Source organism: Rhinatrema bivittatum, unplaced genomic scaffold (genome assembly GCF_901001135.1).
Source record: "Rhinatrema bivittatum unplaced genomic scaffold, aRhiBiv1.1, whole genome shotgun sequence".
NCBI lineage: Eukaryota > Metazoa > Chordata > Amphibia > Gymnophiona > Rhinatrematidae > Rhinatrema > Rhinatrema bivittatum.
In genome coordinates, this window is record NW_021821044.1 from 1 (window position 1) to 115,231 (window position 115,231).

The window sequence follows — 115,231 nt, forward strand, 5'->3', positions numbered from 1 at the left end:
TCCTCTGTTCACTCCACAGAGGATTTCCTCTGTCACGATTCCTTCCAGGAGACCCAATGCTTGGAAATCCTGCTCCCCAAATAACTCTCCCACCAAGCTCCTCTCCTGTGCACCTCATTGCGGTGGATGGGTCCTCTGAAAGTAAGGCTCAGGCCAGCCATACTCTTTCTCCTCTTCCAGTGGTGAGCACTTTCCCCAAACCTGAGAGGGTTTCTTCTTTCGTTTCTCCTGGGGAAACAAAGACTTCTCCACCTTAGGGAAGAGAGCTTCTGCTCTCACATGCTCCCTCCTCCGGCTAACTTCCCTTTGAGTGTTTTTTTTTCCCTTTAAGACCGTTCCATTAAAGGCTCACCTAAGCGGGGCGGCTTCAGAAGCTGGAATGTCCCAAGTGCCTGTCTCTGAAGTAGCGACAGTAACTCTGGCTTTGCCTACGTTTAGTCTTACTTTCCTTACATAAATCCTAACTCTTGAATCCTGCACAGAAGAGAAGGAAAACCAGGACGAGTTTGGTGTCATGGACGTGAGCCCTTGGGCTGAGGCACGGTTGACACAACCCAGCAGGAGCACCTACTAGGCCCACGCCGATTGGATTGGAGGATTGGAGGCAAGAGCTTCATGTGCCAGCAATGTTCCCCGCAAGTTGGGCCCTTGCACTCCAGGGGCCAGCAGGTCTTAAGTGAAAGTCCCGTAAGGAGCGATCTGGCGAAGTCGAGTCTCGGGCAGTAGTCAGGGCCGGCAGCAAGCGACGGGCGTCCAGGCCCGGGTCAAGGTCGGGGCAGGCAGCAGGAAACTAGCTCGAGGTTCCAAGCTAAGGGGGGGCAGGTGGTAGTATCCAAAGCTGGGCTCAGAACCAGAAATCGAGCAGAGGACTGCAAACAAGACCAGGCAGGAACCCCAAGGAAAGGCAGGACAAGGCACACAAAGCAAGGCAGGGCAGAAAGAAGCAGGCCAAAGGCCAACAGGAATGAGAGAGAAACACGCACTTCACAGCAGGAAGGAGGACCTGTTGCCGAGGTGAAGCACTGGAGCGCGACCAAGGTTTAAACAGCTGGACCGCTGCTGTTGTCATGGAGCGCCAGCTGCAGTGTTTCCTGCCCACGCACCTAGGAGGCCCCGGGGAGCTGGGCGGACAGTGTCTCTGCCTCGGTGGCGTGGAGGACTGGAGGTGAGGGCGGCCGGTCGTGGGCTATCCCGCAGCCGGCCAAAACATTACATTCATTTTGTGCCTGAGGCCTGCTCTCCCCCTCTTCTGTCCCACACCCTGACTCTGGAAACCACAGCAAGGAGCAGGGGACAGATGGACTTACTGAACATGATCTCCAGCCGAATCAGGCATTTGACAAAGTTATCAAAATCCACATTGAGATCTTCATCAGCAAACCGGGCGACAATCAGCTGGAACAAGTTAGAGGTCAACTTGAAGCCTACGAAGATAAAAATAAAACGCACCATTACATTTTAGATAGTGTCCTTCCATCAACTGCTTCTGTAACAAGAGTAGGAAGGGTCCTGCAAGGTCAGTGCACAGAATTCACCCAGTTAACAGCTAAACATTTTGATTTAGCGCACTCACGGAGAGACCACTGAGCCTAAAAGAATTCTACATATTTGCATTTTAATAAGCTCTCATTTTCAGGATAACCATATTTTGAAAATGAATCTGTTGCAAATGAGTGTATTCATTGGGATATCCTGAAAACACAACCTGTTTTTGGGGGTCTCTAGAATGAGATTTTGGAACTTCTTATAGAATGGAAGGGCTGCCGGATTTTCCGCAGATCTGAGGTTGCCTGGAAGGTTTTAAGACCATCTCTGCAGGTGTCACTCCAACTTGGATAATATGCACGGCTTAAAAGACTCCATGCAAGTAAATGCCTAACATTAGAACAAATTATTTTGGAGGGATGCATGTTTTTTTTACACGTGTGTGTGCATACTCCAATGATGTGTCCTTTGGGCTGGGTGCATGTGTAAGGGGTCTCCTCTGCCCTGCCGTGCTGCCGAGCTATGGTGTCTCTCTGCACAGGGAGATCTTTAGGCCCTTGCTGGTCTTCTCTTCTGTGTAGCTTGGACGAGTTGTTCGGTCGCTGGAATCCTTGGTGTGTGCTGAATGTTATGGGGCTGTGAACCTGCCGGTAACCTGATAAAAGTGCGAGGTGTTTTGCCTTGTGGATGTCTGGATGATTTCTGCAGATCCCCCTCTGACTGTGCAGGGCAGGAGACCAATTTTCCCCTCTCACTCGGTGCTTGCCCAACGCAAGTGTCCCTAGATCGCATCAAGTAACTCCACAAGTAAAGCACATCTCATTCTAGTTTTATCTGTAAGAAATGTATTTGTCAGGAGATTAAAAGCTCAGGCCATTAAGAGGGGGTAGCTCGTTTTTTTAAATATGATAACTGGAAAAGTCAGCTTAAGACAAGCACCTTGCTTTTATGAGAAATCTCTGAAGCTCAGTGGAATAAAATGACTTGCTCAAGGTCACACAGTGACTGAGGCACAGAGGGGGACAAAATAACGTGATCAGGATCCCTCAGAGAGACAGTGGTATTAGTGAGCTTTGAACTTGTGTCCCGAATCACAAGCCAGGGCTGTGAACATTAGCTCCCTCCTCTCCCGCACGAAGGTTTTTGGCCTCTGGCACAGAAAGAGAAATATGGCAGCAGAAGAATAAGTCCATATGGCCCATCCAGTCTGCCCATCCGCCCAACTCATTTGGCTTTGCAATTCCCATCACTCCCTCGGAGAGCCCCTGTAATTATCCCCTGCTTTCTTGAATTCAGATACTGGTTTTGTCTTCCCCCATCTCCACTGGGAGGCTGTTGCATGTATCCCCCACCCTCCCTTTAAAGAAATATTTCCAAAGATTACTCCTGAGTCTACCCCCTTTCACCCTCATCCCATGACCTCTCATTCTAGAGCCTCCTCTCTTTTGAAACCTTGGAGGCATTTAAATGTTTCTATCATATCGCCCCATCACAACTTTCCTCCTAGGTTATACATGTTTAGGTCTTCAAGTCTGCCCCCATATGCTTTAGAACGAAGACCGGTAATCATTTTAGTCGCCTCCCTCTGGACCGACTCCAAGCGATTTATATCCTTCAGAAGGTGCGGCCTCCAGAATCGTGCACAGTAATCCAAGTGAGGTTTCACCAGGGATTATACAGGGGTGATATCACCTCCCTTTTTCTGCTGACCATTCTTGTCGCTATGCAGCCAAGCATCTTCCTGGCTTTTTCTGTCACTTTACCTATCTGTTTGGCCACCTTAAGCTCATCAGAGAGGATGACATCCAGATCCCACTCTTCTTTTGAGCTTAGAAGAATCTCTCCTCCAATACTGTACCTCCCCCTTGCGTTTTTGCAGCCTGAATGCATAACTCTGCATTTTTTTTTTTGCATTAAATCTTTTAGCTGCCAGACCCTAGACATTCCTTGAGGTTTGCTAGGTCTTTCCTCATGGTTTCCACACCATCCAGGCTGTCTACCCTGTTGCAGATTTTTGTTTCGTCTGCAAAAAAGACAAACCTTTCCCCACAATCCTTCCGTTATGTCACTCATGAAAATGCTGAAAACAACCGATCCAAGGACCGATCCCTGAGGCAAACTTCTAGTAACACCGCCCTCCTCAGAGAAAACTCCATTTACCACCACCTTATGTCACCTCCCACTCAGTCAGTTTCTAACCGACACAGTCACTCTAGGTCCCATACCAAGGGCCCTCAATTTATTTATAAGTTGCCCATGCGGAACCATGTCAAAGGCCTTAGTGAAATCCAAGTATATTACATCTAGCGTTCTCCTTTGATCCAACTCTATGGTCACCTATTCAAAGAAATTGAGCAGATTTGTCTGATGAGATCGCTCTCTGGTAAAACCACGCTGCCTTGGTTTTTGCAAATCACTGGATTCCAGAAATTGCACTATCCTCTGTTTTAGCAGTGATCCCATTAATCTGCTCACCAGAGAGGTCAGACTAACCAGCCTGATGTTCCCAGCCTCCCCCTTACTTCCACTTTTATGAATAGGAACCATATCCTCTCTTTTCCAGTCCTCCAGAACTATTCCTGACTCTAGAGAAGTATTGATAAGGTCAATCATTGAAACTGTCAGGACTTTAAGTTCTCTTAAATACCCTTGGATGTATCCCATCTGGTCTCATCACCTTAGCTACTTTGAGCAATTTAATTCAAATCAGGAAAGCGGACTATAAATTTTAAAAAAAAAAGTTTAAAAAAAAATGTAATCAGCACTTCATGAACACACCTTTCTAATAACAGATTGTGGTTCACCTCACTTCCAGTCTTATTTGTGTTTGTTTTATGTGGTCCTGCTCCTGGTCCTGTCACCGTGAACACCGAACAGAAATATTTGTTAAGCAATTTGGCTTTCTCCTCACCAGCCTCTACACATTCCTCCCCTTCACCTCTGTCTTACAAATGCAACTTTTGCACTTCCTTCTATCACTAACATATCTAAAAAAAAAAAAAAAAAAAAAATCTTGTCCCCCTCACCATTTTATTCTATTTTCTATTGTTTTAAATTTTGCATTCCTATTTTCCCAGCTTCTCTTAGCTTTTCCAGATATTGCCACCTGTCTTCCTTTTTCTGCAATTTCTTAGAATTTATAAGCACTAACCTTTTCTCCCTTACCTTTTCAGCTTCATTAGAAAACCATAGCAGTCTCTATTTCTTCTTTCCTATATTTACTCTCCTAACAAAAAGGTTACTTCCCCTTGTAATATTTCCTTTTAGTTTTGCCCGCTGCTATTTTCTATTCCCTGCTTTTTCCCACCCACCTTGAGGTACGCCTTCATTTTAACAAAGTTAGTTTCCTTGAAGTCTAGGACCCTTGCCTTCATCTCCTGCTCTCTGATACTGAACCACACCCTCCGGTGATCACTGGATCCCAGATCAGCGTCCACTGTATCAGAGAATGTCCTCGTTGGTAAGTACCAGGTCCGGTATCACCCCCCTGCCGTGTGGGTTCCATTACCAATTTACAGAACAATTTTACTTGTAGTGCTTGGTTCTGATGCAGCTCCTGCTTCCTTCACCTGCTTCATCCATACCTTTTTTCATGTAAACAACCAAGGAACAGATATAAATGGGAAAAGAATAAAACCTGTCACAAGCCTTAGCGTTTAGGCCCTACAGAAGGTTTTCCCTAAAGGTCGGCTTACAGAGAGAGGCCGACTGTGCCTCCAGGGTGTACATATTTAGATCCTTCAGCCTCTCCTCACTGGAAGGCCTACGAGGAGAGGCTGAAGAATCCACAGTAAATGTGCTATACTGTGGAGGAGAGGAGGTGCAGGGGAGATATGATACTTTCAGAGACCGGACAGCTTTAATCATGCACGGCCATCAAATCTTTTCCCTCAGAAAGAAAACTGCAGAACTAGGGGTCACAGTATGAAACTCCAAGGGGGTCGACTAGAAACCAACCATCAGAAAATATTTATTCATGCTGAGGTAGATTTTAAAAACATACGCGGCGCGTTTTGTTCGCGCACCAGGCGCGAACAAAAGCCCCGGGACTTATGCGCGTCCCAGGGCTTGCGCGCGCCGCTGAGCCTATGCAAAATAGGCTCAGTGCGTGCAGGGGGGGGGGTTGGGGTAGGTTTTCGGGGGGTACGCGCGTATCCCTTTGAAAATCTACCCCAGAGTGTGGTAGATGCCTGGAATGCCCTCCCAGAAGAGGTGGTGAAGATGAGAACGATAATGGAATTCAAAAGGACACGGGATAAGCCCTGTGGATCCCTCCAGCACAGAGGATGGAAATGATAAAACGAGGTAACCTATATTAACTTTAGGAGTAACACTTCTGCAAGGGGACAACTTACCCAGAGCACCAGTTACTAACCGTAACAGTAGGCACGGGGTAACCTGCACGGAGCGGCAGTTACCAAGAAAAGCAACTTGCTGGGCAGACTGGATGGACCTTTTGGTCTTTATCCGCTGTCATTTACTATGTTACTGCGCTATTAACAGGCAAATCAAGGAATCAATTGGCTAATTGGTCTGAAAAGGTCTCCTCTTGGGCAATATATGCCAACTGAAATTTAGTTTCTTAGTATCCTTTAGTCAAGAAGAAGCTGGAGAAGTTTAAAATAAGATGTACAATAGACAAAAAGAAAGAGAAGGGAATTGAGTCTGTGTCTTATTCACCTGCTTCTTCCAAGGCTTTCCGCATCTCGTAGGAGTTCATGAGACCAGAGTGATCCACATCGATGCACTTGTAAATTTTCTGTAAGACACGAATATGACTTTTCAGGATGCAGTGAGAAAGACTCGCATTCTGGGGAGGGGAGGGAGGAGATGGCCCAGACCGGATAGAAGATGCTAAAGGGTAACCTGGAGGTAAGACAGTAACATCGAAAGCAATTTTCAAAGACAATGTAAAGTGCATAAATAGCCTTTTACAGAACTGCCCACCTGACATGCAACTAAACTTACTCATTTACGTCCTGTAGCCTTATCCCAGGCATTTTTTTTTCAATTCTGCAGCACCAAGGGAAGTTGTAGAAGCTAAGGGTCATGATGTGAAGTTCGGAGGGGGGGAAGGCTTTGGAAACAATGTCAGGAAATATTTTTTTTCACAGAAAGGGTGGAGGACACCTGGAATGTCCTTCTGGAAGAGGTGATGGAGACAAAAAAGGTAGCAGAATTAAAAAAAAAAAAAAAGGTGTGGGATAAGCACAGAGGAACCACAGTGGAAAGAGGATGGGAATGAAGTCAATCACAATCCCACGAGGGCTAAAAAAAAGCACGGGACTCAAAGAAAACGGAGGGAGGTCCATATTCAGTCGCTGTCCGGAGAGCAAGGTTAGCCGGATAAACTTATCTGGCTACCTTTGGAGGTAGATTCAGTAGGGCAGCCACGCTGGGAAGCAATGCATGGACATTGCCATTCCACTGCTACCAATGCTGCTTCTGGGCAGGGCCCAGCCCCTGGTCTCCAGGAGCAATCTGGCCAGGTCAGGCCAATTCCACAGCAAGGGCTGAATTTTGTAGCCTTTACCGCAGTCATGAAATCGCAGGAGACCGGAGGGCGCCCTGGTTCCATTAATTCTGCTGGTAAGCTATTCCAGTTCACCACCTCTCCTATTAAGGAAGAATTTCCTCAGGGCCTCTCTCCAGCTTCCTATGAATGTTTCTATCATATTCTCTTCCCCTCCCGTCTTCCCGTCAGGTAAGGAGGAAGACAGCATAGATCAGGGGAAGCCAACTCCGGGCCTGGCGTGCCACAAGCAGGCCAGGTTTTCAGGATATCCTCAGTGAATATGCATGAGAGAGATTTGCATGCAACAGGGGCAGTGCATGCAAAATCTATCTCATGCATATTCATTGAGGATATCCTGAAAAAAAAATAGGCCCGCTTGTGGCTCTCGAGGAGTGGAGTTGGCCACTTTTTTGTATAGATGAATCCCCTAAAGGCAGGATGTACTTTTCATGCTCCTGGTTGCAAGGATGTGTTATGGTAGACTCTGGGGACACAAATCTTGCGTTTAGTCATAACCAAGCTCTGCTTTCGGGGGGGTTTGCAGCACAGAGGACATACGCATCATCTCACCTGGTATTTCAGAATCTTCGTCCAGAGAATATTGAATTCCTTCAGCCCCAGTTTGCCTGTTCCATCCGACTGGAGGGCAATGCAAGTTAAGGAAAAACGACAGCAGAAAACCACAGTTTTTCCATCAAGTTTAAGAATAACGGCAAATGGGCATGGGCCCTACGACCCCTGGCGCTAAACTAACGAGGCTGGGCCTTATCACAGAAATAGCGCACCCTGGTGCCAGCACTGCAGCTTAATACAGCAGCACCAAGTGCAAGATTTCTGAAAATGCACCACTTAGTCTGATTGTTATTACCACTACTGCCATAGTGCAATAAAAAACGTGAACAGCAACATTTTTAAATGATCTGTGATGAAAATAGGGGAAAGAACTTGTTTTGAGTTATACGTTGTCGATTAATTAATGCATATTAAAAATGAAAAAAAACCCCCAGAGCTCATTTTCACTCTGAAGAGAGAAGAGGTTCCCCAGCATAAACTTTTGGGGTTTTTTAATGTATTTTTTTTTTCACTTTTACTTCTTCCTTTTCTCACAACGCAATAGGAATCAGCACAGGGATCCTGGCACCATGGGCCTTCAATGTCAGCTCACTGCCGCTATTCCTAGCAGCCTCGGCCCCCAAGCTCGGATTTAGGAAAGGCAATTCCTAAGACGCCCACAAATATCCAGGCCAAAGAGGAGTGCAACTGAGCCAAGGAGGAGCCTGCTCCAGCTCTCTGGGACAGGGGTAGCACCTCTCCCCCACCCTCTCTGATCTTCCCTCCCTCCCCTCGCCTCTGAGTGCAAAAATCCTAAATCCGGCCCTGAATGGGCCTAAGGCATCAGGGCTGCCTTCATGGCCCTGAATCTGGGCCACATCCAGAACGTTCTTCTTTATACCTTTGGCTACCTGCCCTTTCATAGTTCCTTTTCTTAACTTTATCCCCACTCCCAGTCGCTCCAGGCCCAACTGGAAACTTTCCGCATGGCAGTGCACTGGGCTGACCCCTCTTATTTTATTTAAACAAAAGTAATAAATCAAAGTGTGACTGAATTTTAGGACTCCCCCCCCTCATCAGTTAGCTAGTGAAGATCGCATTTTGTTCTCATCTCCTACCGTGTGTCTGTCACACGTCAGCAGGCCAAACTCTACTCTCTCTCTCGTTCACTTTAAGGGCCCGCCCGCTGTATTAACAGGCGCCGGATTTAAGGTAATCCACATCAGTGTGTGCTCGAGTCAAAAATAGCCTCCACGTGTTTAGGAACCAACCAACTCATGTTTGTTCTAGCTTCTGTGCAACCCGCTTTCTTGTCCTCTTCTTGCCCCCAGCATGGTTCATAATTAGTAATGCTCCGATTATTACCGAGGATGGGGGATGGGCTTGGAGCGTGTGCCAGCAAACCTACGACTATTATCTCAATTTCACCGGCCTCCCAATGGGACACTCCGACTATCCACGGCACTGCCACGGGCTGTCCAAGAGCCGGTCAGCCACTTTCAGCTCCAGCACCGTATGTGGCTTCCTCCGCCTGAGGCAGCAGGTCAAACAGCAGCCACTGGCTCGAGACTTTTGGATGCTATCACAAACACTAGGGGGGCACATTTAAAACTAATCGGAGAAAGTTCTTTTTACTCAACGCACAATTAAACTCTGGAATTTGTTGCCAGAGGATGTGGTTAGTGCAGTTAGTATAGCTGTGTTTAAAAAAGGATTGGATAAGTTATTGGAGGAGAAGTCCATTACCTGCTATTAAGTTCACTTAGAGAATAGCCACTGCCATTAGCAATGGTTACATGGAATAGACTTAGTTTTTGGGTACTTGCCAGGTTCTTTTGGCCTGGATTGGCCTCTGTTGGAAACAGGATGCTGGGCTTGATGGACCCTTGGTCTGACCCAGCATGGCATGTTCTTATGTAATAGCATCACTTTTTGTGTCTAACATTGACAAGCATTAGCCGTGCCATCTGCAGCTCCCTCCCGGTGGCAGTTAAGTTGCACCGACGTGGACGCACTCTTTGACTGGCAGATCCTTTCCACGTGGAGCGCTGCGGCCTCACGTGGGCGAGGCAGCCTGTTCGGCGATTATCTCAGCGTGCCAGGAAAGGACAGGGCCGCGCGTGCAATGGACCTCCCGCGTGCGCAGAAAGCCTGAGGGAAATCAGTTCTATCACAGAGGCCAAGGAGGGACGTGGCCTGGAGATCCCTGCCCTCGGCCAGGACGCTGTGTGTCCATCGTGCAGAAGCTTCACTACTGGCAAGATGAACGCACGGGATAAACCCAATCGACTGAAAGCCTCTTTCACGCAACAAATTTCACAGGAGAGAGGATAAATATTTAACCTTAAGCGGAGGAAATAGATTCATTTTAAAGGATTTCTGGACGCTCTGTGTGGTCATGCTGTTCCTGCGGGTGACTCTCAAAGCCGTTTCGCTGGGTGAAGGCAAACATGCTGGGCTTTGTCTGCACGGCCGTTTCTCCACAGTGAGTGGAAGTCTTCCTGGGAGCGAGATTGGGACATTCCCTAAATTATCAGGGCTAACTCAGCCCCCTCCCTCCCACAGACCAAACTGCAACTAAACTGGCCATTTTGTTTGTTACCGTTTGCATACATCACGTGCTGGCCACTCCTTCTGACGCCTAGCGAGGGGCGGAGGCACAATGTTACACCTTCAAAAACGAAGGTCCATTTACGTGGGTAAAAAAATAAGGGCGAACCTGCCTAAATTAGCCTTATCCTGGGTAAGTGATGTTTTGGCCTCCAGAAAGGTCCGTGTGCATTTTCATAATATGTGGGCTTTTGGCCACACAGAAACAAGGCATTCTGGGCCAGCCCAGTGGCTTGGTGATTGCATGGCCGCCTTGCAGAGGATGTGCCTCAGGTCCTTCCACTTCCTGGGACGGCTGGGGAAGCTGCAGACACAGGGTTTCTGAATGCTGATTTTAGCCTTTTTTTTTTTTTTTTTTTAAGGATTATTGCACTTTGGGGGAAAGGAGTGCCACAAACTGAAGTATCGTGTTATGTGCAAAATCACAGGTTATAAAAATATAATTGCGCAGCATAAAGATACATCCAGCAGCTCCACTATGATTCTGCAAGTATTCATGCTGAAGCCATCGGATTTAATGTCTGGGCCTGAAATACACAAAAGACAGTTTGTCACGTGAGTGGAGAGCTCCGCTGCTGTCAGATTTTATTGCAGCATGCACGGAGATTCACAATGAAGACACGGTGGCTTCTTTCCAAACAGGACCTGCGGCGAGCACAAGATGATGGTGGAAGCCCAGTGAGGGGAATCAGAGACCCAATGCCACCTGCAGTGTGCTGGGCTGCCAGGCCAGACAGTCAGTCCCGCGGTCCAGGGCTCACTCTGATTTCCCAGCTCCTCTAAAGCCTTCCCTCTGCTTGGTTGCTGAGTCCTAAGACCTGCACTGGGGCTGGAGTTTACCCGACCAACACAAGGACCAGCCCGAGATGTTGTAGTCCACAGGCTTCTGGAACACAGGGGTCCATCCGTTCTTTAGATGTTAAAGCTGTATCTCAACACTTTACCCACAGACCTTAAACTGATGATAGTTCTGAGTAGGTCCAATGGTAACTATTACCTATAGTCACAAAGAATACCAAAAGTGTCCAAATTAATATTTCCTTCACCAAGCACCTTTAAAGTGAATATGCATACTGGGCTTCATTGACCTTCATCGTAGGCTTCATCGTATAGCATAGTTTCACTTTCACACTCCACCTTATATTTAATCATTGGTCAATACTGATGTATAATTTTTGTTATATTTTAAACTTGCAAATCCTCTCATGTGAACGCCACCTGTAATGTGGTCTTATAAATCGTGATACCGAATCTTATCAGTCATGTTACTTAGCTTTGTACATGGAAGCCGCTTTGTTCACATAGCCCGGTAAAATCTGTACAGAGCTATGCTATGTACAGATATGTACATGAAGGTCGATGAAGCCCAGTATGCATATTCACTTAAAGGTGCTTGGTGAAGGAAATATTAATTTGGACACTTTTGGTATTCTTTGCGACTAAAGCTGTATCTCAGCCAGAGGTGGCCTAGTGGTTAGAGCAGTGGGCTATGAACTATGGAAACCAGGGTTCAAATTCCATTCCTGCTCCCTGTAACCTTGGGCAAGTCACTTTACTCTCCATTACCCCAGAGCCCCCTGGAACATGTAAATACCTGCAGTACCTGTGTGTGTGTGTGTGTGTGAAATCTGCTTTGAAGTTTAAAAAGGTGGAATACAAATTAAATAAATCACAACTGATTTACTTGTCTTAAGATGGAAGAGCTCATTCCTTTTGTCTGTGACCCCCAAATCAGTCCAGCTATGCATTTGGAAGTGATATGCTAACAGTTTTGGACAGAGCATGGACAGTATCCTGAAGCATAGGATGAATGGTTTCCAGTGCAATTAAGCTGTGTAAGAAACTTCTCTTTGTAGCTACTACAGTATCTGCGCTTTCTTCTGCATAGAGAGGGCCAAGGTTTATCCTAAGTGGATGTTTTCTTTGGTGCTGGATTCAGATGTTAGAATGGAGCAGCTCATACAGGTGGCATCTGGGTAGTCACATTCCGTTCAGAAATGATACGAAGGGTAGTCAAACATGGCTTGGCCCTTCCCTGGCTTTTCTACCTCCTCTCCACCCAGTGCACAGACACATAAGATCATGAATATTCATTTATGCATATATTGAGCCCCAATGTACTTAGGAAAAAGGGCACTTTACAGCCCACAGCACATAATTATTACCCATTTGCAAAAAATATTACACTAAGCAAGGATTCAATGTGCACTCATTCGTGAGGAAAGCTGCATCCTTTCAGTATCAGGGACTCCAGAAGCAGGGAGAGCACTTACATTTGGACATCACTTTTTCTAGAATGGTGCAGAGTTCAAAGGCCGAAATTTCAGCATCCTGTAGAGAGACATGGTGCAAAGAGAGAGAGCTGTAAATAATAAGAGAGTGTTCCTAACAAATTAAAAAAAAAGCTTAGCACACAAGAGAGGGGTTAAAAGTCTGCCTCTCCTCTCCAAGAAGAAATGCTTGCAACTGTCTTGGATTTTCTGCCCATTGTTAATTATTCAACCAATTTTGCTGGCTAATCATGAATAGCGGATTGGAAAACTGCATTTAAACATCTTCCAGTTTCTCACACACACACACACGTTTCAGAGGGATCCTGGCAGCCAGAACTGGCTGCCGGGTCCCAGCACGAACACATGCATAGGAACCCATTAACACATGCCAGGTTATGCAAACTGTCAAAATGCACATCCGGGTGACTGAGCAGGACACTGCTTCACCTGCCCCATTCATCTGATCCACTCTGGGCTGCTTGCAGGTAGCGGAATATAAAAACATATCAAGGAATAATATCTCTTTATCTATAAACCATCTCCCCGACCTCGAAATTATTCCAACGAGGTTTAGAATTAAAACAGTAAAATAAACCTGGGCGCAACTAAAGAAAAACCTGCCCCACTGAGAAGCCCTGAGGTAGATTCATCTTTTTGGAAGATCAATGTGGAAAAATGTTCGTTCTTGGTGGCCAGTTAAAGGGGGGAGGTTAGGTTTCACTCCCAGTGCAGGTGGATGCAGCAGCACTCACAGTCCCTGGAGCAAGGGAGAACCAAGCAGTTGCTTTTTAGTGTCATTATGTGCGTTTTGAACACTTTTGGGAGGGGGACACATGCACACACACGGAGTTTTATAAATAAATAAAATAACCATCGCCATCTAGTGGCTGGTTGAGGAGCAGCGCTGGGAGACCCTCTTAAAGCTGAACGCTCACGCCATCCCATCAGGACCCCCGCTGGGGCGCAAAGGGTGATATCACCATTTTGCTTTCTGCATTACATTTCCTGCATTCAAAAACAAACAATAACATCCCTCATGGGGGACAGGGATTTGTTTTTCCCCTTTGAGAGACTGGTACATATGGGGGCAATGCTACTCTTTTCTTTTGAAATTATACTAGGATTGTAAAACTGCCCGAGAGCGGGCGCAAGGTATTTATTTATTGTCCAAAGTTGATTACTCACCTTTACACTTCACAGAACAGGGGGGAGGAGGGCACAATAAAAACACAGTAAGATGCAATATGCAAATAACTGGAAACAACCTTAGGAAATGGTGTGAGCGTCCTTCTTATAGGGATGCAGCCGGCCACTCTCTCCCCCTCAGGAGCTTGCCACGGGAATTGGCCGCCAGAGGAGGGAATATGGGAGCGAGGCAGGATCACGAGGGCTGAATCTTCCTTACGAGGGCCGAATTGGAAAGGAGCAGAGAGAGCGGCTTTGTAAGCGAGAGTAAAAAAAAAAAAAGGTTGGGAGGTAAACGCTGTAGAGGAAAGAATATTTTAGGGGCTGCAGGGAAGTGGGAGAGTTACATTTGAAAACAAGCCAAAGAGAAAAAAACGGGAAGGAGGAAGGGATAAGAGAGTGGCAGATAATGAGGAATCAGCACTGTACCTGCCCATCGGTCTAAGTGTGCATAGATTTAAAAAAAAAAAAAAAGTGGAATGCAGTTAGTTAGTGATCCTGGTGTCACCCGAGCACCCGCAGCCGCCAGGGACCTTCAAGCTCCTGAATATTTCAGAGCTCTGCCCGGCTCCAGCCTAGACTTTACTCACCTCTCCCGCCAGCTGCGCAAACAGCTTTTTGAAGTTAGGATCGATTTCATCTTCACTCAAGTCATGCTGGCAAAAAAAAAAAAAAAGACAGGAAGAAAACACATCATGTAACCGAAGTCAAGAGAGGAAACATGAGGCAGGCGGCGGCATTCAGGCGACCGCTTCCACGCAACGCATCCGGGTACCGAATCCATCCTGCTGGCTGTGCCCGGGAAAGGATCCGGAGGTGGCAGGGAGCAGGCAGTGAATCTGTGAATCGGGAGAGCCAAGCTGCTCTTCCCACTGAGCCTCTATGTGACCTCTCCCCTTATTTACCAATCACAATGTTGTTTCCTTCTGCTATCACGTCTGACAGCTCCCCTACAGATGAAAAAAAAATCAAATTCCCTCCCCCGGAGATGGCTGCACGCATGGCACTGACTATTAAATTACAAAGTGCACTGGTAGCCGGTTGGGATGACAGGCACTCTACCAGTAGTGAGAGGCTCTCTGCAGGATGTGATGCCCTGGTCTGCTCCCACTGATGGTAATTTGAGATTAGTGCGTAGTGGGTGGGTGCCTCGGAGCTGTGATCGCTCAGGTCTCCCACATCCCCCAGGACAGCCAGGAACTCTATGTCCGGCTCATCCACTTTGCTTCCTCCCCCACCTCCCAAAGCCCCCTTTGGTACCAGCAGTTTCTTCCTGATCCTTTGGGCTTTCAGAACCAGCTTTCTACTGGGCTCCAGTGCCACGAGCCTACATTCACCACCGGCTGGGATTCCCCTCTCCCTTCTTTTTGTAGCCCCGACCCAGCCCGGCCGCAAACGTGACAGTCGTGGGCCAGGGGACCAAAAAATACATCCAACTAACATGGGACCCTAAGTCTGGCCACCGGGTGTTAACTAATGAGTGATGACCGAGCCTCCCTCTCCCCAAGTGCTGCTAGTGCTACCTCCGCAGCCTCCCCACCCTGACGCCCCCCCCCCCTCCGCTGCACCCTCCCCCGCCGGCCCTGGAAGTGGAAGACCTGAGCAAGCTGCAGAGCCAGGTCCTCTTCATGGCCGTGCACAGTGCAGCCCCTGAGTCACAGGACTGGCCCAGCCCTGGTTTTTTTTTTTTATCTCTGAGGTGCTCAGCTGATAGGAGGACTATTTTGGAGCTTGCTGGAAGATGTCCATCGCTCATTACTGGAGTCAGAGAGAGAGAGGGTAGAGGGAAAGGCGTGGGGGAGAAACGCTGCAGCAGTGTCAGGGAAGACAGAGACAGGACATCGGCAAGAATGAGGCAGGACATGAGTCAAATGAACGAGGGGGGAAAACGGGGACACGGAAGGAGCAGCCCCGGGGCAGGGAGGGGGTGGAGAGGCTCTGCGGAGTGTGTGCAAGAGAGGTTATGCCAGGTGCCCGAGAGAGGAAAGGGGGTGGTATTAGAGAGAAAGAGAGAGAGAGAAAGAGAGCTGCTCATTTACAAAGCAGACAAAAATGTTACCTCTTCAATGTTAGCCTCAATCTCGTGATCTATGACTCTGCAAATGGAAAGGAAATTTTGCCCGTTAGTGTCCAGCCAAAAAAAATAAAAATCATTTCCAAAAGATATTATTCAAGCAAAACCTTCAACTACAGTTCCAGACAAACTGAGGAGCACGCGGACAGCTTCTGACGTTCACGGCGTCTTGCAAGGTCTGGAAACCCACCAGGTAGCCAGGGCTGACAGATTACTAATCTCACGCCAGGCTTCGGCTGACCACACCGGACAATAAAAAAAACCCAAAGTGCTGCCAGCTGAGCCCCCTCCGCTCCACGTGAACATTGGAAAATTCATTCTAAAGCAGCAGGGCTACTTAAAAACAAATGTCTGGCCAATTCCGTCAGCAATGAGAACAAAATAGTGGCCCAGTGGCTTAATAGCAGAGCTGCGTGCTGCCGTGCAGAGGACCTGGGTTCAGCCCCTACCCCCTCCTCAGACTGGGCTGGGTCTGGGGCTGCCAGTGAGGCAGCATTCACCGAGCGGGAGGGGAGGGTCACCCCAGCCATCACTCATTGGTGACAGCTACTGGTCCTGCCCGAGGACCCATCGGAGGCCAGCACCAACTGAGCTGAAAGTCCAAAGGAGCAGGAGTTAAAACAAACAAACAAACAAAAGGTCTACCCAAATTAAGCTCCCCCATTTCATTCCTGGGGCAATACTAGTCTTTAAAGGTTTTGAAAGCTCCTCCTACTTATCCACCCCCAGCACTGTTCATCCGAGTAAACTAGGGGGGGGCGCTGCTGTGCTGCTCCTCATCAGAAGCCATGCAAACGTCACCCTGACGCACAAAGCCAAAAGTGACTTTTGGCAGCTGCAAATGGACTCAGGGAAGGCAAAGGCGCACACCTCCCATTTTAATTTTTAAAAAGCGTGAAATTATAGAAGACAAATTACACCCCAGGCAAACGAAAAGAAAGGATACCCAGGGGACCGTGAGCTAAAGTGGAAGCAACACAGCAAAGGAGAAGTGCGACGAGCGCCAGGCGGCGCCAGGCACCTTATCTCAGCGACTGAAAAACGGGGCAATTAAAAATATATATATAAAGAGGTGGAAGTGAGTCACCGGGCAGTAATGGCTGCAAATGTCTGGAGGCAACAGAATTCAATGGGTGTGCCCCCCCCCCCCCCCCACACACACCCCCCCCCCTTCCCTGGACGACCCAAACCAGCCACCCAGGACTACGTACTGCGCTTCTGTGTTTTTCTCCGAGAAGACTCGCAGGCAGAAGTCCCCGACTTTGTTGGGCTCGAAGGTGGACGGCACGATGGCGTATTCCCCCGGCGGGAGGTGGAATCGGTTCATGACCTCACGGAGGTTGATGAAGGTGTCCGACTTCTCCTTCGCTTTGGTCGACAGGAAGAACTGTTTGCTCAGGTGGACGTTCGGCTGACTGGAGCACTTATTAAAAAATAGATAAAATTCCACTTATTTCCTTGCAGGAAGGAGGAGGGACAGATTTGGGGGGTGTCTCGGCCTATTCTCTGGTTGCATCCGCACGGCAATGGTGCGAGATACCCAAGCCCGGGTCTTTTATCCGAAGGGACTGTTGGGGTCCAAGTTACGATCTCTGGCCCTGGGGCGGAGCTAGTGGAAGAAGCACAAACCGGATGCCTCAACTGAGCTAGAAGGGGCGACAGAGGGCTTTGGACATGGAGACGGGTTCTCATCCAGCCCTCAGCTGGAAAAGTAGCTTGAGGCCACCGAGAGGTGGTGACGGCTGCGAAGGGAGAAGGACAGGAATCCAAAGTGCAAAGGTGAGGAAGAACGGTGTACAATAACGGGGAATCAAACCCCTATAACAACATAGTAAGAAGCGTAGTGTAGTAACAGGAACTGAAGTAACAAATCTATTTCTTGGTTTTTTTTTTCCAACTCCTCATTACCTCCAGTTATCATGTACAGATCCCAGTCTTGCCCCGTTATGTCTCCCACACCTCATGCCAACGCAAAGCCACTCAGGCTACTTGCAGTGTTGTTTCTGGGGCTGAGAGAGCTCCTTCTGCAGCAGTCAAGTTCTGGCCGTACCCTACTCTCCAGAAATCCCCCCATCATGTATGAAGCCGCAGTACTGAGCCGCGAGAGTCCTCCCAACGTTCTACCAGCTAGTGCTGGGAGATGGTGAAATTACTGAGAGTTCGCCTACCCAAGTCAAATCAAATATTTTAATTTCTGATCTCAATTCAAGTACATATAACATGCCCATTTATCCCAAAAAGGAAAAGAAAATATTTAGGACCTCAGAAAACCTTCAGGGCCAGTGTGTCTCCTCCACTGGAGAAATTATCTACCTGATAATTTTGTTTCCCTGGTGTAGACCAGTGGTTCCCAACCCTGACCTGGGGACCCCCAGCCAGTCTGATTTTCAGGATATCCACAATTAATATGTATGAGAAAATTTGTGGATATCCTGAAAACCCGACTGGCTGGGGGGTCCCCAAGACAGGGTTGGGAACTACTGGTGTAGACGGATAGGCTCAGGACCAATGGGTTATACTCCCCTGCCAGCAGATGGAGACAGAGTGAGGTTGCAAAGCTGACATCACCGTACATATATCCCTGCAGTGACTTTAGCTCTCCAGTGTTCTCTTCAAAAGCCACTGTGGACATACTAGTTAAAGGACTTAATTGAAAATATGACTAAAAATATAATTAAAAATATGATTTAAAAACAGATAACCGATACTGTACTCAACCAACCATAAACACTGAACTCCAGTAAGAATATAGGTACCTTAATCTAGGGACTGGATGAACACTTATCCATGCTCCCTTGGATTCGAGTCCCATTTCATGGGAGGACCCATGGTACAGATCTTGAGCAGCCGAGGGCGGGATGCTGAGTCCATCTGTCTACACTAAAGAAAACGAAATTATCAGGTAAGTAATTTCTCCATTTTCTAGCATATAGCCTGATGGACTCAGGACCAAAGGGATGTAACAAAAGCTACTCCTGATTGGGGTGGGAAGCTACCCAGGGCCCAGTCAACACCACATGTGCAAAGGCAGCATCCTCTCGGGCCTGTACATCCTGGCGATAAAACTTGCAGAAGGTGTGCAAGGAGGACCACATCGCCGCCCAGCAGATATCGACGGGAGACAGCAGCCTGACCTCCACCCATGAGACCACTTGAGCCCTAGTGGAATGAGCTCTAATCTGAGAAGGTAATGGCTTTCCAGCCTCCACATAGGCTCCCGTGATCACCTCCTTAATCCAGCTAGCTATGGTAGCCTACGAAGCTGGTTCGCCCTGCTTCCTTCCACTGTAAAGGACAAACAGGCGGTCCATTTATTGGACCGGTTCTGAGACTTCCAGATACCACACTAGAAGTCTCTTGACATCCAAATGATGGAGGAGCTGATATTCCTCCATGTCCTTGAGTTTATCTAAGGATGGTAACAAAATGGACTGGTTCAAATGAAACTCCAATACTAGCCTGGGCAAGAAGGATGAAACAGTACATAGCTGTAACACCCCTGGAGTCATCCGGAGGAACAGTTCCCGGCAGGAAAATGCCTACAATTCAGAGATGCAACATGCCAAGCATATAGCCACCAGGAACACCGTTTTCAAAGTAAATAAATGCAAGGAAAGACTGCGCAGTGGTTGAAAGGATGGACCTTCCAAAAATCCAGTACTAAATTAAGATTCCATAAGGGAACCAGCAATGGTAAGGGAGGTCAAAGGTGCTTCACTCCCTTAAGGAAACGGGTCACATCAGGATGAGCCGACAGGGAGGCCCTATTCACCTCACCCCTGAAACAGGAAAGAGCTGCTACCTGTACCTTCAAGAAGTTAAGGTCCAAATCTTTATTCAAGCCGTCCAGCAAAAATTCCAAAATAAGTGGGATTTTGACCGTCCGAGGTAGGATCCCGCATTCTTCGCACCAGGCTTCAAATACTCTCCCGCACATACGCTAGGCATGTAGAGAACTTCCGAGCACAGAGTAAGGTGACAGTTACTGCCGTAGAATATCCCCACTTCAATAGGTGAGCCCTCTCAAGGGCCAAACCGTAAGACAGAATTGAGTCTGATCTTCGTGAAGGACCTGTCCCTGCTGTAACAGGTCCCTATGCGGTGGGAGGCTCAGAGGTTTCTCCACCCAGAGCCTCTGCTTGTACACATACCATGGACGCCTGGGCCAATCCAGAGCTACTAGTAGGATTAGTCCCCTATGGTGTTCAATTCTGCAAATGACCCTTCCCAGCACGGGCCATGGAGGGAACGCATATAGCAACTCGTCTTCCGGCCAGATCTGGACAAGAGCATCGATTCCCAGGGATCTGGATCTCTTCTGTGACTGAAGAATCGAGGAACCTTCGTATTGTGAGATGCGGCCAGCAGATCGACTGATGGAAGGCCCCAGCGATCTACTATCAGTTGAGATGCTTTGGTCGACAACCCCTACTCTCCTGGATCCAGACTCTCCCTACTTAGAAAGTCTGCTCTGACATCTTTTCCTGTGATGTGGGAGGCTGAGATCATCTGTAGATGTACTTCCGCACACTCCATAAGGAGGTCTATCTCCTGTGACACCTGCTGACTCTTGGTTCCTCCCTGGCGGTTGATGTAGACTACCTTTGTTGCGTTGAGTGACATCATGCGGACCAGGTCCAGGATGGGGCGAAAAAACACTTCCTATTTGGGTACGACAAAATAGATGGAATAATGTCCCGTATAATCCTGGGGGTTAGGTACTGGGATCACAGCCCTCAACCTGAGGAGTCTTAGAAGTGTAATCTTCACTGCCTGCTTCTTGTGCTGGGAGTGGCAAGGAGTCCTGAGGAGTGCTGTAGAATTCCAGTGCATATCCTTCTTGGATGACTTCCAGTACTCATTTGTCCAACGTGATCTCAAAGAGAGACAGACGACCCCCTATCTCCTCGTCCCGAAGGTGGGTTGATAAAATTTAATTGGGGGTTTGGGATGAGCCTGAACCCAAACCTGCCCCCCTCTTGGGCTGCCGAGTACAAAAGAGCTGGGACCTCCCAAGGGGTCAAGACCTCTGAAATGTCGAATTTCTGTAGTGGAGAAAATGCTGGGAATCTCTGGAGTGACCCCTGATGGGTGAGGGGCATTGTAGTTGCTTCCTCTTATCTTCTGGTAACCGGGAAACTGGAGATTCACCCATTTACTGGCCAGCTTTTTCAACTTGCTCCCGAATAGGAATGATCCTTTAAAAGGCATCTTTTAAAGATTAGCTTTGGAGGGTGCATCAGCTGATCAGTTCTGCAGTCAGAACTGTTGTTTGGCTGCCACCTCTGAGGCCACTCCTCTGGCCGAAGTACAGACTAAATCAGAGCCTGCGTCTGCTACAAAGGCGGCTTCAGGTTCTATAATCGCTTTGGAATTCACTCCCAAGTCATCAATCTCCTGAGAGAGAAGCAGACTCGAAGAAGCCATCAGAGGGCAACAAGAAGTGGTCTGTAAGGTCATTGCTACAGCATCAAAGGCTTGTTTAAGGATAGACTCGATCCATCTATCATGTGCATCTTAAGGCCACTCCTCCCTCCACTGGGATAGTTGTTCACTTAGAAATGGCAAAGACCAGTGTGTCCACCTTAGGGAAATGCAAACGTTCTCTTACCACTGGATCCAGAGGGTATAGAGCAGGGATGGGGAACTCCAGTCCTTGAGGGCCACAAACAGGCCAGGTTTTCAGGATATCCACAATCAGCACGCATGAGAAAGATTTGCATCCAATGGAGAAGTGCATGCAGATCTTTCTCATGCATATTCATTGTGGATATCCTGAAAACCTGGCCTGTTTGCGGCCCTCGAGGACTGGAGTTCGCCATCCCTGGTATAGAGCTTCCAATGCCCTGTCCCCTTTAAAATTTGCTTCTGGGGCATTCCATTCCAGATCAATCAACTCCTGGATGGCATCCATCACTGGAAAGTAGCAGAAGGCTTTCCGCAGGGAAATCAGAATGGGATTCTTTTTTGGTTCTGTCATAGAATCTGCCCCAGGGACTCCCAACATCTTCAGGGTCTGGGAAAGCAGGGCTGGCAATTTGTCTCTATGAAAGAACCATAACATGGTCTGATACAGTTCCAACCCAGGGGGGATTTCCCCATCTTCCAAGGAATCTGGATCTTCCTAGTCCATGCCATCCGGTTCCCTGCCAGGGATATCCATAGTAAGGTGAGGCAAACCGCAGGATCTGCCGTAGGAATGAGAGAGGGAGGGTCACTGGCTGAGGTTCCATCTGGACAGGGGCAACTGAGGCAGTAGACTGTGCCTGTATGAAGGCTTGTAGCCCCTGAAAAAACTCCACCCAGGAAAAGACAGCCGGGTACATATTTAAACCAGGAGGCACTGGGGTGGGACCAGTTGAATTTCCTCTCCTATGGATGACCCAGTTAAGGGGATACTAAGGCCCAGCATACTGAGGGGGGATATGATAGAGGTGTTTAAAATCATGAGAGTGTAGAACGGTAGATGTGAATCGGTTATTTACTCTTTGGATAGTAGAAAGACTAGGGGGCACTCCATGAAGTTAGCATGGGGCATTTAAAACTAATCTGAGAAAGTTCTTTTTCACTCAACGCACAATTAAACTCTGGAATTTGTTGCCAGAGGATGTGGTTAGTGCAGTTAGTGTAGCTGTGTTTAAAAAAGGATTGGATAAGTTCTTGGAGGAGAAGTCCATTACCTGATATTAATTAAGCTGACTTAGAAAATAGCCTGCTATTACTACAACAGTAACATGGAATAGACTTAGTTTTTGGGTACTTGCCAGGTTCTTATGGCCTGGATTGGCCACTGTTGGAAACAGGATGCTGGGCTTGATGGACCCTTGGTCTGACCCAGCATGGCATGTTCTTATGTTCTTATGATCCAGTTAAGGTAGTGACTAACCCCTCATCTGAATGGGAGGAGCCTGGCTTACCAAAATCCAAGGAGGCCAATTCAACTTGGGCTTCCTTACAGTGCCAACATAAGTTGGAGTCCAGGTCAGACTGTGAGGCTCTAATATGGCTGGCATTGCAGAGAGCAAGGTGCTTAGTTGGTTGGCGGCGCCATTGGCAGTGGTAGTTATGTGCTCTCTCTCTTGGCTCGAGCATACAATTTTATGCTTACAAGTGTTTGGCAAGGCACTGTGAGGCGCACACACAGTCTGTATGCACAGCCGATGCACTGCACATGCTGACATCCTATGGAGGGCAATATGGCGCGCATGCAACACACGTAAGATGGCGCCACCATGGCCTACCATGAGGTATGCGATCAAGTCTACAGCAGGGCCAACCCACCGGGACTGCTCAACTTGCTCGGAAGCCCAATTCCCCTTACCTCCAAAGGAAGCGGGAACAATGTCTATACGACACACCAGATCTCTGAATCGGGTCCTCTTTATTTATTTATTTTTACTTAACTGGGCTCAGCGTTTACCAGCTGAGTAGAGAGGCGGTCTCCGGTTGCAAGGGGAGAGGGCTTCGACCGTCACTGCCACACTCAGTTTTCTGCACCCGCTGCCTTTCAGCTACCTCAGCAGCAAAGTCTACACTAGAAACCAGCTACCGGACCAAGACACACCTCTGCAGGATCTCGGAAATCACCTCAGGAATTCTCAACTGGGGGAGGGACCTTTAGGTATCACTGCAGGAGAGCGAGACTCAATTTCCTTCAAGTTAGAATGTAGAATTTCTTCTTCCAAAAAGTACAGCAATCCCCATTGGGAAAGGTACTTCCACCATCTGCTAGAGAGGAGAATACTGGAGAGCTGAGCTCACTGCAGGAGTATATGTAGGGTGACGTCAGCTTTGCAACCTGACTCTGTCTCCATCTGCTGGCAGGGGAGAGTCCATCTGGCTACGCGCTAGGAAAATGGAGATTTACATGCTGTGGAAAGCAGACTCCAGCAATTCAGTGCTTGGAATTTGGTTCCCAATAGAAAAGAAATAATAATTTAATTTTACTGGAAAAGAAAAGAAGCTCTCTGTGAGGCCGATATTCAAAGCGCATATCTAGATAAGTAGCGATATTCAGCCTCAGACAGATAACTTTTCTTGGGTATGTTAAAGCTGCTCAATAGCAGGTCTAAGTGAAACGGAATAAAACATATCCGATACTAAGCAGCGCTTTATCTGGGGATATTCAGCAGCATAGACATGTTGCTGAATATCCCGACTAAGGTAACCGGATATGTCTATCTGGCTAACTTAGATAAACAGCTAACTTTTGAATATCTATCCCTCTAAGTCTTGCAAACTGTCTTCCTTGCTTTTTATCGTGTTTTATGCATATTAAGAAAAAAAAAACCATACGCACCTCTGGAGGAACCTGTGAGAAAAAAAGGAAAAAATAAATGCAAAAGCTGTTTTAACTGAATTTCTAAATCAAATTCTACATAGTAACATGTATTGAGAATGTAAATCACAGCATGGTTACTCATTACCAGCCAAGCTAAGGGGCCCAGACTGAAAATATGAGATCTGGGGGGGGGCCTTAGGCCAACATGGACTTCCACACCATATCTGCCCAGCTTTGAGGGATTAAATCTCACTGTGCTTCACACAATTACTAAACATGTTTCTGGCATCAAGATTTCGGCTCCTGAAAGGACCTTTACCTGTTCCTCACTCCGTTACATTCCTCATCCCCGAAGCCTGTGGCCCCTGGGCAGGCCTGGTTTCCAGGCAACCAAAATAACGAAATTAATCTGGATCTTACATCTAAGTGCGTAAACATGAAACGTGGGGGCAAACTTTGAAACACCCTCCCAACCGGGCAGCCTGCCGAGCCACAGGTACTTTGTACATTCTGCCAGTGGAGCTGCAAGCTAACGTTCAGAGGAAAAGCCTCTTTACCCCAGAAGGCTCCTTAATGGCGGGGTGACTATCAGGGCCGCACTTAATCCTGGTGGTGCCCTTTGTGGGTGGGAAGAATGGAGCTCTGTGTGGCCGTAGGGGGAGGAGTGTAAATGGCCCCTCTCACTACCACCACCACCCTGGAGATCGGAAAAATATGGGGGAGGAGCACAGTTCTACAGCCCTATTATATTTATTAAAAAATATTTCTATGCCGCTACTCGAGCAATCATAGCGGTCTACAAAAAACACCATACATATTACAAATTGTAGAACAAGTAAAACAAACTACAAAAACATATCTTAAATAGCGCAGAAGAAAAAACATCTGCTACAGAATAATTCAATATGTTGTTCTCTACAGGGCAGCACTTTCAACTGCAAACTCTTCTCTGAATAGCCAGGTCTTCAGTCCCTTTTTTTAAAAAATCTTTCAGCCACTCTATGTCCTGAGACGTTCTGGTGAGCTATTCCAAAGGGCTGGACCAGCGGTTGAAAAAGCTCTTTCACCCTGCAATTCTAACAGGCCATTAGTCTGAGACCTCAGTGATCTGGATGGAGCGTAAATATGGAGTCTAGAACCTACCCTGGATAATTTGTAGTGTTTATCAAGTTTATGAATGAATATAAGGATTTTATATTTAATTCTAGCCCTAACCGTGAGCCAGCGTAGATCAGCAAGTACCAGAGCGATATGGTCATATCTTTTTGTGCCCGAGAGCAATCTGGCCGCAGAATTCTGTGGCAGTTGGTTGGAGAGAGCGTAAGGTTGAGGAGGGAAGGCCTAACAGTAATGAATTGCAGTTCTGACCTCGAGAAAATTAAAGATTGTAAAACTGTTCTGAAACCTCCATGTAACGGAAGTTTTAACATGCGAAGTTTCATATATCCAGTACGTATTATGCTTTTAATATGGGTTTTCATGGAAAGATCGGCCCTGGTGACCTTGTCTGGGGGACAAGTTCAGCCAGTCCAGGTTTTACCCTACTGCATGCATGGAAATGTAATTCTGATTTCCCCATCCAATTATGTAAGAGAAGTAAATCTCCATGACTGTTACTGGAATAAGCCCATGGCTGGCTCAGTTTGGCCTACTGGGCATGGAACTCTATGGTCACCCTAGTCAATGGTAATACAAGGATACAAAATCCTTAGTATATGATATGACCCCCCTTATAGTCTGATACTCTGGCACTGATGAATTCCCTCTTGTGGCTGGAAAACTGAGCAGGATCCTGAGCTCGGGGTGCCTGAGCTCCTGTCCTGGGAACTGGAGGCTCTTGTATCATCCCCGAGAAGTAGCAGCACCATGCCTACAGCAGACTCTTCAAGTGCGAGCTTTAAGCATGAGACTCATGTGCTCTGGATCTTTTGTCATACTCAAATGCATGCTTATAAATTGCCACTGGGACGGTCCCTTAACAGGCTGCTGTTATCCTAAAGGAATGAAGAAACGGTGAGGAGGAAAAGACAATTTAAGAAAAAAAACAAGCCTTTGTTACAGTCTACTCATGATGACCCTCTTTGAGCAGCTGAGAGACTGCACTAGGGCAACATAACTGCTATTACTACAGTCCTCCTTCAGCCCCTCGTGTTACAGTTACTAGTTTCATAACTGGAAGCTCCAGCACCAGTACTGGCAGCAAAAATTCCTTACAGTGGCACCCAATGTGGGGCCATGTGCACCATGAATTTGAATACTCTCTGATGGAATTATTATGTTTGGCATAGACTGGAAAGAGTTCACAAAGCCTAAACGCATTAAGATGCTAGGTCAGTATAACGACGAAGCTAAGTGCCTTGTGTTCACGGTGTCAAGCAGTCATGCTGAGGGACAGACAGAAGGGTGTTTGAGGAACCACGTCCAGTGATTAGAAGCTTAGAAGTAAATATCATCGCTACTACTGACAGCAGCTAATCAAGATTTTCCATTGGTGGGACTTTGGGAACCAGATGTAGGAGCTGAATCCCCCTATAGACAGCTTCTTTCTAGCGGGTGACAGACCTGTCTCATAGCCCATGTGCCTTCTCCCCACCCTGCAAGGAAGCTTTGGGGGGGGGGGGGTACTTACCTCGTAGATGGCAAAGCCAATGGTGTGCATGTCCTCCCCCATCTTCCTCTGCTTCCGACGGTTCTTCTGAATTAGGCCCACAAGGAAGGTGCAGCCCTCCTCGTTGTTGGTGGGATCATCATCGGCTTCATCTAGCTTGATCATGAACTGGGGGTTCATCCAGAACGTGTCTGAGGAAAGAAAGCTCATTGCACCCTAAAGTGTCTCAGGCCTCACATCACACAGCTGGCCGCATTCATTGCAACCCCATTTTTTAAAACCAAAAAAAGGCGGGGGGTGGGGGGAATAAAAATATCTTAAAAAATGAAGGCTAATTTATCAATGAAAAATAATTCAATAATGTTTTGTTTTTATTTTTTTTTTTATTTTGTGTTTGGTTTTTTTTTTAGGTGTCAGCAAGCCAGTTGGCGTGTTCAACTAACTTTGAACCGCCAGGTCTTTTCAATCATCCACCTTATTTTTCTTTAGTGTAACGTGCCAAAATGTGTCTAGTTCAAAAATCACATTTTTTTAAATAAAGCCGAAAAAGACCAATTTCCGATCCTGATGGTAACAAAGCCGACACGGCCGATGTTTCGCTTAAAAAGCTTCATCAGGGGTCTTATTAAGGAGAGATGGTTTCATGCATAAGTCGGACCAAACTGGCCTCGTTTATACTGCAAAACAAATGTCACAACAGCGATACCTTCAGTCGAACCTCAAGGGTCTCGGCATTTTAAGAAAAGAACTTTACTTTAATTAGTCAATTGTGACATTTGTTTTGCATATAAACGAGGCCAGTTTGGTCCAACTTTTGCATGAAACCATCTCTGGCTTGCTGACACCTAACAAAAAACAAACACAAAAATAAAAAAACAAAAAAACATTATTGAACTATTTTCATTGATAAATTAGCCTTCATTTTTTAAGATATTTTGGTTCTCCCCCCCTTTTTTGGTTTTGTTCATGTTTATATGGGTGACTTTGTTGGCTCCATTACATTGTAACCCCATTTTTTAGCCACAATACAAAAATAGCTTTAGTTTTAATATCTATAGCAATACAGATATATTTTTTTGTTTCTCCTTTGTCACCCCGAGCATCCCCTGCCACCTCACCCCAGACAGCATGCCCAAGTAGCTGCTGGCCTCCAGGGCTGGAGAGATGCCTACTTCGAGGCTTACAGTCAGCAGCATTGGTTGACCAGCAAGTGACCATCACATTTGTGGGCAGCCGCCTTCTCTCTCTCTCTCCCCAGGCTGAGCATACCACTGCAATGGCGCTTCCAGGTCTGAACGGCGCAGACAGACAGGGGGATCCAAACCTGGATTCACTACACTGCAACTAAGATACAGAGGGGGGAAAGTTTTGTTATGGTTTGATTATTTTCATTTTGGGATTTTTTTTTAATTCAGGTTTCGGTTCCTTTGCTATTTATTTTGGTTCGGTTCATTTACCAAACTGAAATAAATATAAAAAAAATGAAACGAAATGAAGTCTCCCCAGACGTCCCCAGGCCTCTCCATCCCACTGCCCCATGTAGGTGAGTCACAGTCAGGGCCTCCCTTCTGTGGGGTCTCCAACGTAAAAAGGGGCAGGAGTGATCCTCAGTTGCTCCTGCCCTGCCGGCCCCTGATGCAACAAAGGCACCAGAGCCAGTGTTTTACAGCTGTGAAGCAAAATGGTGCCGGTCTCAGGGCCAGCTGGCGCCACCGTGCATCAGGAGCCAGCGGCGCAGGAGCAACCGAGAATCACTCCTACCCCTTTCTACACCGAACATCCTGCAGAAGAGGCAGCTGGAGACCAGGGAGGCCCTGTTTCAGCTCTGGGGATGGGGGGTATGGCAAGGAGGTTTAGGGAGGCTCCTGTCATTTTATTTTTTTAAACAAATTGAAAATATCCCAAAATTTTCAGGTAAGTCGATTTTCGGTTCATTCCGTTTGTAACAAACCAAAAATCTACTTTTTGTTACAAAATGTGCATTCGTTTTAAACAAATACACATCTTTCCTCTTCAGTTCACTCAGCCCCCACCCCCGAGCCACAGAGAGTTCTAAACATATTTTAAAGTATCCTGTCCTCCTGCCGCAGGGGGAAGGGGACGTCCTCAACTTTCTCTCAAAAGAAAAGCAAACTCAAAGAATGCTTAAAAGCTTTACTTTTTTATGTTTCACTTTTACTCTTAGTCCCTTCTGATTTGGTCTGTGGCAGGAACTTTCACCAAGGGTGTTACTGCTTTTTGGAAACAGTCAAAAAGTAGAAGGAATTCATATAAGGGGAGCTAATAATAAAATACTGGTTGGAGCGATAATGACTGTACACGGACTGCAGCTCCTGATATTAACCACTGGAGGGCAGTGTTGTACTGCTAGGTATTTCACTCTGCTGTGGGCTTACAAGTAGAATGTCAGGTGGTGGCCATATCTGGTCCACTTGACTGCATGGAAATAAAGCCATTTAGACGGAAATGCAATAGTTATCCTGGCTATATTCAGCCTTTATCCAGCTAAATTCTAGCCGGCTAATAAGTTAGGGGGCTAGAATTTATCCTAAGTTAGGGACAGTTCAAGGGTGTAACTGGCAGGAGTTGAGTTAGCTGGCTAAGTTAACTTGCTAATTCCGATATTCAGTGTTAGTTGGGTGAGTTAGCCGGCTAATGGGCCGATACAGTAAAAATCGCGGGAGAGCGTCCCTAGCACCTCTTTTTTTTTGATAGGAGCGGTGGCTGTCAGCAAGTTTGACAGCCGACGCTCAATTTTTCCGGCATCGGTTCTCAAACCCGCTAACAGCCACGGGTTCGGAAACCGGACGCCAGCAAAATTGAGTCGGTTTTCAACCCTCAAGCAGCAGGCCCATTTTAAATTTTTTAAAAATTATTTTTAACTTTTTTTTAACTTTTGGGACCTCCGACTTAATATCGCCATGATATTAAGTCGGAGGGTGCACAGAAAAGCAGTTTTTACTGTTTTTCTGTGCATGTCCCTGGCGCGGGCAGAAATTATCGCCTACCTTTGGGTAGGCGATAATTTCTTAAAGTAAAATGTCAGCTTGGTTGCACATTTTACTTTCTGTATCGCGTGGGAATGACTAATAGGGCCATCAAAACATTTGCATGTTGCGGGTGCTAGTAGTCTCGGGGTGGGGGGGGGGGGGGGTTTGGACACGCATTTTCACGCACTATTACCCCTTACTGAATAAGGGGTAAAGCTAGCGCGTCAAAAACGCGCGTCCAAATGCCGGTGAGTCTGGTTGAGTCAGAGGTGTCCTACAGTTAGCTGGCTAATCAACAGGCCGATTCAGTAAGGGGTAATAGCGTCGAAAATGCGCGTCCAACCTCCCCAAACCTAATAGCGCCCGCAACATGCAAATGCATGTTGATGGTCCTATTAGGTATTCCTGCGCGATTCAGAAAGTAAAATGTGCAGCCAAGCTGCACATTTACTTTAAGAAATTAACGCCTACCCAAAGGTAGGCGTTAATTTCTGCCGGCACCGGGGAAGTGCACAGAAAAGCAGTAAAAACTGCTTTTCTGTGCACTCTCTGACTTAATATCATGGCGATATTAAGTCAGAGGTCCCGAAAGTTAAAAAAAAGTTAAAAAAAAAAAATTGAAATCGGCTCGCGGCTTGAAAACCGGACGCTCAATTTTGCCGGCGTCCGGTTTCCGAACCCATGGCTGTCAGCGGGTTTCAGAATCGCCGCCGGCAAAATTGAGCGTCGGCTGTCAAACCCGCTGACAGCCGCCGCTCCTGTCCAAAAAGAGGCGCTAAGGACGCGCTAGTGTCCCTAGCGCCTCTTTTTGCTGCGGGCTCTCATTTGAATATAGAATCGCGCGCACAGGAGAGTGGCCTGTGCGCGTGCTGGGACTTTTACTGTATCGGCCCGTAAGATAGCTGATTATATTCAATAGTGTGACTGCACTGTTCAATATGCCTCCAAAGTTAGCCAGATAAGTCGGACTGTGTCTGAATATATGTGAGACAGTGTGTTTTTTTCTTTGTACTTATTATAATGAATTATCTTTTTCCTTTGTGATTTTTGTATTTGTTTATCTCAATTTACTATATGTATCAGTTGGTTTGTTGCTTGTATGTTCTTTTGTAAAAATGTTAAATAGAAGGAAATATGCAGTTCTCTGTTAAACTATTTTTTTCAAATTATGCCAATAAAATAGTTCAATCAAACCATTTTAATGAAGTTAAGAAAAAAACTTTCTTCCTTTAAGCAGGAGGTTTAATTCTCCTGCTTTGGGAATGAATTGTACTGTGATCCCATCCTCCCACGGGATCGGGTGTCAGGGCGTTATCCCTCCCAGAGTGTGTACCGGGTTCTCATTCTCAACCACAGCGCCAAGCAAGGCCCCTCCCTGTTCAGCGCAAGGCTCAGACCCTGTGCTTGGTGTTGGTGTGAAAGAGAGAGAGAGGCTGCCTACGTCTAAGCTGATTTACAGCCCGTTGTCCCCACCGTTCTGCAGCACCATCGCATTTTGCCTCCTCTCCTGCAAATGTGTCCCAGACGGCGGGAAATAATCACAAAGCAGCAGGAGTGCCCGGCCTGGACTTCCACCTCAGCAGCAGCAGCGGCAGAACCATCCCCACTGCGGGCCGCAGGGGTCAGAACGCTCCCCGGGGCGAGTTTTCACATTAACACCAGCCCCTCTATTAACACGTGAGGCACGGCCTGCCTCCTCGCATCGGGGAACGGAAACGGCTTTCTACAGGACTCCTACTCCACCAAAGTGCATCGGTTAAGGCCATGCACGGTGCTGATTGCACCGCAGAAGTCATCAGGGTTTGCGATGAGACCCAGTGAGGGGCGGGTTAAAGGCATTGGGGGGAAGTGTGTGTGTGTGTGTGTGTGAGAATGAGTGTGTGTGTGTGAGTGTGTGTGAGTGTGTGTGTGTGTGTGAGAGATGTGTGTGAGAATAGTGTGTGTGTGTGTGAGAGTGTGTGTGTGAGAATAAGTGTGTGTGTGTGTGTGAGTGTGTGTGAGTGTGTGTGGTGGGGGACCATTCTCGAGCCCAGATTTTGCTTCTTATGCTGGCCGGGCGGAGGAGGCCGCAAAGTCCTTCACCCCCCCCCCCCCCCCCCATGGGAAGGGAGGTTAATCCCATCCTGGTCATCATATTACAGTGACACCTACTGGTCAAACTCGGGGTGGGGGGGGTGTGCGTCCCCCGGATCCGGGGGTGGCTGCCAATCTGGACTATCTCTGGGATGGATTGGGCTATGTGGAAGGAGGTTTTTCCCCCCATTTTTAGCTCCCGCTCTCCTTCCACGTAGGTGTGAGTTAAGGCTCACCAAAACCGGTAACCCAAAAGCCAGGAGAGCCTAATTAAAATAAAAAGGATCGCGATGTGAAGAAGCACAAGCTGTGTCTTACTGGGGTAATTTCTACAGCCGCCGGCAGTGGAGCCGCGCCGCCAGGTCCCATCAAACTTGCTCAAGCTCCACTTCATGTACTTGTCGCTCGCCAGGGTGTCTGGGGTGAGGTTGCAGATCTCCAGCCGGGAGTAATTTCGCAGAAAATCACTGAACGACATCCTGGGGGAGGGCAAAGGAGTTAACAGAATTGACTTGTCGCCGACCTCGCGCTGCAGCCTGGTACGCGCCCAGGCAGAGGCAGCGCGCTTTTATGACGGATGCATGCAGCGCACAGCCCCCCAGGAGCCGTCCTGGTCCTGCTGGGGACCCGGGTGCCGTTATTGGACCCAGACAAGGAATCTCCAGAGACACTCTGCGTAGGTTTTGGAGACCGCGTAGGAGGTCCCTGCTGAAGCTCAGCAGCAGCACCGCCTCTAGATAATCCTTCTGGTAGGGCCAATGAGGGCTACGAGACAACCTGCAAAGAGTCCAGGAAGGCACAGGAACAGGGTAAAGGCTCAGTGCAAGGCTCGGTGGATTCGCACGCTGGGAACACAAGGCTCTGCCATTTTCGCGGTGCCAGCTGCAGCCAACAGGAGCTAACGTCACTTCTGTCTGGTCTCACTGCTGTTGTTTTCCGATGCTATGCACACACCTAAGTACTTCTTGGCACTGGTGCCAAGGCGGCCACATTGCTGACTCTGATCTCTTCCTGTGCCCCCTCACTCCCTAAGGGTTCCAGTCCCGTCCCTGCCTCCGATCCCTTATCTCCCCTCAAGACCTCCTCCTGGGTATTCCCCCTCCCATGGGAATGGCTGTGGCTCCCACGTGGAAGCCTGGAAAAAAAAAAAAACGGAGCCACTGTGGTGCCTGTGAGCAGGAGCTGATACCGCTGCAAGAGAGGAGGTAGACGGAGGTGGCGAGAGATACGGGACTGGAGGTCCTTGGAGGTAGGGGGAAAGGGAGGGATGAAACTGGAAGTCTGGGAGCAGGAAGAGAAATATTGCTGCTTTCAGGATTTTGCCGTCCTAGACGTGAGCCAAGCAGGTCCGCATGCAAATCCAGGCCTGGCTGCCCCCACTCCACCGTAAGCCCAGATGAAGGAAATGATAAGCTGACTGCGCAGTATGTTCAGGAGGGCAGAGAATAATAAGAAGACCGTGGCCCCCAGAGCAGGACAGAAGATACTGAAAACCAAGCAAAGTACAAGAGCCATTCTGAAGCACCCGACCGTCGTCCGTGCTTTCAACCCGCACGCACTGGAGAAGCAGCTAATCTTACCAGAATTCTCCATCATCACATCTACTAATCAGCCGATCTCTCACGTCAGGGTCGACGCAGTTCCATTCCGCTGAGCTGCAAAGCAAAACGATACAATGTCCCCGGTTATGCCTGGGCGAATGGAGGGTGTCACACAACCGAGCTTTGCGGCGCAGAGCGGGGCAGCAGAATGATTAACTGGGGGAGGTGGGGGTCACGGCACTGCTCCGGGCATCAGGAGAGCTGCCAGGGGACTGCCTGTGCGACGCTGTCTCCCCTGCCTCGGGGCTCTATTGAGCAGAGCTCCGGGACGATGCACGGGAAAGCAAGCATACGTTTGCTTCTCTGATCCTTTTGAGCGGCTCCTCTACCATTTTCCCTGTCCTCCTGGGACCACGTCGGCGAGAATCAGCAGCAGTCCCCAGCGGGGCCCTCGTTGGAGCCCATCGCTGCAGTGACTGGGCTAAATGAGTTGGGAGCAAAATATCCCTGGGGCGCGGCGGATGAAGGCTTGTGGCGCTGATCCCAGCTCTGGTTCCAACAGAGGGGAAAGTACAAAGGAGCAGGAGGAAACTGCCAGGTCATTAAAAAAAAAAAAAAAAATCTTTAAAACGTCACTCAGTCCGAATGGTCCAAATTGCTGTGATGTCACGCATTGCTGTGATGTCACACCTTGCTATGATGTCAGACACAGAACATGACGGCAGATAAAGGTCACATGCAGCCCATCCGCATCTCTAGCTCGGCTTTATAGTCCCGTCCTCTCCCTCACGGAACCTTCTGGGCTATATCCCAGGCTTTTCTGAATTCAGAAACTGTCCCTTGTCTCCACCAGCTCCAAGGAGAGGCTGTTAACGCATGCACCACCCTCTCTGTAAAGAAATATTTCCTAAGATTACTCCTGAGTCTTTCACCCCTTTCACCCTCATCCCATTACCCCTCGCTCTACAGCCTCCTTTCCATAGCATGGAAACCTTGGAGATATTTAAATGTCTATCACATCTCCCCTCTCTTGCCTTTCCTTTAGGATATGCAAGCTTAGATCTAAGTCTGAATCCATATCCTATAAAATAAAGACCACTGACCATTTAGTAGCCACCCTCTGCTTATATCCTTCTGAAGGTGCGGTGACCAGTACTGTCCACAGTATTGTAAGTGAGGTCTCAACAGGGACCTGTACACGGGACATATCACCTCCCTTTGTCTGCGGACCATTCCTCTCCCTGTGCGGCCAAGCATCTTCCTGGCTTTTGCCACCTTGCGATCATCAGATACCATCACCCCCAGACCCTGCTCTTGTGCATTTTTAGCCTTAAATCTTAGCTGCTAGCCTCAGACTTCACTACTACTCCTGTGTCTAACTCTGCTGAAGATTTTGGCATCATCCGCAAATGGGCAAACCCCTTCCCGACGGCCCTTCCAGGAGAGCACCAACGAGAATGCACTCCGAGTCTCTTGCTGACATGGATGACCCCAGGAGCTTACGGAAAGTGTAAGGGAGCCACTTAAAGGATTTCAGAAACAACAGTAACATCTTTAGCCTAACATTTCCTTACTGAACCAGCAGCAGACATTACAAATTGCATTTCCTTTACATTTTGCATTTCAACTTCTTAATTTTTAGCCCACCCCTCCCCCACCCAGAGCTAAGCAACCACCCCCCCCCCCCCCCCAGCCAGAGTAAAGAAGAACAGAGCCAAGGTAAACCAGAAACCCTCTCGTGTAATCACGTTCAACCTCAGTTCACTTCCCTGGCAGGGACACCAGGCCTCCATCTCTCACATTTTAAAGCGAGATCTAAGAATCACTGCTCGCCCTCTGCACGGAGCGCGCGGCCTTCTTTTAACGTTGGCTCACCTGTCGCTCCACGCTCCAGTCCACTCCACCTCCCCCCAGGGATTTGCGGATCCGGATCAGCCGTTCCTGCAGGCCCCTGTAGTCCACCTGGTGTGAGGCAAGAGGGTGAAAAGGGTCAGCGGTCAAGTGCGGCTCAGCACCCCGTTAAGAGAGAAGACATGGGGGGGGGTGACAGCCTGGGGGTGCAGCCAACGCCCGGCGGCAGCGCTCCTGTGTGCTGCCCTGCGGAGGGACCTGGGGGGCTTCAGATCCGGGGTGCGGGTCTTCCACTCCCTGGGTCAGCTGGGGCTGGGGATAGTGGGGGGGGGGGGGGGGGCGGTCCTTACAACATGGCGACCTCTAACTCCAGGATCGTTGCCTCGGTTGACTGGGTTGGGGGAAGCCGCTCTCTTTTCCCCGTCTTAACCCTTCCCCACTTTACTCACTCCTATCCTCTTCCCTTTGCCTTCCATCCCCTCTCATCTTCCCTATCCTCCCCTCTCACTTCATCCACAACCCCTTCCCTCTCCCTCAGCCCTCCTCCCTCGCCCTCTTTTTCTCTTTTCGCCGGTTAGTTTAAATGGGCGAGATTTAGCTCTGCTCCGGCCGTCCCTGCTCCCTCCCCCTTCCCGGCGGCAGAGGGGACGGGCTCAGGCTGTTTCTCGGCGCAGCGGCTTCGTCCGCCCTTTCCTCCTCCCCTCTGTGAACACCCTGGACCGATCTCTCTTCCATGCACGTAAGTCAGCTCAGAGCTGCTCTCTACTGAGCATTTGCGGGTCGTCGGTCAGAGCCCATTTATATTGTTGATATTATATATATATATATAAATATAGGCATACACATTACACCAGACTATTTTTACACAAGCCCTGTGAGGAAAGTTAGAGCCCTAATGTGTCCCTCTGGGGGGCGCTGTACCTCCTCGGCTGCCGTGACGGAGTAGGCGTTGCCCTTTCACCAGCTTCTGGAAGGTGACAGCCTCTGTGTCAGCTGCACTGGTGATCTGTCATCATACACAGACAAAAACACATTCAGTCACTTTACAAATCTTCCAGATCCTCTGCTTTGTACTTACAAGCTTGTGCAAAGCTTAGCTTGCTATAGATTTCCTTATCCTGAAGCATCTTAAAGGTTTCAACTCTAAGGCCTAGTCTGGTCCTGTCTTGACTGTCCAGAAAAGTCATCACAGCTCATCTGTTCACATAATTTTCTCATGTGTTATCAAACAGGTGATCAGCGCACGGCTGTGGTGGCTTTGCTGGGAGTGCAGTAACAGCAGAGCTGTGCCATGTGTAATACCATGAGGACCACATATGCGAGACAAAGACTCTGGAAGTCAAACCTGTGCAGCACATGGACCATGCGGACCAAGTCATACATGGGCTGTACATATGTGTCACATGTCCATGCATCGCCATGGATTAAACACCTGGCCCGTGTCTTCACGGTGCACACAACCTAATGCAGGTCTCCGGGGATCCACAGGCCAAACGTGTACCATGGCTGTCTGTGGACAAAGACACCGTGGCCAAGTTTCTCAGTGGATGCTCATGCCCAGCTCAATGTTTCCGTGGACCAAGTCTGAACATCACAAATAGCACTAGGAGATGAATGACCTTACGTCAATAGAGCAGCCTAGGAGGGAGCCCGTCTGAAGAGCCTTCTGGATGATCTTGAACAGGTTAGGCGGGGCTTTCTTCAGCTCGTACCACTCGGCAATGCCACCGGTGAAGTCCTCAAAGCCTTCAGTGGTTGAACCTCCAGACAGAGCTTCATAGGAGCCGTTCAGCCTGCACAGGATGACATTCCAGCTTCAACAGACAGGGACCTCGAGAGGGAAGTCAGCTTTCCTGCAACTACCTGACCTGGCCAAACATTATTCCACATCCTCCAAAATGCACTAACATTGCATACATGACACGGAAGTACTAAGGATGGGTGGAAAGTCAGTTCTTTGCCTTGAGAATATTTTCACAGAATTCATAAACTTCCGCCATAGATCTAAGAATTTTAACAGCAAAATTCTTAGAGGCCCTAAAACTCTTTGGGGGTAAGAATTCTTCACTTCCTGATAAGAGACTGAGGAAGACTCACAGCATTTGTAAGTCTCAATGAGGTATAGCTACAGAGATATAAAAATGGACTAGACAAAGAAAAAAAAAAAGAAGAAAGATGCAAAGAAAATGGATTCCACCCAATGAGATCCTTGAGAGCATTATGGGATCTCTGCATTTATCCCACAAATGCTCAGGGGGTCTCTTCATTAGTTAAAACATTCGCACCTTGGTTTTAAAGTTAAAGCTCCCACTCCAATTTTGATGTTTCTAGCCAATCGATGTATTTAGGGCCAAGCGTGTTTCTAGTTGCTTCTCTGGGATGAGCGTAATTTTCAGTCGGGTGTGAAGTCTGCGGCGTCCTTCTGCCACAGACTTTGCGCTCATTTTGAAAGCAAAAGTGCATGCATTACGTTTGCACCTGGCTAACGTGTGCCGGTAGTTTCCCGGGTAAAAAGGTTACATGCATATTTATTTATTTATTTCAGATTTTTTTTTATATGCCGGTATTAGTGTGCAAACATCATACCAGTTTACATTACAACTGAAAGATTGAACTACAATGAACAGGGGACTCGGTGCTCCAGAACATCTCTCTGATATGCAGGGTAAAATGCATGTATGCAAGGAGTAGGCAGATATTATTCCCCTGCATTTCAGGCAGGCAATTTTGCAAGATGGCATTTATGGGGATACATTTTAAAGTGACCCTCCCTATGTCCAATCAGATTGAAACCTGGTAAATCTGTAACATCTAAACAGAAGGAAGTCTGCACCGTACGTGCTCACTTACTTGGCGTAGGCTTTCTCCAGCAGGAGCGCTCCAGAACTCGCTACCTTCTGCCGAGTGACGAAGACCAGCTCGCCATTTTTCGTGGGCAGTCTGTCGTCGACGACAACGTCCACCCACTGCCCGAACTGCCAGAACTGGAAGAAAGAAGGCAGAGGAACCTGGTTAAATCGAGAGCATCGCCACTGAGGCGCAAGACCACGCCAGGCTCGAGAGCAGGATCTCTAGATCAGCACGCCTGCTGTGCCCATACACCAGCGATGGGGCACCTCGCTGAGCTCAGACGCGATAACGTAACAAACGTCCGCCCTTAGTAAAAGCATCAGAGGGGACTTCATTTTTACTGAGGCTTGGATGGCGGCAAAGTGTAACAGGCGGGCCCTACATTATAGGCCCCTACGTAGAAAGGGGAAGGAGGGAGAATTAAAATGCACTCTCTGGAGGACAAAAGAGACACGGGAAGATAGGACAAAAAGATCCCAACATTTAGCAGACTTCCAGAACGTGCAAATTTCCACAAGAAAAGGGCAAGGGCAAGAGAAGGTGATACGAAGTTGGGAGGGAGGGAAGCTGAGAGGATGCGTCAGGAAATCCTTCTTTCCAGAGAGGGAGTAGATACCGGGAACAGCCGAGCAGCAGACACAGTGTAAAGAAAAAAACCCCACGACAGAATGAAAGCACGCTCGGGAAGGAACAGAGGTGAGGAGAGGTTGAGTAAAAGGAAAGAGGGGTGAGGATCCTGGGTGTGGTTTAGGTATGGAAACGTCTATGCCCATCTCCCCAGGAGAGGACCAAAGAGGAAAAAACAAGAAAACTGAACTAGATCATGAGTGTCATCATGCAGGCGGTCAACCTCGCACATCTGACAGCTGGGAGATGTCCTTCGCTAGGAGGGTGTTAGGTGGGGGACAATCGGGCAGGCAGACTGGCTAGGCCATTTGGTCCTTATCTGCTGCCGTCTGGCCTACCATGTCAGGGGGTGGGCGACTCTCGTCCTCGGGGTTCCTGAGCAGTCAGGCTTTCAGGACATCCCCCGAGAGCACGCATGAGCGGATGTGAATACACACTGCCTCAGCTGATCCACTGCGTGCACATTCACGAGGGTTATCCTGAAAACCTGACCAGTCAGGGGCCCACCCCTGCACGAGGTTTTTCTGTTCTGCAAGAGGCACCTACTTGGTTACGACGTGGACTGTAAGATTTGCGGCATGGGTTTACGGGTTATTTAGAACTGGTGAGATTGTGATCCCTGATCACCTTCTTGGAGTCATGGATTTTTTTACCCCAGGAATATTATTGGCTTCAGTTCCGCGGGACTGCTGTGCCTTCCCCAGCAGCATCACTAACTCATAATTGAGCAATCTAACGAGGGCAAGCCCTAGGTAGGTCCAGGACCGGGGGGGGGGAGGGGGGGGGTGCTGGTGCGAGCTGAGAAATGGAGGGAAGGGGGTGCGGGGCCAGAGCAAGTGGAAGGGAAAGGGGAAACTGCCATTTTTTTACTCCCCTTTGTGTAAAACAATGGGGGCCCCCCCCCCATACCCCAGCCCACCTTCTGGACACCCCACTGCACTTATTATCAGCCCTGGTGGTGTCACAGGGGCCCGGAGCACCCCCTAGGCGCTGACTCTGCCTTTGCCCCTATCACATGAATGGGGGCACTGAGGACCCCACCACACCACCAGGGCTAAAGCGGTAAGTGCAGGGGGCATCGGAAGGGTGGGCTGTGGCGGGGGGGTGGAGGGAGCCGGCCTGCGTGGGGAGGGGCGGGGCACATTTTTTACTCAAGAGGGAGAGGGTTGGGGGGCATGGCCATTCTGGAAATTTTAACTTAAAAAAATCTTCTTTTTCCCTGTGGCTGCCTAAGGGGTCTGTGGAGACCCCCCGGGGTTTTTTTTTCCCCGCACTTTGGGTAGGGGATTTCTTTGATGCACGGCAGTCCCCTACCCCTGGGGCCCACCACGGTGCATTATTTCTGGGCCCTTTTACTGCCGGGGGAAAAATACCGCGGGATTCACCGAGAAGTAGCGCCAGGAACTGCTGCTCTGTTAAGCCCTGCAGCATCTTCCCCTCCGGGTAAAAACGCAGCGACTAAGCAAATGAGACCCTGACCTTTGTACCTGAGGCAGAAAAAGGTCACTGGGAGCGGCAGCGGGCGTTGAGCCCTGGCTTCCCTGCCCCTTGCTCCTCACTACTGGGCCACGGCAGATCACACGTCCCGTAGGATGGAGCTTCCTTCCTGCCGCCCTCAGATCACACGTCCCGTAGGATGGAGCTTCCTTCCTGCCGCCCACAGATCACACGTCCCGTAGGATGGAGCTTCCTTCCTGCCGCCCACAGATCACACGTCCCGTAGGACGGAGCTTCTTCCTGCCGCCCTCAGATCACACGTCCCGTAGGATGGAGCTTCCTTCCTGCCGCCCTCAGATCACACGTCCCGTAGGATGGAGCTTCCTTCCTGCCGCCCACAGATCACACGTCCCGTAGGATGGAGCTTCCTTCCTGCCGCCCACAGATCACACGTCCCGTAGGACGAGCTTCCTTCCTGCCGCTCACAGATCACACGTCCCGTAGGATGGAGCTTCCTTCCGGCCGCCCTCAGATCACACGTCCCGTAGGATGGAGCTTCCTTCCTGCCGCCCTCAGATCACACCTCCCGTAGGATGGAGCTTCCTTCCTGCCGCCATCAGATCACACGTCCCGTAGGATGGAGCTTCCTTCCTGCCGCCCTCAAGATCACACGTCCCGTAGGATGGAGCTTCCTTCCTGCCGCCCACAGATCACACGTCCCGTAGGACGGAGCTTCCTTCCTGCCGCCCACAGTTCTTCAAGCGCTGCCCAGTTTGGCTCGGGCAGTTTGCGGGTTGTGGAGAATCCTTATCTTGTTGTCCAGGCCGCCATCACCATCAGTTCGGTTCTTTATTCAGTTATTTGCCCGTCGGTTTTTGCCTGCTCCTTTGGGCTCCCAGCTCACATGGAGATGACCTCTACTGCACTGCACCTATCCAGTGCTTTTAACCCCCCACCCCGGCTTTTATCATTTTCCACTATTTTTCCTCTCCATCTCCCCCCCCCCCTCAGGCGAGATGCCCGGGAGACTATGGGGAGCCTTCGCCCTGCTGAACCTCCTCTGACGCACACCCTCGGTGCCGCTCTCTGGCTGGCAGAGGGTGCTGGGCTGGTGGCAGCCCATCCTGCCTCCTTCCCCAGTTCCCAGCGCCTCAGCTCCGTCTTGCACCGAGGCCAGCGCAACAGATTCAAACCCAGATCGCTACAGCCGGAGCTACAGGGCCGGAGCCCTTTTATCTCCGGTTATAGACACAAGCCCGTGCACCTTAAGACTGGCCAACAGCTGCTGCTGCCCGATACTTCTGCAGTACCTCCTGCCCTGGTTGGCCAGAGGAGCACAAGCCCAGGTTTAGGAACTGGACCCAGATCTCCCACAGTGCAATTTACAGCACTGCCTCAGACTCATTGGGTTGGCTCCCATTTATTAGAAAATCATTCTTAAGAACATAAGAAATTGCCCGTACTGGGTCAGACCAAGGGTCCATCAAGCCCAGCTTCCTGTTTCCAACAGTGGCCAATCCAGGCTACAAGCACCTGGCAAGTAACCAAAAACTAAGTCTACCCCATGCTACTGGTGCTAGTAATAGCAGTGGCTATCCCCTAAGTCACCTTGACTAATAGCGTTTATGGACTTCTCCTCCAGGAACCTATCCAAATCTTTTTTAAACCCAGTTACACCAACTGCATTAGCCACATCCTCCGGCAATGAATTCCAGAGCTTAACTGTGCGTTGAGTGAAAAATAATTTTCTCTGATTTGTTTTAAATGTGCTACTTGCTAACTACAGCATTACTATTCTTCCCAACAGGGAAAAGCAATGGTCCAGTGGCTGTGAATCACGGAAACCACTTGTCCCACTGTCACTCCTAGTGACCTTGATTGAGCAAGTCACTTCATTTCCCATTGCCTCAGGTACCTACTTAAACTGTAAGCTTTCTGGAGCATGACAGGAAAAGGAAGCGAGAAACAACCGGAGGGAAAGGCCTGGATTAGGGAGCAGTGCTCTGTTTGCTCCAGGCCCTCCTCCTCCCCCCTCCTGTTCCCTGCAGCTGCTTCTCTGCTGCCTGAGATTCAGACACTGACCCACAGAGGCATGGAGCAGAGAGCCCTGTGTACTGGTGCCATCCCCCAGACTGCTGCTCTCTAGGTGATCGATCCGCATGCCTAATGGAAGAGTTGGCACTGATCTATTCTGCAGTAAAATAAAAGCAGCGTGAACATCTTGGCCACACACAAAGAAAAATGAACATGCTTTTTTGATGGGATAGAAATGCAGAGACTGTCAACTCATTAGCTAGACCATCTCAAAGGAAAACAGAAATATCAGGAATTGGTTTTTTTTTTGTGCAAGATAATGATATCTGGTATGTTCAGGTTTAGGTTAAGCATTGGAGAGACCGCACCTTGAATACTGTGTACAGTTCTGGTCGCCGCATCTCAAAAAAGATATAATTGCGATGGAGAAGGTACAGAGAAGGGCGACCAAAATGATAAGGGGAATGGAACAGCTCCCCTATGAGGAAAGGCTGAAGAGGTTAGGACTTTTCAGCTTGGAGAAGAGACAGCTGAGGGGGGATATGATCGAGGTCTATAAAATCATGAGAGGACTAGAACAGGTAAATGTGAATTTTGAAATTTGTTTGTATGGTGAATAGTTAGAGAAAAACACCACAAAATGAGCGGAGGACAAAACACACCAAGGGAAGGTCCAAACAATATATGAAAAGGTGTGTCAGGGCAAGTAGATCATCAACAGGCCCGAAAACCGTGATAAACTAGAAGCAGTCTTTTATTCATTCAAACCCTGTAGTTGTCAGGCAGACATATATTTCTTGTGCATACTAATAAAGCAGGGTTTATTTAAATGTATTAGTCCCCCGCACAAGGCTGGATAACTTAAAAACATAACTGGTTATACCCAAACAGAGCTGATTAGGTTTTTAAGTCACCTGGATACATGTAGCTGGATAACGTTAGGCGAGTACAATCACAGGGACGTTTATCCCGCTGAATATCCAGGGCAGCTTCTCCTTTATCCGGATAACGCTGACTTACTGAACATGGACCTCTCTAGGTTCAATTACGCGTTTTTATACGATTGTTCTGGAAGGGAGGGTGGTAAAGTCAGAATCTCAGAGGAGGGGCTGGCCTAAGGGTCTAAACGTTAGTAGGGGAAGGGCACAAGGCTGAGCAATTCCCTAAGGAGCCTTAATAACCTTGCACCAGCCCTAAACAGGATCAAGTGCTTCAAACCATTGGTGAACTCGTTGCAGCCGAAACAACTGCTCCAGCGGGTCTCTCATGTTATCTGCCTTCATAAAGCAAGGGCATCTCTCGACTTCGAGAGAACGCAGGGAACGGCTGGGATCTGCGTCCCTCAGCACTCGTCCAGCTAACGTGCAGCGGGACTGGAAATCCAGAAGCCGGGGTTCTCGTATCTGCACCAGTCCCCTTCACCAGAAGGGAGTTCAGTCTCCTCCTGCAAGACTCCCATCCACCACACTCCTCCTTTCTTGGCTAGAAATGACAGGGATTTAAATTGCAAAATAACAGAACTGACAGAGTCCTTCTCCTCTTCTCTGTGTGCTTATCACCGGCATAGGAAGATTGTACCAATCTGCAGAGGTTTACCACCACAGGCTTGAAACACGCGAAACCCTGAAATGGGAGGCCGCAAGAGGTCAAAAACAATTGTTTTACAATACCCAAATCAGAACTGGGAAAGCCCTAAACCAGTAGCAAAACAGATTAGTAATGCAGAGACATGCATGAGTAATTCCAGCTCCTGTCTCTTCCCTGGCATTTACCTGGAAGTGGAAGATCCCCGCATAGTTCTCTTCGAAGCTCTGATCTTTGGGAACGACACGCGACAAAATCTGCTCGTTCAAGGTAAGCGATGCAATGGCCGCCAGAAGCCAGCAGTCACCTAGCGAGACACAAATAGAAGTTCCCCCGTTAGCTGAGAATACCGGGTGCGGGTGCAGTCTGAAAGGGTGAGAGGCATCGGAAGGGCCACTGGAGAGGAGGACGGCTGTGAACGCTTCCCAGTTTTCGGTTCCACTTTAACCCATGTGATATCTGAGGGGCCCTGAGCGATTCAGATCGATTTCTCTGATGAAAACATTTCCTTCTGCTCGTGGTGGAAAAAGAGAAGGAATTTAGCTGGAGCGTTCTCATGCTACAGGAATGAACGTCTCCTCTAAGCAGACATCTGCCAACGCGGCATTCCTGGATATTTTAACAGTAAAAATGCCGGCGTTTTCTGATTTGGGGGGCCTGTTCCCTGGAGGGGGTACCTCAGCTAGTAAACCCCTGTGGGAAAAATGACTGAGCTTAGCTGCCCCCGCCTGAACAGCTGTCGGCCCCCCCCCAAATAGAGAAAACCTCCTGGGGGTCTGGTGAGCCCCTCCCCCCATTCCACCCCCCTCAAGCCAGATCTAGTGAATGAAAAGTTTAAAAAAAGAGTAGCGGCACAGGCTCCTCCCCTGCCTCCCAAATCCCACCCCTTTTTAAAAATTCCTCCCCCCCTCAGACCTCCGACTACCATCCCACAACCTAGCCCTCCACCTGAACTCCCCCCACCCCCCTTGCCATACCTTTTAAATCCCCGGTGGGCTAGTGGGGCCCGCAGTACCCCCAGGCAGCCTGTTTTCTCAAGAAAACATTTGCATGCATAGCAGCTCATTACTAAATAAATCTTCTGCAAACAAAACACGGCTTGCCTGAAATATCGCAAGCCAGGTTATCTTCAGGAAGGTTAGCTACGTCTCAACTTTCCCCGGCAGCATCAGGACTGTAATGTGCATCCTGCTGCTCCTGGGCCTGTCCTTAAAGGGCCCGAGCGGCAAAATTACGTGAACCAGGCCCCATTCACTTGGGAAACATAATATATTTCACACAACATGAAGTGGTAGCTATGGCCTTTCTACCCTTCACGTCAATGCACGATTACTGTCTGAGGGACCGATGCGATAAGACACCCGTTGAACACGGGCACTCGTACTGGGCGCTCGTTCTCCTAACGCACCCGCAGCCACCTCCCCTGGGCACCCCATGCAGTATTTAAACGCAGGGGCTGCACTAGGGGAGAATTGTGCATCCCTAGTGCTCAAATGCATCGGGCGCCCACAATTGCAACGGGCGTCGGATTTTAACGAGCTCCTTCTGGCAGATTTTGCTGAGGTTGCTGGAGATGCCCATTAAATTGTGCATCCAGACGTTTTGAGGGTTGTTTTTTTTTAAATCAAGCCAATATGCATTTGTTTTTCAACACTGCAAGCAGCAAATGTAAGTGTCACAATGATACTAAGTAGGAGGAACCACAGAGGACCGTATTGTTTCAAATTTCTCACGCGCCTCTGACTCGTGGCTTGACTTTATGCCACCTCCGGGGCAGGGGTTAAATTTGCAGCGTTAAAAAGTGCGCGCTGGGCGCCCAGGGATTTTCCGCTTCGGGGGGTAATAGTTAATAGCCTCACCTACATGGAATTTACCTGCGATTGGTGCGATCGGCTGCGCGTTTGTTTCAGCGCATGTTTTGGATGCGCCAATCTCCTTATTGCGTCGGGTGCTAGTTTAGCCCCTGTACGCCAGGCTGGGCGCACCATGTTCCTGCGCTTGTGATGTGGGGAGAAGGACACCACCCTCATTAATCCACCTCTGATCCAGGACAGACGCAAGGGGGGTTCCATTCCTCTGGGCCCTCGGGTTCTGCTTAGGTGCCTAAGGGGTGATATCTGCCCTAAGCACGGGGCCCTTCTCTTCTCCGGCTGCAGCTTGGAAGGATTTCGTGCTCTAATGGGTTTTCAGATCAGTAACTTTAAAAGGAGAGAGCTTGGAGAAATTCGCAGCTTCCTGAAGGATCACGAGATCTCTGCCTGAAAAGCCAGTCTTGTGCGGCTGAATACATCCGGATACGTTTAAAGTTAGCCGGAGAAGCAGGTCTAAAGTTAGCTGGATACCTTAGCCAGGTAAGTTCGAGTATCGTAACTTATCTGGTTAAATTACCCAGATAATTAGCCCCGTAACACCATTTTTTTTTTATCCTGCTGGATATTATCTGCTTAATGATTTATCCGGCTACAATCTAACCAGAGAAGTGGCTGAATATACCAAACCTTTAAGTTATCCATCTAAATGGCTTTTGAATATCTTGTCTAAATCTGCCTGGCAACAAGCACCAAAGGTCAGGCAAGATGCTCATGTGTCCAAGGCCTCAGCTAAAAAGAGAGTTGCATCTTTACAGAGACACTGACAGACAGCACAGAAGGAACAGATCCAAAAGAGGAACCAGTGTGTGCCAGCCTGACAACAGAGAGCAGGAAGCAGTTTGCCCGGGCACCGAGGTGAAATACAGAGCCAGAGCTGGGACATTTGTGGTCAGAAGGGGGAGGGGGCGATACTGGAGTTAGGAAGTGTATCTCAGTGCCATTTCTAGGTGCATGGTACATGACAAGTTACAAGAGGTCTGGGTAACGCAAGACGGAGGAGTGGGGGAATGGAGGGGTATGGAGCCTATAGCAAGAATACTGTATATAAGAAAGAGATGTAATAGTTAGCGCTCAGAGTTTGGAGAGCAGGCAGACACTGCACTCTGTGTAACTGTTCTCTTTCCTTCCACCAATACCTTGTAAACCAAAGACAAATTTTCCTTACAATAAAGATTTCATTATTGGCCATACTTGGTTCTCTTGTGTATTGGTGCTAAACACACAATCTACCCTTACGTTTTTAACACAGATTTCTTGGTACACTGTTAGTACATATGCCCCAGAGAGACCAGTGGGCTAGTGTCACTTCCTTTGCTGGCTTAGCACTCTATCGCGTTGTGACCAATGGAATGGCATCACGCTTTTGACTGGAATGGTGCCCTCTCATATTGTGACTGATGGGATGGAGACATTTCCTTTGTCTGGTGAGGGTGCCCAATCACATTGTGACCAACAGGATGGTGTTCACTTCTTTGCCTGAAATTGTGCCCTATCATGCTGTGACTGATAAGATGGTGTTAATCTTTTGCCTGGAATGGTGCCCTATCATATTGTTACTGATGGGATGGTGTCACTCCTTTGCCTGAAATTGTGCCCTATCATGCTGTGACTGATAAGATGGTGTCACATTTTTTCCTGAAATGTTGTCCTATAATGTTGTGACTGAAGGGATGGTATCATTCCTTTGCCTGGATTAGCACCATATCATGTTGAGACCAGTGGGCTAGTGTCACTTCCTTTGCTGGCTTAGCACTCTATCGCGTTGTGACCAATGGAATGGCATCACGCTTTTGACTGGAATGGTGCCCTCTCATATATTGACTGATGGGATGGAGACATTTCCTTTGTCTGGTGAGGGTGCCCAATCACATTGTGACCAACAGGATGGTGTTCACTTCTTTGCCTGAAATTGTGCCCTATCATGCTGTGACTGATAAGATGGTGTTAATCTTTTGCCTGGAATGGTGCCCTATCATATTGTTACTGATGGGATGGTGTCACTCCTTTGCCTGAAATTGTGCCCTATCATGCTGTGACTGATAAGATGGTGTCACATTTTTTCCTGAAATGTTGTCCTATAATGTTGTGACTGAAGGGATGGTATCATTCCTTTGCCTGGATTAGCACCATATCATGTTGAGACCAATGGGATAGTGTCACTTCTTTGTCTGAAATGATGCCCTATCATGCTATTACTGATTGGATGGTGTCACTCCTTTGTCTGAAATAGTACCCTATCCTGTTGTGACCGATGGGATGGTGTCTCTCTTTTGCCTGGAAAGGTGCCCTATCATGTTGAGACCGATGGGATGGTGTCAATCCTTTATCTGGAATGGTGCCCTATCGTGTTGTGACCGATGGGATGGTGTCAATCCTTTATCTGGAATGGTGCCCTATCGTGTTGTGACCGATGGGATGGTGTCACTCCTTTATCTGGAATGGTGCCCTATCATGTTATGACTGATGGGATGGTATCACTCCTTTATCTGGAATGGTGCCCTATCATGTTGTGACTGATTGGCTGGTATCACTCCTTTGCCTGGAATGGTGCCCTATCATGCTGTGACCAATGGGATGGTGTCACTCCTTTATCTGGAATGGTGCCCTATCGTGTTGTGACCAATGGGATGGTGTCACTCCTTTATCTGGAATGGTGCCCTATCATGTTATGACTGATGAGATGGTGTCACTCTTTTATCTGGAATGGTGCCCTATCATGTTATGAATGACAGGATGGTGTCACTCCTTTATCTGGAATGGTGCCCTATCATGTCGTGACCGATGGGATGTTGTCACTCCTTTATCTGGAATGGTGCCCTATCATGTCGTGACCGATGGGATGTTGTTACTCCTTTATCTGGAATGGTGCCCTATCATGTTGTGACTGATGGGAAGGTGTTAATCCTTTGCCTGGAATGGTGCCCTATCATGTTGTGACCGATGGGATGGTGTCACTCCTTTGCCTGGAATGGTGCCCTATCATGTTGTGACCGATGGGATGGTGTCACTCCTTTGCCTGGAATGGTGCCCTATCATGTTGTGACTGATGGGATGGTGTCACTCCTTTATCTGGAATGGTGCCCTATCATGTTGTGACTGATGGGATGGTGTCATTCCTTTGTCTGGAATGGTGCCCTATCATGTTGTGACTGATGGGATGGTGTCACTCCTTTATCTGGAATGGTGCCCTATCATGTCGTGACCGAAGGGATGTTGTTACTCCTTTATCTGGAATGGTGCCCTATCATGTTGTGACTGATGGGAAGGTGTTAATCCTTTGCCTGGAATGGTGCCCTATTGTATTGTGACCGATGGGATGTTGTTACTCCTTTATCTGGAATGGTGCCCTATCATGTCGTGACCGATGGGATGGTGTCACTCCGTTATCTGGAATGGTGCCCTATCATGTCGTGACCGATGGGATGGTGTCACTCCTTTATCTGGAATGGTGCCCTATCATGTCGTGACCGATGGGATGGTGTCACTCCTTTATCTGGAATGGTGCCGTATCATGTTATGACCGATGGGATGGTGTCACTCCTTTACCTGGAATGGTGCCCTATCATGTTGTGACCGATGGGATGGTGTCACTCCTTTATCTGGAATGGTGCCGTATCATGTTATGACCGATGGGATGGTGTCACTCCTTTGCCTGGAATGGTGTCCTTTCATATTGTGACCGATGGGATGTTGTCACTCCTTTATCTGGAATGGTGCCCTATCATGTTGTGAGTGACGGGATGGGGTCACTTTCTTTGCCTGGAATGGCATCCTGCCCTCACCTGGGACCGCAGTCTTTCACTTTGGTCGGTACGGAACATGACACATTGAAATAGGTGTCCTATAAAGAAGCTACACTGTGTTTGCAACCAATGTAATAGTTTAGGAAAAAAGATGAAACAGTTTTAAGATTTCCTTTATTTCCAACAGTGGCACGATTTTAGCCACCTTCAGTGTGGAAGATTTTTCACTGATCAAAACCTCCCAACTTGGCACTGCTTTTTCCTGTTCTTTATAAAGTGTGGACGGTTATTTTTATTTTGGTCGACAGAAGCGGGAGAATGTTTTCCAGCTTTGCATACCTGGAATTAGGAAACCTCTGCTGAAGGGAGCCTTACGTCCGCACAGTACACAATGCTGAATGGCCGAGCTGCAGCCAAGTCTGATGGAAAGCTACAGCTTTACGCTGGGACCCTCCGAGGACCGGGAGTCACTCCTGACTCTTCACTTCCAGCACCTCCCTGGCAAAGCCTCAGCTGTGCCACGGAACGTAAGAGACGGCTGGAGTTTTGTGTTTTCACGTTGAAGGGTGGGAGCTTGGCCGGCAACTCAGCAAGCACTGCCCTGCCGCAGCTGCAGGAGGCTGCAGGAGTCACAGTCTGGCTCCCAAGCCTCAATAAATAATAATCATCACCGCTTTCCTTAAGAAGGCAAAGAGGAAATGAATCTTTCACACCGGGCTCAGGCCTTCCAGTCCACAATTTCCCAAGACTGCATGTGACTGTCTACCGGCACAATGTGCCCCAACGTCACCTGGGTGAAGGCTCCCAGCCTCTCAAAGGAATGTTAAATTAAATGTTAAATGTAACTGTTAAATGTAACTTTGTTCTTCCTATTTTTTATTTATGGTTCTTGTTACAGTTCCCCCTTTCGATGTAAACCGATCTGATATGGTCCTTAACCATGAAGGTCGGTATAGAAAAGTGCTAAATAAATAAATAAATAAATAAATAAAGGCAGGGAAATCTGTTTCCTGAAAGCACAGGGTGAGCTTCCTACTGCTGCCGAGGCAGAAGGAACACCTTTATGATCTTGTTGTGAAAACACTCATGTCCAGAGTGCAGAAATCGTCCCGGGGGATCGAGCTGGGTAATTCTGTAGTAGCCCAATTAGGTTCCTTTAAAGATTTTCTTTGCTGAGTACTTGCGTATGCCAGGGGTAACATTTGCAAGCAGGACCAGCACACAGAGACTAATTAAAGCACTGGAGAACATTATAGGATATAATCAATTCTCTATCACGCAAGTAACCCCCCTTCCCGGCCTTGCAGAGCCCGAGACTGCTCACAGTGGGGTCACTCCATTATCCAGATACACCCATCACTACCCTGCACCAAGAATAACGGTTTGGCCTGTCTTATCTGTAAAAGAAAAAACGTTTTGCAGTTCAGGGCTCAGCAACCCCTGGCACGCACACTGTATGACGGCACACGGAGACCTCTCTGCTGGTATTCCACTCCCTCTCGAATGCTGGCACTGGGCTTATTTTAAAAAATTCACAGGCCAGCTCTGCTGATCTCCTGCTGCAAATATTCAAAATGCAGTACCTACAACATAGAGGGTGCGGCCTGCAGTGTGGGTAACTTTGCCAGGTGGCCGGAGGAGCCAGGATATCTGTAAGATACCTCATACAGCATTCAGCTCTAAGCATGGACTTATCGACGCAAGCACAGACAGATGGGACACATCAACTTTCCTCACACCCCCGTCATCGAACATTTTGTTCAGAGACATAGGAAATATAAATCGTACAAACACGAGCACTTATAGACACGGGCAGCAGCGCTCTCAAGATGATAGCACTGGAGCTACCAAAAACCAAGCTTCACGGTAACAATTCTCTGCACTACATTCAAAACGGCCTTGGTACATGTACATACTGATTCCTTATTAATTACATCGTTTTTATTTTTAGTCTTTTACAAATGTTTACATCTAGGGAGGAAAACAGCGGCAGCAAACCCGCTGACGTTTGATGTTTCAATCATGGGTCAGAAAAACCTCTTTCCTCTCTTTTTTTTGGGTTATTTTAGGTGAAACACTAAGAATCCCTAAATTTAAAGACCTCTGAAAGGTGACCACCATTTACTGAAAGGTGATATGTTCCAAAAATAATAGTAATTCAAAATATTCAGGTAATATTCGCATCTTGGATCATTTCTAATGCAAGGTAAGTGCAGCAGTGCTTTACAAATATGAGGAGTGCAGGATTTATTCTGATTTGTGAACTCTCATCCCGAAAAAGCTGCAATTTCTAAGCTGAGAAAACAGTGGTGGACTGATTATTTTGAATTTTTTTGGGGGTTTTTTTTTTAACATATCACCTTTCAATAAATCATAGACACCTTCTGGAGAATTAGTACTGCGAAGCTTATTTTTGCTATTTGCTTTGGGATTGCTTCGCTTAACCTTTTTTGGGTGTTTCTTTGGATCATTTAGGGGCACCGGAGCACCAGCTGGACGTAGGCTGCAACTCTGGCCCCAGCATGATCCAGTGAGCTGGTCTGCTTGCTTCCACCACTGACGCGGATCAGCGGCTGCCGAAAGTCACATGAGGGCTGCAACCTACGAGGCCAGGACAAGACCATGAGGATGGTGCTTTACGGTGATTTAAAGGGCCTTTCTCCATCTCACCCAACTGACGCCAGCAATGATTTCAGTACAGGACTTCCAAACTAACAGGCCGATGCAGTAAACTGCTCTCAGGCTGAGCGCACTGTTAGCCCCCGTTTGGCAGCGCGTTTTCCACGCGCTATTTTTACCCCTTATACAGTAAGGGGTAATAGCGCGTGGAAAATGCACAGCCAACCCGCCCGAAACTAATAGCGCCCGCAACATGCAAATGCATATTGATGGCCCTATAAATCATTCCTGTGCAATCCAGAAAGTAAAATGTGCAGCCAAGCCGCACATTTTACTTTCAGAAATTAACACCTGCCCAAAGGCTGGCGTTAATTTCGGCCGGCACCAGGAAAGTGCACAGAAAAGCAGTAAAAACTGCTTTTCTGTACACCCTCCGACTTAATATCATAGCGATATTAAGTCGGAGGCCCCAAAAGTAAAAAAAAAAATAAATTTTTTAAATCTGCCCGCAGCGCGCTGGTTGGAAGACGGACATTCAATTTAGCCGAACCCGTGGCTGTCAGCGGGTTCAAGAACCGACGCCGGTAAAATTGAGCGTCAGCTGTCAAACCCGCTGACAGCTGCCGCTCCTGTCAAAAAGGAGGTGCTGGGGACGTGCTAGTGTCCCTAGCGCCTCTTTTTACCGCGGGCCTAATTAGCATACTTGGGCTTCCTGAATCGCGCGCCCAGGAGAGTGGCCTGTGCGCGCGTTGGGAGAGCGGGCGCTCGCTGGCTCTCCCGCGCGGTTTTCTGTATCGGCCCGTAAGAAGGGTAGCATGCATGATCTGATATCCTGGGCACTTGACTTAACCAGGATGAAAACGTCATAAATGCAGGTGTTTTGTCACGTGACTGACGCTCCTCTTTTATAAGCACATTGGCTGATGTCCAGCCTTACATAAGAGGCAGTCTGGATCCACGTCACATCTGGAAGACCTGAGTTTCAAGGACTGCTTCCTAGACGCTCCTACCCAAGAGTGAAATGAGATTAGGCCGTCCTCCGTGTGCAGGATGTAGGCTGTTCTCACATCCCAGGGGAGGCCATTCTTAACGGTGGCTCCACTCTCACTGTGCAGCCTCTTCACTTGTACCTGAAAAAGCGCTGCAAGTTCCCTTCTCATGGCTCGAGTTGCATTTCTGGAGCACTAACAACTCTTTGTTTTTCTTCATTCTGTACTTTTTGTTTTGCCTGGGAATCACAAAATCTCTTGTAACCTTATACTTTGCACTGATACTTTTAAGCCTGTGATTTTCACATGCAGCTGGCCCCAGTACATCCAGTGTGGCTCTACTATACATGAAAGAAAAGAGACCCCAATGTTTTTCAATGGTCACAGCCATTGCCTCAGCGAAAGGTGAGCCTGAGGGTGTTCTTGGGTGTCCTGTTCAGACGGCCAGTATTTACTCATTCCTCTAAGCCCCTCCCCTTTGGAGAGCTTTCTCTGTATAATTGTGAGTGCATGCTATCCTAGGAGGGGTGTGGTGTGGAATGAAACCCCGAATTTCATGAAAGTTGCAAGGTGCTGTTTGTGAATATTTTTCCTTTGATGTACAGTGCTATCAATGGGGGAGTGAAGGAGCGGCAAAGTATGCAACACTCACGAGATCTGATTTTCTTTTTTCTGGCTTTATTATACATGTGACACATCCTCAAATCATTTAACATCTTTTTTTTTCCTTTAAATTCCTTTTAAACATGAGTTGTTTGCATCAGATATCAAATATTGACTTTTCTTTTTTTAAAAAGCTTTTATTTAACAAGCAGAAACACACAATATACGAGTTAGCACAATATCATTTACTCTATACAATCAAAACTTTTCCCTCAGTCCACCATTATCATTTGTTTTGGGGTTTTTTTTCAGTTTGGCAGCAGTAGCCTCACCAGACTGGTCGAGGAATCGCTGAACCTCTGCTGGAAAATCAAATATTTTTTGTTGTTTATTTTCCATAACTTTTAGCCTAGCAGGGTAGAGCAGTGTGTAGGTTAAGTTACACTGTTGCAAGGTCTTCTTAACTGAAGCGTAGCTTGCATGGGGTTTTTTTTTTTTATGTTGTTGTTTTGTTTTGAAGTGTGACAGAAAAGTCTTGGAAAAACATTATACGCCGATGTTAAAAGGCAATCTCTCCTGTTGGAACACGCTTTATCCAGAATGCGCACTTTGGGGGACGATGTACTAAGCCGTGGCAAACATGTCACGGGTTTTTGCACGTGGTTTTCTGTGCTAATCTTTTTTTTTTTCTATGTCTTTTTTATTAAGTTGAAATGCATACATAGTTTAATGTGCGTATTGTATAAACAGTAACATAACAAACTATTTTAGAGAGGCATTGAATTACAGAAAAGAGTCATTAAGTGTTGCCAGCCCTATATGAAAGCTGAACCTTCTCTGAGCCAACTTCTTTTTCTACCCTTCCCCTCTTCCCCCTTCATTTAGCCCCCCCCCCCATCCCTCCCCTCCCACCCCGTCCTGCTGGTATGTTGCTAGTCTGTTTTGTAGGCTATGTTTATGACTATATTTAAACTGTATTTAGACTCTATGTAGACTGTATTGCGACTGTCTTTAAATTCCAGTTATTTATACTATGATCTGTTACAGTGTGATATTGCCTCTGCACATGTACCCCCTCAAAGTACAACAGTACAGCAGTGAGCAAATGGTAACATAGTGGTAAACAGGAAGAAACAAGTAAAAAGATAGATATAGAGATAGGAGTACGCTCTATCATTTACATTAGACTGTGGTTAGTACCTCACTTCTTTGTAGCTTAGCAGTTAGGCCAAGAAAGTCCTAAACATTTGTTGAATCTCTGTGGTATGGCTTTGTATATATGGGGTCCATATCTCCCTTGTGATTTTCCAACGAAGTCCATGAGCTGGGTTAATTGTCTTGCTTTCGAAAATAGCCATTTTCAACATCTTGTTTGTCCAGTGTTGAAATTCCGGGGCTTTCTCCGATAGCCATTGGGATAGTATAGTCTGTTTAGCTAACAGGGCAGCCTTGCACAGAAATAGTTTTTGTGAATTTCCAGATCTTGATTGGTCCACCACAAACTGCCCCACCAACCATACCTTGGGGTCTGCTGGAATAGAGTGAGGATACAGAGTAGAACATAAAGCTATAACTTTTGACCAGAAGGAATTCCGTGCTAATCTTAATAATGCATTTAGCACGAAAAAAAAACCGTGTGCACAAATCTGCTCATTTGTGCTGATTTAGCGCAAGTACATGTAAATGGCTTATAAAAGGAGGAAATTATTTATTAACGGACAATGCAGGGAGCCGCGCTAGCGGGGAAAATGGTTAGAGAGGGGTTTTTTTTTAGCACCCGGGTCAGGACAGGAGTTAAGTTAAAGCGCCTGTATAGAGGTGAAGCACAACAACGGCAGAAGCCTTACAGCGTGGCAGAAGAGAGAGGGGGGGAGAGAGAACAGGCTGAGAGAAGGCAATTTCTTGGGGGAAGATGAGAGGAGGTTCCCAAGAGGAGCAGGTTGTCCTGGCCCAAGCTGCTCGCAGGAGGAGATGCAGGCAGCAGATACTCCGCCCGGGGATGACGCTGCCAGGAACGCCGCAGACTGATGGTGCGTACCTATAAGACTAATCTCCAGGCCTATTCTCAGTCTGTATGAAGAAATCCTCTAACAGACTGCGGATGTGCCATTCTGGGCCTGGTGAAGCTTCTCGGAGCCTTACACCTCCATTCTGCACGTCACTTCAAACAGCCAAGGATCGCTGCTGCGTTTTCCCGTATTCACCAGGCACCCACCATGTGGTCGGAGTCAGATCATGAAGGGATTAGACAGTGCTCTACCCATCCTTCAATCCCACTCCCGGATCACTAACGTCTTCACTATCTTATGAAAAGGGAAGGCTTTCGCCCTGAGAATAAATCGGAGGTCTCCACGTGCTGATAATGCGGGTTTCTGCAGGGGTCGCTGAGCGGGTTTATTTATGCATAAATGGGCACGTGTATTTGGTTTGCACGGATTTTCTGTGAGTACCTCATTTGCATATTCTTCCTTTATTATATCCTATGCAGTTGCTGGGTTTTGCCTCGAACGCTCAAAAATATTGCAGAAAATAAAAAAAAAACCAGCATTGATTTTAGCGCAGGTCTTATTACATCCGCCCCTTTGTCAGCACAGTTGTGCAGCTGCAGGACAACGGCGTGGGAATGACCACCAGAACCTGGGAAGGGAGGCGAGAGTACCCAATGAGCCCGCTCAATTTTCAACAAGCCTCCCCTTCAGTGATAGGTTGAGGATTTCAGGGATGCAGTGGGGAAGGGCAGTCAGGCCTGATCCCTCCTCTCCCTCTGGCAGCCCCACCACTCTGATGTTTTTATGGCGCAGCCAGGTTTCTAAATCAAGTTTGATCATTTCAGCTCTTTCAGCCTCCTCTCCAAAAAAAAAAAAAAAAAAAATCAACCTTTCTGTGGGCCCCAGTTAGGGAGTCTTCCAACTCCTCCCAAAGAGATAGTGTGGAAAAAAACTGCAGGGCAGAGACAGATACGTTGCGATTGGCTCTTGCCCCCGGGCCAAGATGCGGCAGGACGCCCCCAGGGCACGCGGCAGACGCCACCACTTTTTCTGGGCTGAGCCTAACCTAACCGCCACTCCTCTTCGCGGCAAAAAATGATGACTGCTGCGCAGTGTGCGCGCGTCTCTGCTCCACAATTAAAGAGACCACGGCAGGAAAAGGCCCCGTGATCCCTATCGATGATGTCAGCACCTAAGCACCATAAAAGGGCAGGGCTCTATCCTTCCTTGCCTTGGCAACAGGTCGGCCTGCTTTATTAGCAGTGTGAGCTGCCCAAGCAATCCCGTCTTCCATTCTGGTGTCATCAACATCAGTCTTCAGCGACAGCGTTCCTTGTCTTCTGTCTTCGGTTCCAGCTCCTGTCTTTGTTCTTCAGTCCTGGTGGTCAGTTCTTGCTTTCCAGGATTCTTCTTCAGTGTCTTTCAGTTCCAGTGCCTGTTGTCTGGTGGTCAGTCTTTGGTTCTGCAGCTCTTCGGCATTCGTCTGCCCATCTGTCCCATTTTCCCTTCGGCTTGCTTCCTGGATCACTCAACTGCCGCCTGCCTCAAACCTCTGCTTTATCTCTTGGACCTTGCTTGCCAGCTGTCGCTGACCACTGAACCTGCCCTTGTTCGCTGCTTGCCTCCGACCTCTGCCTACCTTCTGGAAACTCGGAAACGCCACCTGCTGGTGACCCCGGCCTGATTTCACTTTGCCCCAACCTCTTCAACGGACCTGCAGACCATCAGCAGAGGCCCCCCACTTAAGACCTGCCAGCCCCATCACCCAAAGGCTCAACTCGAGGGAAACGAGGGCCGGTACAGGTGAAGCTCCAGCTGGGCCTCTGCTTCACCCAGCTCCACCAGCTGACAGGGGGGACTCGCCCGGCTCCACCCTGCAGCTTGCACCAACTCCACCACGGTCCAAGGACCCATGCCCACAACAAGATATTCCTCAAATCAGCCAGAATATCTCAGCGTGAGAGAAAAAAAAACAAAACGTCATCTGTCTAGAAAGCATGGTCCTAACTGTGTGTGTTCCAGAGGTGTCTTATGGCTCAGCTCTGCTCACAGCGAAAAAGGAGTTTCCCATGGAAAGCTGCAGGTGCGGCTTTGTGAGAGACTTAAGAAGAGGCGGCAGCTGTGTTTGCATAGGAGAGCCCAGGCAGGTGCGATGCCATGCAGCTCCCTGGTGATCAGCGATCAACCACTGGAAAACACTCGCATACGCACAGATTCCACTTCCCTTCTGCAACTCTCGTGGTCTCTCCTCTCCAGTCAGAATAGTCCAGACTCTGCTTTTTTCAAACACATGAGGAAACTGCTCACTTGTATCCTGAAGGAACAATATCACACTTGTGGCAAAGGCCCAACTTGCTCCCACATAAAAGAGAACTAATGAATGGCCCTACACAAACCAAATGATTAATGCTGCAGTTTTCAAACAGAGGCTGAATTCCCTTCAGCTCTTCTGTACCATGTGGATATGACTCTTTTCATGTTTTTCATGGATTCGCTGTCCAGAGAGCACTCTGTTCCCTCAGCAGCAGGATAGCACCACCTTATCCAAGTTTACTCACACGGGACTGGTTTTGGCCCATTTCATGCAAGGAGATGCAGTTCTGATTTCCTCAATGGGGAAAAATCAGGACAGGGTGAGCCTGCTCTGGCTGACCTGGATGAGGTGGGAACCTTACTCAGCAAGGTCTCCCCTGGGGAACCCCCGGACTGTGGTCAAAGTGAAACCTGCTATGAGCAAGGAGGTCAGGCCTTCCTGCCGTTCAGTCAGGTCTTCTCAGTTCGTGGACTGCTTGATGCGTTTGATTCGTGTGAAAAAAAAATGAATCAAAAAATTTAAAACACAAAACCAAAAAACCCCCCACAACCACCAAAAAAAACCCTATGCCTCCCTCCCACCCCCCAGGAAAAATATCCGGGCCAGGGTCCCCCACAATCCCACTTACTCAGTTTGGTAGGAATCCGTTGGCATCAACTAGGCCAAAGCCTCAGACTTGTATAGGCTGAGGCCGCAGTAGGTCACTGCGGCCTCGGCCTACTCAAGGGTGAAACCTCAGCCTAGGCCAGAGCCTGAACCCAGACCCAATGCCACAGCCTGGAGACCAGGTCCCAAAGCCAGGGCCTCACCCTAGGCCAGGGTCCAGGTCCAATGCCATGACCTGATGCGAAGGCTGGATCTCGACATCGGGGACATGGCCTGGGCTCAGGCCATGTCCCAATGCCTAGGCAGAGGCCTAGGCTGGGGCCTGAGACAAGGCCAACTGCTGCAACCCAACCCGGAGGTCAGATCCCGATGCCGGGGCCAAGGCCCGGACCCAGGCCCAATGCCGGGGGTCTTGGCCCAGGTTCAAGCCCAGGCCTCGGCATCTATAGTCCTCCTTCCTCGTCTCTTCAATGATAAATAACGGGCATCCACTAGGGTCGTGCTGGAGTTAATTACTAGGTTGGGGCCAAAACCCAGGCCCAATGCCGCAACCCGATCTGGAGTCCTGGTCTCGACACTGGACCCAGGCTTGATGCTACAACCCGACCCAGTGCGACCCCAGAGGAGCGCTGTCATTTGCCGCTGTACTGGGGAAGGGAGTGAGGGTGCGCGCAAGTTGCTACTGCTCCATTGGAGCAGTAAGCAACAAAGTAAGAAAAAATAAAGGTAATTCAATTGGAGTGGACTGGGAGGGAACTGGGGAAGGGTGTGATGGGTCGCCATGCGAAAGTTACAGAAAACTACCCTCCTTGCACATGCCGCGCGCACATTAATTACAAAATCCAGTGCGCATGGGTGAGTGGCCCACTGATTTTATAACTGGCACACGCATGTTATAAAATCAGCACACCCATGTGTGCGCTGGGTAGCGTGCGCGCACATGGACGAGTACGCGCACCTATTAAAATCTAGCCCATGTCATCTCGTCTGCCAACTGTTTTGCTCCTTGCCTTCCTGCCCTGCCTATCTATCCCACCTTTCCCTTTGGACAAATCTGGTATTGACCTCAGCCTGCCCCCTGGACATTCCTGAATGCCGCCTGCCACTGACCACTGCCTGCCCCCTGGACATTCCTGAATGCTGCCTGCCACTGACCACTCCTGCCCCCTGGACATTCCTGAATGCTGCCTGCCACAGATTCTAACCTGCTTCCAGATTCACTTGTACCACTTCTACTCCAGCCTAGTGACCTCAATGGACCTTCCAACCATCAGCAGAGGCCCTCACCCAAGACCTTCTGGCCCCAACACCCAAAGACTCAACCCGAGGGGAATGAGGGTTGGTAAAGGCAAAGCTCCAGTTGGGCCTCTGCTTCGTTCAACTCCGCCTGCCAATGGAGGGGGACCTGCAGTCAAAGAGTCCATGAGTTCAACACAGAGATGGTTCTCCATTGGTGGTTGGGGGCAGAGGACCTCTCAGGCTCGCAAGCCAGTGCCTTTGTTTCTGATTAATTCAATGTGTCTTACTAAAATGGAAGGGAATATAATCTGCTTTGAAATGCCTGAAAAAGTGGAATATACATATAAACAATGGAACAGTGGGGCCTTGAAAGCTCCTCCCACTCAAGTCATAGCAATGGGCCTCGCTAAATTAATCAGGATCCTACTGTGCTAATCCTCATCAGAGCAGAGGAGGAAGAAATGGAGAGTGGCCTCAAGGAAAGAATTTTACATACAAGGAATGCGACCACAATACAAAGCACACCCCCACCTTTTATAAACTTTATCAAATAATGGAGAAATTACTTACCTGATAATTTCGTTTTCCTTAGTGTAGACAGATGGACTCAGGACCAATGGGTATAGTGTACTCCTGATAGCTGTTGGAGACGGATCAGATTTCAATCTGATGTCAGCCCCTAGTACATATACCCCTGCAGGAAGTGCAGCTCTTCAGTATTCTCCTCGAAAAGCATTGTGGATATATGTATGACTGAATAATTTGAATAACTTGATTAACTTTATAACTTGGTTACCGGTTGAATTGGATATAGCTGGAGACCGCCAGTGCCCTCAACCAAGAAATGTGGACACCTGGTAGGCTGGGTGTCCTAGCTGAAGGAAAGCAGGACTTACCCGTGAATCACTCGCTCCCGGGGATGTCCCCCGAGAATTCCATGAGTAATGGCAGCCATGGGTGGGATGCTGAGTCCATCTGTCTACATTAAGGAAAACGAAATTATCAGGTAATAATTTCTCCAATTCCCAGCATGTAGCAGATGGACTCAGGACCATTGGGATGTATAAAAGCTACTCCCGAACCAGGTGGGAGGCTGCCCGTGACCCACTTTGTACTGCCCTTGCAAATGCTGTGTCCTCCAGAGCCTGAACATCCAGGCGGTAAAACCTGGAGAAGGTGTGGATGGAGGACCATGTCGCCGCCCTGCAGATCTCGGTGGATGACAGCATCTTGGTTTCCGCCCAGGACACTGCCTGGGCTCTAGTAGAATGGGCCTTGACTTGTAAAGGCAGTGGCTTGCCTGCTTCTACATAGGCCGCCTTGATGACTGTTTTGTTCCAGCGGGCTATTGTTGCTCGCGAGGCCGCTTCCCCTTGCTTCTTCCCGCTGTGGAGGACGAATAGGTGGTCCGTCTTTCGTATGGATTCCAACCTTTCCAGGTATCAGACTAGGAGTCTTGCCGACGTTGCGATGGCGTAGACTTCGAGCCTCTTCCAAATTCTTATGCTCATCTGGCGATGGTAGCGAGATGGTTTGGTTGAGATGGAAGTGAGACACCACCTGGGGGGAGGATCGACGGAACTGTGCGTAACTGGATGTTTCCCGGGGTGAATCTGAGGAACAGCTCTCTGCAGGATAGTGCTTGTAGCTCGGATATATGATGGGCCGAACAGACTGCCAGCAGGAAGGCTGTCTTCAATGTTACTAGTCGGAGAGACAGGCCGCGGAGAGGTCTGAAGGAGGTTCCTGCTAGGAAATCTAGGACCAGGGTGAGGTTCCAAGAGGCACCGGCCACTTTAGGGATGGTCGGATCTGCTTGACTCCTTTCAGAAAGCGGGAGACATCCGGGTGAGAGGCTATGCTGCTGCTCTCGCTCTTGGTTCCATAACATGACAATGCGGCCACCTGTACCTTGATGGAGTTGAGAGACAATCCTTTCTGTAGGCCGTTCTGCAGGAATTCCAAAATCGCAGGAATTTTGACTGAGCGTGGTATGATGTTGTGGTCCTTGCACCAGGCTTCGAAAACTCTCCAAATCCTTATGTATGTTAGGGATGTGGAGAACTTGCGTGCTCGGAGTAGGGTGTCAATTACTGCCCTCGAGTATCCGCTCTTCCTTAAGCAAGTCCTCTCAATGGCCAGACCTTAAGAGAGAATCGAGCTGGGTCCTCGTGGAGGATCGGTCCCTGTTGGAGCAGGTCTCTGTGTGGAGGTAGCAGCAGAGGGCTCCCTGTCAGCAGTCTTCGCATGTCTGCGTATCATGGTCTTCTTGGCCAGTCCGGGGCCACTAGAAGAAGTACTGTTCCCCTGTGGTGTTCAATCTTGTGGATGATTGCACCCAATAGGAACCACAGCAGGAAGGTGTATAAGTCTCCTGTGGCCAGGACTGTACCAGGGTATCGATTCCCTGGGACTTGGGTTCCCGTCTGCGGATGAAGAAACTGGGTACTTGGGCGTTGGACCGGTTTGCCAGGAGGTCCATGGTTGGTGTTCCCCAACGATTTACTATCAATTGGAATGCTGTGGTCGACAGCCTCCATTCTCCTGGATCTAGACTTTCTCTGCTGAGGTAGTCCACAGCGACGTTGTCTTTCCCAGCAATGTGGACAGCCGAGATCTCTTGAAGATTCACTTCTGCCCATGACATTAGGAAGTCTATTTCCAGAGACACCTGTTGGCTTCTGGTTCCTCCTTGACGGATGATGTAGGCCACTGTTGTGGCGTTGTCCGACATTACTCTGACCACTTTGTCTCGGAGTCTGTGAACGAACCTTAGGCAGGCTATTCTGACTGCCCGGGCTTCTAGGCGATTGATGTTCCGTCCCGGCTCTTCTTTGTTCCATTACCCTTGGGCGGTTAGCTCCTGGCAGTGTGCTCCCCATCCTGGTAGGCTGGCATCCTTGGTGAGTAGGATCCAGGTCGGTGAGGATAGTCTTATTCCCTGGCTCAGATGGGCTTCCTGTAGCCACCATCGTAGTTGGACCCGAACTCTGTCCGGGAGCTGAAGCCGTACTGTGTAGTTCTGGGACAGTGGACTCCATCGTGATAGTAGTGAGCGTTGTAGGGGTCTCATGTGAGCTCGTGCCCATGGCACAACTTCCATTGTGGATGCCATGAGGCCGAGAACTTGTAGGTAATCCCATGTTGTGGAGCGAAGTTCACTCAAAAGGGTTCGTAACTGGGTCATCAGTTTGATCTCCTTGTCGGTGTCAGGATGACCTTGTCTTGTTTGGTGTTGAACCAGACTCCCAAATATTCTAGAGATTGGGAGGGCTGCAGGGAGTTCTTGTTTGTGTTGACCACCCACCCGAGGCTCTCCAGTAGAATTTTGACTCTGTTGGTTGCCTGGTGGCTTTCCTCTGGGGATTTCGCTCTGATCAGCCAATCGTCTAGATAAGGGTGCACGTGGATTCCTTCCTCAGTGCTGCTGCCATCACCACTATGTTCTTGGTGAACGTCCGGGGTGCAGTGGCTAACCCGAAAGGTAGTGCCCGAAACTGGTAGTGGCGGTCCAGGATAGAGAAGCATAGAAAACGCTGATGCTCTTGATGGATCGGAATGTGTTGATAGGCTTCAGACAGATCCAGGGATATAAGGAACTCTCGCCCTTATTACCGAGCATAGGGTTTCCAAGCGGAAGCGAGGAATCTTCAGGTGACGGTTGACCGCCTTGAGGTCCAGGATGGGTCTGAACTTTCCTTCTTTCTTGGGGACGATAAAATAGATGGAATAATGGCCAGTATTTATTTGTTGTGGAGGCACCGGTGTTTATAGCCTCTAAGACTAGCAATCTGGTCAGTGTAGCTTCCACTGCCATCCTCTTGGAAGGGTCATGGCAGGGAAATTCCACAAACTTGTCCGGAGGGAGGTGGTGGAAATTCAAGTAATATCCCTCTCGAATGATGGTTAGGACCCACTTGTCCAAAGTTATCTCGACCCATCTTTGGTAGAATAGGGCAAGTCTGCCCCTATGGCTTCTTCCTTTGGATGGGTCGGCTGATTTTCATTGTGGGGTGCGGCTGGGGCCTGAGCCCGAGCTGGCTCCCCTTTTGTTGTGCTTATTCCGAAAGGACTGGCACCGGCCTGCTTGATATGTGCTTCTGTATGGGTTGAAGCACTGTGATCCTCAGCCCTTGGAGGTTCAGGGGAAGGATCGCTGGTTTCTCTTATTCCTGTCCTCAGGTAGTTGCGGTAGTGGGGACTCGCCCCATTTGTTCGCCAGTTTCTCTAGTTCGCTTCCGAACACGAGTGTTCCCTTGAAGGGCATCCTTGTGAGTCTCGTTTTGGAGGATGCGTCAGCCAACCAGTTTCAGTGCCAGATTTGTCTTCTGGCTGCCACGGCGGATGACACTCCTCTAGCTGCTGTGTGTACCAGATCAGAAGCGGCGTCCACGAGGAATGATACAGATGGGTCCAGGGCTTCCCCAAGAGTGTTGTTCCTGGTCTGTGCTAAGCAGGCGCGTGTCACCACGGCACAGCAGGCCACGATCTGTAAAGACATAGCAGAGAAGTCAAAGGACTGTTTGAGGATGGATTCCAGACGACTGTTTGAGCATTCTTGAGTGCTGCTCCTCCCTCCACTGGGATAGTACTGCGCTTCGAGACCGCGCAGACCACTTTCGGGCATGCCAGGAGATTTTTGGCAGCTGGGTCCAGAGGGTTCATGGCTGCCAGAGCCCGGCCCCCTTTGATTGTAGTTTCTAGGGCATCCCATTCCAGATCAATTAGCTGCTGGACGGCTTGTAAAAATGGAAAATGATGGGAGGTTTGACGGAGTCCCTCTAGTAGGGGGTTCGTCTTAGGTTCCCCTGAGGCACTGGTGCCCGGGATGGCAAGCTCTTAAGCTTTATGTGACCAGGTCTGGAAGCTCGTCCTTGGTGAAGAAGCATCTCATGGTTCTGTGGGGCTCTGTCCCCGGAGGGAGTTCCCCTTCCTCAAGGGGTTCTGAATCCTCATCTGAGTTGTCTGTGTCCCCTAAGGTGGGGCTTCTGGGCGGTGGGATCACTTCCCTGGGCATAGAGGGTCCCGGCATGTTGAGATCCTCAGGTGGAGCCTGTGGCCATATTATAGGAGGCCCCGGTTGCATGTTACAGTCCTGAGTATATGACCTGATATTATTTAGTTCTGAGTTACTATTGCCTCTGGCTCTTCCTCCTCCCAGTTCAAGTGCCCCTGTTTTATTGTAACTTTTCACTTTTCGCTTTGTTTATGTTAATGTTATTGCCCCATTGTTTCTTGTAAACCGATATGATATGATCGGTATCATGAATGTCTGTATAAAAAAGCACTAAATAAATAAAATAAATAAAAGTGGATGAAGGTATGCCGACCTTTGAAGAATTCCACCCAGGAGATAGATGCTGGGTCTAGACTAGGGGGCGCATTGTCCCTGGGGAGCCCCATTTGAGGGGGGGTCCCGCTGTGCAATGCTAGGTCCGGCGTACTGCTCGAGAGGCTGAAGCTCGGTCCCGCCAGGGGAGGGCCATGAGTTGGATCGCCTAGGGCCTCTTCACATTGTATACACAGGGCCGTGGCTTCCTCATGCTGTGCAGCTCTAATGTGGCATGCTGGGCAAAGGCCCTGAGCTTTGAGTTTATTTTCCGGTGGTGCCATGGCTTGTGCGCGTAAAATACAGTTGTGCGCTCCGGTGTGCGTCGAAGTGTGCGCGCAGGTTTGGTGCGCGCTCAGGGAGATGTGGCGCGCTATTTGGTGCACAGGTCGAAGTTATGCGCCCGGCACAGTAAGCGCGTGGCTATGTCGCGTCGCTTGTGCACTCGGTATTTGTGCGCACAACGTTGTGCGCACGCTCGCCTCGGCGACAGGGCGGCGAGTCGAACAGAGCAAAATGGTGACGGGCAACCACGTTGACAATATGGCGACCACCTCGGAGGGTCTCCCGTGGGAGGACCCTCGGATCTGACCGGGGTCCTAGCCCTACTAGGGCAAGATCAACACAGTGGCACTGGTCCCGGCTGGTGACCTGTGTGGCTCCTCGAGCTTTGGAGAGCTGAGACTTTTAAATAGATTTCTACCTTACCTTGTCTCAGCGCTTCCCGGTCTCGTTCCGGGAGGTCTCCGCTGCGGGGGAGAGGAAAATACCTTCACCGCCGCGCTCAAGGTTGCACCCGCTGCCTCTCAGCCTCACCTGATGTTGGGGGCTAGGTTCCCACCGAGGGTCGGCCGCCGGACCGAGGCTTACCTCAGAGGGATTGCGGAAATCACCTCGGTAAATTTCAACTGGGGGAGGGACCCAATCGGTGTCACCGCAGGAGAGCGGGGCTCGTCTGTAGAGGTAAGATTTCTTCTTATTTTGGTTTTCTTTGGTAAAATTACTCTAACGCTGTGCGAGCGTGCATCGAGTCCCTAACTGCTATGGAGATGAAAAATACTGAAGAGCTGCACTTCCTGCAGGGGTATATGTACTAGGGCTGACGTCAGATTGAAATCTGATCCGTCTCCAACTGCTATCAGGAGTACACTATACCCACTGGTCCTGAGTCCATCTGCTACACCTAGGAAAATTATGTTAAAACAATACAGGAGATTTATGCACAAAATCAAAAGTGGAAACAAAGCCAAGACACAGATAAGTTGACATTCTGAGGCCACTTACTGGTGCCTCTACCTTTATCTCCAAAATGTTGTGCCACGTGGGACAGCTGCTTTCATTTTATTTTTCCCATACTTTAAAGCAAAATGTGCACAACACAACTGCCAAACATCCCTGCCTGCCCCAGCCACAGGCTGTGAGGCTACGCGAGGTCGCAGCAGCAGCCTGCAGAGATCAGATTCCACTTTGTACTATTTTATCCCCTTTGAGTCTTTGCGTGTTCATTGTTTTGTTCTGTTCATGTTGTCTTGTTTACTTTGTCTCTTTTAACATATGTCTACGTTATTTTAATGATCTGATTGTAGTATTTGTACATTGCTTCTAATTTCATTATTTGCTTATATAATGCTTGCCTGTTTTGTGATTTTAATGATTTTATTGTATTGTCATTGACATTACCATTTCGCTTTTATGGAAAAGCAATTTATAACTGGAAATAAAACAAGATACTTTCAGGACTCCAGCAGTGAGATATGGAGATGCTCTCAGGATCCTGGCCCCAGGGTGCACAGATAATCTCCACTGCCACTCCTCTAGTGTTTTGCAATAGACAAGGACATGAAAAGAGGCTAGAACTGGTTTGGTCAGTTTGCCTCCTGTTCTTACAAGTCCACAGAGTTAAAAGTTTAAAGGCCTGAGCTTGTCGGCTGGAAGGCTGTGGTGACTGGCCCATGGGACAGGGCTGCATGCTCTCCTCTTATTGCACAGTGTCAATGCAAGCCTTAACTTCAGATAAACCAATCAAAAGTCAATATGTTCTGCATCTTGCAATGCCTCTGGTTCATGCTGGGAATGAATGTCAGTATTAGAATGACAGCAAAGAGCACAGCAGGGCTGGCCGGATGGCCTATGGAAGACATGGACGTGATTCCTGAACCCCCTAGTCTGCTCATCAAACAATGCCGACAGCCCAAGGGAGGAAGGAATCCAAGTCAGATAATAGCAACACCTCTGGGTGACATTCCAGGGGCACATTTACCAGATTCCATACAGACCTACAAACTCTTGCTCCCTTGCCCTCTTGTCACTGGGATAGCTGGAGGCAAGGAGGGTAGTTGCAAATGACGTCTTGTGAGGCTGAAGCCCTAGTTGGGGAAGGTTCTGATTGAGTTGGAAGCTCAAAGGAGCAGTAGGTAACTGCAGGGTCAAAGACCAGAGGCATGGCTTCAGGAATGCTTTCCAACACAAATTTTTGAAGAAGGGGCATGCATGAGTATGGGTAAGAGTTGTATGTGGGGGTTGCATAGGGCGGGAGCAAGAGTATTGGTGTCCTAGGCAAAGTGTCAGTCATGCACCCGCCCACCATTCCCTACTGGTGGCAGCTCCAGCACGGGTGCTCCTTTCTACCTCCTCCAGCAGTGGCTCCAGCACAGCACTCCCTTCTTTGCCAATATTGGCTCTGGTTCAGTAACCTTCTGGGTCTCGCACTGGTGAGATTTTGTCACCCTCAAAATTTTCACGCTCTAGGCAATCACCTAGTTTGCCTAATGGAAGTACAGGCCCTAGGGACGTGTGTCTGCTTGTGTGAGCAGTGGGTTGTGGTTTTGTGTAGGGGTGTGTTAGTAGAGGACTGTAGGAGTATGTGTAGGCGACGACTGGAGGGCAGTCATCGCCTACACAATTTTCAACAAGGGCTCCAAGTGAGACCCAAGCACCTACAGACTAGTAAGCCTGACACTGGCATAAGGTAAAATGGTGCAAGTTATTGTTAAGAACAAAATGACTTAAAGGGAAGAGCCAGCATGGATTTAGCAAAAGCAGGGTGTGCCTTACTGACCTATTAGAATTCTTTGAAGGTGTGAATAAGCAATGGGGATAAAAGTCAGCCAATCAACACTGAATTTTCATAAGGCGTTTGGCAAACACCTACTACGTCCCTCACGAGAGAGTCCTCAGAAACCTAAAATGTGAGAGCGGATGACGTCACCGCGCAGGCCGGCAGCTTGAATCCTGGGCTGCTCAACCCCCGTTCTCAATCGCATGCCATCGGCGTTTCCAGGCCTCGTTTTTTGCTGAAAAACCACCCAGCCGCAGCCCCAGGAGTAAGGATGACGGCTGCGAAAAAAAAACTGGATCTAAAAAGATTCTCCTTCGCGGCTGCCGCGGCTGAAACGGAGCCGGAGGAGGGAGCCAAAATGGCGGACGGGCCGCGCTCTCCAGCCGCTTCGGCGGAAGAGGTATTGCCGGGGCCCCTGGGATCAGGGGATAATCCGATTCCCACTAGAGAGGAGTTTAAGGCATGGTTTGGGGCCCTTCATGAAGAAATGTCACAGTTTCGTCGGGGGATGGAGGACATAGTTGCGGGCATTAAAACAGACGTCACTGAGCTTCTGCACCGTGTGGAGGCCACAAGATAGTTTTGGAGGAACATCACACTACCGTTCAGGCTTTAAACACTGATTATCAAAAAATGCAGGACTCACACGAAGAACTGGCCCGGCATGTGGAGGATATGGAGAATAGACTGCGCAGATCAAATCTTCGGTTTCGGGGCATTCCTGAAGAAGCGGCATTTACTGACAGTGCTAAGGTGGTACAGGAAATGCATTCAGCTGCTAAGGGCCGATGACAGCCAAGAATGTCCCCAGTATTTTGTTAGACAGGGCACACAGAACACTTGGAGCACCGAGGAACAATCAAGCCCGTGATATAATTGCCTGTTTTCATAATTTTGCCATTAAAGAAAAGGTGATGGGGATCGCCAGGAAACAAGGGTCGGTGACCTGGAAAGGCCACAAGGTTGAAATTTTTCAGGATCTCGCCATCACCACTATCCAGAAACGGCGTGAGTTCAAACCCGTGGTCCAGGCGCTCCGTGAGCAGAACCATCGTTATAAATGGCTTTTCCCCTTTGGACTCAGCTTCACTATCAATGGGATAACTTCAAGGGTCCAGAAATTGCGGGAAGCAGAGGACATCCTGAGAGCGGCAGGCATTCTACCTGGGGGAAATAGCTCCTCTGCGGCGGAGAGCATGGATACTACGCGCCCACGAGAATACCCCCGGTGGCAGAGAGTACCCAAAGGAGGGAAACGGCTACGGAGGCATCCAGAAGAACCGCCACTTCTAAGGGCCTCGGCTGAGGCGAAGGGACACTTGTGAGCTTATGAGGGCTCAGGTCACATATGGACTTTGAGTAAGGTTCTAAAGGTGAATCTTTAAGGGGGCTAAGATTCGGTTTTGGTTAGCATGGTTTTCAGCAACCAGTTACGCGACTGTTGAAAGGTTTATATATGTTTGGTTACAAAAGGGGGGGATGGGGGGGGGCCTGCCCGCTGACGTCATCGCTCTCGATAGGCGCGATCCACGGTTGGGTGCGTGGATCACTTTGGGATGGGGAAGGGAAGGGAGGGTGTGGGTGGGGACAGGGCAACACATCTCTCGTCATGGCAACTCAGAGGCATACATATGGAGCTTGTGGCGTGGGACAGGTGCGAATTGCAACTTCTTCCCACAAGTTTGTCTTTCAACCAACCTGGGGGTCAGACCAGTGCGTTTTCTGTTCTTATCTAGGTAGATGGCTAGTCTGAAAATAATATCCATAAATACTAAAGGGTTAAACAACCCGAGGAAAAGGAAAACATTTATTCATGATATGAAAACGCAGGGGGCAGACATTATATTCTGTCAGGAGACCCATATGGCAAAAAGATTTGAGAAACTTCTGACTTCTCAGGAGTTCCCCCAATATTACCATGCAGCCGCCGCAAAAGGCGGTAAATATTGTGGAGTAGGCATAATGCTTTCCAAGCATCTAACAGCAGAGGTGGGAACGGTTCTCAGAGATGTAGAAGGTAGATATGTTTTGTTGAAGGTGACCATACAAAACACACTATACACACTGGTTAATATATACGCTCCCACCGGTGACCAGATGGACTTCCTCCAAAAGATCTCTAAAATAGTTGGGGAATGGACGGAGGGGCACCTAATTTTAGGAGGGGATTTCAATATCACCAGGAATCCCTACCTGGATAATACAAGCACGAGACATGGAGGAGGTCAAAAGGGGAGATCAGCACTACTGCATCTTATAGACGATAGGGGACTCACAGACATCTGGAGGTTACTTAACCCCTCCACCCGAAACTACACTTTCTACTCCCACCCACATCAGTCCTATTCAAGAATTGATTTCTTTTTAATAGATAAAGCGCTGGTGAGCCGAGTGCTGGAAACTGACATCGGCAGTATTATGGTCGGACCATGCCCCGATCTGGTTAACATTGAGCCAGGCGGGAGAGAATCAGGGGACACGCTTTTGGAGACTTAATGACCGCTTACTAGATGACAAAGATTTTATAGAGGAGATAAAAAAGGGCATACAGGATTTTCTGGACACTAATGATGATGGAGAGGTAGCGCCAGGTACGCTTTGGGAAAGTCTTAAGGTGGTATTGCGGGGCCTCTTTATATCTAGGGCCACTCATGTTAAACGTGAATCGGCAAAGAAAAGATTACGCATTTTGGAATCCATTGAAGCCCTTGAGCTGCGCCACAAGCAGCGTAGGAGAGCCATGTCTTACAGCAATTAAAGGAGGCTCGTAGAGAGTTGCAAGATTTGGAGCTGGGCAGGCTTGCATATCAGCTTGATTTACTTAAACAGCGCCACTTTGAATTTGGGAATAAGGCGAGCAAACAGCTTGCGAGGAGATTAAAGGAACAAGAGGCTAAATCCCAAATTACCAAAATCAGAGATGTAGATGGCCAATATATCCATTCCCAGGGGAAGATTGGGGAACGGTTTAATAGATTCTATCAAGAACTGTATGACTCGGATGGGGCGATATTAGATTCGGAAGTTGCTCACTATCTAGAAAACTTAAATATCCCTGTACTTGATGGGAAAAATAGTGAGCTCTTGGATAGAGAGGTGACAGTTCTAGAAACGATGCAGATCATCAAAGAGCTGAAAATGGGGAAATCACCGGGACTGGATGGTTACACGGGGAAATTTTATAAGGTTTTAGTCAATCACTTGGGGCTCCTCTCACACACATGTTCAATGGCTTAAGGACCACAGGACGGATATCCCCGCAAGCTAACACGGCAGGGATCACTGTTTTGGCTAAACCGGGACGTGATCACACTCTCTGCGGGTCATACCGACCAATATCACTCATTAATATAGACCTGAAGATCTTGGCCAAAATTTTGGCCAGGCGTCTGGGCCAGGTAGCACCGCTTTAGTTGCGCCTGATCAGTCGGGATTTATACCGGGCAGACTAGCGTCTGACAATGTCAGACGAGTGGTTGAGTTGGTTGAATATGTCCAGATGAATCACATACCTGCCACTCTTCTATCTGTAGACGCTGAAAAAGCCTTTGACAGGGTGCATTGGCCATTCCTTTTTCAAGTCCTTACCAAGATGGGCCTAGGGGGTCAGTTTACCAATTGGGTGGCTAAAATACGATCACCCCCAGGCACGAATTAAGATTAATGGCGCGTACTCATCTCCCTTTGAGGTCAAGAGGGGAACTAGGCAGGGATGTCCGCTTTCCCCACTCCTGTTTGCCCTCACATTGGAACCCCTTGCTGCACAGATTAGAAGCTCCCAGGCTATTCGGGGTATATCCGTGGGGGGTAGCGACTATAAAGTCTCTCTTTTTGCGGATGACCTGCTGTTCACCATCACTGCACCTGAGATGTCCTTGCCTGAATTGACCCAGGAAATTAGGACTTTTGGAAAAGTGTCCGGATTCAAAATGAATGAGGACAAATCTGAACTGTTGAACATTTCCATGGATTCGGTCCAATATGAGGAGCTAGCGGGCCACCTTCCCTTTAAAAGGGCTAAATCGTGGGTTAAATACCTTGGGGTTAAATTATGCTCTAATATCACACAGCTGTACGCTTTAAACTTTGACTCACTAAACAAATCTATTCAACAGGATCTAGGCAGATGGGATAGATTGAATTTATCCTGGCTGGGGCGCATAGCTGTAAAGATGTCCGTTCTACCCAAATACTGCTACCTGTTTCAGACGCTCCCTGTTAGGGTCCCGGATAAAGCCTTGAAAGTGTGGCAGAGAAAGCTGTTCTCCTTTATATGGAAACGAAAACCTCCACGGGTGGCTCGCTCTGTCTTGTACAGGGACAAGTCGCGTGGAGGCCTGAACGTTCCTAACCTATCTTGGTACTATTATGCTAGCCTTTGGCAGTGGTGGTTAGTTGGCATGGTAGAAGTTCCCCTAAACCGTGGATATCGATAGAGCGGACCCTGGTGGGGGACCCTCCCTTAACCTCTAGAATTTGGTCACCCCAAAACTACGAGGGACGACCCTTACCTCTTTTACAGAGGTGGTGCTTCAAGCATGGGAGAAATGGAGGAGGAAACTTATTGGGGACAATGTTTTCCACCATAATACTTCCTTTCTGTACAACCCCTATTTCCCCCAGGGATGGAAGGGCCCTTTATTAAGAGATGGCAGAGCAAAGGAATCACCACACTTGGTCAATTGTGGAAAGACAATAAATTTGTATCTTTTAGTGACCTGCAGGCTAGATACTCTCTTGAAGCGCCAGACCACTATGCATATGTGCAACTCGCGCATTTCTTTTCCACTTATCGCTAGGCACAGTGCTGGGCCAGGAGAAAACCCCGTTTGTTAGGTTTTGTGACAATGCTGATCACTTTGGGAAACCCATTTCCAATATCTATGCACTTTTAAATGGACAACCAGGAGTAAAACCAGTATATCAGGTGAAATGGGAACGAGATATTGGTGTCCCTTTACCGGCCCCAGTCTGGGAGAAATGCCACCTCATAGGCCGTAGCTCCGTCTCGGCATCACTCAAAGAAAATGGTTATAAGGTATTATATCGTGGTATCTCACCCCTGATAGGTTGTATCGGATGTCCATTCGATCAGATGACAAGTGTTGGCGACAATGTGGTATGGTTGGTACCTACCTGCACATGTGGTGGGATTGCCCTGCAGCGAAACATACATGGCAGGGGGTTCAGAACTACATTCAGCATACTTTAAAGATATCAGTGGTCTTAACGTCCCGCACCTGTCTGTTGCAGGATGTCTTGGCTGGGGGTACGCTTTGTCAAAAGCTGTTAGTTGCTCAGGTGATCTTAGCCACCAGGTGCGAGATAGCCTTCTGGTGGAAGAAAGCTGAGATGCCGACCCTGAGTGATGCTAGCCAGGCTAGATAAAGTATATCATCTGAACCACCTCACAGCTATTCGCAATGACCAATTGCCCAAATTCCAAAGAATATGGGAACCATACCTTTCGGGGAGGCACACGGCATCACAATCGGGGGAGTAGTATTGCGGATAACGCCGGAGCTTCTGTGTGAGCTCTCTATGGCGGGAGGATATTGTATTTCATTGGGTACACAAGAAGTAGCCCTCACTGCTTCAAATCTATGAGGTCATCACTGACACACCCACACTGGTTGATTAATTGCTTTACCTGTTGCAATCCTACACTACTATTGCTCTTTTATATTTTGTGTTACTGCTCTTGAGTTGCGTTGGTCCTGCTCTCATAGGAGCAGAGGGAGGAGATGATTATTTGCTAGAAGCTGAGAGACTAGGGAGGGGGGGGGGGTTTTCGGGGGGGAAGGGAAGATCGGGACGGTTCCGCTATGTAGTATCACTGGATTCATTGCTGGTACCTACTCAGTCGTCGGCTTGTTTACGATATGTTTACTAAGCAGTACCAGCACTAAACAGGCTCAATCACATTTTTATGCTTACATCTTGTTTGCATTACTATACGGATACTGTATGTTTGTATATCCTCATAATGTCATGCTTTGTAAGATTTGGTACCATGATCCAAATATTTATCTGCTTTTAGGGCTTTGACTGCTGTTTATTGCCTGTATCTGTTATGGTGTTGTGTTGTGGTTCTGTAATGTTTTGCTTGATATAAGACTAATAAAATCATAATTTAAAAAAACAAACAAAAAAAAAACCAAAAAAACAACCACAAACTTACCGGACCACTGCGGACGTAAAAATGAAAGTGGGGGGGCCCTGTGGGGTAAAAAGTTGTATAGTAATTCCGTGAGTAAAATTCCTGTCAGGAATCTCTGTGGAGCTCCTTAAGCCGATTGGCTACTGCTGCGCGAAAAAAAGAAGACTGAAGGGGGACCCCTGCTGGTTGCAGGGTTAGTGCCATCCTGGGCATGCCCAGTAGGTGCCAGTCAAAGTTCTAGAAATTTTGACAAAAGTGTTCCGTGATTGGGCTCCATCCTGTGATGTCACCCATATGTGAGGACTACCATCCTGCTTGACCTGTGAGAAAGTAGTCTCCACCAGTTAAAAAAGAAAGATATTCCTTTTCCTCTTCAAAATTAGGAGTAACAATTTTCATGCATGTTTTCTTAATAGTCTCCTATATGCATGCACTATTCCACAGCCATGTCTGCATTACACAAAATGAAAACACTATTTCTGCAACCTGATGAAGTCTCTTATTTTGACTTCTTTTGGAATGTTCTGTTTTTTCTGATTTATTAGACTTAGCTTCAGGAATACTGTTTTAAATTATATTCTTGATGGTACATAAAAAGGATCTGAGGATATCCCAGAGAGCTCTCTCAGCAACAAAGGCTGAAACAAACAAGGTCTGTCAAATTGCAATAGGGTGTTGATCACAGCACAGGTCATCAACCAAAAAGAAGTGAGGTAGGTATAAATGGAGTAGAAGCAGTTTAACATTGAAATTAAATGCATTCTTGATACAGAAAAGTTATTTCTTGTGCTGCAGAGCAGTCCCCAAATATCTGGTTTACTTACGTCTGTCTTTGGAGCAGACAAGCAAAACTGAATGAGACCAATCTTTGCCTTTTCAACACGGGTTACACCAGTATTTGCCACTTTCTGAGTGAGGACTAAACCTTCAATCAATTCACAATCATCAATTGTACCACTAAAAAGAAGGTAAATCAGAGAAGTGCATCTCCATTAGCAATTTAGGAAATGGGCTAGGTCAGAAAAACATATTTAAAGTTTATAGAAAAAAAATAGATAAGAATAAGAAGTGTAACTTTCAAATAAGCATTTGAAAGGCAAAATATTTTACTTTACTTGGAAATGCCTCAAGTACAGATTTCTCACCCAAGCTTTTTAACAATTTTAATGTCTCTGAGATCCACGCTGGTAGATGTTAATGGGTCAATCACCTTCATCACCGCATCAACACTTATTGGAGAAAGCAGACTGGAGTACTGAGATACTACCTAAATCATTTAAAATAAAGAGCAAACATGAATATCTGATGTATTAGGAAACAAAATGGTGCATTACACAATACCTGAAACATTCCCAGAAACAGCAATAAAAAGGAAAATTAAAACAAACACATTATATATCAGTTATGACATTAGCTAGAACAGCACAGGACATGCATTTATACAAAAAATATATCCAACAGTATCTAAAACCAAGGGTCTAGTGAAGTTTAAAAGGCACAGTAAAATGAATTAGGTGCTCTCATTGAAAACCATCTTACAAAATGGGCCACTTTTGTACAATTAGATGCCCAAGGCTGAGCTGCTTCTCTGCAGTAATTGGGGGTGGGAGGAATTCCAAATCAGGCACTCAGATCATCAGTGAGGAAGCTGCCCAACCACATTAAGGGGCTGATTTATTAAAGCGCAATGATGCATGTTAATGCACTTTAGTAATTAGACCCCATGCTGTAGGCATCTTGCCACAGATCTGAGGTTAACTGGAAAAATAACTGACAGTAAAACAGATATGGTCAACTCCAGTCCTCAAGAGCAAACAGGCCAAGTTTTCAGGATATCCACAATGAATATGCATGAGATAAATCTGCACACAATGGAGGGAGTACATGTAAACCTCTCTCATGTATTTTCAATGTGGATATCCTGAAACCTAAGCCTAATTTGTGATTCTCAAGACGAGAGTTGGCCACCCCTGACAAAGCAAAGAAGGAATCGCCAGAGTGGAAGTATTAAAACTGCATTCTTTTCATATATTTATTCTACATCATTTATTGATTGCTTAATGCTAGATTAAAGTTATAACAATTCTGGGGAGAGATTATGCCACAATATTTTATCATGGAATGGTCAATATCATGGAGGGGGGCATTCCCACAATATTTAGCCCCTTCCCAGAAAAATATTGCGGCAGTTTCCCATGATATTTATCACCACAAAAAAAACCCCCAAGATGTCAAAAAATCGCAGGGAAAGGCTGACATGTGATGGAGGCCCACTTCACCCAGCCGCCATCGTCTTAAAGGGTCAAGTGGCCAAAAATAATGTCCCCACACTGTTCAAAAACACCTCCCTGGGGGCCTACCCACCCTCCTGCTGCCTACTGAAGCTCCTCAGCAGGTCCAAAAGTTTAAAAAAATTTAAATTTTATGTTGAGTGGCAATGCCCTGCCCCACCTTCCTAAACCTCTCCTCTTTATTCAAAGTTACATCTCACCCCACCAAAAACCATAATCCCTGGTAGTCTAGAAGCCCCCCTCCCCCAACTGGTTACATAGAAAAGTGACTCTAGTAGTAGGAAAATGATATCAATTGACCCGACGTGAAAGGGATCTCTGGGCCACCACGGATTAATTTCTTAGATAAGGTGAGGGATACGACTAAGTAGGGAGATTGGGGATCAGACACTCCCCTAGACCACCAGGGTCTATTTTCTATGTAAATGGGGGGGAAGGAGGAGGGCCACTAGACCACCAGGGATTATGGTTAATGTTTGGGGGGGGGGGGAGGGGGTTGTCTTTGGTTAAGGCAGGGGATAATTCTGAACAAAGACAAGATGTGTGGGAAGAGCGCTGCTGCGCAACATTAAATCATTTAAAACAAAAAAAAAAAACCCAACAACTTTTCGGCCTGCTGGATTGCCTCAACAGGTGGGTGGGGAGGAATGGAAATGAATAGAGGTCGACTCAGACTTTGGAAGAGGTTTTTTGAACGGTGGGAGGGTATTATTTTTGGGCCATGTGGCCCTTTAAGAAACATCTTGGGTACAACAAGATGCGCATTAGTGTCCCAATGCACCCGAAATCTTATCTACAACTTCTGAATTTGTGTTAAAATAACATGGCTTGCTCTTTTTGAGGCAAACCGTGTTACTGTATTTGCACAGAATTACCTATGCATTAGTTACTTTGCATGCATTAGTGTAAATTGTATGCATGCAAAAGCAGCTAATTTCAATACGGGACATATTTTAGGGGGAAAATTGGGTATATCACACTATAATGGGATAGTCCAAGTACTGACCATACTAGACTAATGGTCAGTCCTTTAAAACAGGCCTCAGTGGAAAGGTCATTGACCCCCCCGACCCAGCAATCATAAGATCTTTGTTAATATTTACAGAAATAAGGAAGGTCACTGAACTTGTGAAACCTAAAGTTGTGGTTAGGCTAAGGGAGGGCGATGCTTCTCCCATTCCTGAGCTGCAGCTATTTTTGTACCGAGAAAACTGTAAAAAATGGTCAGAACTGTGATCTTTTTAAGCAACAGTCTTCTGGAAGGGGCAGAGCCAACCGATTCCTTGGGCTCTAATCAAACTTTGTAATGAATGCTTTGCTTCATATACAACTGTATTAAATTATTATGACTGTTGTATTTATCTGATTATTGCAATCAACCATTTAGTGTTGTTTGTAGCGACTCCCATTGTCTAATTATTGCTATAAACTCATAATAAACCCACTGCTATTTCCATGGGATACAGAGGTGTTTCAACTTGGTGTGTATATGAGAGAGAAAGTAGTACTAAGGTAAGACCTGTCACAGTGATCCTAGTCTCTCGGTCTGAACATGATAAACGCTTTTTTTTTGTAAGTTATAAGCCTTATCGCACCTTAGCAGTTCTCCTTACTGGATTGCAAACCTTTAGATAAACTGCAAATGTAATTGAATTCTTTATAAATATAAAAGTATTGCAATTTAAGCTATCTGCAAATTTCACCCTGGCTATTCCATCTCTGTTTTATATTTTTCAGTAATTTTTCCATTTAATCCTCAGTTCTGCAGAGGGATTCCCACTCAAGCCATGTTAAAAATTGACTTAATTTCAGGAGTTATAGCAACTGAATTTTAGCACAGCTTAATAAATGCCCCAGTTTATTTTTTATTTATTTGGCATTTTTTTATATACCGACATCCGTTTGCACAATCATATCGGTTTACAATTAACTTAGAACTAATAGGCGAGGCCTTCACATGGAACGGATGTACACTGCTTTGATGTACACTTCACAGTGTACATCAAAGCAGATTACATTCAATTACTCTAGGTATTTCCCTATCCCCACAGGACTTAAAATCTAACCCTTTACCCCTTCGTTAGAGGCTGCCAACCTGAAAAGAAAACATAATACTATCTCATCTGTTCTTTCTTTAAAAACATCTAACGGTGACACCTACCTTTGAATTCAAGGAAGTAGTTGCACTGTTAAGCAAGGTTTCTCTATCACTCAACTGAACAGGCTGGCTCATGCTGATTAATACTTCTATTCCTTTCTCTAGTGCCTTCTGGAAGGACTCAGAAATGGTGGTGGGATGAATTCCTAGCAAAAATAAATAACATTTTAATAGTAGATCTTTACTGAATCATTAACATTTCTCTTTCATGGATAAAACTTAACATAAAGGATATAAGAAAATTATTCCTTACCTGCTAATTTTTGTTCCTGTAGTACCACGGATCAGTCCAGACGGTGGGCTATGTCCCCCGTCCAGCAGATGGAGTCAGACAAAGCTTCGAAGGGTGCTACTTTATAAACCAGTGCACCCTCTGTCAATCCCCAGTATGAAGAACATCAAAGCAGGAGAGAAAAGAGGTGGATGGATCAAGGAAACCAAACACGTTTAACTTTGAACCGTGAATATGAATACACAACAGGCGCCAACAAGCAAACTTGCAAAAAGAACCATTACATAGGTTACAACAGACTTATGTGAGCAGAAAGGCAATTTCAAAAGTATTCGAAAGTATTTGAGCAGGAAGACAGAGTATATCCCAGAAAAATCCCATATATTCTTAGGGAGGGCGTCTGGACTGATCAGTGGTACTACAGGAACCAAAATTCCTTGTACGTACCCGGATCGGTCCAGACAGTGGGATGTACCAAAGCTTCCCTACACAGGGTGGGCCCCGGATATCCCTGCTCGAATGACCCTATTGCCAAACAAACCAAAGGACGTCGACTGCAGATTCAAATAATAGTGCCTCGCAAATGTATGCAAGGATTTCCAGGTTGCTGCATGGCAAACCTCCTAGGCCAAAACAGACAGGCTCTCCACCCAGGATGCTGCTTGCGCACGAAGAGAGGGGGCCCTGATGTCCGCGGCCACTATGGCGTCTTTCAGCCACCAAGCAATCGTCTTCGTAGCCTTGGACCCCTTCTTTGGACCAATCCAGAGAACAAACAAATGATCCGACAAGCAAAATTCATTAGTGACTTCCAGATAGCGAATCAAGATACGCTTGACATCAAGCTTGCGGAGATCTCTGGGATAGGCAGCTGAGAAAGATGGAAGTTCAACCGTCTGATTCAAATGAAGAGAGGAAACCACCTTGGGAAGGAATGAGGGCACCGTGCGCAAGGTGACCCCCAAATCTGTGAAGCAAAGGTAGGGCTCCCTGCAGGATAACGCCTGGAGCTCCGAAATCCAGCGGGCAGAGCAAGTGGCCACGAGAAAAACAGCCTTGATGGTGAGATCCCTGAGGGATAGAGGGCCGCCCAAGATCCGGAGAACTAAGTTGAGGCTCCAGGAAGGACAAGGGGCCTGAACTGGGGGTTTCAGGTGTTTCACTCCCTTGAGGAAACGGACGATATCCGGGTGTGAGGAAAGAGGCATTCCTTCTCGTTGATGGACTAGGGATCCAAGTGCAGCCACCTGTACCCGTTGCGAATCGTAGGCTAAGCCCTTCTCCAGGCCGGCCTGTAGAAATGAAAGAATCTGCACCACGGATGCAGTTCGTGGGGATGCCGCTGTGGAGGCGCACCACGATTTGAAAACCTTCCAAACCTGGACATAGGCGATGGATGTAGAAGTCTTCCAAGCCTTAAGGAGTGTCAAAACTACGGCTTCAGGGTATCCACGTTGTCTCAGTCGGCGCATCTCAAAAGCCAGGCCACAAGACAAAAGTGATCTGCCTGGTCGAAAAATACTGGACCCTGATGCAGTAAGTGTGGCAGATGACCCAGGCGAAGCGGCTCGTCCACCGCAAGGTTGACCAAGTCTGCGAACCACAGACGATGGGGCCATTCTGGCGCCACCGGTATCACTGGACCGTGGTGCACTTCTATTCTCCGGAGGACCTTGCCCACGAGCAGCCATGGCAGAAAGACAGAGGAGAATGTGACGTGGCCATGGGAGGACTAAGGCATCTACTCCTTCTGCGCCGTGCTCCCTTCTGCGACTGAAGAATCGCGGTGCCTTTGCATTGCGGGAGGTGGTCATCAGATCCAGGTGAGGGATCCCCCAACGACGGACGAGAAGGCTCAGCGCTTCCTCGGAGAGTTCCCACTCTCCGGGATCCAACTGTTGTCGACTGAGGAAATCGACCTGAATGTTGTCTACGCCTGCGATGTGAGAAGCAGCCAGCCGAGATAGGTTGGCCTCCACCCAAGCCATCAACTTGTCCGCCTCCAGCGAGACATGACGACTCCTCGTGCCCCCCTGCCGATTGATGTACGCTACCGTGATTGCGTTGTCGGAGAATATCCGAACCACTCGGTGAAGCATGAGGGGGAGAAAACTCTTCAGCGCCAGACGGACCGCTCTGGTCTAAGCGATTGATCGGCCAGGTGGCTTGTAACCTCGTCCACCACCCCTGAACCTAACTCGTCTGGCACACCGCTCCCAGCCAGAGAGACTGGCATCCGTGGTGACAACCACCCACTCTGGAATGTCCAAGGGCGTCCCCTGTGCCAATTGAAGCGGGTCAAGCCATCAGAGCAGACCGTCCTTGACCAGTTGTGGGACTAGGACAATCTGTTACTCCTGAGACACCGGCTTCCAGCGGGAGAGTAAAGCTCTCTGTAAAGGACGCATATGCGCAAAAGCCCAGGGTACCAGATCGATGGTGGAAGCCATGAAGCCCAGTGCTTGTAGATAATCCCAAGTCGTGGGAAGGGAAAGGCAAGAGAAGCGCTGCACTTGCACTATGATCAACCGGACCCAGTCTGGGCACAGGAAGACCATGCCTGCTGTGTCGAAATGTGCTCCCAGGAAGTCCAGAGACTGAGATGGGGTAAGGCTGCTCTTGGTGAAATTGACAACCCAACGTAGGGATTGGAGCAGCCGTAACACTCCTTTGTCCGCCCAGTGACACTGGCTCAAGGACTTCGCCCGGATGAGTCAGTCGTCCAGATAAGGATGAACCAATATTCCCTCTTGGCGAAGAGCTGCCGCAACCACCACCATTATTTTCGTGAATGTCCGTGGAGCGGTCGCCAGGCCAAAGGGCAGCGCCTGAAATTGGAAGTGCTGTCCTAGGATCTTGAAGCGGAGGAAGCGCTGATGCGCCTTGAGGATGGGAACATGCAGATAGGCTTCCATCAGATCCAGGGATGCGAGAAATTCTCCACGGTGCACCGCCGCAATCACAGAGCATAAGGTTTCCATCTGAAAGTGGGGTACCTTTAGCGACTGGTTGACCATCTTGAGATCCAAAATAGGGTGGAAGGAGCTCTCCTTCTTGGGAACCACAAAGTAGACTGAATAATGGCAGGACCCGACTTCTGTTGGTGGCACCTCGATGATCGCTCCAAGGGTGAGGAGTCTGTCGAGCATCTGCTGCACGATGATTCGTTTTTGTGGTGACCCACAGGGGGAGAAGAGGTATCTGTCCCGGGGGGGGGCGGGGGGAGGTGTCGAGCAAATTCGAATGCGCAGCCGTGCTTTAGATTATCTAGGACCCACTGATCAGACGTGATCTTGGCCCACTCCTCGTAGAAGAGGGAAAGCCATCCCCCTATCCTGGGGATCAGGGAATGGGCCAGCCTGGCATCATTGTGAGGACTTGGGTGGATGTCCCTGGGGTCGGGCCATCACGTGTCTGTCTCCGGCCTCGAAAGGAATGGGACCAGGACTGGGAACGTGAAGAAGGTGGACGAGGGGTCATATATGTCTTGTGGTGCAGAAACGTCATTGGCTGCGGAAGCAGCCTCTGGAGGCACTGAATGTCCTAGCAGTCCGCGGCCGATCTTCCAGAAGCCTATGCACCGCATTCTCTCCGAGGGACTTGATAATCTGGTCAAGGTAGTCTCCAAACGGAAATTTGCCTTTGAAAGGTAGTGAACCTAACTGTGATTTAGAGGAGGAATCCGCCGACCAGTTGCGGAGCCAGAGGAGGCGTCTGGCCGAGACTGCAGAGACCATGGATCTGGCCAGAACTCTGAGAAGGTCATACAGAGCACCCACTCCATACGCTACGACGGCTTCCAGGCGGTCTACCTGTAGCGCCTCGTCTGGAGGCAGGTCTTGGGAGTTGAGGAGTTGTTGAACCCAGCGAAGGCCCGCTCGCTGCGCTAGGGAGCTACAGATGGCGGCTCAAACTCCCAGTGCGGACACCTCGAACACTCTTTTGAGATACACTTCTAGCTTCCTATCCTGCAAATCAAGCAGAGCTGTACCTCCCGTCACCGGAATGGCTGTTCTTTTCGTGATGGCTGAAACTGCCGAATCCACCTTCGGAACCTTTAGCAGATCCAGGAAATCATCCGGGAGGGGATATAGTTTTTCCATTGCTCTGCTGACCTTAAGGGAGGCCTCAGGGGAATCCCATTCCCTGGATAACAGTTGAAGAGTAGGATGGGTAGGAAAGGACTTTGATGGAGGGCGTAAACCTGCCAGCAAGGGGTCTCCCTTCTTCACCGGAGCAGTGGGCCCAGGTGGTTCCTGTGGGGCCTCAACATCCAACTACTGCAGGATATGCGGAATAAAGGAGTCCAGCTCGCCCCTCTGGAATATATGCAGAACTCTGGGATTGTCCCCTTCCACCTGCGCCATAAGTAAAGGATCCTCCTGGTCTGGATCCGGAGCGGTATCAACACCCCCCACAGGTGGATGAACCAAACGAACCCATGCAGCCCCCTGAGGGGCCGCTATGGTGCTCCTGCCCCATAGCCCTCGACTCCCTGGGTGGCCCCCATGGGAGGAGGATCCGCTATCCTGATGATTTTGGGAGGAGGTGGCCCTGCCGCTGGATCCAGACGATGGCTCATCCTGGCCAAGTAGGCACTGTGCAAGAATAGCACAAAATCCGTGGAAAACAGAGGAGGCCCCAAGGGAGGTAAAATGGAGGGATCCCCTGCCAGAGGACATGGACAAAGAGGCGGCACCAGCGTTAAAATCGGCAAAGCAGAAACAGCGAAAAAAATCTCCTCAGGATCTCCTCCTGGGTTCGCAGGAGCAGCTGGCTCTGTATCCAAAATGGCCGCCGTTCCCGCTGCACATCAAGATGTGCCTGAAGGTGCGAAACTGAGCGCCCCGCCAGCTGCGAGGGGCTCTCCCCACCAGGGAGGTACCTTGTACAAACCCCCTCGCGGGAGAGCGCGATCCGGGTCCCCCGCACTCCAAACATCGATAAGCTCTTGGCATGGCAGGAGAGGGGGAAGCCCCGAGGAAATAAACTGCAAGTGCCGCGAGTAGCAGGAAAACATCTCCGCTTGAAAATAAAGCAATCTCCCTCACCGACCCAATAAGGAAGGAGGAAACCCCAGAGGAATGTACGTCTCTGTAGCTGGCTGCCCCAAGGAAAATGGCATCTCGGGGCAGCGGGCAAAAGGGGAAGAGGTTGGAACCTCCAACATAAACCCCCGGGAGAGCAGAGTTAGCGAGCTAAATCTGTGAAGGAAAGAAATACCAAAACATACCCAGTACACAGTTAAAAGAGAAAGCAGAGAAGGGAGACTGCGAGAAAAAACAGTTCAGGCTGCAAGTTGGAAGCTGTTAGCTTTTTTTTTTTTTTTTTTTTTTTTAACTACAAGAACTTGATCCATCCAACAAACAAAAACAAGTAAGCTTAGAAATAGAGAATAAGTCTAGCTTGAAGCTATGCCCTGGGGGGAGCAGAGGTTCCCCCACTCCTATCTGCTGGAGTCAGAAACATACTGGGGATTGACAGAGGATGCACTGGTTTATAAACTAGCACCCTTCGAAGCTTTGTCTGACTCCATCTGCTGGACAGGGGCCATAACCCACCGTCTGGACTGATCTGGGTACGTACAGGGAATAGAATTTTACCCTAGGAAAGTATAACATTTCTACTTATTAGTCCCTTACTAAATGCAAGACACTATTCGACACTTCCATTACAATGAAGACTTAGGCTCACCAAAAGCCAAGTGAATTTACTGGAATGTATGTCATATTCAATCATTTCCAAATTTATGCATGTGAACCGTTAACAAAACATACCTTTTTGGAGCAATTTAGAGCAAGCATCCAACAGGGCACCAGCAATAACAACAACAGATGTAGTGCCATCTCCAGCTTCAATATCTTGAGCTTTGGATAATTCCACCAACTAAAGAACATAAATTAGAAGAAAAGAACAATGAAAACTATAGGGCAGAGGCAGATAAAATATTGGTGTGAGCAGAGTACTTTGGCTTAACTATGGATTACCTAAATGTCAAAACTGATTTTGAGCTCCTGTCTCACACCATTGTAGTTTAAGGCAAGATGTGCTCACAGACTACTATGTCTTACAATGCAAAGCCACCATACAATTTAATATGAGTTTCAACTTCAGCAATAACCTTGTTTGAAAACCTAAAAACATGTTGTAGATCAAAACAAAGGTGCACATGCAGAACTTTCCTGGGTAATTAGCAGAAATCCATGTTTCCATGTGTGTGGCCAAGCATGCTGCACCTCATGACACACCTGATCCAGGTGGAACCCATACTACTGCTGCTGCTGTCACCACTTGGTCCCATTTGTGCTAGCCTGCAAACATGTTCAACACTTGCATGCTAATCTCACAGTACACAAGCCGTCAGCATAGGCTTTCGCTGTTACCGTGATCTCCCCTGTTTCCACCACTTGATTCAGCTACAGACTTAAAAATGACATGGGGCTGCAATTTAAGAGGGGCAGTGCCAAGTAAATAAATTAACTTGAGCCACTGGCTCACACATGTATAGGTGAAGGAAAGCTCAGCAGGGAAGAGACAGGAGGAAGATGGTGGGGTATGAAAGCAGGGGAGAAGATACTGAGGACTGAGGAATATAAGTTCAATGCTAGGTCAGACCAATGAGAAATCCAGCCCAGCAAACCATCTCTGACGGTGGCCAATCTGGGTTACTTGCCTAACAGAGCCTAATGGTGGATCCCTTCCCTGTTGCTCGTTCCCAGAAGTAAAAGATAGCTAACTGCAAGTCTCCTTGGCTAATTATTAATGCATCAGTTCTTCAGATACGTGTCCAAACTTTTTAAAAATCTAGCTACATTACTAGCCTTGACCATATTGTCTGATAATAAATTACAAGATTAAAAAGAAAATTATTCCTTACCTGCTAATTTTTGTTCCTGAAGTACCATGGATCAGTCCAGACCATGGGTTATGTCCCCCTTCCAACAGATGGAGTCAGAGCAAAAACTGAGAGGCGGCCCCTCATAACTGGTGCGCCCTCTGTAAACCTTCAGTATTAAGAATATCCAAGCAATAAGGAAAAACACCTTGGATGGATCAATACAAAACTGAATATTAACTGTAAACAAGTCTAAGCAAAAAACTTGCAACCTGAACTCTTAATCAGTCCCAAACCGATCCTGAAATAAATTACACAGTCGAGCTGAAAGATTATCCCAAAGAACCCCTAACAATCCGTAGGGTGGGCGTCTGGACTGATCCATGGTACTACAGGAACGAAAATTAGCAGGTAAGGAATAATTTTCTTTTCCCTGTACGTACCAGGATCAGTCCAGACCGTGGGATGTACCAAAGCTTCCCTAAGTAGGGAGGGCCACTGATAGCCCAGCTCGAATGACCTGAGCCCCAAAGGAGCCCACGATCGGTGGTTGAAGATTCAAGCAATAGTGACGCGCGAATGTGTGTAACGACTTCCAGGTAGCCGCTCTGCAAATCTCCTGCGGAGAGGCCTCTTGGCTTTCTGCCCAGAAGGTGGCTTGAGCTCGGAGAGAATGAGCCTTCATACCGTCTGGCAGTGGACGCCCAGTGCCAAAGTACGCCATAGAAATTGCTTCCTTTAGCCTGCGAGCAATGGAGGTTTTAGAAACCTTGTTTCCCTTCTGGGGACCACTCCAGAGGACAAGAGGTGATCAAATAAACGGAAGCATTGGTAGCCTCCAGACATCAAAGGAGGATGCACTTGACATCGAGGCGTCCAAGCTCTCTGGAATCCTCATCCTGGAAGGACAGCAGCTCCACCAACTGATTCAAATGAAAGAACGAGACCACCTTTGATAGAAAAGATGGTACGGTACACAAGGAAACCCTGAATCCGTAAAGCATAGATAAGGCTCTCTACATGACAAGGCTTGAAGCTCCGAAATTCTGCGAGCAGAACAGATAGACACCAGGAATACTGTCCTGAGAGTGAGGTCTTTGAGGGTAGCTCTCTTCAGAGGTTCAAACGGTGGACCGCCTAGAATTTGAAGGACCAAATTCAAGGTCCACATCGGTGGCTTCACATGCTTTACTCCCTTTACGGACCGGACTATGTCAGGGTGCGTGATGATGAAAGAGTAGTTACATCCTGATGATGGAGGGCACCAAGGGCTGCCACCTGAACTCTGAGGGAATTGTAGGCTAATCCCATCTCCAGACCTCGCAAGAAAGATAAGATCTGGGGTATTGTCGCACGACGTGGAGAAAGTTGTGTGGACTGGCACCAAGACTCAAAAACTTTCCAGACCCGGACATAGGGCATGGAGGTGGAAGACTTCCTAGCCTTGAGAAGAGTGGCGATAACTGCCTCTGGGTACCCTCCTCTTCTCAGCCGGCGCTGCTCAAAAGCCAGGCCACTAGACAGAAGTGATCTTCCTGGTCGAAAAATACTGGGCCCTGTCGGAGAAGGTTCGGCAGATGTCTCAGTCGAAGCGGGCCATCCACCACTAGGGTTGAGCCAAGTTTGCAAACCACGGCCGTTGAGGCCATTCCAGAGCTACCAGGATCATGGGCCCCTGGGTGACTCTATTCTTCGGAGCACCTTTCCCACTAGGGGCCAAGGCGGAAAGACGTAGAACAGGAGGTCCCGCGGCCACAGGAGGACTAAGGCATCGACGCCCTCTGTGCCTTGTTCTTCTTCTGTGACTGAAGAAGCACGGAGCCTTTGCGTTCCTTTGAGTGGCCATCAGATCAAGATGGGGAGTCCCCCATCGCGTGAAGAGGAGTGACACTGCTTCCTGGGACAGCTCTCTCCCCCCAGGATCTAAGCGTTGGTGACTTAAGAAGTCCACTTGAACAGTGTCTATGCCTGCAATGTGAGACACCGCCAGATGGGACAAATGGAGTTCCACCCACGGCATTAGCTTGTTCATCTCCTGAGCGACATGGAGACTCCTTGTCCCTCCCTGACGGTTGATATCGCCACTGTCGTTGCATTGTCAGAAGACTCGGAATGCTCGGCCTTGGACTAGAGGCAGAAAGTGCTTCAGCGCCAGACAAACTGCTCTTCTCTCCAGACAGTTGATGGGCCACACTGACTGAACCGACTTCCACTGCTCCTGCGTCGATCGGCGTCCACACACAGCCCCCAAGCCGGCGAGGCTGGCGCCTGTCGTAATGATCACCCACTGCAGAACCTCTAGGTCCACTCTTAGCAAGTGATCCAGGTTGAGCCACCAGGTCAGGCTGTCCTGGGCTAGAGATAATAGCGGCAGAAGTCTGAAATTCCCGAAACACCAACTTCCAACGGGAGAGTAATGCTCTTTGCAAGGGACGCATGTGGGAAACGCCCAAGGCACTACATCTATAGTGGAGGCCATGGAGCCCAGCACCTGGAGATAGTCCCAAGCAGTGGGAAGTCGGAGATTCCGAAAGCATTGAACCTGAGAGAGAGGAGAGATTGGGCCCGATCCAAACAAAGAGAGACTGTGCCCACTTTGGTGCTGAAATGAGCTCCCAAAAAGTCGAGTGACTGCGCCGGAGGGAGGCTGATCTTGGCAAAATTGACGATGCAGCCTAGCGACTGGAGGAGACGTAATACTCTTTCCACTGAGTGCTGGGACAAATCCATGGACTTCGCCTGGATGAGCCAGTCGTCCAAATAGGGATGGACCAGAATCCCTTCCCTCCGTAGGGCCACCGCCACCACACCCTAACTTTGGTGAAGGTGCGAGGAACGGTCGCCAGGCCAAATGGCAGGGCCTGGAACTGAAAAAGCTGCCTTAAAATCTTGAAGCAGAGGAAGCGCTGATGCTCCTACAGGATGGGGATATGAAGATAAGTCTCCATGAAGTCCAAGGACGTGAGGAACTCTCCCCGGTGTACCGCCGCAATCACTGAGCGCAGGGTTTCCATCCTGAAGTGTGGTATCTTGAGAGTCCTATTGACCATCTTGGGGACTACGAAGTAGACGGAATAATGACCGAACCCTTGTTCCGGTACCGGCACCAGGAGAATGGCACCCAAATCCAGGAGCCGATCCAGTGTTTGTCACACTGCACACTGATGAGACCGCACGGAGAGAAGACAAACCTGTCTCTGAGAGGTCGAGCAAATTCTAAAGCGTAACCGTGCCGTAGAATATCCAAGACCCACCGATCTGAGGTGACTTTGATCCATTCCTCGTATAAGAGGGAAAGATGTCCTCCTATCCTGGGAACTGAAGAGTGGACCGGCAACGTTTCATTGGGTAGATGTAGCAGAAGCTCCGTGCGTAGAGGAGTTCCGAGCCAGTCTCCGGCCTCGAAAGGAATGAGACCTGGACTGCGACCTCGAAGAGGGAATCCTGTGAGGCAAGGGTCTAGTCTGACAACAATGCCATTGGCCTCTGAACCGGGTCCGCGTAGTGACGATCTTCCGGCAATTTATGCACCTTATTCTCTCCAAGCGATTTAATGATCTGGTCCAACTCGTCTGGGGCGGACTCAATGATCCCGTTTGCATCCCCAAGGAGAAGATCCTGCGACCCAGGATCTGGCAGATTAGAAGCTAAAGACCCCGAGGAATTAACAGCTGTCCATCCTGACTGTACCCTAGAGGGATCCAACACCCCTGATGGCCTGGGGACCTTTGCTGGTATAAGTCCCTCCTCCTGCCATTCAGCCTCCGCTTCTAAAAAAAAAGCTTTGTGCATTAAAATCACAAACTTAGAAGAAAAGGCCTGCTGTCTCTTTAAGGTCCCCCCCCCCCCGTCCCCCCGGGGGAGAGGCCGCATCGGGAGGAGAGGCAGGCTCTAAGTCTGCTGGTTGCACAGGGCTTAAATTAGGTGTAATGAAAGTACAAAATCAGTAGTAAAATGAGAATTCCCTTCCCCCATCTGACAAAGAAACATGTGCAGCAGGCTGGCTCTCAACATGTGGATACAAAATGGCAATCGAGGCATCAGGAGGGGGGGGGGTGAGGAGTTGCCGCAGGAACGGCAAAGTCCTTCTGTGTCTGGCTGATGCAAGCGGGAGAGAGAGAAAACTGCTCTGCGCTCCTTCCCCCGTAAGCTGCTGGTCCTCGTACAGGGTACGGATTAATAAAAAGTAAAAACCTTTCCTCTTTTTCCTTTCCCCTCCAGACAGCCGTGACAGAGGAATTTTACTTCTCTGATGAGAGACCTAAGGTATGGAGCTTCTCAGGGGTCTCCACGGGGAAGGGACTGAACCACCCCTCCCCCTGCACCCAGTTCCTCACAGGAACAAGAAATTCAGAGCTGCTACCTGTCAGAAATGACCCGCTCTCCGTTCAGTCAGAGGAATGGCGCGTCTCTAACTGTAAGGCTGCCCCCGAGGAAGAAACGGCATCTCAGGGCAGCAGGGTGTCATGGGGGAGAGGTTGGACCACCAACATTCACCCATAAGGCAGCTGAATACTGGCTGTAAGAAATAAGTAAACACTTACCCCCAAAACAACAGAATAACATAAGACGGCATGTACAAAACAGATCTGTCACTGAAAACAAAGTTCTGCCTGCAAGTCTCCAGAGAAGCTGAACACTTTTTTTTTTTTTAACTTTATAAAGAATTAGAGGAAAAACAAAGAATAAAGAAATTCTGTAAACTATCCTCTAAATGAACTAGGGAACTGAAGGTGCAACTGCCATCTGCTGGAGTCAGAGAAATACTGAAGGTTTACAGAGGGTGCATCAGTTATGAGAGGATGCCCTCTCAGTTTTTGCTCTGACTCCATCTGCTGGAAGGGGGACATAACCCACAGTCTGGACTGAACCTGGTATGAACAGGGAACGGGAACTGTGTATTGACTGAAAAAGCACTTTCTGAAATGGAGAAATTACTTACCTGATCATTTCGTTTTCCTTAGTATAGACAGATGGACTCAGGACTCAGGACCAATGGGTTATATGCTCCCCTGCTAGCAGATGGAAACTGAGTCAGGTTTCAAAGCTGACATCACATTAGAGACATACCCCTGCAGTGACCTCAGCATTTTCTTCAAAAGCCATTGTGGACATACTCTTGACAAAATTGATTACAACTAGAATAAAACTTAATAAAGGATAACTGTACTCAAGTAAACAAATGTTGAATCCCAGCAAGAATATAGATGCCCTGACCTAGGGATTGCCTGAAATCGAAATTCATATCACGGACGATACCTTGGCCCCGTTCTTGGGCAGCTGTGGGAGGGATGCTGAGTCCATCTGTCTACACTAAGGAAAGGGAAATTGGTTCTTATCTGCTAATTTCCGTTCCTGTAATACCACAGATCAGTCCAGACTGCTGGGATGCACTTCTACCATCTGCTGGAGATGGAGAAATACTGAGGGACTGCAGGTGGCACTCTCGGTTATGTAGCAGTGCCTCAAGGTTTTGTTCTCTGTCTCCATCTGCTGGTAGGAATGCATAAACCCATTTTTCTAGACTGATCTGGGTATGTTCAGGAAAACAAAAGTATCAGGTAATTTCTCCTAGCATGTAGCCAGATGGACTCAGGACCAATGGGATGTACAAAAGCTACTCCTGATTGGGGCGGGAGGCTGCCCGCGGTCCGGTTAGTGCTGCCCTTGCAAAGGCTGCGTCCTCTCGGGCCTGAACGTGAAGGCGATAGATCCTGGAGAAGGTGAGTAAGGAGGACCACGTTGCATCTTGGCAGATGTCAACAGGAGACAGCAGTCTAGCTTCCGCCCAGGGTACTGCCTGAGCCCTTGTGGAATGATCTTTAATCTGAAGGGTAATGGCTTTCCTGCCTCTACATAGGCTCCCGCAACTACTTCCCTGATCCAGGGAGCTATGGTAGCCCGCGAAGCTGATTCAACCTGTCTCCTTCCACTGTGAAGAACAAATAAGCGGTCCGTCTTGTGCATCGGTCCTGAGACTTCAGATACCGCACCAAAAGCTTAGACATTTAAATGGCGGAGGAGACTGTATTCTCCATGTCCTCGAGCCTATCTAGGGACAGTCCCAAATTGAACTGATTCAGTGAAACTCAGAGACTACCTTGGGCAAGAAGGATGGAACAGTATGAAATTGTAAGGACTCCTGGAGAGATCCGGAGGAACGATTCCCAACACGACAGTATATCGATACCAAGAACACCGTTTTCAGGGTTAATAAGTGCAAGGAAACACTGTGCAGCAGCCGAAACTCCAAAACTAAATTAAGATTCCTTAAGGGAACCAGACACCATAGGGGTGGCCGGAGGTCCTTCACCCCTTTTGGAAAACAGGCATGTGGTTCCTTTCACCTCGCCACTGAAACAGGAAGAGTGCTGCAACCTGGACCTTGAAGGAATTAAGGGCCAATACTTTTAGTCCTGATGGAATTCTGCGCTGATGTGGAGCGCAGAATTCCCCCCCTGCGCAGAATTGCCAAATTCTGTGCACAAAATGTCAGAGGAGACCCCGGCATGCTGCGAACGGAGCGTGCCGTTTGCGGTGAAGGCGGCGGCCCCTGGTGCGCCATTCGCAGCAAAGATGAAGGCCCCCCCATGCCTTGGGACCCGCTCCACTTGCAGCAAAGATGAAGGCCCTAGTGAGAGTGAATGTGTGTAGAGAGGTGTGTGTGAGGGAGGGGTGTGAGAGAGGGAAAGGGAGGATGATAGAGGGGAGGGTGTGAGAGAGAGAGAGAGTGGGTGTGTGTGGGGGGGTGCTTGAGTGCAGGAGAGGGGAACCTATTTGAGGAGATTGTGAAGGAGTGTGTGAGAGAGAGAGAGAGAGTGTGCGTGGGGGGGGGTGCTTGAGTGCAGAGAGAGGGGAGCCTATTTGAGGAGATTGTGAAGGAGTGAGAGAGAGAGAGAGAGAGAGACTGGGAGCTGGTGTGTGTGTAAAAAAGGATCCTGTGTATGTGAGGGTGCTGGCCTGTGTGAAGGGATTGTGTATGTGTGAGAGGGAGCCTGTGTGAAGGGGGTGCATGACAGAGAGACATACATAGCCTGTGTGAGGATGTATGCGTGAGAAAGGGAGCTTCTGTGGGTGTGTATGTATGAGGGGATGTGTGTGCGAGAGAGTGAGGGAGCCTGTATGAGGGTATGTGTATGTGTACTAGAGAGAGGGAGCATGTGTGTGAGAGAGGGAGGGACAGAAGGAGCCTGTGTGAGGGGCAGTACTAAGAATGGGGTCAAAATCTGGGATTGGCGATAGAGTGGAAGGGGTTGAGCCTAGAGGTGGAGGGGAGAGATACTGGTAGCTGGAGGAGTTGGCCAAGGGAGTAGAAGAGCGCGTGGAAGGGACACTATTACAGTGAATCTCTAAGTAATAACATTTTTCTGTATTAATTTAAAATGTAATTAAAGACTGTCATGTAAATTGTGTTATTCTGACCCATATAAAGTTTGCAGAATTTTACTTTTTTTTTTTTTGCGCAGAATTCCCCCAGGAGTACCCTTTATTCAAGTCATCCTGTAAAAATTCCAGAACCAGTGATATTTTGATGACCTGAGGGGCAAGACCGCGTTTCCTTGCCCCAAGCACCTTCCAGAGACGTGAAAAGAAGACACAACCTTAGGCAAGAACGACAGTACCATCCTAAGGGAGACCCCTGGATCAGAAAAACGAGAAACGGCTCCCTACAAGACAATGCTTGGAGTTACGACACCCTCCTGGCGGAACAGATAGAGATGAGGAAAACGGTCTTGAGAGTCAGATCCTTAAGCGTAGCCCGCCGGAGGGGTTCGAAGGGTGCCTCGCAGAGAACCCGAAGCACCAAGTTAAGGCTCCACGAGGGACAAGTAGCCCGGACAGGCGGATTCAAGTGCTTGGCCCCCTTGAGGAATCGAATGACATCCGGAGCCGCCACCTCGTAACCATCGATACTACCTAAGAGAGACCCGAGAGCGGAAACCTGTACCCGTAAGGAGTTGAAAGATAAACTCTTAGAAAGGCCATTCTGGAGAAATGAGAGGATCTGGGATACCGGAGCCTTGATTGCCGGCACTCCGAACTCAGCACAGACACTCTCAAAAACTCTCCAATCCCGGACGTGAGCGAGAGAGGTAGAAGGCTTATGGGCCCGTATCAGAGTGGATATAACTGCTTCTTTATATCCCTTCCTTCTTAGTCGCTGCTTTTCAAAAGACAGGCCGCTGGACAAAAGCGATCCACCTGATCAAAAAATAGTGGACCCTGCCGGAGCAGGTGTGGAGATGGCAGAAGTGAAGAGGACCATCTGTTGCGAGGTTCACTAGATCCGCGTACCATGGTCTGTGGGGCCACTCGGGTACCACAAAAATGATGGGTCCCCGATGAAGTTCTATTCTTCTGAGGACTTTTCCCACCAGAGGCCAAGGGGGAAACACATACAGGAGACCATGGTGAGGCCAGGGAAGAACCAGGGCATCCACTCCTTCCAATCAGTGCTCCCTTCTGCAGCTGAAGAACCTGGGAGCTTTTGCATTGTTCAGAGTGGCCATCAAGTCTATGTGGGGGGGGGGGGACCCCACCTGCGGACGATCAGCTCCATCGCTCCGGACAGCTCCCACTCTCCGTGGTCTAGACGCTGATGACTCAGGAAGTCGGCTTGAACATTATCCTTCCTCGCAAAGTGGAAAGCTGCCAAGCGATCCAGGTGACCCTCCGCCCAGGTGAACAGCTTACTGGCTTCCAGAGCCACCAGGCGACTTCTGGTGCCCCCGGTTGATGTAAGCCACCGTGGTGGCATTGTCCGAGAGAACCCGCACCGACTTGCGACGGATCAGAGGAAGAAAGACCTTGAGGGCCAACCGGACCGCTCGGGCCTCCAGACGATTGATGTGCCAGTGGGATTGGGCTGGGGACCAGCATCCTTGCATAGATTGTGTTTGACACACTGCTCCCCAGCCTGAGAGGCTGGCGTCCGTCGTGACAATGATCCACTGAGGCGTCTGTAGAGGCATCCCCTTCAGGAGGTGTGCGAGTGAGAGCCATCATTGCATGTAGGCGATGGTGGAGTCTGAGCGCGGGAGGAGCGTCCAAAACTGTTCCGACACTGGCTTCCAGCGGGACAGTAAAGCTTTCTGTAATGGACACATATGCGCAAAAGCCCAAGGAACCAGATAGATAGTGGAAGCCATGGACCCCAGGACCTGAAGGTAATCTCAGGCAGAGGGTAGCGAGAGTGATAGAAAATTGTGCACTTAATCCATAAGTTTGATCGCCCGAGTGTCCGTCAGGAACACCTTGCCGACCCAGGTGTCGAAGCATGCTCCCAGAAATTTTAGAACCTGGGAGGGCTGGAGATTGCTCTTGGAAAAGTTGACTATCCACCCAAGGGAGGCGAGGAAAGCCAAGACTCTGTCGACCGCCGACCTGCAGAGAGCCTCCGACTTGGCTCGAATGAGCCAATCGTCCAGGTAAGGATGAACCAGGACCCCGTCCCGGCGGAGAGTGGCTACCGCCACTACCATGACCTTGGTAAAAGTGCATGGCGCCGTGGCGAGCCTGAACTGGAGAGCCTGAAACTGGAAGTGTTGCCCCAGAATGTTGAACCGGAGCTGCTTCTGATGGTCTCGGCATATCAGTATGTGTAGGTTAGCCTCCGTTGAGTAAGGCCAGGAATTCACCTGAGCGAACCGCCGCTATCACCGCCCTCAGGGTCTCCATTCGAAAATGGGGAACCTTGAGGGCCCGGTTGACTCTCTTGAGGTCCAAGATAGGACGGAAGGATCTGTCCTTTTTGGGCACAATGAAGTAGATGGAAAACTGGCTGGTTCCTTGTTCCTCCAGCAGTACTGGGACTATAGCTCCGAGCTCTTGCAATCTGACAAGAGTCTGGCAGACCGCTGGACGCTTGCGGTTTCCGCAGAGAGATTATGTGGAGGTCTGAGAGATCCAGAGCAAAATCTAAAGCGTAACCTCTTTCTATCACCTCAAGGACCCACTGGTCCGACGTGATTTTGACCCATTCCTCGAGAAACAGGGACAGACGTCCGCCTAAGTTGGGAACGGAGGAATGGGTCGGCCTTATTTCATTGGGAAGAGAGCTTTGCGACAGAGTGCTGTGGGTTTCCCTCCCGGAAGGGAATTCAGCCATGAAAGGAATGAGACCAGGACTGGGATGTGGAGGAGTTACCTCTAGGAAAGGAACCCTTCGCTCTGCTATCGAACTGGCGCTGACCTCTAAAACAAGAACGTGAAGGAAAAAAGGACTTGGACTGCTTCGGGCGGGCTTCCGGCAGCTTATGAACCTTGTTCTCTCCTAAAGATTTGATAAGCTGTTCAAGATCCTTCCCAAAAAGCAACTTGCCCTTGAAGCGACTTAGAGGAGGAATCCGCAGACCAATTGCGCAACCAGAGAAGACGCCTGGGTGACACCACTGAAACCATGGCCTTGGCCTGCACTCTGAGCAAATCGTATAGGGCATCCGCCCCATATGCCAATGCTGCCTCCAGTCGTTCTGCCTGCTCCGCCTCTGCAGATGGGAGATCCTGGATGCTGAGCAATTGTTGAACCCACCTAAGGCTTGCCTGCTGTATGAGACTGCCGCAGATTGTCGCCCGGACCCCTAATGCCAGGACTTCAAAGATTCGTTTGAGATAAAGCTCGAGCTTGCGGTCTTGAATATCTTTCAGTGCCATCGCCCCCACCACTGGGATGGTGGTGTGTGTTTGGTGATCATGGAGACGGAAGCGTCCACCTTGGGAACTTTAAGAACATAAGAACATGCCATCCTGGGTCAGACCAAGGGTCTATCAAGCCCAGCAACCTGTTTCCAACAGTGGCCAATCCAGGCCATAAGAACCGGGCAAGTACCCAAAAACTAAGTCTATTCCAGTTACCATTGCTAGTAATAGTAGTGGCTATTTTCTAAGTCAACTCAATTAATAGCAGGTAATGGACTTGTCCAAGAACTTATCCAATCCTTTTTTTCACACAGCTATATTAACTGCACTAACCACATCCTCTGGCAACAAATTCCAGAGTTTAATTATGTGTTGAGTGAAAAAGAACTCTCTCAGATTGGTTTTAAATGTGCCACATGCTAACTTCATGGAGTGCCCCCTAGTCTATTATCCGAAAGAGTAAATACCCGTTCCAGACCTCTCATGATTTTAAACACCTCTATCATATCCCCCCTCAACCGTCTCTTCTCCAAGCTGAAAAGTCCTAACCTCTTTAGTCTTTCCTCATAGGGGAGCTGTTCCATTCCCCCTATCATTTTGGTAGCCCTTCTCTGTACCTTCTCCATCGCAATATATCTTTTTTGAGATTTGGTGACCAAGCATTGATCAGGGAGGGGATACAGCTTGTCCATTGCCCTACCCACGTGGAGTCCCACCTCGGGAGACTTCCATTCCCCAGAGGAGCAGTTGCCTGTGCATAGGGTGAAACGGGAACAGACGTGGAGGAGTCCTAAGACCCGTCAGGACCGGGTCCACGTTAGCTGCTAAAGAGGGAGTAGCAGAATCCTCCGGTGACACTTCAATGTCCAGCTCATCCAAAATAAAGGGAATGAGCAGGTCCAGCTCTTCCCTTTGGAACAAACGGAGAACACGCGGGTCATCACCCTCTAGGGGAGGCCCTGGGAGCAAATCAGTCCAGATCAGGATCAAGGAGTGCAGCCGGTTTGGGGGGGGGGGGGGGCGGGGGGCTCCCGGCACCACCCTGACTCTGACGGAACCCTGGCCATCTGGAACAGCAGGGAGCTGTGAAGCAGATACCCGAGGGGGGGCTTTAGCGGGGGGGGGGGGGGGGGGGGGGGAAATCATCCTCTTCCTGCAGGCTAGCTAAATAGGATTTGTGCATTAAAAGCACAAATTCAGTTGAGAAATGAGGTTTAGGCTTCTTGGGAGGGGGGGAGGTAGGGTCAGAAAACCCCTCCGGAGAGTGAACGGGGAAACAGTTAAATCGGGTTCTCCTTCCCGCCCTAAATATGAGGTAAAAACCTCCCCCAAAATGGCCGCCGTTCCCGCAGTTTTTCGGGCAGGGAACGGCCTAGCCACGCGCCATCGGTCTTGGCGCTGCTGCGGAGGGACCTTCCCTACCTGGCAGGCACCCGGAGCAGAGCCTGTCGCAAGGAGAGCCGCAAAGCAGGCTCCTCGCAGGCTAGGCAGGCAGAAGAACGCGGCATGATCAAAGGGAGCCGCCACTGAGACATTCAGATGAGCCGGGCTGCAGGGGTAAGCCTATGAGGACGAATGAACCCTGCACGCAACCCTATGAAATCAGAGCAGGGAGAAATTAAACCTGCTTTGTCTGCCAAGGTAATTGCTGTTACCTTTTGAGCAATTGCATGGGAATTAATCTTCCTTGCTGGGAGACCAGAGGTATTAGCTTCTCAGGGTCAGTGCAGCCAGAAAAGGGGGAGTGACTGGACCACCAGTATCGCCCCAAACAGCAAACAGGTCTGGGAAAGGGAACCTAGGCTGAATAATCAAGGAGCAAGCCCCCTAGGCTCCCAGCAGAGCGAGGAGACAGAGCTGTCTCCGTTAGAGCAGAAGTTTTGAATGCAATCAGAGAAACAGTGCATAAAAACAATTTGGATCCTTTTTTTTTTAATTACAAAAAGGATAGTGAATACTTGCTTGATCTTGCAAAAAATCTGAGAAGAAAACCCCAAAGGGAAAGAGAAATTGAGGAAAAGAAGGGAACCACAGGGTCTACTGTCTGAATCTGCTGGAGACAGAAATACTGAAGGAATGCAGGGTAGGCTGTCCTGATATAGGATACCCTTTCAGTTTTTCTGTGTCTCCATCTGCTGGACAGGAGGCTCAACCCACTGTCTCATACTGTCTGGACTGATCCGGGTACGTACATGGAAATAGGCTATTGTGGGCAGAAGGGACATCTTTGGTGGCTCTGTCAGTATCCTTTTTCAGGCTGCAAAAAACATTTTAATTTTTGTTAAAAACTTCACCATGTCTGCTTTTAAGACAGTTGTCATGTGGGTTTGCTGCACTAATTCACCTTACAGAGACCAAAAGAATTAGGAAGAATTCAAGTTTCAAGTGATATTCATTGAATGCTTGCCCACAAGCACAGCAAAAATTACAATTGTGTAGTTAAAACCCTGACAGATCTGTCTTTATCTTACTAAGTACAAAAGCCCAAGAGGAGAAGTACCTGGGAAAGCAAATGTGGTATAAAACACTTAGGCTTCAACAAATACTTTTAGCAGTAAAAGCTGACAGACAGTGTATCAACCAAATCACTGCAGTGCAATGGTCTTCTAAATTCTGCAGTGAGCACTGTTTTTCTTGGAAATTGCAGAATTTGTGTTTTATAAATAAATAAATAAGCATGAGGGCATTTTGCCTGGATATTTATCCAAGTCTGGTGCATTCTGAAATGTTCCCTCCTCATACAGATAAAAAAAACTCCCAAGCAATTATCTCCTTTATGACACCCCTACAATCCAAAAGGTACAATCATATAACACTCCTACCATCCATCCTTCTCTCTACCTTGTGACCTACTGACTTGTTTATTCTTGCCCCTTTTGCCTCTCATCTAGACTTGTATTAAAGTCCGTTAGCTGTGCTTTCTGTCTTCTCAGCTCAATTTCTTCAAAATTCAGCAGCTGGTCTTTTCCAGTTATCTGTCTTCTCCTCCCTCCTGTTCATCTTTAACTAGTCACCAATTAAATAAAGAAATCAATTTAAGATTCCAGTCATTAAGTGTTTTCTTGATTTGGTGCCCATTTACCCATGCTCTCTTGGTGCTCACTAATTTCCATCTTGTTCTTTATGTTCCTAATCCCAGATTTTCCTTACCTTGCCTCATAACCATTCCTTCTCCTTCTTAGGCCTTCTTCTGCAATAGCCTTCTTACACTCCTACAATATTGAGGACTCTTCTACTATACCCACAATCTGCTCTTACTTGAGACAAACCAATCTCCTCATACCAGATCTACAGCATTTATTGTTTGCCCTTTGTACCGTCTACATTGTTTTTCATGCTGTTATTGTGATGTCTCTTGTGAAACACCAGGTTGAGAGTGCTATATAAAGAAAGAAACTTACCATTTTGGCTGCAGGGTGCAGAACTTGCATTTGTTTCAGAATGGTAGCACCATCATTTGTAATGGTCACATCTCCTTTTCCATTGGATCTGAAAAATATGTTTCTAAATGATTACTAATTCTCATAAAGCAATTGCTTGTGACATTAGAAATTTAACAAAAACGACTTATGGACAGCTCCTTACCATTTTATCCATTCCTTTTGGTCCAAGGCTTGTTCTAATGGCATCAGCAACAGCTGGAGAAAAACAGAGCTCCTATTATTTCTAGCTCTACAAGATGTTTATTTTTAGCGCCCAATAGGCCTTTTCACGTCGATAAGCACGATTTAAACAGAGAAAGAACGTTTGCTTACCTGTAAATATTGTTCTCCATAGACAGCAGGTTGAATTGGCATTATGCGAAAGTGATGTAATCTAACTGCACCAACGCAGATCTAGCCCTGAGGCTAGCTGTTTGGAGTACAGTTAGTTTCCCTCCCCAATTTAAAATAAGTGGTCATAACATTAGCTTATTGCCTCAGGAGTTTAAAAAAAAAAAAACTAGCTTGTGTGTTAGCAAAACTATGCACTGAATTTCAGCATAGTTTGAACACTCAGCTTTCTAATCAGCCACTTAATGAGATGTGCCTAGTTTAGTGCACCTTTGTTTTTAATACCTTTTTAACACACCATTTTATCGGTTAAACTTTACTCGTGACTTAATGAGGTTTATAGCATGCAGAAAGGTACACTAAAAAACATAGGTAAAAATGTGTGTTGAACTTTTTGCATCTCTATGCAAATCTCATTTTAGTAATAGATTAGATATTGCTCCCCAATGCAGTCAGGGCCATTAGATCTGGAAATTTTACTCTTGGTTCAGAAATGGAGAAAAGTTCGGACACATTTCTGGTGTGTTAATCTATGGTGCTGTGCCAGTGTGGTCCTGAACCTGGGGTTCCTAGACTCAGATGCCCCAGGTCTAGGGTGGATACCCAAGAGTAAAATTTCTGACATAACCTACACCCTGCCAGGTTTGGGACCCCTGAGCCAACCCACTGTCTCACACCGTCTGGGACCCCTGATCCCACTCCCCAATCTAGGCACTCTACAAGACCCCATATTAACCCAGGAGTAGGTAACTCTAGTCCTCAAGAGCCAGAAACAGGTCTGGTTTCCAGGATATCTATAATAAATATGTAAGAGATATTTGCATGCACTACCTCCATTGTATACAAATATAGCTCATGCCTATTTTTCAGGATATACACAATAACCAGACCAGTTTACAGCACTTAAGGGCTGCAGTTGCTTACCCCTGTACTAACCTGTACTGTAGAATGACTGCTCCTTTTTATGCTGCCAGCAATTTAAAAAATGTCACTGATTCAGCTGAAGTCAGTACCATTTTTTAAATTGCCAGCAAGATAGAAAGTAGCAACCAACCTACAGGTTAGAATATGGGATCCTGAAGGGTGCTTAAAGAGGGGGATTATGGGGGAATGGGAACATGAGTTAGTGGATATGCAGTTAAGTGCGTGGAGAGTTGGGGCCTCTTTGGTCCTGGCAAAAAGTCCCTCTGACTTGGGTGTCCTGTTAAAAACGACATTAAAGTGCAGTGTTACTTTACTACCATTTTTAGCACATCTTTGTTTTAAGGCACTTATTTATACTGCCAATGCATTTGCATACCATTTTCTTACTGAATTGAATGAGAAATTACTACTTATCTGATAATTTCCTTTTCTCTAATGAAGACAGGTTAATCCACATCAGTGGGTTATGCACCTCTACCAGTAGATGGAGTCAAAGCAAAGCTAAAGTCACAGTATATATACCCCTGCTCTGACATCAGCCCACCAGTATTCGCTGCAAAGGTCAATTGTGGACAAACTAGCAATACTTGATTATAACCATTAACAGACAACCAATCAAGCACTCAGTAACAGGAAATACTGAGCTCAGAAAAAGAGTGTAACATCACTAATCTAGGGACTGAAATGACACTTACCAGTTATCCCCAGAACGCAGCCACTCAGGACAATATAATCAACTGGCAGCCAGGTAAGTAGTAATTTCTCAGCATTCAGAAAGGTTAATCCACATCAGTGGGATGTACCCAAGCTACTCCTGAAAAGGGAGAGAGGCTGACCACAGTCCAACCAACACTGCAAGCACAAAGGCTGCATCCTCCCAAGTCTGCACATCCAGACGGTAATATCTGGAGAAAAGTGTGTAAGAAAGATGTCACCGCTCGGCCAATTTTGATGGGAGACAAAAATCGAAGTTCCGCCCATGACACTGCCTGAGCCCTAGTGGAATGAGCCCTAACCTGCAGGTCTATCCAGTAAAGTGCGGCCGCGTTTACCCCGCTCCTAACCCACGTTCTACTCACTTTCCGGCCGCGTTAGCACTTCCTGCAATCCCCAATCCCCTTTAACCTACTCCTACCGCATCCTAAAATCCCCGGGCAACCCCTTCCGCACGCGGCATGTAAACGAGCGAATTAGCTATTCCCTACCATCCAGTAACGCGCGCCCCGACTATCCCTTTTTTACCCTGCCGTTTTGCCGCGCGTTTAACCTGCTAACTTACCGCCTACCCCTACCCCTGCGTTAGAGGCAGGGGTAAGGGTAGGCAGCAAACTTTCCCCCAGCCCCTGCTCTCCTGCCCTGGCCACGTCCATGGGTGCTGGTCTCCGGGGCAGCCCCAGTCCTCTCCCCTCCTCCCGAAGCAAAAAAAACAAAAAAAAAGTTGCAAGAGAGAGAGGGGAGAGGACGGGCAATCCTACGCTCGGGATTGCCAGTCCTCCCTCCCCTCCTCCCGAGGCAGGCGCGAAAAGCAGCCTTGCTCCGGGAGGAGGGGGGAGGGGACTGGCAGTATAAAGCAACTTACTTTTTGCAGCTCCCCATCCGGACATCAGCGAAGACGACCGTGGCTCCCCTCTCCTGCCTCCAGCTGCTCAGGAAGATGGACGTCACGTCTTGAGCGGCCATCAGCAGAAACGGATCGCGGCTCCCCTCCCCTGCCTCCCGGCGAAGATGGACGCCTGCACAGGGGAAAGCGGCCCCTGTGCGTGCAATTGGCCACTCAAGACGTGACGTCACATGCCGTGATGCCAAACGTCGTGACGTCACGTCTTGAGCGATCAATTGCACGCACAGGGCCGCTTTCCCCCCTGCAGACGTCCATCTTCGTCGGAGCAGCGATCCGTTTCTGCTGATGGCCGTCTCCTCCGGAGGGCTGCAAAAAAAAGTAAGTCGCTTGGTCGCTTCACACTGCCAGTCCTCTCTCCCCTCCTCCCGGAGCAAGGCTGCTTTTCGCGCCTTGCCTCGGGAGGAGGGGAGAGGGACTGGCCATCCCGAGCGTATGATTGCCCGTCCTCTCTCCCCTCTCTCTCTTGCAACTTTTTTTTCGCTTTTGCTGCTTCGGGAGGAGGGGGAGAGAGGGCTGACAATCCCGAGCGTCGGAGAACTGTCCACTTCCTGGTACCTGTCATTTCAAAGTAGGCGTGCGGAAAGAACAGACTGAGGAGAATCTGTTACTTTCCTGTGCGGGAACACGCGCGCAGCCGCAGAGACAAAAAACTAAGCCTCTGCTTAACAAGCTCCGCCTCCCGGATCTGACTGACAGATCCCATGACAGCATGGCTAATTCAGCCCTGCTATCAACGGGAAATCATCTCTTCTTCAAACTAACAAAAAAACCTATAACCTTTTCAGCCTTTCATAAGGGGGCCTTTTCCACCCCTTCATCATAAGAACGTAAGAAGTTGCCTTACTGGATCAGACCGAGGGTCCTTCAAGCCCATCATCCTGTTTCTAACATGGCCAATCCAGATTACAAGTACTTGGCAAGTATCCAAACATTAAGTACGGTAATCCCACGCCACTAATGCCAATAATAGTAGTAGCTATTCCCTAAGTCAACTTGACTAATAGAAGTTAATGGATTTCTCCTCCAAGAACTTATTCAAACCTTTTTTAAACCCAGCTACACTAGCTGCCCTAACCACATCCTCTGGCAACAAATTCCAGAGCTTAATTGTGTGTTGAGTGAAAAAGAATTTTCTACAATTTGTTTTAAATGTGCTACTTGCTAACTCCATGGAGTGCCCCCAAGTCCTTCTATTATCCGAAAGAGTAAATAACTGATTCACATTTACCCTCCTAGATCTCTCATGATTTTATAGATAACTATCATATCCCCCCTCAGCTGTCTCTTCTCCAAAATGAACAGCCTTAATCTCTTTAGCCTTTCCTCATAAGGGGGCCATTCCATTCCCTTTCTCTATACCTTCTCCCGTGCAACTATATCTTTTTTGAGATGCGGTGACCAGAATTGTACACAGTACTCGAGGTGCAGTCTCACCATGGAGCGATAGAGACATTATGACATTTTCCATTTTATTCACCATTCCCTTCCTAATAATTCCTAAACATTCTGTTTGCTTTTTTGACTGCCGCAGTACAATGAGCCAACTATTTCAATGTATTATCCATTACGACGCCTAGAACCTTTTCCTGGTGTTAACTCCTATGGAACTTAACATCTTAACTACAGCATGGGTTCTTTTCGCTATATGCATTACCTTGCAATTGTCCACATTAAATTTCATCTGCCATTTTGGATGCCCAATCTTCTAGTCTCACAAGGTCCTCCTGCACATTATGACAATCTGCTTGTGATTTAACTACTCTGAATAATTTTGTATCATCTGGAAATATGATTACCTCACTAGTTGTATTCCTTTCCAGATCATTTATAAATATATTGAAAGCAACGGTCCAAGTACAGATCCCTGAGTCACTCCACTGTTTACCTTTTTCCACTAAGGAAACTGACAAGTTAATCCTGTTTCCTGTGTTTTAACCAGTTTGTAATCCACGAAAGGACATAATTTCCTATCCATGACTTTTTAGTTTTCTTTGAAGTCTCTCATGAGGGAATTTGTCAAAAGTCTTCTGAAAATCCAGATACACTACTATTGGTTTACCTTTATCCACGTTTATTAACCCCTTCAAAAAAGTGAAGCAGGTTTGTGAGCCAAGACTTCCCTTGAGTAAATCCATGTCTTTCTATATGCTGTGTGCTTTAGAATAATTTCCAGTATTTTTCCAGGCACTGAAGTCAGGCTCCCCACTCTATAGTTTCCTGGATCACCCCTGGAGCCCTTTTTAAATATTGGGGTTACTTTGGTCACTCTCCAGTCATTTTTGCTGGCCTTCTATATATCTTTTTTTGAGATGAGGCACTTCTGCCTTCCTCCTCTTTCTGCAGGCATGGGCCAAATTCTGTGAAAAAAATACATAATTCTGTAGCTGCACAGGAATTCCCAAGAGCAACTAGCTTTCTTGATCATATTCATCTGAAGGAAGCTGTATGATCTGAAAATTTCATACCCTACAGCATACATTTTTTATTTTGTTCAACAAGTGGGCTTTTGTATACTTGTACATCTTGGGCTGCCCAGAAACTATTTTATCTACAGTGTGGTCGGTTTCTCCCAGACCATAAACAATTATTAGCTAGACAGACTTGGGGGGAAGCCACTTTTCCTGGAATGAACAAGGAATGGATCTACTCTTTAGGATTTTTCGGTTATTTCCTAATAACCTGGCCTGGCCACTGTAGGAGTCAGGATGCTGGAATTGACGGTCTTAGGTTCTTAACTAGAGGGAAACACCTCACCAAAATTGCTAATTCATAGAAATATAATTTTTTACCGACAGTCTTATACTGACACGGCGTTGCCATTTTATGCACAGCTAACCTTAGAACACTAAGATTTAGTAGTAATTCCCCCCCCCCAAAAAAAAGTACAAGTCAAGACCAGCTACAATGAGGGAAAGAGTAAGGTTCCAGATCAGCGACCTTGGTTCTCCGTTTTACACCCCCAGACGCAGTCCACAAAGTCCGAGTCTTGCAGCCTGAGGCCACTGTATAGGAAACAACCTTCGCCACACAAGACATTTCTACTGATGTGAAATTATCTTTTACTAACATGTCATTTTTGTTGCTGGTTTGTTTTTTTTTTCTTCAACTGGCTGTCAGCAAGATTACTGAGAGATGGCGGTTTATGTGAAAGGGAAATGAAGGATGCCGACTCCTTCTTCCTTGGGCCTTGCTGGGAGAAAGGCTGCGACAAAGAAGGTACTGGCGGGCTCTGATCTACTCAGCACCCTCCCCGCTCCTTACCTTTCCCCGCCGTGATATTGCTGAAACGTATCTGAGCCGGTTTGTCGCGATCCTGGTAAGCGCTTTTATTCTTGGCGGTGGTAGCAGCCACCAAGCCTTTGGGAGCGGCATTTTCCGGCATCTCTGCTCTGCCGCACTTACAATCCGAACGTCGGTACTGTGCGTGGAATGGATGGCTAAGGATTCGCTGCGGCCAGGGTTCTCACGCAGAAGCTTCCAGAGCCAGACGCCGGTTGCAAGAGGGCCTAGCGCAAACTTTGGCGGTGGATGATGATGTAAGACTAACGTCTTGCGCGGCGCCTGCCTGCATCATTTCCGCACACTATTTCATGTGTAGGGATAGTAAATAAAGAAATGTCACTTTATCTCAATGAGGAAGAAATATACTATAAATATGTGTGTGTTTAAAAAACGAAATCAATGCATTTAGAAAATTGACCCTGCCATCTTTTCCCAGACAGAGCCAAATAAGGAGACGATTGGCGTGGAGCCCTGACGGTTACCATGGCAACGATTGCGCTCATTGCCCTCACCCTTCAGACTGTAGATTTCACTCCGTGCATGGGGCTGAAAGTGGTACTGCAGGAAAACATTTTTTTATAAAGATTAGTAGGAAGTAGATATTGTTACGATAATTCTTTTTCGTTACGATTTGTAGTTATTGTTTGAGAAGATATATTTGTGTTTAAAGCTTTGGAAAACCTTATCCTGCTTCTTTGCAATCACCGACTTGGAGGTACTGGAGGGAGCCACATGTGTTCTACATGCAGGAATCCCGCTGATGATCTTACAGTACGACTAGAATGAACAACTGAATCATGGACACAAATTTAATCCGCCCCACCCACACACAGAGCCTATGACTTTAGTAAAAATGTCACACTATAACTATAAAAAATATTACTGCAAAATCCTCTTAATGAAATAATAAATAAAAATCCAGAGAGAAAGCAGTAGAACAAGACAGGACTTCAAGTACTGCAGCTTTACTGTTTTGCTGTGAGAAGTGTAAACCTTTTTGGTGATACCCCCAAGATACTGAGTCTTGCATTATGCTTCTTAGATTTCAATTATATTGGTACATCTGGGCTGTAACCCCACCTAAAGGGGGGGGGGGGGGGGGTTTACAGCCTAGACAATTCAAAGCGAATTAAATTCTGATACCTAGCCTGGTCATTGCTATGATAGTCCTCAGCCAGGAGTCATGCACCAGAGGGCTTCTTGCAGAACTCTTTCCCTGTACGTACCTGGATCAGTCTAGACTCCTGGGTTTTGCTTTCTCTCCAGCAGATGGAGGCAGAGAAGTTTTGACGGACTCTGCCATATATACCAGGATGCCACCTACACTCTGTCAGTATTACTCTGTCTCCAGCAGATGGCGGATGCAAAACCTACAGTCTGTGAAGTTACTTAGTGTTGGCTTAGGGTTAGGTATAGCCCAGTCAGTTTTAAGGTAAAGAGGTATTTGATCTTAAGTTAAAAAAAAAAAAAGAAAAAGTTTGGGCTACAGGAGACAGTCTTCAGCCTCCCAGGGGGTTGCTAGGTCCTGAAGGGACCATCCCCTCTGGTTGTAGAGGCCGCTGAGGTGCAGGGTTGAGGACCCTATTTCCAGCTAAGTACAGTACTGGGGGTGATATTGGGGAGCCCGGCTCACTCCCCCCAGTAGGTTCAGGACCCGGAGGCTTTGCGGCAAGTAAAAAAATTTTTTTTTTTCAAATTTTGCCTTTTTCATCTCTGGGCTATTGCGTTCGTGCTCTTCTCGCCCCTCCCCCTTGCTCCACCCTCTCTACCTTGGGAGTGACTTCCTTCAGCTCTGATGGACAGTTGCAGCCGCGGCTTCTCCCTGCCTCTTGGTCCCGATGTCCCCGGGCTAGCTTGACGCTACGGATCCACCATATTCCTGATGATGTAAGGGCGCGCGCGCTCCAGACTTGTACCAGCAAGGGCGCAAACCTCGGGGGCGTCTCCCCGAGGTGAAGTCATCCATTTTCACTTTAAAAGGTCTTTGTTTGCTAACCTCTAACGAGTTAGCAAGGAACTCCAATAGGACTTGCTTCGGCAGTCCACGATACTTGCAACAACGATCCGAGTCAGTGAGGGGAATCCTTCCCCACTGCTCGGCCTTTTCAAACTTACCAGGAGTACCTGCTCCATGGGGGCTCCGCTCTCTCTTCTTGATTTCAGATTGCCTGTGAATACTCAGAAGACTCCTCATTGCCTGGAAGTGATCGCAGACGTGAACACAGTGAGTCCTATTGTAATAGGAATCAGTACTCGCTCCTTGAGGGCCTACATTCCTATAGCTCTGAAGACTCCCTTCCGTCCTAGACGTTATCGCAGGCACAGGAGATCGTGAGTTACATTGGCAAGATTGCAGATAGGAACCGGTACTCACTCCACGAGGGCCCATGTTCCTAGAATCCTTTACAGATTCTCTTCTACTCTAGAAGCCATTTCATATACAGCTATTGTGAGTTTTTATTACAGACTGTTTGTGGGAACCAGTGCTCGCCTATGGCTCCTGTTCCTAAATATACTGAAGACTCTCTGTGGCATAGAGACCATCGCAGACATCTCCTATTGTGAGTGTACCATCTTGTATCCAATATACCCTGTCTACTCACTACTTCTAGTCTCTCTCTACAGCTCAGCAACCCAGAGATTATATTCCAGTATCAGAAGGACTTCAGCCCTGCCGAACATATCGACTCACTACTGCCACCTCTGGTGGTCCAGCTTCCAGCCTAATAAAGAACTATTTGTGTTTATCTCATATTCTAGCCTAGCCGGTGGTTCCTCTCAGGATCTCCTCCTGGGGGCGCTGTCATCTACCATTGGCCCAGGGATTCACCATTTCCTCTATGTGGTCATTTCTTACACTACTATCACACTGTGGGAGCCAACCACTACAGACCACTAACACCACTTACGGAAGTATTATATATAGCTAACTTTCTTTCTATGGGACTTGCCAGCAGCCTATATATAACAGATTACTACTCCGTAGTGGAGGCATGATAGATTGCTATCTCTGTAGTGAAGTACAATATACCTATTGTTAGCTCCTCTCCACAGAAGAGTATCATTGAAGAGATTACCAACTCCTCTTCACTGGGGAGTTGACCCATAACAGATTGCATCTCCTTCCCTTACAGAAGCATCTACAGCAGTTCGCTACTAGATTACTAACTCCGCCCTCTGGGCAGGGTAAGCACTAACTCCTCCCTTCTGGAGGAGCAGATCATGACAGATTGCAAACTACTCCCCCTTTCAAGAGAAAAGCCAAACAAGATTGCTAACTCCACCCTCCTGGCGGGGTGAGCAATAACAGACTGCTAACTCCTCCCCTCTGGAGGAGGAGAGTGTAATATGGGCTCTCCCTTTCCCTTTGATCGCTTTTGGGCTTCCCTCGCTCCATTTCGCCGCATTGTCGTCGGGTTGTGCTGAGGAAAGCTTGGGAGTTTGATTCTTAGGCAATGCCGAGGAGAGCCATGTGTCAGGCTTGTGGCGCCGCACGCGCGGGGCTCTCAAGGGAAGGATTACAGTGGGCTCTGGTAGAATTAGACCTGTGATGCGGAGACACACACTGTATCAAGTGCAACAAGTACAAAAAGCCTTCTCTGTATTAAATACTGAAGAAGTTCTTGAGAAAAAGATTGAAGTGTTAACTGAAAAGAAAGAAGAAACCCAATGCATACAGAAATTCCATAAAACGATCAGTAACCAAAGGAAAAAGCTCATTGTGCTGGGTGACTCTGTCATCAGAGGCACTAATCTTTTCCTTTGCACAAAGGGAAAGGGTGAAGTGGATAACAAAACTCAACTAAATAAGTCACAAAAGGAGTCCAGGAAAAGCAGTAACCTGAATGAGAAAAGCTGGAAAGCTATGAGCACAAATGCTCATAGTCTGGGAAATAAAATCCCAGATCTGCAAGCCCTAATGGTGGAGGTGGACTTGGACATTGTTGCTGTCACAGAGAAGTGGTTCACGGAATCTCATGATTGGGATACAGCAATACTGGGCTATAACTTGTTAAGGAAGGACAGAGAGGATAGGAAAGGGGGAGGAGTGGTTCTTTATGTCAGAAACAATATCCAATATCCATGTGGTGGACTATGATAATGAAGTGTTACGTCAGTTAAATGATCCTCAATTTTATATTGAGACAGATGAAATAACATGTAGTAATGTGTGTCATGTGATTCAAGACCAATTGAAAAAAATGGTAAAAGATAAAATTATTACTAGAAAAGAATTCCGTTACTTATATGTGACACATCCTAAATTGGCTTACTTTTACATCTTACCGAAGGTGCATAAATCGCTTGTCAATCCTCCTGGGAGACCAATTGTTGCAGGAATGGGCACGATTTTGGAGCCATTGGCTAAATTTCTTGATCGATTGTTACAACCGAAAGTCGAAGCTATAAGATCTTATGTTAAGGATTCAACTGACTTTATTAGACAGCTAGATTTGTTACCATGTGTTCAAAAGAATTGGATCTTAGTAACAGCAGATATTGTATCGCTTTACACTAATGTTCCCCAGATATCAGCTATGCATATGATAGAAGTGGAATTGAGGAAGATGGACTTGTCAGAGGGGAGATTACAATTTTTATTGTATATTACATCGATGGTATTAAACAAAAATTTCTTTACATACAATGCTCGATACTATTTACAGATCAAAGGTATCCCAATGGGATCGCCAATATCCCCTAGTGTTGCATGCATGTATGTAGCTACATTTGAAGAAAAATTTGTTTATAATTCCAACTGGTTTATTAATGTAGTAACCTGGAAAAGGTACATTGATGACCTCTTTTTTGTATGGCAGGGTAGTCTGGATGATTTACAAAGTTTTTTGATGATGTTAAATTCGTCTGATGTTAATCTTAAATTTACAGTAAATCACAGTATATCGGCAGTAACCTTTTTGGATATGATGGTGTATATTGATAAACACAGATTAGTGACAACGGTTTATAGAAAAGAAACTGATCGCAACACGTTGTTGCACTACCAGAGTTTTCACCCTAAACTATTGAGGAATAATATTCCCACCGGACAATTTTTGCGGTATCGCAGGTTGTGCACCTCTGATAAGGAATTTGAGGTGAAATCCCGTCAATTATCTGAAAGATTTATGGAGAGAGGGTATAAAAGGAAGGTGATCAAGAAGGCATATAAGAGGGCACGGTTTGCAAACTGGGACAATTTACTTATATCACAAAATAAAGAGAGAATAGAACGGGTGGTGTGTACCATTCCAAACTCCTCAAAAGTTTCAGGGATTAAATCGAGTATTCTTAGACACTGGCACATTTTGTCATCGATTTCGGGTTTGGTGGATAAACCTGTGTTTGCAATAAAAAAGTGTCAGAATTTAAAAGAAAAATTAAAATATCGCCCTCTACAACGGAGTAAGGACGTAGTACTTGGACAAACTAGTTGTGGAACTTGCTCTGTATGCTGTCATGTGATTGAATGTGTGGAATTTTGTCATCCATCATTGAAGAAACCATTTCATTTGTTGGGGTCATTTTCATGTAATTCAAAAGGAGTTGTTTATGCGATCCTGTGCCCTTGTAATTTAATTTATATTGGCCAGACTGCCAGGATGATTCGTGTTCGTATCATTGAGCACAGGAGCAGAATTAATGGTTGTGTGGAAAATGCCCCACTTGTAAATCATTGGATTGAACAGAAACATTCTGTAAGTGATTTGAAATTTGTGGTGATTAAGGAAGTACAGGCTTCTAATGGTGGTGATATATCGGCAAAATTACGGAGAGGAGATTGGAACAGCGTTAATTTTTCAGTGGAAGACTATGAGTCCTTATGGTTTGAATGGACCTATTGAATGGCAAGCCTTTTACAAATAATTTGGAGGTAATTGGGTGGTTGAATATATTAATTGGCTTTGGATGGCTATAAAATTTACGAAGGTAGAGCGGTCCGTCACCACGTTTGAACATGTGATTGACGTCACGTTGCGTATGCGCCATTTTGATGAGTGTGAGTAGTGACGCTGGTGGGGGTTGGAACGGCTTTAAGAAAAGGTAAATTGTAAGAGAAAAAAATGGTCTTTATGTGGCTTGTTGACTTGTTATCTTGTAGGGATGTATGCGGTGGCATACTCTATCAGAAATTATGAATTGAAGCTGTTGTTTGGGAATCGTAACATTGATGAAATTAAGGAGAAGACTGTTAAATAAGTAATGTGGAAAATTTGGGGTAGGTATCTATCTAGAGCAATGGGGGATGGGAATAGATGTGATTTGTGAAGAGCTGAAGGATATATGTGTTTAATTCTAGAAGTGAATATTGGTAATCGATAACGGAGGAGTGGATTACCGTTAAGCGATACATGAGTCCCTGAGGAAGCCCCAAGAGGGGAGAAACAAAGATCTTTTGTCGGACATATTGGACATATTTCGGGTGGAATTAATATGAAGGAAAAACTTCAGTTGAAATAAACATTGTTAATGGCGAACAGTAAATAATTTTGAAATAATAAATGATGTTGCTGTAATTGAGAGTTATACAAATTGTTAAATATTTTCTTCGCAATCACGATGTATGGAAAATGTTTTTAATGTGATTTTAGGTGTGAATGAGTGTGTTGAGTGAGTTAGTGAGTATTTTATTGTCTAGATAGATTGAGAATACTAATAAAAAGAATTTTTTTTGCACATAAATTTGTAAAATCAGAATACTCCTTTTGTGTATGTAGAAACAATATCCAAGCATCTGAGATGCAAGGAAGATGGGGCAATGAAGAAGCACTATGGGCCAACCTAAAAAAAGATGATGGGGCATCCATTTTTATTGGAATGGTTTACAGGCCTCCAAATCAAAAGGAAGAGCTTGACAGAGATCTGGTTGAAGACATCCAAAAGATGGGAAAGAAGGGATAAGCGTTTATCGTTGGAGACTTTAATCTGCCGGATTTAGACTGGAGAATCCCTTCTGCAGAATCTAACAATAGTAGAGAAATAGTGGATGCCCTGCAAGGGGCTCTGTTCAAACAAATAGTAATGGAACCCATGAGAGAGGGAGCTATACTCGATTTAGTGCTCACTAATGGAGATAATGTCTCTGACGTCCAGGTGGGCGCCCACCTCAGCGTTCAGCGTGACCATGCGAAGCAGACTCCAGGCGAAGAAGTGGAACTTGAGACTGGAACATGATGAAGATTCAGTAGAGGCCTGCACCGGGGCGTGCCCTACACAGCCAACTGTGGCTGGTCGTGGACCACACTGAAGCGAGCAGGTTCTGGCAGAGTCTTAGGCATGGACGGAAGCAGGCACAAGGGTCTCCAAAGACCGGGACAGGATTCAAGACTCAGGATTCTCAGAAGCAAAGCATTAAAAACAGAAGTCTTCCGGAGGCTTGCGCTGCAGATGAGAGAAGGCCTTGTACCATGAGGCTCCCTATACAGCCCCCAATGGGCTGGTCATGGACCATGACGGCCACACGCCAGGAAAGGTGGACAGACGAGGGACCTGGGAACTGGACGAAGAGCTGAAGATGAGATGGATGGAGTCAGGACAGGAACATCGGACATCAGGAACAAGGAAAAATGGCACCTCTGGACACGGGACATCAGGACATCAGGAACATGAGACAGGCGACGAGGGAGCTCCAACGAGGGACGAGACCAGGAACATCAAGGATACGAAGTTCAGGAACATGAAGAACAAAGATCCATCAAGGCACAGGAAGACCACGGAGGACCTGGATCCATAGAAGAGCACAGACACTGTGACGACTGGATCCGAAGGCCCTGTGGAACAGAAGCAAGGCCCTTTTAACAGGTTGATGACATCACTGACGAGGGCGCGGGGCTTTTCCCACCGCTGGCCCTTTAAATATCAAGGAAAGGCACGCGCCGCGCCTATGGACACAGGCAGTGGCAGAGGCAGCTTCCCTGCTGCTCAGATGGAGGACCCCGGCAGCAGCACCAGCCGCAACGGAGCAGGAGCGGCAGCAGCGGCTTCAGCCGCAAAGGAGAGCTTCCAATGGCGGCACTAGGACCGTGGGGGAGCCAGGATACAGCGGCATGGCCTGCCGTGAGGAACCTGCGTTGGCGGCCTGGCTACCCATGGAAAGGTAGGGGACTGCCTGCGGCTCGGCCAGGAGGCAGGATCCTAACACTCTGAGGTCAAGTTTGGAGAAGATCTTCGCCCTTTGGAGTCTGTCGAAGAGCTTGGAAATGAAAGGAAGAGGGTAACAGTCCTTCTGAGTGATCTCATTCATGCCCCGGTAGTCAATGCAAGGACAGAGTGAACCGTCTTTTTTCCCAACAAAAAAAATACCCGCTCTGGCGGGAGACTTGGAAAGGTGGATGAACCTTTTGGCTAGGTTCTCGCGGATGTAATCGGACATTACCTGCATCTCAGTTAGGGATAGCGGGTTAATCCTGACCGGAGGAGGCTCTGTATTGGGGAAGTAAAATTGATGGCACAATCAAAGGCTCGGTACGGAGGTAGGGTGTCAGCAGCCTTCTTAGAGAATACATCAGCAAACAGTGCCTATTGCGGAGGAAGGCTGGGAGGCAGAAGTGAAGTATTAAGACAAAGCTGGGGAGAAACAGGCTCCAGGCAGTTGGAGTGACAGGAAGGCCCCCAGCGAGAGAGTTGCAGTGTGGCCCAGTCGAACTGGGGAGCATGTTTTTGTAGCCACGGTAGGCCCAAGACCACTGGGTGAATGGCTTTGTCCAACACATGAAAGGAGATGGATTCCATATGCAGAGATCCCGTTTGAAGGTGGAGCAGGGCTGTAATATGGGTGACCTTGCCAGGGCAAGGGTTCTCCGTGGATAGAGGAAAGAAGCAGAGGCACCAGGGTAAGGACGGTGGGGATCCGAAGGTGTTCTGTGAGTTGCTTCAACCTAAAGTTGCCTCTGGCTCCAGAACACCAAGGCCAAGGTATGGAATTCTTGGTTGTCAGTTTTAATTGAGACCGGCAGGATTAGTGGAGGAGATGGAGAAGTCAGGCCTGCCGAACCTAGGCCCGAGAGTTTCCCGGACGCACGGGACAGGTGGTTAATGCATGTCCGGAATTTCCGCAGTAAAGGCAAAGGCCCGACCGCTGGTGTCGGCGTCATTCTTCAGATGAGAGCTTACACCGACCCATTTGCATGGGCTCCTCTCCTGTTTCGTTTTGGGGAAGTGAGTCCACCCTGGGAGATGAAGAGCGGTGAACACAGCGCAAGCTCGCCGTAGGTTTCTGGCTTGCTGGAGTTCCTGTGGAGACACCAATCGATATGACCAGCGAGGTCAAATAGGGAATCAAGAGAGGAAAGCAACTCACGGGCCACCAGCTCGGGTTTGCTATTTTATTTCATGCGTATTTAGAAACTTTCTTGAAATACTGAAACCACTTTAACATCTACAGTTG

General features: G+C 48.0%; 1 pseudogene; it reads right to left on the reverse strand.

Moving 5' to 3' along the window:
* Positions 1-1,307: 1,307 nt before the first annotated feature.
* Positions 1,308-99,731, reverse strand: LOC115082391 (annotated as a pseudogene).
* Positions 99,732-115,231: the final 15,500 nt, after the last annotated feature.